Raw genomic sequence first — 121,896 nt, forward strand, 5'->3', positions numbered from 1 at the left:
TATATACCTCCTCACAATCAACAGCAACAATCTTTCGGCATTAGCATTTAAATTGAATCCACCACTGTGATTTTAATTTCCTGTTGTCTATCAAATTCTTTATTTAACAACACACGTCTATTGCTCCCTTTTTTCTCTCCTTCTTCAGTTACCCAACCCCAAGAAGGACCATTTCTTGCCAATGGCGGAAATTTTCCCACTTTTTCCCACCTTTTCACCATCACCAAAAGGAAAAAAGAGTCACGCAAGATCCCGCACTCAATAAATTATATTCATCGTGCGAGAAGGTAAAGAACTTTTCTCTATTATCACCTTTAATTCACCATCAAAGTATGAAATATTCCTGTTAGACAAATTAAAGATACAAGATTTTTGACAAATAGTTCTGTACTAATGTCATTTGAAAATGATCTTATCGCCGATCTTGCACAGGGCATAAATTTGAATAGAAATTGTTATAACAAGGGAATAATGACGGTCATGGGAGGAGAAAATTGGCCCTATGATCGTGAAAAATAGAAATGATTCTAATGAGATCTTTTTTCTAAAATTCCCCCGTTCCTGAAGCGTGAAGAATGAGGAAACATTTTCAAAATTTAGGCTAGATTTCAATTTAAGCTCAATTTTGTTTATTTAACAAGGGAAGTAACAGTAAGTCTTAGAAAGTGGTAAATGCATAATGTTCTTAGCATTTCATATTGAATCAGTTAGCAAAGTATTTTCTGAATTATATTTAAGTGTTCCAAATTATTTTGCAATTGCTTTATCCATTTACTGCTAAAGCTCTTAATAAGTAGCGCGATATAATCTCTCAATTTTGAGATAGTTTCAAAAGTAATTCTTGTTAAAAAGTGTTATGTTTTATTGTAGGAGAAGGTGGAGCAGTTTCAAGCTGATGAAGTAGTTTTTTAAGGCTAATATTCAAAACACGTATGAACAGTATTAAAACTAACTAAGTTCAACTAGTTTTTCTTGGATATTGATCATTTGAATTTCATGTATGTCTAAAATAGCCCTATCCTTCGCTAAACTAAGTGAAGCAAAGTGAACATTTTTATTCAATAAATAACTCAAAATTAAGTAAATATCATTTCTTAAGTTGACCAAATGATTTTTAACTCTCCATTTTTTGTGTACTAAAAATTTTTCGCTATTAAGAATTTAGATTTTAGTTTTAAATATTAACATAATTTGATGTTTACTGACCATGTTTATAAAAATATTACCGAATCAATGCAGCCTAAACTAAATCTTATGTCTCAAAAGTCAACTAATCATCATTTCCACTCAACTTTGATAAAAACCATAATCAAAAAAATTGTGAAGGTTAGAGATATCGGATTTAAATGCTCTATAAACGAGCTTGCATGAATAAATAAAATTTTATGTGATAGAGATTTACCCAAAATTACACAAAAACGAAACAGGAAAATAAAATTATAAATCAATTAAGAAGTTGTGCTAAATAAACTACATAAACAATTTTAATTAATTGACTAATTTGCTGAAAAAATCTTTTAGAAAAAGCTCTATGGTTCGAACAATGAGAACAGTAGAATTCAATTTCAATTAATTCTCAGGAGATATAATTGAACATTTCCTGTTGTATTTAGGATTATCTGACACTATTGTTAAACCGTTTATTAATATTGAAAATTGAACTAATCTAAAAGAAAACCTGCAATTGTGCGATATGAAGTAATGGATTGGATGGGTGTGCAGATATAAGGATTATCAAAGACTCTATGTCGATGTCTTCAACTGTTTAACCTAAGCCTTAAAATAAACATATAAGGTAAAAGGAACACCTATTGACACTTTAAGAAATAGTGTCATGAGCTATTGACATCCTACTCTGTACCATTTGTAATACGAAATTTGAACACTTATCCTTATCGAAAAAAGTAAATTAATGAAAAAATGCCATATTACTTACATTTTATTATATACTTTAAATAAATTTCAACATTTTAACAAAAGTGTCAATAGGGGTTCCCTGTCGAAGAGGTGTTCATTCGACCCTAGGAAAACAAACAAACACCAGGTGCATAATAATTTCTTGAGAAATCAAAATTACAAAATCTTAAAAGAATACTACGGAAAGAACTCTTAAAAAAATCTGAAGATACTTCATGCATCAAATAACTTTTCATATAAAAATGGTTCGAACTGGAAACTCTCGTACCGACAACTTACGAGATCACTTACGAGTCTGACAATGATCACCAAGTAATTTATTTATTGATAAGCCGTAGTAGGATAAAAATTTATGAATTAACATGAGAAGTCCAAATTTTAAACTCTTCAATCATGATAGAAAATTATTTCTACACTCATTAACACTGCTCTTCATCACATAACAATGCCCATTCTCTTGGTCTAAAAATACTTTCTGGTCTCAAAAACATTTTCTTAATGCATATAAGAACAATGAACGAACTCAAAAATAAAGGAAAACCGATTTAATATCGATTTTCATAACCGATTTATACTGACTCGTCTGAAAAAATGTTTCACTTAGCCTTTCCGTAGTCCTTCTTCTAATAAGTTCAAAATCATTAATGAAGACTGAGGAGTACTGCATGCCTATAAAAACAATATACATACAGTGCCCGCTTCGTAATCCGGATGAATTTTTTGAATTTGTTCAACGTGTCGAAAATATAATTCAAGGTTTGTTATGTAGAATTAGAATAAAAGTTTTAAAGAAGCTTAAAAAGACATAATTAGAGAATTCTATGCTATTATACTTCATTTATTAAACAGAAACATCACAGGATAATTCATTTTCATTTCTGAACACACATGCATACATACCCTCAAAATTATTTTAAATGTAACCGTCGATAACTCGTCCGGATTACGCCGAAAAATAATTTCAAATTTGTATTAGAATTATTCATTGATGGATTAATTATTAAAAAAGATAAAGCATAAAATTTTAAGCAATTTGTAAAGTAATTGATGGGAAAGTGAAGATCGTGAAAATTTTCTAATACTTAGATGACACCCTCAAATGGGTACAGTTGAATTTACAATATTATTCAATTCTTTTAAAGGATTTGGAAAAATTCACGGTTATGGGATATATTAAATTACAAATACAGCATCAAGAGTTAGTCTTATCATTTTGAGATCCTCGAAGGCATACGAAGTTCTTTTATTAGTTTATTAATTAATTAATTAATATTAAAGTATTAAGATAAACTTATTTTAATTAGTTGTATTCTAAGAAGTCTACATTTACACAATTTATTATATTTTCCAATAAAATTGAATTAAAAAATCAATGAACACATTTTAAATACTTTTAAAAACTTACTAAATATTTCGAAGATATTAAAAATTTTAAAATATAAGTGAAAACTATTCTGAGTGAATATTTTTCCTTTTAAAAAATAGATCAGTTCAGTGCCATATTAATAAACCTTAACGGTTTGAAGAATATAATATGAGACTCAAATTTATTAAATTATTAATTTATTATTCTTTCTTTCTTTTTCTTATTATTATTAAATTATTAAATTTATTTTCCGATTATATTTCTAATTATTTGTTCTATTTAAAAAAAATAGGGAAATAGTTTTAAATGATTTCTCATTAATTCTCAGTTATTTACTATCCTAATTTTTACCCATTTCAAATTTTTGAATAGGTATATGATATTTATCTTATAAAATTCAAAAAGAACAAGGGCCTCTCAAAGTGAATTTGTCGTAGGGCTTGCATCTTTGCAGTGTCCTAGAAGCGACGTATTCAGTAACTACCAGAAATATTTTATTGTTTACTAAGCTTCATTAAGTTAATCATTCAATCACAATATATATTGCAAAATTATGTCACATACTAGAACATAATTAGGTTATATGGAATCGGGTCTGATAAGTAATTAATTTATTAATTACTTATTTAATTTCTAGTGATTTTTTGGTTCACGTAATTATTATTGACCCGTTAATTAATACAAATATTTTTCAACCTGTAATCTTACAAAGAAAACGAATAAACTTCCAAGCTTTGCGTAATTTATAATTTTACTAATATTTTTGTTTATAATATTTATCATTCAGAAGCCTCAAAAAACAGGTTTTGCAAAATTTTACTATAGTACTACTATACTGTACTATTTTACTATACTAATTTTAAAATAGAGTAATTTTACAAAAATGTCAAAATATTTCATATAAGAAAACCTTCAAAAGTAAATTAAAAAATACAGGTTAACCCCTTGAACTTCATCCCCTAATTTTACCATCTCTTTTAGAGCACCAATCGACCTCTGGAGGACCATAGTTGTAGTGAACGACTCAAATTCATCGACTTCTTGTGGAACTAAATATAGCAAAGAGTCCAAAGAGCTATCGATGGGTAAGGTATATGGTTGTGTCTGAACTACAAGAGTGCTTTGGATAAAACTCGTCTAAACCTCATCCCAACGAAAAAGTGGAAAAGCCTCCCAAAAGCAGTGTGAAAATGATAAAAAATAATCCATTAGGGGGAGGTGGGGCTACTTTGAGCTGTGGGGCTACATTGTTATACGATTTTTTCGCATATTTCTAATGGAAAATGAGTTTTAACATGATGTAATTTGGATAGACAAAATAATTATGCATCTAAATAAAATAATTGTAAGGACCAGTTTCATTTAGAAATATGCGAAAAAGTCGTATAACAATCTAGCCCCACAGCTCAATGTAGCCCCACCTCCCCCTAAATAATTAACAAATATTCATTTATTTCACCCCATTCGAGTACATTTGCTATAATTTATTGCTTGCCAATTTTGCCAATTTCAGTGATAATTCCATGAGATTTATAGTGATAAAATTTTGGATTTGGCATAAATTGATGATGATGCTTATGGAGTCTGGAAGAGGGATGCCTGAAGGTTTGTTCCACCCTGTGAGATACCTGTAGAGACGAGCTTCTGATATCATTCTCATGAGATCATCTACAAAAGCCCGGAACTACAGGGTAGGTCACGGGAGCGTCTCAAGAGCATTTCCTCCGGCCAGGACAATCTCGGAAAAACACTGATAAATTATTCCTCAATCCACCTTTAGCATCTTAGGATAGGTCGGCAATTGATGAACGTTTCTAATTTCCTAAGAAGAGAGAAAGAAGACCAATTGATTAATCCTATTTTTTTCTTTTTAGTTTCGTCATTCCAAAAGCAATGCAAATGAACGAATTTTCTCAGGAAAACACCAATTTACTGCGACACTGATGCACAATGAAAACAATCACGATGTTTGGTGATGAGAATGTCTAACCCTCCACCTCCTGGCCCTTCCAACCGCCCATCAATTTTGCCCAAAGACACAGTTGAGGATTCACAGAGAAAATTAACAACACTCGGTGCCAGGCGTGAAAAATGCCATCCGAAGAAGGAGATCCTTGGCGGAAAATCCAAACGAAATGGTCCAGCCGTCGCGCGCCATGATTATGGGGTGCGGTTCTAACATCCTGCCACTTTGTTGAGTGCCTCTTCAGTGTGTGCGAAAAACCCACCCTCCTCAAATGCGCCGAACTCTTGCGCCCCGAAATCACTCCTGGATCCTGCCACGAAATCCTGGCCCAAATGGTCACATTTCATGCACAAATTTTACAGTCATCTCTCACTGCGTCCTTCCTTTAAGATTAAAAATCAGACTACTCTCAGATTCAAGAATTCCGCTTTCCCACACGGAAGTTCATTTGGCGGGGAATCCTAATTTTTCGGCAATGGAAAAACCAAATTGCGCCGTGGTATCAGACGCTTTCCCACACGGTGGCTCCTTCTATGCAAATTCTCCTCCTCCAGACAATCTTTCATCGACTTTAAATGTTTGCACACCAAGGATATTTGCATACAAGACACTATTTCACAATTTATTCTAGATTAATCTTCGAATTTAATAATCAATTAATCTTCGCAAGGATAGAATATCTCACATTAAATTTGAATTTAAATTGATTTTATAATTCAGCATCAGCTTAATTTTAAACACTTTAAATCATTTTATATGTGGGACTTATAAGATTGAGAATATATTGAAAATGTCTGAAAACCTTCCTTTCGTGAAGACCTAGCTCTATGTCCTCTATGGAATAGAATGATAGCCTTAATATTATTATTTCGCAATATACCCCTCTGTCCTATTCACTGACGAGTTTTCGAATATCCCCCGTAGTGGTTCGTTTCTCAAATAAAATCCACCTGCCCTCTGTTATAATTCACCTAAATGTGTCTTGGCTAAAATAGGAAATCTGATAAATTTTAAATTTTATTTAGAAAACTTTGTATATAGTTATGAGAGTAAGTAATTTATTATTAAAATTTTTAATATAAAAGTTATAAAAATTGAATATTTATTTACCCTTTCTCTATCATTGTAAAAACAGTAATTAGAGCTCAAATACATTTGTAATCTATTTCCATTCAAGAGTAAATTATAAATTTCACTCGCTGTGGCCGGCTTGCAAATTATTATAGATCTGTTGTGTATTTGCAATAATTATTAACCATAAATAACCTGTGAAAAATAATAATCACCGATACTTTTAGCAGGTTGACTATCGAAGTTCAGACGGCGGTGAACATTTAACAAAAAAAAAACATTTTTCATTGTATTTCGTTCTATGCACTATAAGAAATGCCACAAAAAACATACGTCTATTCTCAAGACATAATCAACAATAATAATAAAAATTCAATATTTAAAAAATAAATAAGATGCCCAGCGCACAATAACTTTTGTTTGTAAATATGTTTTCGAAGCTTCGTGTGATAGAAAGTGAGATCTAGATATAGTCATCTCGCTCACTCTCATAGGCAATTTCGGAAACATGTTTACGAAACAAAAGTCATTGTGTATTGGGCAAATTATGACAAAAACATTTATGGTAAGATAAATTTGTGATTAAATTGAAAATATAAAGCACTAAATGCGTAGCTTTTAGTGTAAAAATAAATGTCTCGCTTACTTTAGTCATAGGATTTAAGAATTTTGCACAGTATGAGAGTTGTCATGGAAGTTGTTGAAAAAACGATTTAGGTACACGTGACAAATCTTGTAATCGATCATAAGTGTCATAAAATTTCCTCAAGTAACTTTAGGCAGTTGTCGCATTTCCTGATATAGATAACTAAAAAGACTTCTTTGACTGTTTTCCGATCATCAGATCACATTGAGGAATATGTAAGTTAAAAGGAAAGTCAGTTGATGCCAAAATGACTCTAACATTTCCCGCTGACGACCCGAAAATTACCAATTAAATAATTACTTTTTTTATGGCTTACAAAGTAGCTCGTAAATATCAAATAGAATACAGAAGAATTTATTTTTTATTTATTTATTCATTTGATTTATTTATTTATTTTATTTAGAGGAGACAGGGGCAGAATTAGCCACGTATAGTATTAGATAATAGTATCTTATAGATTGTCTTCGTAGAAATATTGGGAAAACCACTCTTTATTTTAAATGTACTTCCCTTACAATTCATTGAAATATTTATCGGCCTCATACAAACATTTTTTGTGCAAAATATACGCAATGAAAAATTTCATTTGGTAGCTAATTCTACCCTGATCTCCCCTACTTATTTATTTATTTTATTTATTTATTTATTTATTTACGTTATCGATAAATAAACAATCGTGCGTTGAAATATGGGTTATGTATTATATCTGTGATTTCACGTCCACCACCGTCTTACCTTTAGTACCCAGCCTCTAAATCAGAACAAAAGCGATTTTACTTTAAAAAATACCATGAGATAAGAAAGTGAGAAGTTTATAACTGACAATTCTCACATGTTTTGTGCTGTATCCTTGATTTTAAACGACGAATGAGAAAGATTTTTACAATTGGCCATTACTTTTATAATACGTAAAGATCATGCTGGAAAAACCAGAATAATTACCCAGTAATGAAAATTAGGTAATAATACATATAGATAGATTTTCGTGAGAAATTTTTAAAAATTGAAAATCTCAAGAGAAACTTGCTGATGTGATTTCCACTTTGTTTATCCTAGAGCCATAGGCCAAACGGTTATAGATATTGACTTATAGTTTTTAGTGACCCGTCTGAATAAGTCCATGTTTAATAGAAAGGTTTTTGTATATATTTTCGTACATGTATTTCAGACTTCGAGGCAAGAATATAAAAGATATATAAAAGATATTAAAAGAAGAGACTTCCGGTTTTAGAAACTCTCTGCCCCCCCCCCACAAGACGATATTGGTAATCCTAATAAATACTTTTTCGGCCTTTTTCTGCTCTTAATATCAATGTTGTTTACAGAATCTGACGCAAATCCTAAATTCAGTTTAGATTTTTTAAAAATTTTGAGTATAATAATGTCTTGTTTTAATTATAGCGACCAATAACCATGAAACCGTCAATATATTTACACCCTAAATACAGTATCGTTTATACGAAAGAGAATTAGATTTAAAAACATATCCTGAAAGCTCTGAAATCGTTCAGTTTATCAAAATCTTAAATAAAAAACATCACTGATCACCGTACATTATAAAAAATTACTAAATTGGATTCCAATCCAACTAGTATACGGAATATTTCTAGTAAGCTCACTGATTTTAAACGGTACTGAACTAATGCAATTTCAAATTTCTCACTTTTTTAAACACAGTGAACAATAAAATAAGGATCAAACACTTTAGTATTTCGTCTAAAACAATATTTTAAGTGTAAAATTTGAGTAAAACATCAACAAAATGATTAACACACGCGTTTAAAAGAAGCGTCCTTTGGCAAAGTATCGCAGACAGGAGGGATTTTGCCGACGGCTGAGCAGTGATGACTGTGGCTGGGACACCCTCTAAGAGTCCATTTGGTGGTGAGGAATATAGTATCACAATCGGATGATGATGGCACAGGGTCTGGGGGAGAATTACAATGAAATCTCGGGAATGAATTGGTGCGCACGCTCCATGTGCATCTGTGTTACAGCTTCCTGGGCGACCCCTTCGGGGAACACAAGGGCCTGGCATCTCGGGAGAGTGCACTGGAAATGATGGCCAGGAGTGAGGGTGGCCAAAAATGGGAAAAACGTGGCAGTTGCGCGCGCTTTTTGCGAGGAAGGGACGCCATGTTTTTGGAGGGTTTGGGAAGGATGTTCCAATACATCCTCACATCCATCTGCCACATTGGCCAGACAGGGATGGAAGGTCACGAGGGGAAGTTCATCGGAAGAGATGTGTGTCTGTATTCACGATTCACGGATCAATACTTAGCACTAAATCTCGTAAAAGTTTAGGGCAAAAACAACCCCTTTCCACAGTTGGAAAATGCAGATTTGCGAGGGATGCTTTTGTAAGGAGGTGGAAAAAATCCTATCACATGAACTATGTACAGAAACTCTACCCCAGAATGTTTTGATTGAATTCTAAGGGTGTCAGAAGTGGGATACCCTATTCACGGGAGTAAGGGGAAAAAAGGCTAAAAGGACTTTTAGAAGCCTACTCGAGATTACCCATTTTACAAGTATTGGTAACATTCTGTCAAACGTAAGGGAAATGTCAAAAGATCGAAACTAAATATTTAAAAAAAAATTGATAGCAAAAAATATTCCATATCTCGAAAATGCTTTGTACGATTTTTTAAAATCGTTTTTGGATAGTTTTAGAGGTAACTTCTGAAATTTCATCCATATAAGAAAATGCCCTTGAATTGTCCTTAATAATGCTTTTTGAAGGTCAAAGGTTATAAAATTCTAAACAGCTTATTTTTCATTTGATTTGTACAAGTCTGACCTCGTATGGAAGGTTTTGGAATGCCGGACGTATCTTAATTGGTTCTGACCGGTATTATTATTATTAATCGTAGCGAGATATATTCATTACAAAGGTAATCATTTTTACAATGTCCATATCCCGTGTTGGAAGAACCTGCTAGTCCGTTTGTAGACTCGCCCAGAAGCGCCTTCCCCGTATTGTGGATGCTTCTTCCATACTCCTGGAGTTGTTGGGCGTAGGCGGTGCATTATATTACGTTATTAACATATGAAAATTGTCTAAATTAGACATTCAGATCTTTGTACCGGGCGTGACTCGAAGTCACAACAGTAAGTCGAGCCGGGGAATCGATCCTACCAAGAGCCAACGTCTTGCCTATTGCGCCACTGATTCCCCACCGGTTCTGACCAGTTAAGAACCGGAAATTTCCCGGTGAATAATTTTTGTTACAGTAATTCAATATGTACCTAAATAATAATTCAATGAAAGTAATAAAAAGAATTATTGTCAAGTGTACTAAAAATTTTCCAAATTTAAATAAAAATTAGAAATTTAATTAAGCAAATATTTTAAAAAAAAAACTGTAAAGTTGATAAAATATATTTTAAAAAAAAGGTTAAATTGGTCAAAGTTGTCAGGAATTCCAAGACCCTTCCAACGAACCCAAATTTGTCTCAATCGGTTGAGAAATATGTACTCTAGAATCTTTTAATTATTTATCTTTGAAAAATTATTTTTCTACATTTTTCTTTTAAGAAGCAGATATAAAAACTATTTAATTTTTTAGAATTATTAATTTTTCGGATATCAAAGTGTACAGTAGTGTATGTATTCCACTGAATGAGAATTCTTATGTTGATTCCATTGACTCTCAAGTACTCGCTATCATTCCCAAGGCGACGACAATACAGATAAATAATTCACAGCGGCCTAAATTAAAGTCCCAACCTCTGAGAAAAGGGTGGATGGGGTGGAAAAAATGCCATGCATCTGCAACCCCCTGGTTTAATTGTTTTGCAGAAAGGACATGGGGGGTGCTAAAGTTGCATTCGCCTCGGAAAGTGCAATAAAACAACCAGACCATTTCCCTTCTTTGGCTTTCCAGCGAAGATTTAGTAGATTGTTGTCTGCGCAGGAGTAGGGGTTAACTAACCCCCCTAGCCCCAGACTGCACCTTTTGTCTATTGTCTATTTTTTGGCGCGATAGTGACCTAGGTTGGAAATCATCAAAGAGGGAGAAAATGTTGGTCAAACTTCTGCACGCGATACAAAGACACAAACACCAATGAAAATGATTGATTGTCCTGTCCTGACACATCTCTCTTCAGCTTCTTCGGAAAATCCGGGTGAACCCATGAAATTCCTTCCACTCCTAGAAAATAAGTACATCCCTGGGCATCCGACCCTGGATGAACTGCACATTTCATCCCTTCGGCTGGAGGGGCTCTCAGAATATCGAGAACAACGAGACACTGTGGTAATGTGTCAAAATCCTAATTTATTGCCTCCATCCTGTCGACTTCAGAGCCCACAAATACAGGCACATCTCTGGGAAGAATAGGCAAAACCTATTGAAATTTGTGCAAATTCATTTTTTATCGCCAAATGCACCAAATGTCATAAATAACTCGGCAATTTCCCATTGAGTGCCCGATTTCATTATGGCCAGGAGTTTATTCAATCAATAATTCCATTTTCATTGAGATATCATCCATATTCGGAACATTTTATTTCCGACTGTACTTCATCTCTTTGCCATTTGCCCCATTCATGACAATTTGATTAAAAGCTCATATTGCTGAATAAAAGCTCAATTGAGGGTTATTGAAAGCACAAACCTACTTCAGGAGTGTAAGCCAAAAAGCAATCCTAGGGCGACACTTAATAATATCTTGGATAATAAGATACAACCCCTAAAATTTTTAGCTTAGCATTTAGGAACTTTAGGAACTTAAAGTTTTTTGACTAGTTCAGTTTATAAGAAAACATTTTAAACTTATGTGGTTGAGCATCTCGAAAATTTCCTAAGATATTAGATATATCTCAAGATTTCATTACAAGAATTCATATAAGCCAAATTGACGTATCTTCTAGGCACACCCTTTTTAAATCTTGTTCTGGTTACTTTTTTTTTAGTTTTATTAAAAAAACCTAAGATCCAAAATATGAATTTTTATCATAATATCTTAATATAAAAATCCTAATAAGTTCATTCTAATTTTTTTTAGGTAAGTTCCTTAATTTTTCATCAGGATTATGAATAATATTGGTAACCTCTCTATATTTAACATAAGTTAATTCTAGTTTAATTGAGCATCTCAAAAACTTTCTAAGGTGAAAGATATATCTGAAGATTTGAATGCCAAACTTCCTATAAATTCACTTTAAATTTATTTTAGATAAATCCTTCAACTTCATATAAGGTTTTTAATAATTTTAGATAATTTCACTATATTTCATATAATTTTAATCTAATTTGATTGAGCATCTCAAAAATTTTTTAAGGTGAAAGATATATCTCAAGTTCTTAATGCAAAACTTCCTATAAATTCACTTTAAGTTTATTTCAGGTAATCCATTTAACTTGCTATTAGGTTTTTTATTATTTTCGATAATTTCATTATATTTTACATCACTTTAATATAATTTGATTGAGCATCTCAAAAATTTTCTAAGATGAAAGATATATCTCAAGTTATTAATGCAAATCTTCCTATTAATTCACTTTAAGTTTATTTTAGGTAATCCATTCAACTTTTTATTAGGTTTTTGATTATTTTCGATAATTTCGTTATATTTTACATTATTTTAATCTTATTTTTTTGAACATCTCAAAAAGTTCCTAAGGTGAAAGATATATCTCAAGATTGAATATCAATCGAAATTTTGATAAACTAAAAGTGATGACTTTGTTTTTATTGAGAATTAATAGTACATTTATTTTAATATTCGCCTCTTCGGCTCACAATCTACCAACGATCAATACATTTCTTGCTTTCAGTTGTAGCTTTTGACGAAGGTTTAGCTTAAAGCACGGTGCGTTTCTGTGATATTCTCCTCAGCATCGCAAACATTTCAACGAAAAACCAGAGAGCTCAACAAGAGAGGGCGATTTTTTCCTCAAATTCAAATAATTTAGCAGGAGTCAAGAGGTCAGGAAGCTCTTGTTTTGCCAATTCTTCACTGGAATGCTTGCGAAGATTCGAGTTAGGGATTTTTTCAGGCGAGATATTTAGCAAAGGCGAAAAAAAGGTTGATTCGGTGTGAATGGGGAATTGCATGATGATTAATGATTGCAAAAGGCCTCTGGTTAATTGACATTGAGACTTTTAAACCATTTGCACTTGTCACTCTTCTGGTGCGCCCTCAAGAAAGGGTTGTCCGTCCTCCTTTTTTTTCCCGGTTACATCGGAATTCATCCTCATTTTATGTTTTATGAGCACTTCTCAAATGTGCTGTGCACATGGCACATTTTTTTTTATCTCAGGAACACTGATGATATTTGAACTCGGGTGTCTCTTGGCCAAAATGCACTTTTCATCGCCTGGATTGTCCTCTCCCAAGATAAAGTCACCCTTTGAACATTCTGGTTTGACCGAAATCATAAACGGATACTCTTTGCCAATCGTGAACCCCATCGTAAAATCATCCGCCAAAATGAGTTGGTGGTTGGGTATCTCGGGAAAAGACTGTCTCTGACAGGTAGAAGCAGGAAAAGTGTCAATTTCCGCTCCCTCACAATCCTCACAAACCTCAACAAAACAGGCACTTTTGTCAGGAGCACCCTCGTGAAGGCTCCCAAATGACCGAATTTGCCACTTGTCGCAGAATTTATGCCAAGTCAATGTCTGACTTAATGACATAATTATTGGTATCTCTTCACCCAAGTTATATGACGGAAAAAAGAGCGTTACAACCCCACAACAATTCAATTAGTGGGATGGTTTGTGACAAAAAAGGGGTTATACTAGCGCTATGACTTGCGCCTCCCGTGAAATTCCACCGGCTCCACTCTGACTCCACGATAAGCCGCCCAAATCATTCGTCATTCATTTCCTGACACCGCGGTGTCGTCTCGGAGATCGCGAACAAGTGCCATTACATTGCACCATCAGTGACAGAGGGCATCAGCACAAAAACGCGCGCGGAACCTTGCGAAAGATACAATTTCGGAGACAAATCACATAACTGATGAGCGTATGTGGGAACCGCAGCTTTTTCTCCCATCCACCATGACTTTCCGCCCATCACGTAACTCTTTGAATAAAGTTGATGAAAAACCATTGGATTTTTGTTCAAGTTCTTAAACTTAATTGACAGGTTTGACACCCTATCTTGCGATATATCTTTGGCCTTAGAAAATTTCAGAGATACTCAATCAAATAGGATTAGAATAATACTAAATATTGTGAAATTATAAGAAAAGTTGGAATTCCAGATTGGAAACTAAAGATGCCCAAGTAATACAAAGATAATGTAAATAAACTGGAATTTTGTAATAAAACTTTTAGTAAAATCTTTGGTCTTAGAAAATTTCGAAAATGCTCAATTAAATTGGATTGGACTGATGCTAAGTATTGTTAAATTACAGGAAATAATATAATTCCTGATTAGAAACTAAAGGCAATTGAGTAATAAAAAATATTAAAATAAATTTAAATTTTCTAATTACATGTTTACTAATATCGTAGGTCTTAGAAAATTTATAAGATGCTCGATGAAATAAAATTAAAGTAATTCTAAGTATCGTGAATTTCTTCAATAAATTAAATTCCTCCTTATTTTTTTTATTTATTTTATGATATTAGGAAAAGCTCTGATGTTATAAAGTTTCAGTAATTAATAATAACTATGCAAAATAATTTTCTTTTAGATTATACTTCTATATTAGTTGCTCGAAACAAAAAAAGATTGAAAAGTTAATTAAAATTTCCATAATAAACGTGAATTAATTTCAAAGGGTGACTTATGATATGATATTTAATAAATTTATTATGACTGCAAGAAAATGTTAAGTTAAATCTTTAGCCTTATCCGATTTCTATGGAGGTCAAAAATCTCAAATTTAAATATTTAATATAATAAAATTATAAAAAAATATGTCTGTTTCCGAAAAAAATATCTTCTTAAAAATCTTTTTTACAAAAAAATCATAATTATTACATAATTTTATCATCTATTTATAAGGAAAGAGCACCCCGGATCGGAATGTGTAAAATTCATTGTATAGACATTCTTTTTTTTCAATAAATCCAAATCTAAATCTAAATCTAGTTGAAATATATCTATCTTTTTCTATATTTATCTATATCTTTATCTAGCCGTAAAATCCTATTTGATATTTTTGTGTTTTCTAATCGGTATATTAGTGATCCATTTAACTATACAGTGGCGGCCAAAAAAATAGAATCACTCTTGAAAACTTGAGTTTTTAAGTTATTTCTAGTATGTTAAAAAAATAATTTAGAAATGTTAAAAGTAATTGCCTTACGTCGAAAAAGTAGAGTACTGGCAGCAAATGTATGTATTTTTGCTCAGAATGCGTCAATAGTGATGTTCTGCTGGGACAAAAAAATAGAATCACTTTCATTTATAATCATAAACTGAAATATATTTCGAGTATTTCAAAAATAAAAAAATTTAGTGTAATGCCAGTAATTATTTAGTATCTTGACAATTAATTTTTCAAGTTTTGAAAAAGGAAACTATGAGAAATTGAAGAAAATGTAGAACTTTCTCGTTAAAGGCTCTATTAGATTTTTGAGGCTAAGAAAGCATAGAATGATCGTAAAAGTCATAGCTGACCACAGTAAATTACGAAAATCACTAATCTGTAGCACAATATAGTGTTTACGTAAACATAAGACACGGAATTTTGACAGCAATCGGTTCCACGGGCCAATGGTATTAAGGAAACAACAATTCTGGATTTTTGAATCTTTCAATGTGGTAAAATCAACCTAGCATTCCTTCGCAAGGTATTCATTAGGAAAAATAAAGTTAGAAAGGTCCTCAAGTAAGACTAGTGCAATGCCTCAGATTTTCCGAAAAGAGCCATGAGTTTAGTCCATAAGAAAAAAATAAGTTGTCCGAAGCTTAAGTCGCCTGAAGGAGCGCATTTTCTCTGTAATAGACGTATGTACTAACAGTAAGTGGTTATTAAAAGAGGTAAAATTATTTACATTAATAGACATTGACTGGTATAAATAATAGGATCATCAAGGATCATTTGAAAAGTATCATTTATTTTAACTAAATAATAAATTAATAAAAACAATGAAATGTCGTCTTAGGTGTTAACTATGATAAGAGAAATATCTTCTGAGTAATAAGTTTATGATAAAACATGTTACATTATGATAAATGCGCATTAAAAGTATGAAATTTGATCTATCCTTTCTAAAAGGATCAATTTTGGATCAATATTATCCTTTTATTTTCTTGCAGTGATGTTAAATAAATTAATAATTTTAATAGTTCGGATTCTATATTTCCAAGTTCTTACTTTTAATAGCTTTTCAAAGGTAGGGTGGTGACATTACTTGTGGCCTATCTTTACTTATGGCCATGTCGCGATTTTTGTAAGAAAAATTATGCCGAAAACCAAACAAAATATGATGTGTTATAATATCACATCAGATATTTTTAATTTTGAGCTTTTTCAAAATCATTTTCTGACATTGAAAAGTTTTTGTAGGGAGGCCATAAGTAAAGACAGAGGCCACAAATAATATCACCACACTACATCCATCAGTATTTTGAAGGTACAGTTGAAGATATGAGACATAGTTATTTAACAATTATAAAAGAAAAGTAAATATTGAAAGAAAAAAAGTCAAGCGATTAATTTAACAAAATTCATCAAAAATTAGAGTGAAAAATCAAGTCCGACCTGTGAACTATTGCTCCATACAAGTAAATCAAAATCAAATTATTCTTCGATTATAATGCAAAACTTTATTGCAAAATTCTTTTTGATCCGCGATGTAACGAGCCTCTACCACACGATTTTTTAACACCTACGACTATTGTGGTATAAAGCGGCACTTCTGATAAAAATTCTCGTGAGATTTTAAATATAAATTCAAATTGATTGATTGTTGGTCAAATAGAGTGTGACCCCTTTGGTGGTTGTGTAATCAAACAAGTCAACTCCATCTCCCTTGGGACACTGGAGGGTCATCGAGAATCCTTCAGGAAAATCATCGCATTTCATTTGAATATACATTCTAACAACCCCTTTTGCCTATATAAAACACATAATCCAGGCCCACCCTCGATAGCACTATCGAGTGACGGCATTTACAATGTGTGATCAAATATCACGAGATGAAAAATGTTTTGGGCAGGAAGAGGGGAGAGTTTGATGGGTGGAAAAATCCCAGTGAGAGACAATAAATGCCACCCCCTTTTTTTGGGGAAACATGTGCGCGTAATACGCAAACATGTAGCGAAAAATTTATATTAAAAATGTTTTCAATATGTCGAAATGACTATATAATACGATCTCGCCGATTTATCTAATTTGACACACGCATCCCCAAGCGCGAAAAATTTGAAATTTAAATTTTCCACCAACCCTCCACTCTGCGGAAAATCCATCCAGATTTTTCCTCCATGCACACGCGTGTCTCTGTGAATTGAATATTATATTAATAAAATATCTCCGTCACAGAAATTTTGATTATTCAATCATAGGTATCAATTTGCCCAGTTTAATCTGCTAAACATTTTTTATAATGCTCGAAAAATGGAACAAGATGTAAGATCTGTGGATTTATTGATATATTTCTTTTCTGCCTTTCCAGTTTGGAGAACGAACTATAGACGAAAATATCCCATTGAACATTTGTAAAAAGTTTTTTTTTAATATTGAGATATATGTTTTGTGTTAGAAAATTTGCGAGATAGGGGAAAGGAATCTCCCTTCGAATGTTCATGCCTTCGAATAATGTGAATTTTCTTTTATTTTTCCTAACACATTTCTATTAAATATTAGTTAGCTCATTATCAAATATAATTATGTGTAAGTCTCTTAGCAAAATCAAAGAAAATTCACATTATTCGAAGGTATGAACATTCGAAGGAAGAGTACATTCCTCTACTCAATCAAATTAGATGGAATTGTCTCATATTAAACTGAAATTAATTTTAATATGAAAAGCTTAAAATAGGTAGTAACATGAATTTTCTTTATAAAACTAAAATAGGAATGATCCGTTTTTACCTAGATTTGTATCATCTTATTTTAAAAATAGTTATTTGTGAATAATCAAAAAATAATTTCTAAATATAATTTTTACTAGCATAAAAATGTTGTAAATATATCCAGAAAGATATGTATAATAAAATCTTGAGCACAAATATATTAAAGTATTAAAAATTCTTAAACTTGTCTAACCCTCTCTTTCACAAATCAATATTAAACAATGTTAAGCTAAAATAATTTTAAAGAATACGAGGAACATTTGTAGATTGCTCAAACTCGTAACTTCCAGCACTCTGCGAATTTTCCTTCACAATTTTTTTTTGAAGAAATTTCCGTGCTTAAAGAAAAAGTTCTTCTTAGCTTTCACTTGGACGATTCGTCGCCGAATTGACTGGCATATAAATATTTAAATATTTAAAACCAACAGCCCCCTCAAACTTTTCACCCATGCCACTGCAAAAGAAAAACTGTCGCAGTGGAGAAAAATTCCACCATGTTTGTGGATAAAAACCACCCCCAAGGAAAATGTTCCGCATGCAAAAAATACACAAAAAAAACCCATGGAAAGTTTATTGAGTTTCATGCAAAAGTTGCCAAGTCTGCGCGTGAATTTAAAAGTGTTATTTTGCATAAACAATTGTCTCAACTTCCATTTACCTGCATCTTTTCCCAGGCATTTTCCACCCCCTCCCAGAGGAAAATCCCACCTAAATTTCAGGGGAGAAAGTTGTGCAGAACTGCAAAACAATATTAAGTATATTTTTCTCACTATTGGTTGAGAAAGTTTTTCCTTCAAAATTTTTCCCAACAAAGACTTTCGAAGGAAAATACCTCCCCTCCCCTCTTCAGGATGTTTTCCACCTTTAGGTTCTCTTCTTCTTCAATCTAAAGCCTCAAAATCCTGCATCTGGCGAGATGGACGTTTTTTTTGTGCATCCACAGAAGGCGCCAATTGATGTGTGATGCTCCTGGATCTGGCCTTTTTTCCTGCCTTGATTCATTTGAGGATTCTGAGCTTTTTTGTGCGCCTTCTGCCAGAATTTTCGGCCCCTTTTTTCCTACCATCCCCATCCCCAAACCCCCAAACACTGTGGTATCTGACTGGCAGGCTGCTTGTCTGTCTTTCTCTCTGTCAAATCACACATAGATTTTTCGGGATATAATCACAAATCGGGGGTGGATAAGTCCATTTTTCTATGTCTCTCTGCAGATAATTTTAAAAATGTTTGCAAATATGAAAAAAGTTATATTTTAAATTGTCCATTTAATAATAAAAAATATATTATTAATATATTCTGACATAAAATAAAAACTGCTCTGAAATGTTTTCCCTTGAAAAATTTTGGTAAAAAGAAAATACAGTGAGACCTCGATAGAGTAAACTAATTATTTCCAGACATATTGACTCCATTGGATTCGTTGACTCTATCGGGAGTTGACTCTATTGAGGTCCCACTGTATTTCCTTTCAGAACATTAAACTTTCTAAAAAAAATAACTTCCGGAAATGAAATCTTTTATTTATTAAAAATATTTAGAGTCATGCGGAAAACTAAACCTTTTTTTATATTTGTTTTTTTTACTGCTCTTCAAGTGAAAAATACCAAAAATAAAAAGAAAAATTATTTAAATATTATTGTTTTTCTTGTAGAAAAAAAAAATTACGAGAAAGATACCATTTTCTTGTAGATCATATTTTTAAGTCACATTATCATAAAGCAATATTTTTTTTGTAAAAAAAACTTTAATTTTTTTCACTTTAGAAGATAAAGCAATCTCCTAAAAAATATGTCCATAAGAAAAAGTAAACGTTCAGGTAATTTCCTTCCAAAAAAAGTTGGAGGCAAAAATAAAAAAACACGTCTAGAGATATCGTTTTCTTATTTGGGGGTCACCAAAAACTGGAACTTGATATCTCTTACCGTTTAAGCTCTAGAACGGTGACAAGTTAAAAAAGTCGATAATATAAGTGCTCTCTCTTTGAGTTCGAGCAGTAAAAAATAAAATTATCGCGAAAAATATATTTTCTTGCTGAAGAAAATCACACGTTCTCGTAAAATAAACAAATTTTTAATTTTGGTGCAATTTATTAACGAATATCTCGATATACATATTTTGATATCACTAATTTTTGGAAAAAACATAAAATTTAAAATTCCATAAAGAAAATTTAATATTCTTCATTTTATATCTGAAATCTTGACTATTCTATTATATAATCAGTTATTTCTGATTTCAACTAGATAATTTTTAGGTGATGTGATATTTCAAAAGTTCTAAATGTTTGTAATATTGGGAATGGTGCAAAATCGTATTAAATCACTTACCGCCCCTTATGTTTATTTGGATGATAAATACTATATTTAAAAACTTCACAACTTACTTGCGCTTAGCATCCCAATAATTTTCAAAGAATAAATAGAATTTCTCGAGATACAATACACTTTGATCTTAGTCGTTAGGCCGAGAAGCGATGTTTTTTTTTTTCGAGATACAATTGTAAAAATTCATTCCAAATAATTCTTTATTATTTTTAAATTAAAAAAAAAACATGTTTTTATACAAGAACTAAACCCTTGACTAAACCATTTTCGAAGCTATCTAAGATTGAAGAATATTTAATATTTGTTTAAGGTTTTAAATGCAAAAACTATGATAATTATAAAATCTTACATTTCGCTGAATACTTTAGTATTTAATTAGGAATTTAAGTAATTTCGATAAATTGGCTATATTTAAGAGAATTCTAATCTTGTTTAGTTGAGCATCTGAAAAATTTTCTAAGACCTAAGATATATCTCAAGATTGGTTTACAAAGTTCAGGATAGACCGAAATAGAATGGTGTTTTATGCATTAAACCAAAGTATCTAAAAGCCTTTTGAGGCACCCCACAGTTGTAAGATAGTGGGAGGATTTTTTGGGTGGTGAGCGGCATTTCACTTGAGTCCTCGACATTCGTCTCTATAGCACAGAAGCTGAACACTGCTCTGTATTTCGTTGCGTTTATTCCCAACACAGTGTGATACTATGAAAAGATGCCAGAGATACACCAGACAAGGGGGTTCTATTCGATTTCGAAGGCACATCAGGACCGAACTAGTGCATCTTCCAGTACAATTCCCTTCTGTTGGCATTCGAGTTAGTGGCCGGAACTGAGTACTGGCCTGGAGGCAGCTGTCAGTCGACGGTAGAGGAAGATTGATGAGCGCCATGAAAATCGTATAGAAGATTGGAATGAGGGTTGATGTTGTATTCGCTACCCTCCGTATCACTGTCCATAGAATCCGTGGAGTATTTCTGTTTACCGTGTGCACTAAACACAGAGTCCCTTCTTTGTGTATCCTCCAGCTACTGAAAATTCCCTTTTCATATCACCCAAAATTCGATGCAAAACACCAAGAAGCACATTGAACTCTCAATCAAACGGAAACTGGAAGAGTGTATCCCAAAATCTCCACTAATACATCCCATGGGATAGATACTCTCCATAACTCAAAAAGTGTTTAATAGACTTTACAGAATGGGGTCACGGAGAGCTTTTTTCCTGACCACTCAACCAAAAGTTACGACTTTGAGAGCAACTTCTCTCAAGTATCCCATTAAAAGTCCTTAAAACTCTATTGATGTCTTTCGGTGAATATTTGTGGAAGAGCAAGTGTTTTATCCTGCAATTTAGCAATGCCTTTTGGAGTACCACAGGAAAGGGCATATCGCGATTACTTTGGAACAAAATTGAACCACTTGATTGTCTTTTTGGTGATTTTCTGATGGGAAGTAAGATTGAGGGAAGAATTCGTCCATTAAGGGATCATTCGAATCGCTTTAGTACAATAAATGGCGTGAATTATGAACTTCTGTATTGCGTCTTTGTTTCGGTACTTAAAAATATCAGTGAGAGTGGGAATTTTTTAAAATCGGTCTAAGAAGCTTTTTTATTTGCTGAAAATAGGGGAAAGTGACCATGCTTTACTGTGTTATCACACTTGTACATTAAAATTTTAATATGACTCACATTAATTGTCGCTGGTGAAAGTCCAAATATGTAATTTGTGTGTTTGAATTATTTTTCAAAATTTGATCTATTTGTTGATAAAAAGGTAGACTTGGCCGCAAAATTTGATATAAATTGATTTATAGCATTAATGCGACAAATTAATGGGATTTCTCTTTAATTTTTTAATGTGAAAAATATTTATGCTTTAGGTAAATTTAAACTTATTTTTGCAGGCCAAGTCCACTTCTTTATCAATAAATAGAAAAACCTCAAATATTAAGTGACTCAAAGACACAAATAACATATTTGTACGCTCACAAGCGACAATTAATGTGAATCACATTAAAATTTTAATGTGCAAGTGTGATAACGCCGTTACAGGGGCCCAAGCTTTACAATGACTAAATTTTTCGTATGTTTTTTAATAAATGTGACTCATCTCATCCTTATTTTAAAAACTATAAGAAAGTTTCTTGTGTTTGTAATATATCGCGGAGCCGCATTTATAAGGAAACATATGAAAAAATTAGTCATTGTAAAACTTGGGCACTTTCTCCTACTATGAATTTATCAAACTAAGCAAATGCAATCATGATTCAGTAATTACTCTTGTATTTTAACTTATTAATAACCTCACTTTTCTGTGAATAAAGTAGGTTATTTTAAGTCTAACAGAAAAGAAAGGTTATTGATTTAATTTGAATTTAAAGTTTTCTAACTATTTCAGTATTTGGAAAAAAAGCTAATAATTTTCTTGTACTCACGCATAAAGTGTAAAAGATAACCTTACTTTTGCTTAAATTTATCTCAAACAACTTTCTTTTTGATTCGAGGGAATTGCAATAAGTCAGTTGAAGAATCTGAAAATCTATATATTAAGCAATAAAATTCTATTGTATTTTAATCCAATTAAAAACGAAACCGATCCTTTCATAACCTCACTTTTCCTTCTAACCTGCTGCTCGCAATCAAATACTGTTGTTCTCAATCTCGATTGCAGTAACTAGTCTATTGATATTTATTAAATTTCTTCAATTTCTCTAAAATTATTCAAATTACTTTATAATTAATTCGGAAATTAAATTTTTATTTAAGCTAATTTTGCCTAACCTTACTTTTTATCTTCCCAGCTAGAGCATAATCTTCTCTAGAGAAATCAAATACCTATTTTCTATCTCAATATTCATTCCAAGCGAGTTTCTCATGATAACGACCTCTCATAGCTTCTCTTGGGCAATTCTTTGAATTGCAACAGAGTTGCATGTGATCATTTCTCCTCGCGATATTTAACACTTCCACCCCGGAGGCCTATGACGATAATTAATTCTTTGTTTGTCGAAGGATCACAAGAGCAATTGAGTGCAAGTGGAGGTAAAATGTCATTTATTATTTAAATTGTCTCCTTTTGCATTTTCCCATTTGATTGCCCGTCATTGCAGGTTTGTAGCTTGGCCATCAAGGGCGGATCGAATTAATGCTCAACCGGAGATTATCTCAAAACATGGGGCAGCAAAGTGATGTGAGAAAAAGTGTGTGTGCGTAATAGCTGTATTTTCTTCCTGGCTATGTTTTTGGTGTAACGAAGAGTAAAACTTCAATATAAATTCCACATTTTGCAGGGAGGTAGTATTTTCTGAAGAATCTTCATTTAAAAATTATTTTAACTCTGCAAATTTACATTGTCCATGCAAACTTATAAAGGAATAATTATCTATCTCTAAATTAAACTGAAAAGTTCTACATACTAAAATTTAGACCACGCCCTTAAAAGGACTTTTTCTTTTTTTCACTGTTACCCGTTTGCCCAGACGCTGCGACAGCTTAATTCTTCCATGGCAATTTTGGCTACATTTTCTAGATTTTGATTTAGAAATCAACGATCAATTAAATTGAGTTTTATTTTTAAATAGCTTATATAGATGGCGTGGTAACATTCTTTAGGATATTGCACGTATATCCCAAGCCAGAATTAAATATTTGGCTTTGACTTATCCTGGATAGGCAACAACATTCTCTTACTAACGGTTCTGACACACCTTTTAGATCAGGAAAATTTCATGCAGTCTACATACACATCCCCTTCTCTAACATTTTACATACTATATCTGTCCCTCTCTTTCGGACTCTTCTTCTTCTTTTTAACATCACTCCAAATGAAATTTAGCTCAGTCCAATTTAAGACCGAAAAAGTGTGACAGACTTATGAAAGCCTTTGATAAAGAAAGAGATCATAATTTTTATTTCGTAAAATTTCCTCGATCTAAAAGGTGTGCCGGAGGCTTAAGCATAAAAGAAAAATTAATTTCATTTCATCATTACTCCCGAAAGGGGCGTGGTCTAAAATTCCTTTTTGTGCACCTTACTCATAAAATTCAATACTACCTCCCTGTAAAATATGGGATTTTAAATAAAAAAAATATATGCCCGTCTAAAGGGGTCCCATTTTCATTTTTTTTTTAATCGCAAATGGGGGGCTTTCCAGGAATGAAAAATCGCCAATGTTGCATTGCATGCGGCCTGTCATTAGCCGTCATTTCGGTTTATTGACCATAATTGGCGTTGGTGTTCAATTGCAATTGGAAACAAGTGCAATTTTCCTCGGAGTCACCCTATTGAGCACTCAGCAGAGTTCATTTGCGAAGGGCGAGGGAACGAGATTTTATTCAGCGGTATTGAGTATCATTTGCTCTCGTCTCATCATCTAATCACAGAGATTCTATCCATCCTTCCGGAATTACGCGAAGACATCTCTCCACCCATTTGGATTTCTAATCACGCGAAGGTCGATTAACTTATCATGTGTCATTTTCATCCCGAAGTATTCACCTTCTCACATTTAACGCAATTTTTTTTTTTGCTTTCTTGCTTAGTTATTTTTGCAAGGGATTGAGATGATGGTGGAAGTTGTAAGCATTTATTAGTGCTGACTTTATCACAGAAAACTGAAATATAACCGCGTGAAATCATCATCAGAATGAGGACATTTTGCAGGCGTTGTTAGAGACATTTTTCCCATGAAAATTGAGCGGGCAAAGAAAAATCATCAGTATGTCATAACATTGGCGTTATCAGTTGCAATGTGACGAAGAAGTGGAAGGTTGTTTCGTCATTTTTATATTTACTCATTTCTTGCCTCGTTATGAGAAAATGAGCTGTAGAAGTTCTTCACAAGGAGGGTTGTCCTCATTCTTCCTCAACACGCGTGATGGGGAATGTTTTATCGCGATTTACACCGCTAGAAGTAGTTTGAACAAATCAATGATATATTACTTATATTACTTTATTAATAAAAATACGTGCTATTGATAATACATCTCTTGAGTATTGAGTATAAGAGGGGTCATTAGGGATTAGAGGAAGAGTCAGCGTCCACCGCCGTCTTAGCATCGGTGACTAACCTTCATAGGCAAACGGTAGAAATGCTTCTTATTTATAGGGGAAAGAATATTCAAAGACGTACATTTAGCTGCCGGTAAGTTTTTTTCAATCTGTCTGATACAGCCAAGTTCAGAAAGTATATTATAAAAATTGACAGAATTATTTAAAAAATTAATAAATAATGAAATGAAAAGAAGATAGTTAAGACGACAAAAAATTTCCAAAAATAAAGATTGGTATTTTGAGAAAATTTCCAGTATTATTTGATTTTATTTCTGATACACTGAGAAAAAACAGGGGTTCGATTAACTTTTTTTCCTCATAACTTTAACACTTTTTAGGTGTAAAAATATATCAACATTTTATAATGTTAATTTTACACTTTTTGAAGGGTAAAATTAACATGAAAAGGGGTAACTTTAACCTCTAATACACCTAAAAAGCATAATATTTACACCGATTTCGGATCAATACTGCAGAGTAAAATTAACATTTCCGGAATGTTATTTTAACTTTTTCGGACTTCTCTCAGTGTCTCTATATATAGGGTAAGTATGCCAAATTTCGTCATAGTTGCATGAAAACGCCAAAGTCTTAAGTTTAAAATGTAATATTTTAAATACAAACTGAGTTTTTTATTCCTTCTTCTTAAGGAGTGTTGCTTGGATCATTGTAGACAGTTTATCGTCTCTATTTACTCTAAAATCATTTTTAATACATTTTAAAATGAATATAAATTAGACATAGTTTTGGTGCCTTATTTCGGCCACCCTTTTTTCTCATTGTTCCTTGCTCATCATCGTCATCTCGTTTGACGATTTTTTTATTCTTTTACATTGCATAATTCTCTGGAGTATGTGAAAATTAAAAATTCATGGAAATTCGAGGAATAAAAAAGGTGGCCGGAATTTGGAACACTTACCCTATTCATATATAAAATTTATTCATTTCATTTGAGGTCTTTAAGTACAATTCAATGGAATAATTTAGTACATTTTTGCGAAAAGAAGTTCAATTTTTATTATATAATTAGGGATATTACAAAATTATGTTTAAGGAAGGATATAAGTGAATTTAGCAAACTTTCAATGAACCTTTGCATACAACCAATAAGATGTCTTGTTCTTTGAGTTCAAATCGATAAATTCAAAGAATCTAAATCACAAACCATTTAGAGCCAACATATTTAATTCTCTGGATAAAAATCGATGATTGGATCAGCAATTCTTATAACTGTATAGTATAAGGAAATATACAAAGGTTATACGCAAAAATAGCTGGACTTAGGTGACGAGTAAGTTACGACGATTGCTGATCCAAGCAACGAAATACTAAATTTGTTTAATAAAAATAAAATTTAAAAGATAAGAGTATTGATTATTAATTATACAATAATATACTCAGCTATATTTTTAATAAAACAAGATACTAATCAAACTAGTTTAACAATATTTTCGCAACCCATTTCTCACAGTGCTTTTTTTTTAAAAGAAAAACGTTCATAGACTATTTTGTGGTCTCTTGAAGCTTTATTGTGGTATTTTTTGGTATGGTCTTATCAGGAATTTGTTGATTTGTCACACAATTGTTGATGGGGTGACTTTTGATGTTCAATTTCTCTCATCCTGAGCACTTCAAATTTATTTCCTTTCCCCCACATTTCCAGTCTTATCGTCCAAAAAGACGACGATCCAAAGGGCAGGAAAATGTAAAGAGGCTTCAGGAATAAAATGAGAGAAAAATCACTTAAGAGGGTTGGGGTTTGTGTGCAAAAAAAAACTCGAAACACTTGAGCATTTTGTCCCTGCTTGATATTATTGTCACGTTTAAGTGGCAGAGGGCAAAAGGATCTCTCATGTCCCTGGAACACCTGTTTCTCAAGAGGCCAGATTTTCCATGGAAAACTTTGCCACAAAAACGCATTGAAGCAATAAAAGGAAAATTCATACATCTCTGGCACATCAGTTTCCTTCAAGCTTGATGTTGTCACGTAAGATACTTAAAAAAAATTCACCTACAATCATAACAAAATTTTATGTCCTGGGAATAGGCTTAAAGTTTGCCAAAGTATTTCTTGCAACTCCTTAATTGATAAATAAGAGAGACTATAAACTTTACTGACCCATACTTTTTAGCATTGAATAAATGAGCAGTAAAAAGTTAAAATTGATCAGTAAGAAAAAAAAAATTAGAAACTGTGATATTATCGCTCAAATTTTGGCAAAGAGAAAATAAAGGGCTTTTCACTCAATATGGAACTATTTTAAATGTTAAATATATAAATTAGGCCCATTTTTGTAAAAATTTAAGTTTGTTACTGACCATAATTAGATATTTTACTGCGCATTTTTAATTTTTTACTGCCCATTTAGAATTTTTTACTGCTCGTTTATTTTTTGCCATACTTTTTTAGGAAATTTTAAACTTTGAAAGATTAATCACCGGTGGCAATGAAACATCGTGAAAATTTGAACTAATTTTTCTCCGAATTTCCATTATGGAATTGTATCAATTTTTTGCAGGGTTATAGTCTAAGCTAAGGTACTAAAATACTGACGTAAGGTCCTTATGAATTTAATTGGGGCAAAGGGAAATTTTCTATAATTGAAGATTTTCCGGTGATCGCCAGTGGGAATGAAGTCATCTCAAGATTAAAAACACTTTTAATCTTCCCCAGAGCTTTCGGTCCGGATATGAACCTCTTTCAGTGGTCGACTAAACTGTGTTTCTTGATTTCTTGAGGATCGTTTATCTTATTCACAATAATATATATCATCACTAACAGGAACTATAAACTGGGACGGTTTTTTAATGTTTTCTCTGAACTATGTGAACTAATTTTTAACTTTTGATACAGAGACTCTTTTTCGTGCAATTTGGCCCTTCTACTAACTTTTTCTATGGGAAATTTTCTGTGCTTTTGGTAAGTTATCAGTATCACTTGTTCAATTTTTGTAGAAAATGTATAAAAGACGAAATATAAAATACGAAATGGTAAAATACGAAGTATCCCAAAATACGGAAGTTTCCGCAATACGAATTCAAAGTTTACGGAATTCAAAGTGCTATATCTGTGGTTTTTATAATACCTTTAACTTCAGTTCAAAATCGAATTTACAAGTCAGTACACATTAAGAATCTTGCCCACGATAAGCTGATCTAGGTTCTGCTCTAGCTTTCCTATTCTTAGAAATAAGAAATCCGTTCAGAGAGACGTGTCTTGAAGAAAATCCAGGTGAAGAATTTTTCTTCATCATCTGAATTATTAATTCACCGTTAATGGTATGAAGCTTGAAAAGCGTGAGTGAATTTTGAAATGTAGGATAATTATACATCAATTAATATTATTTATTAAAAGTAACTTTGTTAGAGCGACGCCAAGATGCTAAAAGGAGGCATTTTTCTCACTCAACCTGGCGCCTCCACTGGATGTTCCCAGCTGTTGATGTTCCCAGTGATATCAATTGTGTAATCGCTCTGGTGAATTTATCATAAATGTCCTTTTAATTTCATACCATGAGGCAATATTAAATATTATCCATGTTGTCGACATTCTCATTCTTAATTAATTATTCAGAGCGATATCATTAGACAATTGTTCCGATTCTCATCCTTCATCTTTTCCTTTGGTTTTGGAGCCTAATATCTCCTTCTACCCAAAAATAAGCTTATGGCACTTCCTGATAAGGCGATGAAAAATCAACAAACTGAAGGATTTCTTGTCAGAAAAATCCATTCCACATGATGTAATAAACCTGGGCACGCGGAGAAAATGCCGGATTCTGTCCATTGAGGCTCGGTCAAGGGGCAAATGTTGACTTGTAACGATGATTTGGCTGCTTTCTCGCTTCTCATTCATCCGAAAATCATTCAAAGTGATGAATACATTGAGCTTCCTCACATGCCAATGGCCCAGACCTGAGATATGGGGGTGATTTTGCCTTGTATCGGCCTTTCTTTCGACATCAACGCACAAAACACTATAAATGATCAATTGAGCTAACAAATACAGCACTGAGAGAGAATTTAAACATGTTGGAAGAGATGGGAATAGCATAGATTTAAGATTGACCACAAACCTTGTTGCAAAGTATTCTTGATGGTTTCTTATTGCACGATATCCAGAAAGTTATTATTATTATCCATTTCAATATGAACTCGATTATGTTATGCAGTGATGAGTCTTGGAAAATCTACCTCAATGGTTTATTTCTGAGATAAACTCTCACTCAGTTCTATTTGCTAATCCCCCAAGTGTGTCTTGGCTTATATCGAAGAATAGGGTAAAGACTCACAATTTTGGACAGGATGCTTATGCTTATAACCATCAATGCTCTAAGTTTGAAGTGCGATATTTTCAATACTAGGGTGAATTGTGGAAAGGGAGACACTTAAGAAAAAGTTCAATTTCAAATGCATTTTGAAGCCGAATATATATTTATTACTTTCATTTAATTCGTATCATGAGATTCCTTGTGAAATATTCTAACAGAATCTCAACATTTTTTATTAAAATTTTCAACCAATTCATTAATTAATATTTAATCAAATTATAAAACAACACATTTTGAAAATATGGACAAAATTGTGGAAAGCAGGACAAAAACTTTTGGAAAGATGGACATAGTGATATTAATGGCAAAATATTATACGAAATATGTAGAAAATCAAATATTGAGGGTTTTCTGCGTATACTTGCACATTTGATGGTTATGCTAATCCCTGCTTTATGTCTGGGTAACAATTGAGGAATCCTAATTACCAAGAACCTCCTGGACGTCCAACCAAAAAGAGGTTCTGTAAATTTCACATAGACGCCCCGCGCTGTCCAGCAATTATAGCTTTAAAACGGATGCAACTTTTTAGAACACTTCAATATCCAATCCGACCAGGTCCTTTGTCACTTGCTTTGGGAGTTCTGTAGAGGCTCGTCTTTGTTTTTCTCCAGATATTTTTGCGATATTTACTATCAATTCTGTCAGAAAAAGTGGTTTTCGGAATCCAAAAATCTTGGCAGCCTTTCTCCAGGAAATTTCCTCCTTATCAGCTACTAACTGCTGTTGCAACTATTTCTTCGGGTACTTAGGGATCTTTGTCTTCTTTGTTGATATGATTTCACTGCACAAAACCACCAAATTCATTCACAAAATCAACTTGTCCAAGATTTCATAAAACTTGTTTTGAATGCAACACGAAATTAATTCACTTTTCTCTCCTTTTTGACTTTAACATTTCACAAATATTTTTTATTCACCTTTTAAATGGATGTAAGGGAAAAGTACCCCGGATCGGAATGTTAAGAGACATGCTCGATCTTTAGTTGTAAATATAAGCCTCAAAATACTATTTGGTATTTTTGTGTTTGCTAATCGGTATGCTAGTGATTCATTTAACTATATCTGCGCATTTGAATTTCCAATTTTAAGAATAAATTAATAAAAAATAGATGTAATTGCAATGATGTACTCTGTACCTCGGATCGTCACAAATTTAATCAGGTGTATTACGGAAAAATGGTTATAAAAATTAAATCTAAACTAATGCACTGCATTCTTATAAGACTTAAATGGTAAAAAGTAGCTAAAAATTTTTAAAAATTCATTTGAATTGGTGCGACAATCTGATAGTAACCTGACGATCCGAGGAACACTGCCGATCGCTGGAGCTCTTACCTTATGTCCTTCGATTTTCACTACGGACTTAATAATATTTCACAAATTATGCCGAAAAATCAAGCAAAACACTTTGATACTTTCTTAGCAACTTCCATAAGAAACAAAGAAAATGACAACTACTGTGTCAAAGAGGTTATGAATATCACGCATGCAATACATTTTTTAAATTCTTCTTGTAAGTCACTCTTTGATTGTTTAATAACGACTTTTGCATTTTTAACTTCTCAAACAATCAAAAAATTAGGTTTAATAATCTTTTTATCGAAAATTGAAATATTTAATAGATTTATTATCAAGTTTTTAGGGAGGTGTCTCACATTCCACACCGCTTTGTCCCACTTTCCAAACTGTCTCGCTTTAGACTTTTTAACCTAATTGATTTTTTTTGTTAAACAACTCTCTTTTCGGAGAGAGTTGTTTAAAAACTTGGAAAGCAGTTTTTGTCACTGTTTTTAATAAAAATAACAATTGAACCCTCAAAGTGTCCAAATTTAGAAACTGTCCAAAGAAACTTTAACTAGGAAACTTACATCAATAGAAAGTGCTGAATTTATAAGTGAATTTATAAATAAAATATAATTTAGCACAGGATCCTAAAAATGTGCTCAGGAATTCCACAATAAACTTTCTAAAACTCCTAATTCTTAATCTAGGTGAGCTTGGCTTTCGGAAGGGTTAATTTCACCCTAAACGAGGAGTAAAATAGGGTAAAAATTTTAGTGAATTGATTAGAGGGAGAATTTGCATTAAATTCCTCTTGGGACTCAACTCCCCAGAGGACAGGAATGTCTACCCTTCGTCTCCTCCAAGTTCTGTGGTAGACATAAAACTTACACCCGAGATAGGGCAGGGTATGGGTGCTCTTGCGGAAGTTGGAGGCTAGAGTAAATTTTGTGGTTGTGCCGAACAAACTTTCCCACACTTGGGATAACCCCTTAAAATTCTGTGCAAGAAGATGTTTAAGAAAATTTACTTCTAATACTTCCTGAAACATTTTTACCCCACAGAACACCATGAAAACACTTCCGCTAGACATATTTGTCCACTCACCCCAAACCACCCTGAAGTCTCTGGAGGGTGGATGGGGAAATCTTTCAAGGAGATCGCCTTACACAAAGGACATTGTCCACCCTCATTTGTGTCCCTTGAGGTCACAATTTGCCACAAGGGTTGCAACAAGAGTGTTGCCAACACTGGCAAAAGTTCATAAATCAAATGGTCCACGGGGGTTGGGGGGGGGGGGTTAAACCCTCGTGTGAGTGATTTTTTTTTCACCCTAGTCTCCTTGCATACAAAATACCTTCACGTGTGGCTAAAAATGCTCCAAACAACACTGCAGAAATTCTCTAAATGTGGCTTTTGTTGCTCTTTTTATTCTTCTTAATGTGCAAAATTTTGTAATTAGATGGAAAGCAAGTCATTAGAAGGGTCTACCCGCAGGGTGATTGTGGTCTCTAAACAAAAGTTCTGTATTTATTTTCCTCTGCAACTCAAGATTTGTAGGCAGGTTTTCCCCAGGAAAATTTAATAAAGAGAAAAATTGGGAATGACTTTGGAATTTCTCTGACATAGTGAATATTTTTAAATTTTCAACTAACTTTTTAAGCAAAAAAAATCTTAAAGAAAACAAATGTAATGCAGATTGTTCAAATTTTGACAAAAGGATGTTCCTCCATATGAAAAACGAAAAGAGTTCATTGAGTCTTTCCAAAGAATATCCTTTTGATAAACTTGTAACAAAATAGGGGATCCTGGGGCAAAATGTAGCAACCCGACTAACACAAGGTAAGCTGTTACTAGCGCAATGATTTAACTAAAGACATTGCCCAAGCTCTTAAAAAAGGGCTTTGTTCAAGTGAATAAAATAAGTCCTTAATAAGTACTTATTAAGTCCTTAATTAAGGTATTTTTGCGCGACAGTAGCGACATTTAATAAATAATCTCATTTGGAGTAGGTTCAGAATTAGGCTACTCTACCCTTCTTTACTATAATTCAAAAAAAACTTTCTAATCAAATTTGAAAGTGCAATTATTGAAATAATGGTTAGATAGTCGTTTAAACAATTGTTCTTTTATTTAGTTGTATACGTCTGTTAATAAAGTTTTGTCAAAATAATAATATTCTAACATTTTTAAAATATTCCAAAAAAAAATCATCCACTGACTTGTAAAAATTTTGTAAATTTTGTAAAAAAGGATCACTATTTTAACTCCGGAAATAATGAATAAAAATAATGAAAAACTGACATTTGGTGTTCGCTGAGATGAGAGAAATATGATATAAATAATAAGTTTCCATTAAAACATAATCTATCGTGATAAATGTGCATACAAAATTTCAAGAGAAACAAGTGGACCTTTCAAAGGATCAAATATGATCTATTTTTGTTGAAAAGGGACAATTTGAGCCTTTTATTTTTACCAATATCATAGTGAAGGAATTTGACGCGATTTAGTAAACTTTCATTGAACAGTCTTATTTGGGGAAGTGTGCCAAATTCCGGCCAGCTTTGAATTTCGGCCACTATGAGTGTAATTTCGGCCACGCAACTAAATTAATTAAAATGATGTATTTAATCTTCGAATAGTCAACGAAATTTATTTTTCTTTTAAGTATTTGTTCATTTTAGAATCTCTTAACACAAAAATCGTTAAGTTTTGGGTATAATTTGAGTTAAAATTATGTTATACAAACTTCAGTGTGGAGAGAGTCTTACAAAAATATGGCAGACAACCTGTCTTGTTAACAGTCTTGTGGTTTGTCGTGAAGTACCAAGAGTTTCCCTTCGAAATTCTTCATTAAAATCGATTAGTTAAATTAAAGATCGTTTCTATTTAAGTTAATAGTGAATCTTTCTTTAGATCCCGAGTGAAATTTCCCCCTGAATCATGAATTTTGTATAAAAAAATAGACATTTTGGGAGGATCTCTCCAGTATACTATTTCGACACCATCTTTTGTTCCCCTAAAATTCTTATTTATTTTAATTTTTTTTCAATATTTAGGATGTGAAATGTATATGGAAAGGCAAAGAAAGGCGTTGGAAGTATTCCGGAAGGTCCTAGTTGTTACAAAAATGTTCGCGTAAATTTTAAATGCCACGGTCAACTCTTCAAGTCTTCAGGATAAATTACCTGGGAGATTTCAGGAATTACGAATCATATAAAAATATTAAATAGAATTTTAAACTCGTTCCGTATGACGTTTTGAAATTTTCTATTTGTTGTTTCACACAAGGTGGTCATAAACAAGGCGGCCGATATTCCACTCAAAGTGTCCGGAATTCCACACAAAGCAATGTCTATAATATTATTGATTTTTCAATATTTTAGAAACTAATTGAAAGGAAACAAAGATGATAAACTACTTTTCAAGGTTACAAATAACCCTCCCGAAAAATAAATAACAAGAAATTTCAATATGTATTAAAGATAATGCATTTCAAACTTAGGTCTTCGGTTCTTATTAGCAACTATGTCGAAATTTGGCACACTTACCCTATTTATTTAGTTTATCATGAACATAGAACAAATATTAGGCTATACAAACTTATTCTTTCGGAGTAGCTACTTTCCTCTCCTTCAAAATTGAGTGATTTACCTTGTAAAAACAGTGTGTTTAAAAAAAAAACCATCACATTACAGCACAAAAGGTGTATCACCCACCTTGGTAATAAAAAAAAATCTAATTCACTCCTTCATTGTTTTCCCTCATTATTAAATTTATCTATTCACAGGTTCTCACGTTGAACAAATTGCCGAGGTGAATTTTTGCATATTAATATCCATTAATGAATTGAAAGTGACTGAAAGGTGGGCGAAGAGTGAAAGATGGTTGGAAAAAAAAGAACGCGTATATATTCTCAATTTCCGTGATGGAAAACAAACTAACGCCAATGTACAAACATACTCTTGAGGTCGGATGGATTATTTCAATATCTATCTCACCCATTCTATCTAAATGGTGTGGCCGTGTAATTTGGAAATTAAAAAATTTTCCCATATATTTGACGAGTAGCGATGAAATTTCATCAGGAACATCAGCAGAGAGGTCGCGACTTTCTCATCCCTCGCGAGATGGCTTTTTTTCCTAACCCAGGATTGTTTTAATTTCCCCGAAAGGGTTTCCACCAAACCCCCCTTAGGAGATTTGCAGTATCATAACTCATCGGATTAGTTGAGAGTCAGCAGATTAATGCTGTTTGTGAAATTCTTGGTTCACAAACAACAATCGTGGGGAGTTTTCTCTTCCCTCTAGGGTTCTCCAGGCCACCAAGAAAACTGGGTCAGTTGATGTTATCGCAATGCGATCGCCTTGCTTTCAAAAACATGACTCTTAAGTTTAAGAGGTGTGGTCGCGACTTCTTTCACACTCAAGAGGAAACACTCACTTTTTCTCCATCAATTGAAAAATGAATTGAATTTACCGCGAAAGAATTGCACAATTTTGCTCATTTATCAACCAAGCATCTTCCAAGGAAATTTCTCAAGAATAAACATGGTGAAGAAGCAGCTTGTTTAAGGAATTTATCAGATTCAAATTGAATTATCCTATTAAAAATTCCTATTTATTTCCTTTTAGGATTTTTCTATACCTTTTTCGTTTCAGATATTGGCTAGCAAGGCTAAGACGGCGGTGGCTGCTACTACTTCTGTTTATTCTGTGTCTGTTTTCCTATTTCCTTTCCGTCCTTTCCCACGCCAAAATGTGATCTCATGCTTATAAATTCGTATAAATTTAATTAGCAATAATTTAAGGTATAATATGGACTATAGTCTAGGATTTCTGCCGATTACCTGATAAGCCCGGTAATGATAAGACGGCAGCAGACACAACCAAGTTGCAGATTGGAAATAAGATATCTATAGTGCGAGGCAAAATCGTATCAATGTTTCACAGTTCTCTATAAAAAAAATAATATCTCAGGATCTAATTTATATTTCGCCTCAAGCTTTTTTTTCTTGGAGAGTCATATTATAAAGCAAAAAATATTCAATTTCAATTTCAATTTATTGATAGCACACAAAAAAATAGGATAGTTCCCTCTTACAAATCCCTTGTTCTGAAACGCAATTTTTGGTCTAAAATTTTATTTTACGGATTATTTACGGTAATAGGAGTGCAATATTATGACATTCGATTGTTATAAACGTATTTTTCATTACCACTTCCGGCATTATTCCCTTACATCCAAAATTATGCGTAATTTAATCAAAATACACTCTTAAATGCAAAATATGTATATGGATTTTGGTCCAACAAAATGGTTAAAAAAACATTGCGTAGACCGTATAACGATAATCAGACTACATATCCAATCCATGCTTAGTCCAGTTATATAATTAATAAATCCGGACGCCAATCAAACATTATTACAGTAAGTGGTTCAAAATTTCAGTTTAAGGGAATCCTAAACTGTTAAATAAGATACAAAACTTATCAAAATACTAAAGAATTATTAAACAAATTTTGGACAGCGTCAAAATCATCTGCGAGACCTTCAAAATTCCAAACTATTTTACGGATGAAAGGCCTGGAGATGCCGTTGTCCAGAAAATGAGATAGAAGGATTTCTGTCATTTTTTTCTATGCGTGTAAAATGTTAAAATTCTTGCAAAAGTGGATGAATAAAAAAAGTAAGATGTCCAAAAAAAAAGTTTCTACCACAAATTGTACCATTTGAGTTCCTCTAACAAATAGTCCTTGTGCGAGAAAAGTGGGTCACTCCTGGTCCCAGAAGTAGATGGCCAAAAAAGACGTTGCAAAATGTGTCTTCCTCGACATAAATGGTTCTGGATGACCATGGTTTATCCATAGCAGATTAAGTATACCAAATTCTAAAAGCTTATGAACCAAGCTTTTCAACAATAGTTCACTCATCCAATTATGTTCATCAGGAGCTGAGATATACCACTCCAAACTTTCAACCTCTTCTAGTGACAGAATATATGATCTCATCTAATATTTGTAAATTGAGTGATCCAATTAAAAGACCATTTGACCCAATTAGCGAAAAGTCGATCCACTTAGTGAATGCTAACTTATATCAGTATTAGCATTATTTTATAAATTTTCTTTAATATTTTTGATGTTTTTTTAAATTGTGTTTCTGAATGAAACAGTGAATAATTCTATGGATTTAGACGAAGTAAAAAAGAATTTCATTAGTCCAGAAACAAGCGTTTAAGTAGAATTCTGTGGAAAACGATCCGGTTATCACAACTCACTATACCCAAAAATCATTGAAAAAATATTTTTAGAGATGTTTTTTTTTCAATAGGAGATAAATTCTGAAAAAATCATCATTAGGGTTTTTGCATATTAGGGGCCTCTCGACATTTCATTTTTCCATACTTTTTTGTATAGAGGCACTGAAGAGTATTGGCAAGTTTTTTCTTAAAGAAAATTTACTAATCAGTCTGATATATTTCAAAATCCTGCATTAAAAGCTGTGTAAAAATACATATTTCATAATGTTCGCCGAAATGATACAAGAACTAGGAGCAAATTTGTTTAAGTCGCGGTGCAATGTCTGCAAAATTTTTACAAGGAAAAGTGAAAAATAGCTTCACTTTTTATTAGGCTTAATGGGCCCCTGATTGCAATAAACTTTTGTTAGATAATATGTCTTGGACCTTAATAAAACTTGTATTATTAAAATTTTCTATTTCGCATATAGCTATAGGAAATCTAAACATCCTCAAAGAGTAACAAGACCCTCCATCCTGCCCCCATTCTCAGATTTTTCTCTGAAAAATGTCCTTCAAGCCTTATGGAATATTTTTAGTGGGAGGAATTGCGATCAAAGGCTCATCTTATTTCACTCAAAGCATGTGACATCTGCGTGCGTGGATATTAAAGATACCGCATATCCCACAATATTGCTTATGGAATAATGGACAAAATATTGAACAGCCTTTAAAATGATCACCAATTGTTTTATTAAAGCATCCCATGCTCACCATCCCCCTAAAAGGGGGAATGCCTCTTGTGAAATATAACCCCATATTAAGTTTTGATTTCCCATCACATTTTCCGGGCACATCAATCACTCCCTTGGAGTGTTGAAGACTCCACTGGAATGGGCAGGAGACATTCTTGTGATATCAATTGAGTGGTTTCAATTGCCTCTTTCAGCCACAATTATTTTCTCTTCTAAATGAATGGCAAGAGAAACACAGCCATTCAATTAAGGAAGGTTCTGAAGGAAAATGCAAATTTTCACAGTCCTCAGATGTCTACGGCAGGGTTGGTGGAAAAAAATTCTTCAGCATATCTCAAGGTGCTTTTCCTCCCCCTCAATTGATTCAAATTCTCAATGTGGGACAATTTTAAATTCATCTCCTTCCTCCCTGGGAGAATTGGAGGAATCTCACAGCAATTTAATTAAATTTTATCCCGATTTAATGTTGAAGAAAAATTCGAAAGAAAACCCTTCTACCAGAGGCCTATTTCAAAGTAAAGGAAATTTTGGTATCATTTAGCAACCAAAAATTCATTTAGCATAGGAATATTTAAATTTAATTCCTTATATTTCTTCAGTAAAATTCACAGTATTAAGGAGTTCATTAGTGGAAATAGTGAATTCTTATAAAAACAAAACAGAATAAGAATATATAATATAATCATAAAGATAATACTTAGATTTCAATAGCCTTATCTTGCCACAAATAGTAGATTGTGGTCTTCTTCCTCACCTCCTGGAGTACCTTGATATGTCTTAGTATCTGAATTCGGCTGTGAGTTCGTTTATCAATCATCTGGCCAACACAGCGTACGACATCTTCTTGCGTGATGAACTGCCTGTTCGGAAACTCCTTCTCTTGCTTCCGGAACAGATCATATAGAATGCGTTCACTCAGTGAAATAGAATCCCTTTTACAGAAGAGAATTCTGTACTTGTCCACAAAACACTTTATGATCACAGTGTCCAGAAAGTTCTGTACATCATCAATATTATTCCGTCCAAACATGTGCTTCGGAATACGCCCAAAAATGTCTGGAGTGATGTCGAAGTTAAATTCCGGGAAGTGTAGCTTTCTGAAAGACTTGCAGTTTGAGGAACTTGATCTCTTGACTGAAGATCGTATCTTCCTGGTGCTCAAGTCCAGACGACTAATCCGGAAGGTTGATGGATCTGCATTGATCTCTCTCAGGATACGATTTGGAGGAGTAACCTCTTTGAGATTCTGAGATTGTTGCTGTAGCTTCTTAAGCAGCTCCTCTTCTTTCAATTCAGCCAATTTCAGCATCACCATTTTCTGTCGATGTGTTTTCTCCATTTGATTCTGAAACTTAACCTGTAAAGCTGGGAAATCTTCGAGTAATTTCCTGCACTTTACTAGAAGTTCCTGTACTTCAATAGTAACTGAGCTCAGTTTTTTACACTCTTCTTTTTGATCCTCCTTCTTGAGGCAGATTCTATAGTGCAATTTTAGCATCTCAATTTTTTCAAAGTATTTTTCCAGGATTTTTCCGTAATCCATTGTGGCAGAAACTACGGGAACTGTTGTTTTTTAATAAGTTACTACGTTGTGTTCCAGATTTCTTCCTTGAATAAACGACCTGCATGAAAAAATATTTAGGATTCTGAGTTTTCTTTTGAAATTGGATCTCCCATAGCTCGGATTGGATATGTCAAAGGTGGTTCATTTTTTAAGATTTTTTTTAAAAATTATAACATAACTAAAAATTTTTGTTCTGATCCAGAGTACAAGAGGTTAAACTATCTAACATAAAAATGGAAATTTTCTTTCATACACTAAGAAAAAATCTGTAGAGTTGAAACAACTCTATGGCCGAGTTGAATTAACTCGCAGAATATCGAAGTAAATGTTACTTTTTTCGTTGTAAATTTTAGTAAACAAAGTTAAAACTACTCTACGTGCAAGTTGAATTATCTCGTCGTATATTGGTGTAATTATTACTCCTTTTCGATGTAAAATTTTATCTCGACTGAAGTATATGCTTAAATGTTTTCGTTTTAGGAATATACTTCAGTCGAGAAGATTTTCATGTAACAAAGTTCATATGGAACATCAATTAGAAATATTCCTAACAGTGTTTCATGAAGACATATGCAGTGCATCATATGTGATATCTCGGAATATAGGAAACTGAAGATCAAAAAAAAATAATAAGGGAAATGATAACATAAAAAACATAAAATTGCAAAATCGTTCCATTTTCAGATTTGTAAAAAAAAATAATTTTATTCTAAAAAAGTATTATTCAACTCTTAATATGAGTTATTTTAACTCTTAAAACGAGTTATTTTCACTCTCAAAAAGAGATATTTACACTCTTTTGTCATGTAAATTTTAGAAGAAAAAAGTTGAAACAACTCTTCTGAATATTACACCTAAATAGAAGTAAAATCAACTCTAAAATATAGTTAATCGAAAATCACAACGAAAAAGAGTTAATTTACCATAGATTCGAGTTACTCGTTTATTTTTCAGAGTGTATAACAGATTATTTTATTGTATTATAAATATATATCAAATATATTTTTTATATTATTTATATTAGAATGAAGAATAAAAATGTCTCGATTCTTTTATTCTTCATTGACAGAACAGTTGCTTATTGTATTTATAAATTATACAGATTGCAATAAAGAAGTGCGTCAAAAAAAAAAAAATTATATTAGAATATTTGTATTTTACTGCAGATTTCTTCTTATAATAAATATTTGCACAAAACCTCAAAAAAGATACATTTAAAAATTATGTTTTGTGAGTGTCAATAAATGCTAAGCCTGATAGGTTATGTGCTGGACAGATCTACGGCTTAATCCGAGAGACGGCTTAACTTAGTTATAATCAAAATTGCAATTAAACTACATTTCCAACCATTTCCCACTAGGCCGTCTCTCGGCTTAACCCGTAAGTCTGTCTGGGGGATTAGGAACTGATTTGTTGATGAACAAGATTAGTGGTCTCTAGACTAGACTTTAAGCATAAGTATGTATATACATCGCTTTCGACTGTAAAGTGGAGCTTTACAGTTGAAAGTTTTCAGTTTTTCAGTCTTAAGAATTTATTTGGTCCCTTACAGCTCAATTCAGGGAGATCCGGACGGGCCAATTTTTTTAACGAAAGCTTTAAATCTCAGCTACAACTTTGCTAAACTTTCAGTCCGAAATAGTATCTAAAAGAATCCTATGAAAATTCTTTAGAAGAGAAATAGTAACAGGCTTAAATAAATTTTGAACTACATCCTAACTTTGAGTCCCTTTTTTGTGCAAAAAATGTTACTCATCGAACGCTTTTGGAAATTTAAATTTTCAATAAATGATTAGCACTGTGATATATTTTCTGGAGAAAAGAATAAAAAAAATAATATTGCATTTAGTCTTTAGATCTTCACAATACAATACCACTGAACTTTTCAAATCCTTCTTTTGCAGCTTTTTAAACTATTATTCAACTCTTTTTCCTTGGACTCCTTGGACTTTGTTGAAAAAGAAAATGTTGAAACATCACCCAATTATTAATGAAAAGTATCAAGTTTTCAATGGTAGTAGGTAGTATGGGCCCTAAGAAAATCTTTTTGTACTAAGAGAATTACCATCGAGAAAATGTGTTGTTCCATTGCAAAATTTACCCAGAATTTGTGTGATTTTGGGGTTTTTCACCGGCTGAAAGGATCGCCAGAACAAATGGAAATTGCGCACCTTATGGAAGTGAATTATGAAGTGATTTAGAGGGTGATTCGGAATTTTCCACCTTACCCAAAAACCACCATCCCTCCCCTTGGAAAATTTGCACGTGACCACAATTTGTGTCCAGGAGATGAGATGCGAAAACAGCCTAACCACCAAAGTAATTAAGAATTTGCACTGAAGCCTTTCTTTTAGCGCACACAATTTTGAGAGAATATCATTTTGTGGTGGATTTTCCCACACCTTTCTGAGAGATATTCCTGTCCCTTCTTTCAGGCAGGGAATTACAGATGCAAATAATTGCTTATGGGATTTTGTATTTGAGTTTAAGCACTTGACTTGCTCTTGGATAAGGTTTCTGATCAACCCTAGGAGTGTAGTAGGGGATTTTGACAAATTTATACAACTAAGATTTGTTTTTAAACGATTGAATTTACATTAAAAACAATAATAGTTTTATAAAAAAGAAGATTTAAATAAGGTCCTTGTAATATTATAAATTTGTAAGTGGTTATGTTGGTCAAAAAGACTAAAAGAAACAGGAGATATGCTAAGTGTGCCAAATTTCGGCATATTTGCATACAAACGCCAAAGTCTCAAGTTTGAAATCTTATATTTTTAATACAAATTGATTTTTTTTGTTACTTTTTTATAGGGAGTATTGTTTGGAACCTTGTAGACAGTTCATCTTCTTTTTTTTAAATAAAAATTGAAATTTGAGGAACAACAAATGTGGCCGGAATTGCAAGCTGGCCAGAATTTGGCACACTTATCCTATTGTCTACATTATTTTTCAAAATAGGGGATGGGCGATCACATCGACCTGGTGTTACATTGAAAACGCTATTTTTCGCATATTTCCGAATTGAGCTTAAGCTCTCCATGTTTTAATTTACATCCACATTTGTTTTGTCTATCTAAAACATTACGTTAAAGCCTAGGTCCCTTTAGAAATATTCGAAAAAACAGCGGTTTCAATGTATCCCCACCTCTCCCTAATAAAGAAATTATTTAATTCATACTCTTAAACATAAAAGTACAATATTTAAACTATATAGTTTCTAAAATTTTCACTTAAAAATTTTGAAAATTCAGCCACTTAATTAAATAATGATTTTATTCAATTAAAGAATTATATTAGGTTTTATTATGTTGGAAAAGCCGCGACTCCAATAGGGATAACCGGTTGAAAATTATGATGATGATGATATGTCGGAAAAGATAACATTCCTCTTCTTCAGTAATAACAGAAAAAGCAATTTTTGCAGCAAACGTTTTTGCACATTGTTTTTGACATTGTTGACGATTGAAGTTTCAAGAATACCGAAATTCTAAATGGCAGAACAATCAGCGCTAAAGTGGCGAGTATGTGAACTTATACTTTAGGCTTCTGGTAGATTTTCTAATAGGTTTGGTTTGGCTTTGGAGAGGCTTTGTCTCTTCGAAAGGTTATTACACTAAGTCTTGGCATTATGCACTTCAGGATTATGCACCTGACGGAATTATGCACATACAATTATGCAAGTTTGCCTACCATTGGGAGTCAATTTATGAAATTATTTTTAAAATAGGCCTGAATGTATACTATGTTTATGACGCGGGAAATGTGAAAACACTGTGCTTATTTTTCAGAATAAAACTTTAATTTTTTTTTGAAAAGCTTAATGTTTCTGCTCTGACTACTTTTACTCCGCGCGAAATTCGTTCTACGATAGATTTATTCAAAAGACAGTCCCTGCGGATATGCAAATTTTCTCGATGCGTAATGCCATTTCGCGCGTTTTTTTTCGGTCTCGAAAATGTGCATAATGCCGGGACTGAGTGTACTGAACGGAGCCAATATCGAAATTCGAAATGCATGAACTTGCACTTTAGGCTTCCCGTAGATTTTTGAATAGGTTTGGCTTGGCATTGGAGTGGCTTTGTCTCTTCGAAAGGTTATTACTGAACGAAGGCATTAAGGAAAATATGCAGCTTTTTGTCTTTTTGATCCACGTAATTCCTTAAAAAATCCATAGCGTTGCAATCAGAGGCCCATCAAGCCTAATAAAAAGTGAAGATATTTTTCACTTTTCCTTGTAAAAATTTTGCATCTATTTTACCGCGTTTTAAACAAATTTGCTCGTAGTTCTTGTATTATTTCGGCAAACATTATGCAATATGTATTTTTAGATAGCTTTTAGTGCACGATTTCGACATATATCAGACTTATAAGTCAATTCTCTTTAGGAAAAAACTTGTAAATAGTCTTCAGTGCTTCTATGCAAAAAACGTATGGAAAAATGAAATGTCGAGAGGCCCCTGGTTGCAATAATATATTTTTCGGACGTAAATATTAGTAAATACGTCCAAGACGTATTCGTTGTAAGAGATTAATAAAAACTTGTTTAGTTGACGAGTAATTTACGACAATTGCTGATTCAAATGAGGAATTTTGTGAACGTTTTTTACGAACTGAGTTCGATTTGTCGTATTTGTTGTATAAAGAAAGTCATTCAGACTGAGTGATACCCAATTCGCAACTCTCATCCCATAATTTCTGCCTTCATTTAGAATTTAACTGCGGGGGACCTCTCGCTATACAGGCTAGTGCTCTACTTTGAAAACTACAACGCATCCATTCTGAATGACAGTGATGAACTTTTCTCTTCTTGTTTTTCAGTGAAACTCTTTTAAATCCGTCCTATTAGAAGTAAGATGAATAGTTTAATATCTTATAAATTTAATTTAGTTCTTCAATCACTTGAAATTTGCAGACACTGTTCCACCCTCATCGCGCGTACTCTGACCCAAAGGTAGCCTCCGCAGATGGATGGGTAACCCCACGACAATGGCAATTGTCACAATTAACCACGTAATCAAATGCTATGCATCAGTGGCATCATTTTACAACATTTCAAGCCCCGTCCCTCCAGAGACCTTCGACATAGTTCTCCCCGCTGAAAGCCGCGAATACCCAAACATAAACCCACCAATTCCAACATCATTAATCATTGATAAAAACAGCGCGTATTGTCTTGTTGGTCTTTTTAGCATATTTCTCGATGCAGTTTTGTGTTCTGGAAAAAAAAGGAGTCTTGACTGTTTTGTGAAGACACATGAGTGAGTTGGGAATTGTGTGATCGAACTGGGAACAAGATATGTGCTTTCAATTACAATCATTAGATATCTTGTGCAACTTCTTCGCGCTCGGCAAAGATGATTGCTGACAATCCATGTCGATGATCGCAGAGAAGGCATCAAAAGGAGGATTCAATTGGACGCAAGAGGCTTGGTATATTTATGTAAATAATCACGAAGCAATTTCTGTTTAGGGTAGAATGACCACCTTCTGACCAGCTGGGTAATATTTATCTGAAGTCAAGATCTTTTAAAAGAATCTCCCCAGAAAATCCCCTTATCGTTTGTTATAATCTTCGATGAGCGTCTTGGCTAAACTAAAGAGTTTAGCAAAACGTCTTTAAAAAGATTCTGAAGTAAAGTAATATAAATAACAGGAAACACAGAACTGAATTAGGATATATAACAGGGGTGAGCAAAGACCGTTTGAAACCGAATAAACGTCAAAATAAGTTTGTTTAGGTAGCATTTTGACGGTTTTGACCATTGACGTACAATTTTCATTTGACGTTTGTTTGATTTAAAACGGTTCTTGCTCACCTCTGATATATAAAATTGATAAAATTAGTACGTGACTTTTGAAATATAATTCGTGCATAATACAAATTAGACTTCTTCTGTCAAGTATGTTTTCAAAATATTTCGAATAACAATCTAGTCAGAGGAAATTCAATGCGCCGAAAGTTAGGCAACATCGAACAGGGGTAAAGCTTCTTCGGGGATTTCTATTTCGAAATGGGTATTTCGAATTCGAATGCCCTCATTTATATGGGTCTAAAGTAGACACTCGACTCTATAATAAAAAGGCCTCTCGACTCGAGAAAACGCTCTCGGGAATCGTGTCTTTAATGCTTAACAAAGTTTCCATGGAGGATGGAATAATAAGAATAAAAAAAAAAGAATCGACAAGCTCGCGTGACAGCCACCCATTACAGTTCGCCGAAAGAAATTTCTGGTTTAAGTTTTCTTTCTTTTTTGTTTCTCCTCCCAATGGTCTTGTACTTTTTATGCTTCTCTTCCTTCTTCAGCCATTCTCCGAAAGTCTCTGGGATGGCAAGAGCCAGAGGCTTGGGCATAAGAGGACGCGGGAAGGTTTGATGGAAGAACTGGATGGAATAAAAAAAAAGCAACAACATGAAACATGTGTTGGCGAAAAAAGGGGAAAAAATGTGCATATAAGACTTTAGTAATGGGCCTCACATTCAATCTTGATATCAAATGGTTGGCATTTGATGGTTGCCACATGAAGTTTTGCCGTTGCCGAACCTTTCGCGCAATATTTCTCCATTTATTTTCGTCTGATGGCCATCGCTATAATTTCACATAATTTCTCATTCGTACCCCCCCTTAAGCCCCAACCAATTTTTCCTTCAGCTGAAATCACAAATATGTCGCGGTGCTATTTTTTATCCAACCAGCCATTGAGCCATGCTTTATCTAATGCCCCGATCAAATGGTTCCAAGAAATTTCAACAATTTCGAGTCATTTTCTCTCTTAGAAAACACGCCTCCAGAAAAGTCTTAAGAACAACAGTAGCGGCAAAAAGAATACCAACCATTGGAATGTCGTGAATAATTTAAAGTGATGGCTTTTTGAGCTTTTTGCGTGTCTCTGGTTAAGTCATACCGCAATGGACTGGAGATGCTTAATTATTCTTGACATTTCATGGACATTTCATATACCCACACCGCATCCCAATAATCGCAACGATCCGGTTCAATCGCAATCGGATTCACACCGCATAATCTTGAGATCAAGGGGTTAATCACTCGGATGAACTACTAAAAAATAGTTTTTTTTCTAAGATTTCAGGAAATTCGTATGTAGTATAAAATGAGTTAAGTGAAAAATTTAATTTCAGGTTTAACAGAAAGCTTTTGCAAAAGCATAGTTAGAAATAAGCTTATATAAGATTATTTGAAAACTGCATCGAATAATTCCCCAAATCTATCTCGGCTAAAATCTAATGAAATTCGATATACTTTATACATCCCTCAAAAGGCTTTAAAGTAGTATGAAAAATTATTTTGAAGAGCTCTTATGAGCCGAGTGTTTGATAGGGAATATAGTCTAAAATAATTCAAGATAGAGTTCAAGAGGAAATCCTTATATTCCAACGGAAACTTCAAATTCAAACTACCCTGATATAGGGTGGAATCACCACTTCTCGCCAATGTTCCACTTTTTGCGACTTATATTGAAATCGCAATTTTTCCATTATTTATGAAATAAATTAGCTGTAAAATTATTTGCATCTCTACGGCTGCTACTTATAAAGTCAAACGAAAAACACTATTTTTTTTTGTTTTGAATTTAGTTGTTTGGGCATTTTTTAGAACAATTTTTTAATCAAGTGCATGAAATTCAATATTTCTTACCAAATATGCCAAGTGTCATGAAATTTATATCGAACAAAATTTACGATTTTCGATAAAAAATTTGTCTATTGAACCTTTAATTGTATTCGAACAATACATAAAATTTGTATTTAGTTAGTAAATATTTCTTTTTGTATTATTTTTTATATAAAAATGAGCCATGGCGGAAAGTGGCTATATTCTGAAATCGATTTACCACCTGTCACCATTGCTTTTTAATAGGCGACGCTAACTTCACTTCATAGATACTCAGTTGTCAAATCTGCTTTATTTACTTTTTGCAATAGTCTAATAAATTGATTTCTCAAATAGAAGTGAAGGAAAATCATTTATAGTGAGTAATAAGTGAGATGATCATGAGGAAAAGCAAATGCTGAATGTAATATATGTATTATATGTAATAAAAGTAGCGATAAGTGGTTACTCCACCCTAAATGAACTTTAATAATTATAACAAAAAGATAAAAAAGTATTTAAATAAATTACTTTTTAAATAATTTCTATGATCGATATTAAATTTATGAATTTTGTAATAAATATATGTAAAATTTTACAATTAATTTGTCTTTAAAATGCTAAAAGTAGAATAAGACAATGAAACATTAGCGAATGAAAATTTTTGTAAGTATGCCACTCACTTCTAAGTTTAAGAAGACTTTTAAGTTTTAAGTAAAATGTTTAAAATCAAAATTGAAGACTTTCTCTTTTAAGTTGAAGCATATTGATCCTTTATGCATTACGAGCTCACGCAATAATTTTCGGTAATTAAAAGTTTATTATCGTGATCAGTTTTACAATTAATGAAAAATTTAGGGTCGAAGGAACACCTGTTCGGCAAGGAACACCTATTGGCAGTTTCGTCAAAATTCTTGATATTCATTTAATGTATCTAATAAAATGCAAGTAATATTACGTTTTTTTTTAAATTAATCTACCTTTTCCTGTAAGGATAAGTGTTCAAATTTTGTATTCTAAATGGTACAGAATAGACTGCCAATAGGTACTCGCACGAGGTCTTAAAGTGCCAATAGGTGTTCCACCGACTCTAAATGAGTTTGGCAATTACATTTCAGCATTGTACTTAAAGGTACGATAGCATCGTACTTAAAGGCAGATTTAAAAAATTAAGGCATAGATAATTTTTATTAGAACTGAAGGTTTGGGTTACGAAAACAAAGTTAGTTTAAAGTCTAAGAAAACACGATTAACTATGCTTTCGATCTCAAGACATTGATTTTGGTATTTTTTGATTTAGGATAATACTTTGAATTTAAAAAGATAAAAATCGAAGAATCAGATACGAAAAATAATGGATCTAAATATTCCTTATCTATTAAAATGCTTACTTATAACTTTATAAGGCAATAAATGATCAGTAAAAACTCAAATTTGGTCAGTAAAAAATAAAATTTGATCAGTACTCAATTTAGAACTTTTAAAGCTATGAAATTCACTTTCAAGTTTAGGTTTTTCATTTTACCTGATTAAAAACTTATTTACTCTATTTTTTATCATAATTTATTTTAAAAATTACGAAAAAGGTATTAACAAAAAATGTGATAATAATAAATTTTATGTGGATATCGATTTACTTCATTCAGTGAATATTATAAATGTGAGAACCCACAAAACCATGATTTATTGGTTCTTTATTGAATTTTACTAATTTGTTTTAGTGCATTTTTTTTTGCATAGTAACCCGACCGATACCATAAATCAGTTTTTATTGCAAAAACAAAAATTCTTCATGTGGAATGAAATAAATAAAAGATGAGTAATTGGCCCCTCGATCCCGAAGATCCCGCCAGAAGTCTCAAAGCAGAGATGGAGCAAGATAGCGTGTCAATTAAAATGTGCTGGAGAATTAAAGTGCGAGATACCGGGGAGATCAATACGCCTTGAGACGGAGGCAGTGACTTTAAGATTCTTGGTCCAATCCTACCCATCGGTCGCCTTTTCCTGTGGTCGGTGTTTTTGTTGGTTGTCTGGAGAGATGTCTCCACAGAGTTGTGGAGACTTTTCTTTTTCACCTACGCACCAGATTCTTTGCTTTTGCCCATGTCTCTGGCCTGCTTCGTGCCCATCGTCAGCAAAAGTCTCCAAAGCTCCGCCCAGTGCGCGCGCAAAGAAGAAACCGTACCCGAAGACCGCCCCTCATGCCTCACAGCAACACCACGTTCACATGGATGTTATCTTTTTGTAACTCACTTCAGTAGTCACCGTGCCATTGGTCAGTGTAGTCTGGTCACGTGGGTTTCGCGCACTGCTGGAACACTGAAGAAATTGCCAGGGCAGAGCCGTCGCAAGGCTGATGGTCTGAGGTTGGGGGCGATAGCAAAAAAAAAAACAAGAAACCCGACCAGCAAAAGTATCCAGGGGTGGTTAGGGGGTTGCCTCTGAACACTAGAACCAGAGTCTCCAAACGTAGAAAAAAAAGGGGTGACTTGTGCAGAAAGTGATCCGCGTGAGTAGCCCCCCGAATGCAGACAAGTGGGAATCCCCTACTTCCAACTTAGCGACTTTCTCAGTCGCGTCTTTCAGTTGAACGTGAACGGTCGTGAGGTAGCCGGTGATCGTGTATCTTAAGAGGAGTGACTAAGTGAAAGTTGAACCCCACCTTCAAGGTGCTTGTGATAGTGGCTGATATTCAAAAAAAAAATATATATATACATATTGTGATTGATCAAGAAACAGCCGTCGGAAAGTAAACTGAGAACCTAAAGATGGGACCTAGGGGAGGTGTTAGTTAAGTCGAGGTTCCAATTAAAAAAATAAATAGTGCTAGTACTAGTGACAATATGCAAGAAAAGTGTAACAGTCTGGACCCACAGATGGGAACACAGATAAAGTCAGAATCGCCAATGAATACCCTCCAAGGGGGTCTTCAGACCCAGCAGGCCAACCAGCAGGGTCAGCTGGGTATTAAGCTGGGACAGAACTGTGATAAAAGAGCAGATACGGCCTATTGGATGACCACAGAAAGTGGTTTCATTAACTCTCAGCCCTCAATGGCGGAGTTCCTGACCCACATTGGACCTGAGAGCCCCAAGATGGGACCCCAGGGTTATCCTGTGGTCAGCCCAGATGGCATGGATGGGGTACCCGAGTATCCGTGGATGAAGGAGAAGAAGACAGCTCGAAAGAGCAATGCTCAAGGTTAGTCAAGTGATTCCCTTCAATTCTCATGCCCAAAAACCCTACCACAGCTTACAATGGGATCTTCTGATCAAGAATAACTGGCGCCTCGGGAGCCCTCAATCTGAAGCAAAACTATTATTTGCCATCATTTGTTTCACATCATCATTTGGTGCCCTGGGTGTTCAAGTGTTAGCCCCTGAGACAAAGACATAGAGCAGCAAAGCAAAAAAAAAACAAAAAAAAAGAAAGAAAGGCCCCCTGACTTATCGAACTTCATTTGTTATTCACGATATCTAACAAACAACTGATGAGCAAATGACGAAATCCGTCCGGCTACCCTATTATTTCGATTCATTTGTCAAAATGTTGAAAAAACAGTGTTTCTTTTATTTTGGTTATTGGTATTATAGGCAATTCTCCTTTGTGCCGACCTTTTGTTAAGCATCAGGTTGTTTGTGGCTGCCTCCGAAGCGATTTATCTTCCTCCTTTTGGATAAGGCCGCCCATCCAAAGGTCTCTCAATGCAATTATCTGGACAAATTTCAATCTCACAGTGAAGAAAAAAAGATCCTATCTGAATTAGATTCTTGCAATTTCAGCTAAGATTCTTAATAATCTTTCCTGTAGTTAATTAGAATGGAAAATATCACTATTTTTAAAATTCCATTTAGTGAACCATGAAAAATCCGTTAACTGTTAAATATAAAATAATTTTAAAATGAATTTTCAACAGAAATTACTTTTTTTTGCTCATAGTGATATAACAAGTTTACTAAAAATTGTTTTTTTATTATATTTTTGTAGTAAAAATCACATTTTCATCCCCTGCTCTCAAAATTAGTTCCATTTAATAATTCCTTCTTACAAAAACCGTCCTCTCCAGGAGACTTTCATCCCCTCTGGAGAAGAACAATGGACAAAGAATTAAATGGTTACACACACGATAATCGCTGTGAAAATAAGATTAATACTCTTGTTGACACGATTAGGAGATTAGTTGGTTTTACAAGTTTTTCCATCCCAAAAAGAGCGACATCGCAGCACAAAAACAAATTGTTCCCATGTTAATCAATTATTTGGCGGCCGGAAGAAGAATCCTGGATGGTAAAATTCGAGAGTTTGTCGAGGAGAAAGACTCAATTTGGCGAAAAAGACTATATTCTAGATCATTTGTCTTAGTCCCAGCATGGGGTCTGGGTATAAGTATAATATATGGACTCTTGTCGACTTACTCCTCAACACAGCATCTTATGGGAAAAGTTGGGGAGATTTACCGGCGCTAAATGCTCAATTACGATGTTGAGTAAACCCAAAAAAAAAGTTCTATATAATAGGAGATAAGTAGGAATGAAAGTGAGTTGGCTGAGAGATGATATAATTGGGAAGATATCGATAGAGAATTGCATTTTGTTGTCAAATGCCATGAAGAACCCTTTTATCTGCTTTTGTTGTAACTTTTCCGTATATCCATCAATTAAGCTCAAGAACTGTCTCTTCAGTAATCATAATGATAACTGGAGGGGTTGTCTTGCTTAAGGAACTAATTACATAACTCTTAATTTTGACGATGCGCTCAAGGGGTGTCCATCAAAACCCCATGGAAAGTCTTTAACTTCCCTCCAACGCGTCGCTTGAATTTTCCAACAACATAGAGTGTGAAAATTGGCCAAAAACAATGCTGTACGTGGTGAATGAGTACTTAAAATTTTTTACGAGCCATCAGAGTTTTATCACCCTCGTGAAAATTCGTCAGAGGTAGAAGTTACCAGGATAAAATCGAGGTAATTCGAGGTTGTTTGTAAAGAATCTGAGATACCATGGACTGATCTCAGTATACCACTGGTCTGTCTAATTTGAAATAGTTCGAGAATAGATAATCCTTATTCTTAAATATTTTACAAGATGATTAAAGTCGTTTAATTCCATTTAGAGAAATAGCAATAGGAGAATCTGGGGCACCACCAAACACGGGGTAGCACCAAACACTGTTATTTTTTAATCAGATATTTCACTTCAGAGGACAAGACCTATAGAAATTTATAGCCATAATAGGGATGCTTGTCCACTGAAGAAATGGTCGAGATAGTCCAAGTAGTTTAGGGATAAAAAATAGTGTTTGATGCTACCCCGTGTTTGGTGGTTCCTTTAGTTTCCCCATTAATTCTTAGTGTTAATGGCTCTGGCACACCTTTTAGATCAGGAAAATTTAACAAAATCTAAATTCACATCCCTTTCTTAAACGATTTAAATATATCTGTGCCATTTTCTCTCACTCTTCTTATTTTTAATATTACACTAAATTCAATTTAGTTTAGTCCAATTTAAAGCACGAAAGAATGAGAAAAGGTTTTTTTATTTATGTTATGTGCATAGCCGTAAAAAGTGAAACAAAATATAATGTCTCTGGTACTTCTTTTAGATCAGGAAAATTTCATGTAATTGAAATTCACATCCTTTCTTTCTTTTTTAAAAGCTTTGATTATGTCTATCCCACTCTTTCGCTCTTCTTCTTCTTTCGAACGTCATATCAAATTAAATTTAATTTAATCTAATTTTGAGACCGAAAGAGTGTGATTGACTTATGAAAATTTTTCGAGAAAGAAAGGAACGCGAATTTTGATTTCATAAAATTATACCGACCAAAAGGTGTGCCAGAAGCATAGAAATTGAATTTATTGAAACTTCGAACTGAAATATTCGAAAATCGATTGTCAATCTGTCATCTGTAGTACGCAATTATGACGTTTAGAAGAGATTCATAAAGCCATTTATTCGTCAAACAACGATCTTAGAATTCTAATAATTTTCTTTAATATGTGAAAAAAGTTGTAAGAAAATGTTTTCTAGGATAATTATGATCCAATAGTCGAAAAAATCATCCATTTTCCATTATTTTTTTTAGTTTAGGCGCTAGGTAGGAAAAAATAAAAAATTTTTGAAACTTTTTTTGCTTCTAAAATTCACATTTTCACATTTTTCAAATTTTATAAATAAAATACACAAAGTAGAACGACACACCGTTCAGTGAAAAATAAATTTATTTTAGTCAGATAACTTTAAATCGGTTTTTTTCTTGAAATTGAAAATGAGTTTTTTTGCACAAATATTTTTTGTTGCTTTTTCTCTGACCTGTCACACAAAACTGGGGATAGCAACTAAACGAAGAGTCAAAATGAGTTCAAACTTTTAAAAGATGTTAGTAAGACTATAACCGAGGACACTATAGCACTTTTAAATAAATAAAAACTATGTAATGGCAGTAAATGTGATTTTTGTGAAGACCGTCTTGAGACGGTCTTACCTGATAGAGGTTTAATGGTTAAACTATAAGTAATTTTTTAATATCGTGTGTAAATAAGATCAATGTGTAATTTAGTTTTTTTTTTTGAAAGCATTTAGGGCAAGATGAGGTAATTCGGAATCATGTCTAATTTGGAACTTAGAGAATTCCTAACAGTTTTAGATGGCAAAACGAAAAGCAATGAAGAAGTACTCTCGTATGTAAAGCCTTGTACTTCTTCGTGGTTTTCTTTTTCCCTTTGACTATCAGAAACAGTGAGAAAATTTCAAAATTTCAAAATAGACCAGATAGATAGACTCCAAATCATCCTATGTTCCCCTATTGAATAAAATTTCAAATTAGAATAGAATAAGCCTATTTCAAAACATGCTCTAAATGGATCTTTTTTACTAAAACTTATCGATATGAATGGATTTTCGATTTATCTGGATGGCAAAGAATCATATAGAAAGATTGTGCATAGGTAATTTATAAATAAAAATGTAGTAGGGGAAAGCGCTCTACTTTCGAATGACCCAAGCTTTGAACAATTCATTGTTTTCAATACGTTTTTAATTAATTTGACCCATTTTAATATTATATTTTAAGAACTAATCCGATGCTTCAAATATCCTGAAAAGAATCATGGGTCAAATCCATTAGGAACATAGAGAAAAGATTGAGTTGTTCGAAGCTTGAGTCATTCGAAGGTAGCGCGCTTTCCCCTACACTGGTAAAAATAAAAGGATCAAATTGATCATTTTGCAAAGGATGGATTAAATTTACATGTTCTATTATGAAAAATATGAATTTAGATTTCGAAATTTGATCCATCTTTTGCAAGAGGATCAAATTTGGATCAATTTGATCCTTTTATTTTTATCAGTGTACCGATTTGGAGCAGGTTAGATAGGCTATTCTATCCTAAAAATAGAACGTTTTTTGACCGATTTGTGAACTGAAGAATAGGCTTTATAACTTATCTACATGTTTTGAATATTAACGTTATAAAATCAGTGGATTTGAATTCAGTTTTTAAGGTACATGATTCAGTCAAATCGATTATTCGAAAGCTTTAGCAATTCTCAAGAATATGCGTACAGTCTTGTGAGAAGTATCACTAATGAGGTTCGAAGTAAGTAATCATTTAATCGATTTATTTCAGTATTTCGAAAATAATTTTTCATTAAATTAAAAAAGTGATATTCGTTTTAAAAAGTACACATTTTAAAATTAGTGACTTCCGTCACTGATAGTGAGACTTGTCGGACAGTTCTCACGCGCTGCTGAATCACATTTTTGAAAGCTTTTGTGACAAGTTTCTCTTATAGCACTTGTCATAAATCTTTTAAATCCCTCCCCAAGACTATATCAAATACTATATCAAACGTCTGACCTCTTTATAACCTGTTTATAAAATATTATAGGCAATTTATCTATCATCCCTATTTGTTCTTAAATTTGTCTATAGAAACAAATAGAGGCTTTCCCAATATTTACTTCTCTTAAGTCAAAGACCGTAAACTTTCAGTATTGTCTTCCGGAAAATCTGGTCCACTTAATCTCAAGTAGTTGGAAATCTGAATCCGAACTGCAAACACGGACAAAATTTTCCCCCAAAAACAAAGAATCAACAGGCTTTTTCCAGGATTTATGGTATTAACCCCTTAAGTGTGAACCATCGTGTGTGCTCCCAAAATATCCCCTCCATATGTGAAAGAGGCGAATCGTGGAATTTTATGTTTATGTTTATTACCCCGACTATTGTACACCCATTCTCATGTGCGATTTAACGATAGGGGATGATATGATAAACGATTATATGCCCTCAAATCCCACACAAGAGTCTATCTCTCAAGCTGAATTTATGACCATCACAACGCCTGAGAAGAAAATTCTCTTTTCGAGGATTTTTCAAGAGTTTGACAATTTTTTCTAAAGAATTATTCGACATTATTGGCATTATAATTCTACGGATAAAGCAATATATTTTTTCCCAGAGTCCTAGACAATCTTATTTTGACATTGATTTTGAAAAATGGACATGTTGCTGAAACTAACCTCACAATGATTGTTCATCAAAAACTTATCTAAGTTAAATACCGAACGGTAAGGGATACTGACATGAGGTTTTCGAATAACGATGACCATGATTTATATTTACCCTATTTTTTGCTTTTCCATTTAAAATATTTTTTTTATGATTTTATATATGCTATCCGGAACATTTTTGTTTTCGCCTTAGATCTATAATTCTTGTGAACAACACATTTGCAATCCTAACCTCTCTGAATGCCTTAATTAGAAAATTATTGCAATATCAATTTTCAGAACATAGTATTGAAGTCACGAGTTCGAGAATTCCGTAAAGCTGGGATCTTTTGCCTTCCCTTTTTGGATTTTCAAATAAGAAAACACGGATCAACAAAGACAGTGACTTTGATTGATCAACTGGCAAATAATTGAAATTTTATGTGAAGATGTTTCTTCAGCGTGAAATCGATTCTTGGACCAAAGGGTTCTCTTCCAGCAAGGAAAAAAAACACATGAAAATTTTCCTTCTGAAAAATGCAACTGCCGGGGAATCCCTCAGCTCAGGAGGGATGAGCAAAAGTACATAATTCATCACCAGTGTTTGAGTAATTAGCTTCCGCCCCATCGTGTCATTCGTGACATAAAATCGATTTGATGGTGTATCGATTTTCCCAAAGGCTTCCATTTTACTTTTCATCCCCATTCCCAAAAGTCTCTCTTATATATAAAACTTTTTTTTTTGTCAATACCTCTGTCCAGAAGTCCCTGGATTTTAATAGCCATCCAACCCACAATCCCCAATTTGCCGTCCATCGTCGCTTTCCAATGACGAACAGGAAAATTGTTACATTATTTCCCATTTATTTTTCCCGTACGCAACTCTGTGGTCGTCTCATTGTTTTTTTTTATACTCACTAACAGCTCCCGCTGAAAAGATAGCACAAACAATTTAACATTGTTCAAAAAGAGCCCCAGAGAGAGTGTCTAAAAATCTCGGCAGGGTTTCACTTCTGTATATCCCTTAATTTAATTATAATGCGCATTTTTGAAGCGTCATCCTTACGATGTAGATCTCATGTTTTGCCCACAAAATTCCATCCCCTCTGCGTGCGGTTTTCATTAAAAATTCACTCCGTAGTCCACCCCTTGGTAGTCTATATAGCACCAGAAATCGCCAGGAAAAGAAACTAAAACTCATTGTTTAACCCAGATGTTTGAAACACCATAAATTCTTCGGTGTTTGCTCTTGTAGTCACTAAATCATCTGAGCCATCCTCTTAATTGAGCTATAAATTTATTGGAAATGCCTTCGATGAAATGGACTAATTGTGGTCAATTTTGGGAGCTCCTCCAGAGATCCCATTGATCAATGATCAAAGAAATTCAGTTCGTGTTTAAATGTGCTAAAGAGTTTTGCCAATACGGCTTCCTCTGTTGGATACTAAACAGAGTTGATGATCTTACGAGATTCAAGATTAAAATAAAGAGATTTTTATTGCTGAAAATAAGGTAATGTGCCCTCAAGTCGACCGGTTCCTCAATTCGACCGGTAGAGTTATTTATTCAATTTATTTATAGTTGCACTAATATTTGGCGTATGATCTAACACAGAGGTGTGCAAGAACCGTTGAAACCGAATAAACGTCAAAATAAGTTTGTTCAAGTAGCGTTTTGACCACTGACGTACAAGTTTATTTTGACGTTTTTTCGGTTTCAAACGGTTCTTGCACACCTCTGATCTAACATTAATAGGTCAATTATTCCATATACAAATACGAATCAGTGACAATTTTATAGAAATTCACCATTAAAACATTCAAATATTGACCACCGGTCGGCTCGAGGGCACTTTATCTTATCAATAAAAAACTGAATTTTTCAGGAAAAAATCAAATTTGAGCTATACTCAATTTAGACCTCCAAAAGAAGTGAAATTAATGAAAAATTTTGCAGAAAAAATAACAGAGAATCTTTTATAATGACCCTCACACCCATCTTTGTTGTTAATAACATAAATTAAATCCTTTTTGTGGAGATTTAGGTTGTATAATGACCAAATTTATTTTATTGGCCAAATTCAAGTTTTCGTTGCAAAATATAATAAAAAATAATTTTATTTGAATTTTATTTTAAACATTCTGCTTATCCCTTTAAGGACGAGTGGGACACCAATGTCCCAAAAACAAAGCTTTTTTTAACTGTAGAAAGTTATTTAGACCTTTAAAAATAGGCAGAAAAATGGTTTTTAGTTTTGCGATACTGGCATCCAACTCGTCTTTAAAGGGTTAAAAAAAAATACTACTCTAAAAATGTTTCTCGTACATAATTTTAACCCAAAGAGTTAACTTATATTTAGAGGCTTAATTAATTATAATGTCCAATTTAAAAAAAAAGAACTATTTATATTTTTTAAATAGAAAAAATAGTGTGGTATTAGACAAAAAATTTAAACAAATAAAATATTCAACAACACAGCTTTCATTTTAGCTCAGATTTTTTACAATCTCAATTTCTTTTAATACTCAAACATAGTGTAAAAAATCGATGTTAAAATATTTAAAAATAAGACAACAAGGATAGACGAAAATATTCTGTCCTTTTCGGTAAATGTCTTTACAGATTAAGAACGTGAGGAGACTTTAAAAGAATATTAGGCCCCATAAATCTTTAATACAGCATTCTTCTGTCCACATTATCTAAATTTAAATTTTGATTGTAATGGCGCTGACACACCTTTTCAATTGAGTGAAATTCAATTGATTGAAATTTTACCTCTTACTCTTTTTCAAACTAAAATAACATATGATTGTCTCTTTCTGCCAAATGAAAATTGAAATTTCAATTTCAATTTTCGTTTGACAGAAAGAAACAAGTAATATCTAATTTCAGTGTGAAAGAGTAAGACGCAAAATTTTAATCGTTTGAATTTCACTCGATTGAAAAGGTGTGCCAGCGCCATAAGTTTCCAAATTCAAAATTTTCCCTTATTATTATATAAGATTTAAGTTAGTTATTAGAAATTCTTAAATGATGAAGCGAATCAGATAAATTTGATTAGGGTAAAGTGCTCTCATTCGATCGGTTCCTCGTCTCGACCGGTAGATCTCACATTAATAGGTCAATTATTCCATTATTATATCCGAATCAGTGACATTTTCCTAGATATTGATTGACCATCAAACATTCAAAAATTGACCAACCGATCGAGTGAGGATAATTTACCTAATTATGAAAAAAAATTAAAATTACCTACAATTTTGCAAACATATGCAAATACGTAGCTTCACCGTAACAGGCGCAATCACATCAATGCGTGAAAGTTACCATTTAATTACAAAATATGTCTGGTAATGGGTTTTGATAATTTAAAGCACTACTGGAGATTTGTCAAAATAATTCTATGTACTTTAAAACAAAGTAAATTCATAAAACTCACCTTAGGGGTGATTTGTATAATATTTTAACGACAATATTAAGGATATCACCCTATCAATGTAACCTAAAGTAACAAATTCTTATTATTGAACCAAAATCAGAGACGTAAATCTGATGAAATGTAGGTATCAGTGAAAGACCATATACTTATATACCGGCTTCAGACCTAAGACTTAGCCATATGGCTTAAATTCTGTAATTTCTTATTCATCAAGATTTTTAGGAAGTTTTTATTGGAACTAATGGCCTCTACACACAAGAGAAATTTATGTCCATATTGAAGTGTTTTTCCTACACAAGCGTAGGGAATTTGCTTCAATATGGACATAATTTTGTCTAGTGTGTAGATGCCATAAAAGGGCGAATAATCCATAATATTCTAAAAAAAAAATCTTGCTATTTAGGATTTTAAAACATTAAATGAAAAATAAAATGCTAGTAAAATTACGATTTATCAATTGTAAGCCCAGATGGGGCTCACCTAAATAGAAAAATACAAACTTAGAGGGAAATTGGAGAACTGAAGGTGCCACCCATTTTTCACTTCATGAGAGTGAACCGTCCACGGCGACTGATGCTCACTCACTGAAGACTGAGGACATTTACCTAACAGTAAGAGCCCCAAAGCAACCTTTCAGCACCCATGAGGATGGTAGGGGTTGGGCGTGTCAAAGGAATAAAGGATTAGGATTGGTGGGTTGTAGCCGTCGACTGGGTTGACATGTTTCGAATAGGCCACACGCTCTACACAATATTCAACCTTTTCGTACAAGGGTAAGGGCCTCGACAGACCTGAGGATTAGCCGAGAGACGGCTTAGCGTAATTATTCGAAATAATTGTTAAACCACATTTCTATCATTTTCCACTAAGCCGTCTCGCGGCTTAAGTCGTAAGTGTGTCTAGGGCATAAATCTTGAAATTTCATATCCCAAATAGTGCAGAAAAAGTGTCAATAGATCACGGTATGGGTTCTTAAAGTGCCAATAGGTATACCTTCGACCATTTGGCAAAAGGTATTGCGGTTAAAATTGTGTACCTCCTATACTTCTTAGTGCTTTTAAATCTTAATCTTTAATCCACTAACTTTTTAACTCTACCCGTGCGTTCTCAGCCCTCTGCTGTGCATCGTCATCTATCACTCTCCGGCGTGACCTTTTCCCAGCGTCTCTGACCCCAAATTGAGAATTGTGTATCGCCAAGTAATGCCACATTGATGAAAGTCGCTGTGCTAGAGATGGATGGACAGATTTTCCGTGGATCAAGGACTGGAAATTGTCATGTGATTTGTCGTCAACTCCAAGACCCTTCGATCTTCCACGGAACGACCCTATCGCGAAGACAAGAAACACGCCGGTTCGATGGAAAAATGATGGATTGTGTGAAAGTGGCTTTTTTATTGTGCCCCATCCTAACTCTCTGTGCCTAATCATTTACGGATTTATCACATGGCATTGCATTTAAAATTGACAGAAATGTCGAGCAGAAGAAACAATTGCAATTGGACTATCTTTCAACCACACAAAAAATATTTCTTTGCGTTTTTTTTTGTATGTTGAATTTGTTATAGTTTTGATCTAAAAAGGTCTATCCAAATAAATACGTACAATCAGACCATGAAGCCCCCAAGTCTGTGGTGTAAAATTATCTATATTAAGTCAACTTAAGTGTACAAACAAGACCGTTACCTTGACTTGCTCTGTGATATTTTCCAGTCAAAGTTACGCTACGATGTCTCAAATAAATATACCCATCGCGGCATTGAAAGAGGTGCTTCAACCTCTTGAAGACATCATCCACTGTGAGATAAAATTCAATTGGTGCAAGAAATTCCATGAAAATCAGCTTATATCGCACAGTTGCAATAGAAGCGGCATTATTAAATTTATACTGATTCCTTGATTTTTAGTAGATTTAAGTAGTGAGCTTAATCATTTTTAAGTATCCCTAATTATCAAAGAGATATATAACAGAGGTCATCTGTCAGTATTTCTTTTTTTTTAAATATCGGTATATAACTAAAAAATATATATATTAAATAAAATCTTTAATAATAGCAAAGTTGAAATGAACATTGCGTCTTCAGAAAATTTGTTCAAGCCAAGTAATGCCCCTTCCATTGCAACTGCGCGATATATTGAATTTCTATATGGAAAGCGAAGCATAATCGCGATTTGAATTGAAATCCCTCACCATTTTGAAGATGGCTGCAGAAAAAAAGGGAAGCTGAAGAAAAGTTTTGATGAAAATTCAGCCACCCAAAATCGATTTTACGTTCCCAGGAGCTTTAGGGGAATCTAATCAAAAATGTGTCACTCAAAGTTCGATTTAATATGTGCGTCTTTGAGAAGATGGAAAAAATCGGGTTTTAATTTAAAATACTTGGAGTTCTTTTTAATTTCCTCTCTATAATTCCACACCCGCTTTTCCGCATTCCATCCCCCATCCTCATCAGCGGAAAATCCCTGCCCCACCACTCTTTGTCTCTCCTGCCAAATTCCACGGAAAAATGCAAAAGTGGGTGGATGAAGGACGGAGAAAAGAATGACATCACAAATCCTCCACAAATTAGAGATAACTCTCTACTAATCCACAATTTCTACCCCCAATTCACCGCAGAAAAAGAAAAACAGGGAGGAAAATCTCAATTGGGGAGACTTTTCTTTTTCTTCTCGTTAATAAAATGCTTTTGCTGAAATGTTTGTGGTTAAGAAAAAAAGCGCAATTTGACGAGACAATTGGATCTTCAGACTCTCAAGTGAATTGAATTTGTGTCTATTGTAAAAAATTAATTTTATATCCTTTCATTGAAATTTTTAGGTCGGTTCAGAAGTACTTGCGCTTTTTCGAGTTTTTCTCAAGTAGTAAAGATGCTGCTGTATGGCCTCTACACACTAGAGAAATTTATGTCCATATTGAAGAGTTTTTCTTATAGAAGCGTAGGGAATTTGTTTCAATATGGACATAAATTTCTCTAGTGTGTAGAGGCCATAAAGCAGCATCTTTACTACTTGAGTAAAACTCGAAAAAGCGCAAGTACTTCTGAACCGACCTAAAAATTTATAGAATTTTTTATTAATTTTTATTATTTTTAATTCTATAGCCATTATAGAATCAAGACTTTGACAAGTCTTTAGTTCACCTTTAAAAGGTTTTACATTGAGAATTTTCTGTAGAAACTCTTAAACCCCTTAAGAGTGCGCCACTTTTAATAGTCACATAGAATCAGAAGGGGAATTCTGTAACAGTATGACAAAGTCATATGAAATATTTTCGTGGTAAAATCCGGGAACAGGATAACATTAAAGTCCTGAGCATCGAGTGACCATTGCAAAGATCTCTGAAGCTCTGTGTATCTTATATGAGTCGGATTCATGATTTGTCCTTCCAAATTTACCACATAAAAAATTTAAATTTGTCATACGACATTGTCATACAGTTACAGAATTTCCATACAGAAGCACTATAAGCAGATTATAAAAATTTTGGTTCTATAATGCTTTACATAGAGGATTGTGCAAAACAATTTATCGAAGAGGATGTATTCTTGGGTACAATCCCATAATATTTTACAACCTACTCTGAAAGGAAAAGTTTATTAAGTGGACAAATCGATCTTGTTAAAATCTCGTCCAAAGAATTTTGTTTGCAAATTGACAAAAATTTTCTCGCATTTTAGAGAGAAGAATATCTTTTTAATATTTTTTTGACAAAATCCAGTAACAAATTAACCGCTAATTTGTCAAAATTTTCCATACTCTGACTGGAAGAACATCCTTCTGACAAACTTTTCTTGTTGAATTGACAGTACTTTTTACTGTTCGAACTCAAAGAGAGAGCTACTAAAACTGATTTATGTTAACTATGCAAAAATAACCATTTTCGCCACTTTTTACCACTTTTCGCCAGTTCTGTAACCACTTCTCGCCATATCACTTGAAAAAGTTCAAACTCGATTATTTTGGGCAATATCATGCATAGAATATATTCAGTATTTCTTTTTCCTCATGATCACCTTATTATTACTCACTTTAAATGATTTTTCTTTGCTTTTATTTGAGAAATCAAATTATAGGTCTATTGCAGAAAGTAAACAATGCATATTTGACAACTGAGAAACTACGAAGTGACGTTAGCGTCACCTATTGAAAAGAGATGGCGACAGGTGGTAAAATCATTCGAAAATATTACCACTTTTTGCCATGCCTCATTTTTATATAAAAATAATGTAGAATGAAATATTAAATAACTAAATACGAATACGACTCCTACGATTCTTTTCATTTTCGGATATGTTTTAGAGGTGGTCAAGGAGAATATTTCATACTTGAACACCTATGCTCGAAAATCATTTCGATATCGAATTTTCAAATATCAAAGTTTAATTTTGCTTAAATTTGGATTTTTTGAAAAATCTTGAAATTTCGAATGTGTACGTATCGGACTTGATCGCAGTAGTGAGTCGCGCAATATATCCGTGAATGATTTACTTTTCACGGATTTACTTTTTTTATTTTTTCGTACGCTTGTTACTTATGATGTAATATTTTGAAACCTACTGTTTTTAAGCAGTTTCTTATTTCGGAATGCTTTTTTTTAATGTGTCAATCAATTTAATCGGTAGTAAAGCGGTATGTACCCAAAAAGCATGCAAAAACATAATATACGGATAGGTCTTCTCGTGAGTTCGAGCACACCGCAAAGCTGAGCCGCTTTGTCATCTTTTTTCAAAGTAACTGAAATTCTACTTAAAAAAGTAAAAATGTGTATTATTCGTTTTTTTTAAGTTCTTTTGGAATATTAAAATGGATGGAAAGTGTACGAATCTGTGAGCAATCTTATTTTTGACAAAGCAGTTTGTCATAGTTTCCCAGCGAGCACAGTTAGCAGAATAAAATAGGATTTTCAGCATTTTTTTGCTGAATCGGTCTGCTGGCCAATCAGCAGCTCTCGAACAAAAAGTGCTAAGCAAATACATAAAAATGGCACTGTTTAGCGCTCGCAGTGGATGATGGCAGAACTAAATACTGCCGGTAGATGGCGCCAGGAAGCGTTTAGCAACAAATTTTCTCTTTCATTTTTTTTCTTTTTCTCTCAAAATGTCAAAATGGACTTGGAATTTCCCCTGAAATTATTTATCAACTTGGGGGATATTATAATCATGATTTTTATTACTTATATTATTATAGGAATTATGCTACGGTATGCTGCCTATAGAGAATGGTCAAATAAGAGTATTAAACATACTCCCGACCAAAAATGTTGCATTTTTTAGTGAATTGCGTCATTATTTTCCAGAGAAAAAAAATTTTTTTTCTGAGCAAATATTCAGTCGGGGGTTATAAAATTATTCATTATTTATGAAAAATATGTTTTTTCTTTTGCAAAAAGCATATTTTCCTCAATTTTCGCAATTAAATATTGGCATCTTTCCTGGAACAGCCATTGATGTATTATGCTCACAGTCGGTCACAACTATTGTAATTGATCTTGAAACAGGATTTTTCTACTTTTTTAACTTTTTTATGGTAAATAAAGTTGCAGATGCATTTAAAAAAATCCATTTAAAAGTTGTGACTCCCCCACTTAACTCTTTCGCCTCTTTTGGGACTCTGAGTGCACAAAGCAGCATATGAATACTTTGTGGAAAACAATGTTTTTTTTAATTATTCAGAACTGATAAAAATCCTATTCTTATAAAATGATTACAAACTATAAGGATGTCTAAATGTAAAATATTTTATTGTAGGACCTCAATTGATTTCTGAGCAAAGATATTTTTGATTTAAAAAAAAAGTGAAATTGGCTTACAGTATATGCTGCGGTCCGGAAAGAGTTAATGAGTTCAATAATGCCTTTTAAAAATACTACAAAAAAATTTCTATGGATACCACAAAATAAAATATAATTGTTTTATCACAATTTAAGTTGAAAAATTTACATAAAAGCGTTTTTGTTTGTTGCGGCAAATGCGGAAAATATATATTTTTTTATGTTATAAAATGTTTTATATTTTACAAGTGAAATAAATGTATGATCCGTGCACGATGCATATGCATAATGTATATGCTGCACTTTTCTATTTATAAATTTTCGATTATAAATTTTCTAAAGCGCATTTTTACGCAAAAAACTACTTTTATTATCGTGGAAAAATAACAAACCAACAATTATCGTTTTTTTAATACTGTGCGTATTCTTTTTTAAATGAAAAATTTATTCAATTTGATGATTCATTTTTTAAATTAAAATGATATGCATTTATATTTTTTAGAAGAGAGTTTTTAAATACCTTTAAAGTAAGGAAAATATGCTAATTTGTTGGAAATCATTTCAAATAATTTTGAGTAGACTGTGTATACCATTAAATAAAAATGATAAAGGCTCTAAATTCTATATGTTCTTGATCTTCTTGGTATTTCCATGAGGTTCCGAAGGTTTTTCAATATTTCTCGAATTTAGAATTCATTAAATATCAAAATATCTTGAGAATTCCAAGAATCTCTTGGGTTATTAATTTTCTAAAATCACAGCGGACAAGAATTCTTGGCAATGCAATTTTAATTTAGGTGTAGTATATTTTTTTATAAATGAATTCACAATATTTTTTGATAAAATTAGACAAAAAAAATTAAATTTATTGGTCGGAAAAGGTTTAAGAATACATATTATTCAAAATATATTATAAATATGATTTTTTAAAATTTTTGTGAATTTTAAATTTTTTGCTTTATTTTTTAATGTCAAATGTGGTTATTGTAAGAATCATAAAATTGTAATAATGGAAAAGGTTAACCTTAGCTTCTACTCAACTCAGCAAAGACAAAAACGAAGTGCATTAAAGTCTCTCACTCGATTGGGGAAAAAGAATAACTTTGACTAATTGCCACTGCGATCGCTAGTGTAACTTCGAGGTTAGCAGAGCTCAGCTGAAAAAATATATGTTTTCAGCTGATTTGAAAAAGCTTAGCATTTGGTGCTCGCTGGGTTGTCAAAAGATTGACAATTTAAATTCAAACATGTTTTGACAATATTTCATTATTATTATATTCATTGAACTAAGAAATTTCAGAAGTATAAAATATTTAAGAAAATTTTCTAGTTTTAAACTTCAAAGTAGCTCAAAAAACGTGTTAATAAAAAAAGCTCCAGGAATAATGCACCAACCCAATCTCTTCTTCAGTGGAATTAACACAGATTTGCGGTGCATTTCGTGAATTTTAATGAACATCTCAAGAGGAAATTGATTGGAATGCTATATAGAGATTTTTAGTACATTTTCAATTCAATCAACTGGAGAGCTTTCCACTAAAAAGCTTTTCTCTGGGGAGGAAATTTTGCGTGAAATGCTAACAAGAGGTGGAAAATCTCCCTAAGTAGTTGAATGACATGCCAGAGTTGGGCAAGAATTAAGCAGAAATCCTAAACTATTTACACGCGATATGTGTTGATTTATTTTCCATCCCTTGGCGGAAGTGAGATGCTGAGATGCTGCGAGGGATGATTCGCATTTGACACGTGATTCCGCGACAATAAATTATTTTCAGGCACGGGGTGGCAAAAAAGGGGTTGACGCACGTTTGTCGTCAACCCCTCAGCCAACTTTTGGTATCGTCGACGTTGGGGCCCCCCAAAAGAAAATCACCCCCGAGATTTTGACTATGAAGACATAAGGAGTGTTTACCCCTCGTATTTTGTCATCTCTCTATTTATAACACTTTCCGCCAAATGGAATGTTTATCTACTTGTTTTATGTGCGGTGTGTGTCTCTTTCTCAAGATTTGCCCACCATAAAGTAATGTATTCAACAGATTTTTTACAATTCTCGCGTCATTTTATAAATGACAACACATTACAGGCGTCCTCAATGGAATATGAAATATTTGCTGCATATAAATTTCAATTTTTATGAATATTTTCACGTAAGATCCAAGGTTTTCCACGCTTGGAAAAATCTCTTTCACCGGGGAAGGGACACGAGAAAAATGAACGGCTTAGAACACGCGAATGTGATGATGGAAAAACTCTAAATAGATCCATTTGAAATCATTCTCTCTCAAATTGATTGACAAAGTGTTTTGCAATTTGGCGGAGCTTTTTGGAGGATCATCATTCATCAAAAGTTTTTTTCTTCTCCCCACCAATGAAATTTAATATTCAATAATTTGATGGCATTCAAGTGAAATTGATGCGTGTAATTGAATAATTTACTCAATCGTTGACCATAAAATTTTCCCGCCATTGATAGATGCTGCTTTTTCTCTCACGTGAGGTGTGTGTTTTTTTTCGGGGTCCCTGTTGGAGGCCCACAAAAAGCTCCATGTGAGCTTTTTTTGTCCATATCAAATTGTGGGAGATCGTTTAAATTTCAGAGACTCTTTTTACTGCCACAACCTCGCCAATTATCTGATTCCCGGGAAAAAGACATTCGAGTCATTTAGGTATTTGAGATTAAATTAAACGCAAAATATCGGGCGGAACAATAATTTCCTCCTCCAAAAACCCACCCTTTCCCTCTCTCCCCTGTCCACAAAAATTTTCCATCCACAAAGGGGGATGATCGAAGCCACTTGGAGCGGAAATACTCTCCTTTCACCAACCACCAGGAATTTTACTAGCACCGGAGGATTTTCTCTGCGAGGGAGTCATTTAAATCGAACGAAAATTTATACCCCATAAAAATTTTCACCACCCGGCTCTCGACTATTTTAAACGTTTTAAATTCGAGATAAGAAGACTGTTGTCGAAATAATTTATGTGCGACGAACATTGCCCTCTCTCTCTCTTACGACTTTTCCATGCCATTCCCCCTTTTTCCACAAAATTCACCCCGATTCTGGTCCCCGCACCCCCTATCTATTTTCCTGTTTGCGAATTCTATCACTAAAACAACTCACATGGTAAACTAATCTGAAATTTGTTGTAGATTTAGTCCATTATTTTATGTTAGTGCAAACTAGAGCCAAAAAGCAATTTTTTCTTACATATTAGTCTTGTACAATTTTCAAAGCGAGACATTACAGAATTTTTTATTCTTAAAGATTGTTTGTACATATTACTATACTTACTAGAGCGCATAGTGATCATTGTAAGTAAACATGTAAATAGAATAAGTGAATTTCTACGAGGTTACGGTATACGTCTTAAAAAAAATGCATTTAAACAAATCGAGAAGAATTGCTTCATATTTCTCACTAAATTTTAATAAGTATAGAGACTGGATAGACCTAGATGCTTTTTCGAAAACGACTTCTACGATTTTTTTCATTTTCGGATATGTTTTAGAGGTAGTCAAGGAAAATATTTCGTACTTGAACACCTATGTTCGAAAATCATTTCGACATCGAATTTTCAAATAGCAAAGTTTAATTTAATTAAAGCCTATTTTTAACCGATTTGCTTAAATTTGGATTTTTTGAAAGATCTTGAAATTGCGAATGTGTACGTATCGGACGGACTTGATCGCAGTAGTGAATCATTAATATATCCGTAAATGACTTACTTTTCACGGATTTACTTTTTTTTTTCGTACGCTTGTTACTTACTAGATTACTGGATACACTGGATCGACTTCAACATCCATAGGGTAAGAGCTCATAATTTTGAATCAACACAATAATCAATGAATATTCAATGATATCATTAAAAAATATGGAGGAAAATTTGTTAGTACTTCAACACAACAAATAAAACTGAAGTAAACACGAAGTTATGTCAAATTTCTCGTAAGTAATTGCTCACACTGAATTTTAAACAAGGCAATTTTAACTCAAATCATATTCAAAATTTAACGAATTTAGTGTTAAAATCTTCCAAAAAGAACAAATATTTTGATAGAATTCATTATTATTAATCAAATATTGGAATAAAAATCCATAATTTTAATCAATTTATCTTTAGTGTCCAACTTTACCCTCAAAGTGTCCAAATTTAGAAACTGTCCAAAATTATGAGATCTTCCCTTTATCAACTCCATGTATTTTGTGGCTTTTGTGAATCTAAATAAATTTTACTGCTCGAACTCAGAGAGCAATTGTATAATCGACCTTTTTCAACTCGTCACAGTCATAGAGCATAAACGGTAAAGATATCGTCTTCCGGACTTCGGTGACCCTCAATAAAAAACGATATCTCTATAAGTTTCTCCCTCATCCCTTCCAAACCACATTTTTTGGTTTTTCTCGGAAACGGCTTCTACGATTTCTTTTATTTTTGGATATGTTTTGGGAGTGATCCACGCGAATATTTCATCCAAATATAGTTTGGCCTAAAAGAATCGTCATCTTGAATTTTTGAAGAAAAAAAGTTTTCACTACTTTGGTGGTCTATTTTTAAACCAATTTGGATAAATTTGGATTTTTTGGAAAGGTCTTGAAATTTTCAATCGGTCGCAATAAGTAATCAATCAATTAAATACCCCTAAATGACCAATCTTTTTAAATATTCTTTATTTCTGTCCGTGAGCGTGAAACCCATATCTAAAGGCGAAACGGTGAGAGATACGAATTTCGGATCTTCGGAGGACCCCCCATAAGTCGACCCAAGGAACTTTTTATGATTTTTATTTTTCCCCCACCCCCTCCAATCCCTCCAAAATCATGTTTTTTGGTTTTTCTTGAATTTTAGGATATGTTTTTGAGGTGATCCAGGCGGACATTTAATCCAAACATGCCTCTTAAAAATTCGCCATCCTGAATTTTCGACAGTCAAAGTTTAACTGGTCTTGAAATCAGTATACTGCATCGGTTGAATATCCGTGAGTAACTTATTTTTCGCGTGTTTACATTTTTTGTTTCTCTGTATGAATGTAATGCCCAGCGCACAATAACTTTTGTTTGTAAACATGTTTTCAAAATTTCCCATGAGAATGAGCGAGATGACTAGATCTAGATCTCACTCTCATTGAAATGTCAAAAACATGTTTACTAAACAAAAGTTATTGTGCGTTGTGCATAACTCATGACATAACATTCTAAATTTATCATTTATTTACAAATTTTTGATTATGAAATGTTTTTGTGAGTTATAAAGCAATTTGATTTCTAGTAGATCAGTAAGCAGTAAGCACCAAAAGATCATGCGAAAAACTAATTCACGCGGAGAGCTATATCTCGTTAGTTCGAGCTTTCCGTAAAGCTGGGACGCTTTGCCATGTCATCTCTTTTTTTCTGCATAAACTTATTTTGAGTTTTTCTCAAAATAAATTCTATTCCAATGCAGCATGATCTGGTCAATATGACGTAAATATGAGGTAAGCATTATGTAAGGACTTGGGCAAATATTAATCGTATTCTAGTCAAATTACAAAAACGTTCTGACGAGACGCTTCCAAGTTTTAATTACGTAATCGCAGGTAAAAAAAGGACGTAAGGGCCTTGACAGACTTAAGGATTAGCCGAGAGACGGCTTAGCGTAATTAAATTCGATATAATGGTTAAACCAAACCCCATTTCTATCATTTTCCGCTAAGCCGTCTTTTGGCTTAAGTCCTAAGTGTTTCAAGGGCCCAAGTCACTCTGATCATAATTAGGTAAGAAAGACGTACCTTCTGATCTATGTCGTCTATGTCAAAAAATAAAGTTTTATGTTTTTATATTAAAAACGTAAAGAGTAGTTTATCGCTAGTTTTTATTTAAAATTCGAGTAGTTACAATTCTAATTGTAGAAAAATTCGAACGGCTCAGCTTAGACAGGTTTCAAATTGAAGCCTTAGTCACAAGGCTTATTTTCTCTAATTTCCAGACTAATTTTGTAAAAAGAAAGATTTTGGGAAAGTTTTGATTAAATATTGGTGATCTATTAGATTTTGAAAAAAAAACTACTAAAATTGCTTCAATGCGATTAAGAACTCGGGCTTAATAGTCAGTCTGAAACCCGTATTAGTTCCACTTATTTTTGCTATTCCCATTTTACTAAACCTATTTCTTTATTCTGTACGAATCGTGCAGACACCTTACCAAGTGACGTAAAATCTTGGAAATCCCACATTTAAATACAATTCCACGTAATTTTTTTATGTTTCTCCCGAGATCCCTTCTTTAGATTGTTAACTGTATAAGGCGAGTGAATTAAAAGTTCCTCAACACTGGATAAGAAGAACGTAGTACCTCAAACATATTTCATTTGTCCTTGTTAGAAAAATTTGAGCTTATCTTATTGAAAACATTTTCTAGAGAGATGCCCTCCGGGCAAGAAAAATCCATTTTCATGCCTATTAATTGAGGAATTTTTAGCATAAAATTGCCACAATAATTGCATGAGGGGAATGGTCAAATGGATGGGAATGAGGTCCAAAATGTCGCTTAAACAGTTGGCGCCATGGAAAAGTCCAGGAGGGAAAAACAGGTCAATGTTTGGGTCAATGGGAAATAATCAGTCTCGCCACATATGGTCCAATGAGCTGAAAAATCCACCCTCTAATCCCAAAATAGTTCTAAACACGACCAAGTGGCAGGGAAAATCCCGTGGAAATGGAGAAAAATATCGCTATGGTGAAATATGAAAATCATGATTGAGTCATATATTTTGATGATACGAAAATGACTTTGGACTTTTCCCCAAATCAATACATATTTCTTGCCTTTCATCCCCGACTGATTCCCAAACCCAAAAATTTTCTTTCCTCTCCGCTTTTCCGGGAATTTTAGGACTTTAGTATGGGAGGAAGGGAGTTAAAATGCCCAAAAATTCATATCACTGTGAATGAAATATCTCAATCAATGAAGCCAATATGTATAAAAATGATTATTCCTATATTTGGCTATTGGTAACATCTAAATCTGTCACTGTCAAATGGAAAAAAACGTAAGGAAAGTGTCAGAAAAGCAAAAGAAAGCTTTAAGTAACTGGCAATAAATAGAACATTACCTCAATAAATTTTTAATTAAAATAAACAGGAAAATTCGATTTAAAATCAGTCCATAAAAAAATATTAAAAAAATATAGGGTAAGTGTGCCAAATTTCGGCATAGTTGCATGCAAGCCTCAAAGTCTCAAGTTTGAAATGTAATATTTTAAATTCAAATTGATTTTTTTTTATTCTTTCTTCTGAAAGAGTGCTGCTGTGAACCTTGTAAAGAGTTTACCGTCTTTATTTACTCTAAAATCATTCTTAATACATTTTAAAATGAATAAAAATGTAGACATAGCTTTGGTGCCCTATTTCGGCCAACTTCATTCTCATAGTTCCTTGCCCTTCGGAAATTCGTCCAATATTTTTTTCACGTCCGTCGTCTCGTTTGTCAAAGCTACATTTTTTGTTATTCTTTTGCATTGTATAATCTCTAGAGTACGTAAAATCTAAAAGTTCATGGAAATTCGAGGAACAAAAAAGGTGGCCGAAATTGCAAGCTGGCCGGAGTTTGGCACACTTACCCTACCAAAATTTAAAGACAAAGTAATGAAAAAGAGCGCAGAACGTGTTAAGAACTTCGTAATAATCAAATTCTTCTAAATTCTAGTCCCTGCCGAGGTTTACAAATTCAGAAGTGGAATGTGATCAGATACTGAAAAGCAAACAAATGGTGCAAGTAAATGGTCAGTTACTTAAAGAGTAATTTTATAAAAATTATGCAAAAAGGCTTTTTACAAAAATAAAAGATAAAGAAATTTTTTACAGTTGCTGAATGCCGTCCATATATAATATAGTATTTGTGTTCCAGTGAATAAGCATTTATGTTGGCTTCATTGTCTCAATCAATGAGCTCAATTTCGGTGGCTCTCTTACCGGAGACGACTGTTTGGCCGGAAAGTTAATAATTCAACCTTTAAAAAGTGCTCGTTTTTCATTGTGTTCCTCTGGCTGGATTTTTTTGTCTTTGCCAAGAGATAAGGGTGAAAATATGGTGGTTGAGATCATGAAAAGTTTCCGAGGGTAAGATTTGGCGCGAGAAGAATTATTATATGAAATTTAGTCGGTGGACTATACCATTGATATTCCTTTAAACCGGATAAGGGGTAATTAGCCTGAAAAATATAATGGCTCTGCCCTTAAAGTCAAAAATGAGTAAGGAACCCCTCATGATTAGGACAAATGCTTCTTTCGCATTTTTCCCCCACAAAGTCAAATAAATTGATTCACTGATGGTGATGTCTTGTCTGGAAATACTGAGATGACTTCCTAAAAGGCTGAGCAGTTGATACAGATATTTAATAAAATTTAAAATGTTATAAATTAAAGCATTGATTAATTATGTTATAGTACTGCAATTAGTAAATGCACATTAAGCCGCCAGTTGTCGCTAGTGAAGTTTTTTTTATTGCAGTTCTCTAATGATTCTAATCCGCTTGCAAGTTATTCTCGACTCTCATCTCCCTTCTGCTAAACTTTAAAGACAACAAGAAGGAGGAAAAAGAGGAGAATTTCCTCAGCAAGATATCGAGTCCCTCTCCATTATTTCACTATAAAATATTTCATAAACCCCTCGATAGTGTCTCTAGCCTCGCATTTTAGACACTGTCTATATTTTGTTATACTTGCACTTAATGTTACATGATCTCTTATGATGAAACTCTTGGGAAAGTTTTCCAACCAACAAATGCCATCTTCTCAAGAAATCTCGTCCATCGGAAGTGTTTTGCACTCTCGATGAATTTCATATTACATATATGTATAATATATACAAAATGTCAGAGTGAAAGAGACTCAAGTTCGAAATGAGGGCCTCATGATGCCATTCCTATGGAACTTCTCAACCAAATTAATCTTGAAATCTCCTTCATCAAGAGAGAACCAATTTATTTGAGGCAGCAAGATCCTCCTCCAATTCGAACACACCATCCGCTTTAATCTCCCCATGCCCATAGATAATGTGTCAGAGAGCTCAGGGATGATGCTTGATTGACAGTAGGTGTGGACATTTCGAGGGGAAACCATCATCCCTCATTTCGCCTTTCCCAAAAAGCCTCACCAAGAACCATGAGAGCGTCATGTGTTTCATTGGTTCAGCGACTTTCCAAGTTTTCTCTTCCACATGAGAACTTTTTTTTTTGTACTTCCCTCATCTACCCACTATTCCACTTCTTATACTGTCTTTTTCCTTACCATCCATATTCTGGAATTCCATGTACAACTTCCCAGAGATTGGTCAGGAAAAAAAATCTAGCAAACGTGCATGACGTGAAATGGTAAACAAGATGATCAGAATTCCAAGAGACATTAAATTGAAATTAAACAAACGTGAAAACATCATGAAATAATTAAGAAATTTACCCAAGCTAGAGACACCTTTTTTTGTTGATGGACATTTTAGAAATGCCATTTAGGCCATTAGAGGGAAAATCACTAAATGTTTCATTCATATTTCACACATTTTTGTGCTGAACGGTTTCCGTGATTTAAGGAAGCCATTTCTATGAAAGTATGTACATTGAGATAAGTATTTGAGGTTACGTAAAATTTGTGAGAGGAAATCATAAGACATAGACAGCTTATTTAACAATTATCTACAGTTATACGGCTATAAAAAGAATCAATATGAGGTTTTCCATATGAATTAGGTACATCTTGGAGGTAATGTATGATCGCTTAACATTTTGTTACAATTTTCAAAGTAGCGTCGTTGCGGATGACTGCACTTTTTTCGCTGTTTTTCAACTTTACCCTTAAAAAGTAGGTAGTTAAAATGAAGAAAAGCCGGGTGAATGGGTAAAATCAACCCCTGGCAAGTTATTTTTTTTATATGGACCTATTTGAAGCCAATTCCTAAATTGATCTCGGACTCAGCTCGCAGTGCTGCGAGGAAAAAATTTATTTAAACAAAAATTTAGTATATTTATCCCTCCATACGGAAAGGTATCTTATAATACGGAAAAGCTTCTCACTTGCAAAAAAATTCCCATATAAATTTAAATCGAAGTATGAGAAATTGGCTTCAAATTTCAGGCAACTTCCCAGGGAGTGGGTAAAATTATTTGTATTCAGTTGTTAATGAATGGCTTTTGTGCTACTAGTATTAATTTTATAAAATTTTACTACAGTAGAGTCTCGATATAGTCCATGTAATTTTTTAAAATTATCAACGATTTTTAGTAATGAAATTGCTCGACGGCTTCCACTTTCTTTGCGATTGTGGTACTTGTCCTTGCTCTCTTCGGATCACAATTATCACAACTACTTAATAAAGTTTGCCAAAAATATTAAAATAATTATGCATGTCGCATACTAAAAAACATAACCTAACTTTAAATCAGTGTTTTGAAATCAACGGTCGATAAATTGTGGACTATAGAGCGATGGCCTATAGCGAGACTCTACTGTATGTTAAAAAAAAATCAAGAAAAAAGGCTTACACTTGGGATATGATGCGGGTGACTTTGGACTTTCTAATAAATACTAAAAAATCAACAATTTCTGATAATAAACGCAATGAAGATGTTCACATTTAAGATGCACAAGATCTACAAGATGACGTGGTCGGCATCTTGATTTGACATTTCTGTCCGCCATTTTGAATAACTGTCAAAACTTAAAAGTTATTCTATTGCGTTGAAATTTTAGTATGTTGTAGCTCATGTAAATACCTTTTCAAAATGTTTCTTTGTTCCGACTTGGGTCGAGGAATTACCTAAATACAGAGGCTCAAAATTTAAAATTTTGAAATATTCATATTTGTACGATCTTTATTTTCTAATACTGAATTTTAAAACCTAAACGAAATACCTCATTAACCATCAAAAATGGTTGAGGCTTTTATTTTTGTATTTATTTATTCTTATACTGTCAAGTGCGCTAATCCGGGCGCTTCCCTATGTGGATCGTTATGAGTACGCTAACTTCGACATGGTAGACTGGATCGGCAAAGACTATCAATAAGTGCTAGAATTAATGAAAGTCTCACGAACAGCAGAGTGCAAAGTCACCCGCAACGACGGTATAATAAGTTCCTTTAATCACCACTAGTGGCTCTTAAATAGAATTTAGAATGGCAAAAAACAAACGAGCAGTAAAAAAATCAAAATGGGCAGAAAAAAATAAAAATGAGCAGAAAAATATCTAATTATGGTCAGTAAAAAACTTAAATATTTATAAAAATGGGTCTAATTTATATATTTAATATTTAAGATTGTTGTAAATAGAATGAAAGGCTCTTTATGTTCCCTTTACCAAAATTTGGACGATAATAGGGCAATAGGGCTTATTTTGTAATTGTAATTTATTTATTTGATAAAATATAAAAGATCGTTATACACGACAAAAGACTATACAGCCTGAGAAGAAGCATTTCCGTCGTTTGGCTTTGGAGGCTGGTCACCAACGCTAAGACGGCGGCGGACGCCTTGATTTATGCCTTATTGCTGCATACTTTTTGTTAATTGTATATGCTTAAGAGTAATAAATATATAATAATAATAATAAAATAATTTAAAAAAATCACTGTTTCAATTTTTTGTTACTGCTCAATTTTAACTTTTTATTGCTCATTTATACAATGCTATTTAGAATTAGACATGCTTGATAGGGTATGTGGTTAAAGTTTCGTAATTTTGCGAAGAATCAAAACTTTTTGTGATTAATTGAGTTTATTTTTACACAAGCCGAAAAAGAGTCTATTAACGTTTACGCTTAGGAGGTTGGTCACCAACGGTAAGACGGCGGTGGCTGATATTACTCAAGCATGAAATTCATTTGTCAAATATGCTTTCAAGAGCACTACCTCAAAAGCAGTTTGATAAATTGAAATTGAAATTTAGTTATCTATCGCCTTTATTTTTTGCCGAAAAAGAGATCAGTTAGAAGACTTTTCTTTCCTTTTCTTCAGTGTCTCTAATATTATTCTTAGCACTGTATGCTCGTTGTGGAAGATCAAGAAGAAACCATCCCACGAAATGCTGTGAGAAAGAAACAATTTAATTGGATGATCGTATTGACGGTAAAATTGGAATTCATCATGAGACAGTGGCGGGAGATTTCAATGAAAAAAAAAGTCCAAGAAAATGGTAGAAGGAAACAATCGTAATAAAGTTTAATGGCAAAATCGTGGTCAGATATAAAATTATTGGTGATCAAGAGAATTGTTGGGAGTCTCGAAAAATCTTTCGATGCCAAGGGGTCTTGTGAAATTGGCTCAAATTGGACAGCAGGAAATTGAGAGGAAAAAAGATATGCCTCATACACGAAGATGAAAAAAATATATAAAGCTACCTTTAGCACAAAATGTTCCCCCCTAAGCTTCCGTCTTCATCGCATTTTTATTTATTTATCTGCTCTTCTAGACACTGCCACGCCTTCGTTTTCGCTCCTTTTGCTCCCCATTTTTCCTCCTAAAAATATTCCACCCACCTTTCGAGGTACATCCTGCCACACTTTTTTTTCCTCTCCCAAAAACCACCCTGAGAGAGAGAAAATTTCCCATTTGGAATATATCACCTTAAGGTGGAACATGAGTTAAAGACGAAGTATGCAGCAAATTGGGTCTCGAGACAAAACCATCCCCCTGTCTCGCAATTTTCCCACCCTCCCCTTTGGCATGTGAAGAGATTTGAGGTGGTGACCTGAGTGGGTGGTAAGTCAAGGGTGATAAATGACATTGTTTTGGGGTGTGTAAAGTGCTCCACAATATACACTTGTCGCGGTTTAGCGAAGCTCCTTAACATATGTTCTATGCTTCTTGCCCGCAAATTGTCTCCTGGCGACTCTAACACCATCCTCCGTATCCCCAAAATGTTGTGATATTCTGTGAGAAAAGGGGAACGCAATTCCAAGTACAATTTGGGCGATTAGGTGAAAGGGTTAATAGTTCTTGAGACAGAATGTTGGGGTTGGAAATTGCAGGAAAATTTCCCAAGCTTCTGATTTATGACTCTTAATTTTCATCACCTGCATCACACGTTTCGGATGTTCTTTGATTGCCTCAAAATGCAATTTTATGTTTCTCGCTGATTTGTCGGAATGTCTGCCAAATGTTAGACAAATGTTCATGACTTAATTTCATCAGAAGATAAAACACTTTTCTTGAATTGTAAGAAAATTGTTGTAAAACATTTTACTAATTCATTTTGAAGCCATTGCTATTCAGCTTTATGTTAATATATTTAAATAATAATATAAATATTTTTTGAAATATTGCACAAAAAATTAATAAACTTGGAATGTTCAGAAAAGTCTACCGGTAATTTAGTAAATCTATTTCTAAGGATGAATTAAATTTATTAAAAGATCTAAGTTATTTTTATATAAAAAAATATTCCTAATAATATTTATTATTTTATATAACACGAATAATTATTATTTTATAAGATGAATAATTTAAGTTTTAAAAGTTTACTTGAGTTAGACCGTCTTCAGACTAGAGGTTTAGTCTAGTTTCCAAAGGTCTCAAAATCCTAAATAGCAACCATTTTCATTTCTTCTTCTGATTCAAATAGATTAATTCCCCTTAATAACCCATTTCCTAGTCAAAATTTTTCAAAAAATTTCGACTGATAATGGCTAAGCCTTAGATCTGAAGCCCGTATTACCTTTATTATTATTTTACTAATTGAACAAAAAATCGTTAAATTTTCATTTTTTTTATATTAATAATAACAAATGATAATGACTTATTCACTTCAACTTTACATAATAAATAAATATAAAAGAGTTAGGAATACTAATTCATGGGTAACCGTGCATAAAATGTTTGTATTTGAAGCTCAAGCTGCGGCTGCCGCCGACTTTACAATGCAAATTATTTGCAAATGATAAAGGTATTGTTATTTTTACATAGGTCTGATCAACCGGTTACTAATAGTCACCATATAAAAAACACAAAATATCAGAAATAAGAGGATTAATGTCTAACAAAAAATGATTTTCATTTTGTAAACATATTTTCGATATTTCAGTGATTTTGAAAGAAATCTAAATCTAGTCATTTCGTTCACAATCATAGATAGTTGAGAAAACTTATTTACAAAACAATAGTCATTGTCCATAGGCCACAAGCTTTCCATTTAATTATTATGACCAACATGAACCTAACCTCTCACAAAATCGCTTCAAAAGCACATGAAAACAGTTCATCGGTAAGTGATACTAAGATCGTAGAGTTAGGGGAAAGTGCCCAGTGCCCATGCTTGATACCATTTGAAACTTCGTAATGATTAAATTTTTCCTATGTTTTTCAATAAACATGACTCCGCAATATATTTTAAAAACTGGCCACTTTCCCATAATTTTTAAAATATGGTTGCGATGAGTCACATATATATTGTGAAACATAGAAAATTAGTCTTTACGAAGCTTCCACTGGTATCAAGCATGGACGGACACTTTCCCCTACTAATAGTAAAATCGGAAAAATATAATCCTGTGATTCGATCCAACAAACTAAAGACCGACTGATCTAATCGATTTTGGTGAAAATTTTAAACAATTTATTGATCCGAACCTCTCATAAAATCGAGCTTGAAGATCGAACGAGTCTTTAAAACAAAATCATCTTTTACAATATAATTTTGAATTCAGAAAAAAATAGTGGACTATTATTATGAGCCACGTAAAAAAATTGTAGATAGTGCATTGAAAGCTTATTTAGATATTAACAATTGCCTATTTACGATTGTCACTGACAGTTATCGATGAGTGAATAAAATTCTCGAGAACATTTAAGAAGATTGGCAAGTGGTAATTGTATTAGAAAGCAGCCTGATACACTAAAAAGTTGGATACTTAGCCTTACCATTATTTCCACAAAATTTAATCTACCACATTTCTGCATACGAATCATTGCTAAAACGAAACAAATTAGCTCCATTTTTAAAACATAGGGGAAGGCGCACTACCTTCGGACCATTTATGCTTCGCACAAATCATTTTTTTTTCAATGTGTTATAAATGAATTTGGCCCATTATAATATCTCACTCAAATGAGAGTCCAATGACTCAACATTTCAGAAAAGAGCTATGGGTTAAATCCATAAGGAACATAAAGAAAAAAATGAATCATCCGAAGCTTGAGTCGTCCGAAGGTAGCGCGCTTTCCCCTATGGCTACTAGCGATTAAGAAATGGACTATGCCAGTAGCCAAGCCAGAATTGACGTCCAGGAAAATTTTGTTATGTTGAGCTAAATTCTGAGTGGAACATTAAGCAACGATATAGTTATAATAAAATTATCAACCAGAACTGGTCAGAATCTATTAGAACAATGCCATAAAACCAGATACAGAAACTTGATTGAGATATCTTATGTGCCAGTCTTAAGCCCAAATCAGACTCAGAATATTGGTTTGGACTGATCCTTTATCATCAAATTTTACGGCCTAAAAATGTTCTCGAGGATCAGCCATAGACTATTTGGGGCTTTTTTATAATAGTGATACTGATAATACCCTTTAGGATGATAACCTCATTTAGAACCTATAAAAAATTGGGAAATGTATTTAATACAAGTATTTAATACAAGACAGGACTGTAAAATCTACTTGTCAAACTGTTTTGACTTGGCACACAAAATTAAGTATGACTAACAGAACCAAAGCTAACAGAACCAAAGCTTTAAGGTTTCTTATTAAAAAATCATATAAGATACCGGTAATTCATCTTAGTTTATAACAATTTTCCGAACAGATTATTGTATTTTATTTGTGAGCAGCCCCTTTGAGATAAAGAATTTACTAGTTCTTTTTTAAAATTCAAGTAAGTAACAATTACGTCATTATCATCCTTTCTTCTGCATATATTTGGTAAGAAGTACAACAGTACCTCAACAGTTACGTCCTTTCTCATCCGCTTATACTTTTCTTCTAAATGAAAAAAAAGAAATAACGGATAGTGGACAAAAGTTGTTATAGGTTCTTGTATATTTTCCTCATCCAGTGACTTCATTGAAACATGGTGGAAAGCAAAAAGGCCACTTCCCTCTGGCACCGTTTGGTCCCACAACAAACCATCTAATCCAACCACTCTCCAAGCCACTATAAATGCCACGGAGCTGACTTGGAAGGCTATAATTTTGCTTTTTCAAACATTATAGGTACACATCATTGAGTTAAATTCAACATGGACACGAAACACGTTCATTGTAATTACATATGATTGAGGTTGTGGCTCATATGTCGGTATATTTTGCTCTTTTTTTTTCTCCCCATTCCTCCGTCAATTTTTCGATTTTTCCTGGGTATTTTCACCTGCCACGATACCCTCAGGATGTCTCTCCCCTCTGGAAAAACTCGCCCCATAATTTCGTGCACGCCAGTTCAATTTTCTTTGCTTTTTTTTTGAACTTCTCTCCAAACTCTTTCGTCTGGCGAGCTTTCACCAGGCGCCTCCATTTTCAAAACCCCCCTTCATGAGTTTCCCCATCTCCGCAGAAAATCCCTGAACCATTGGTGTCAGAGAGAGAGGAATTTTCTTTCTCTCTGGAGAACACCTCTGCAGGTCAACTTTCCACCTATCAATTTGCCAAGTGTACCTTTTCTGCATAAATATGCAAAACATGTTCTCTCCATCGCGCACAAAATGAGAATAAATGACCAATAATTACATAGTAGAGTGTAACAAATATTTTTCATTGCATTCAGCAAGATGCATAGATTGTTTATATGAAAAGTACCTCTTTTTCCTCGCCTCAGGGTGAAGCCTGGTGAATGAGTAAGAAATGATGATTTTCCATAAATCGCATCTTTTTTCCCCATCCGCCTCCGTGAAACTCCGCGGGGAAAATTTTGCGACGAGATAGCATCAAAGTTTTGCTCACACGGTGCGAGATTTTTGAAAATAAGGGGTTAACTTACGAGGATAATATTCTGATTCTTGCACTATTAGAGATTTTATCGAAAGTAAAAAAAAAACAATAAGGATTTTAATGCAAAATTTCAACATTTTTGAAAAACATGTCTTTTACTTATTTAATTTTGTCAAAGTCTAAAATTCCTGTAAAAATTTACAGAAGTTTAGAACAAAAAGAAGAGTTGAACTCCGAGAAGTATTAAAAAAAAACGAATATTTCGTTAACCGATATAAGGAAAAAACTTAATTTTAACAAAAGTATTTAAACATTTTTTAAGAGCAATATGGAATAAGTGTACCAAATTTCGGCCAACTTGCAATTCCGGCCACCTCTTTTGTTCCTCAAATTTCCATGAATTTTTAGTTTTTGCATGCTCTAAAGATTATATAAATGCAAAAAATAACAAAAATGTCGCTTCGACAAACAAGACAATATGAAAAAGACATAAGAGCAATTCCGGAAGGACAAGGAAGTATGAGATTGAAGGTGGCCGAAATAGGCCACCAAAGCTATGTCAACATTTTTATTCATTTAAAAATGTATTAAGACTGATTTTAGAGAAATAAAGACGATAAACTGTCTACAAGGTCCTGAGCAACACTCCTGAAGAAGAAGTAATAAAAAAATCAATTTGTATTAAAAATATTACATTTCAAACTTGAGATTTTGGTGCTTGCATGGAACTATGCCGAAATTTGATACACTTACTCTAATAAAAAAAATATTGAGTCTTTGAAGACAATACCGTAAGATTGTTAAACATCCCTTTAAATTTATTTTCAAATTAGACTAAGTACTAAATTTTTTTTGCTTTTGTTTGACAAACATGATAAAAAATTATACAAAATATTTAATTCTGATTATTTATTTGATATAATGTTTTAAAATTTTTAATTTAGATCCTGCTTTATATGGTAATGGATTTAGTACATTCATGTACTAAATATTTTGCTGCATTTCTAACCATTGAATACTAAATTAGTCTAATAAATTCAAGCATCAGTATGAACTTACCAAAAAGATTTGTTTCGTCATACAACGTATCTTGAATTAATTTTATCCTGAAAGCTTTTGGCTAAAGTTGTATCCTAACTGTTTTATCATTTAAATATCGAGTTCTACCGGTCTTTCATTGAAAAATTTTCCCACATATTCGCCCCTCAACTAATAACTTCCGTGTGAAGAGTCTGATCCTCAGAATGGGCTCCTATTGGCGGCATCGCACAAGAGATGCTGAACAATTGCAAAGCAAACGCCGGTGGCCCTAATTGAGAAGAAGGTTCGTAACAAGATCACCTGGGCATTGGGTTCCAAATTGACTTTTGTGCCTTGTGAAATGGAAAAATGTCTCTCATTAAGTGCTTCACTGTTTTGTTTTTTTTTTTCTTTTGGGCCACTCCAAAAATATGAAATGTATGGAAGTGACCAGCAGCTGATTGAACCTCCGGTATCTCCGGCAGAATGAAGAATTGAAGAGTGAATATAACTTCTGTGAGATATTACACGGGGGCTTTTTTGCTGCAGCTTTTGATACCTTCGTTTTTTGATAAATGGCCATCACATAAATATTACTCGACTTTTAATTCAGCCTCAATGTGAAGCCTCGGCAAAGACGCTCTCTGGCATTATCAAGTTGGGAACAAAAAGCCTGGCTCCTCGTGATCCTCTCGGGAGACAGTGAAAGAGTAGAACATACGCCTCCATGACCAATTTTAATAAATTGTCCGATGCAGCAAGAGCAAAAAAAAAGCATAAGCGATATGAAGCTCGACGGACGGGAACGAGTAATTAAATTTCAACGGACAACGCGCAGCCATCGGTTACATCAAAGGTGGGAGCTTTTTCTCCCATCTCGCGGTGTAATTTGTCTTTTGTCTTTTTTTTTACCTGCCCCCTGGCCCCACGTGAGAATTATTCAAATTTTCACACTGAGCCACAATTGCTCGTGACACGGAAGCTGCGTCTCCATTCAGGAGAAGCATCATCTTAAGATCAACTCTGAGATCTCAATTGAGACTTTTAGTAATGTCATTATGAGACCGATTTTTGCAGATGTATCAACTGTATCAACTCAATTTGACTTATACAAAAATTAAAACTTAGACTCTTACTTTGAATTTAATATCACTCTTTTATCACTCGATTTTTTCTATATTCCTTTAACAAATCAGTATTTCAACAATTAACCTACCGACTTTTTTTTAAATTTGGAAAAAGTGTTTAAATTAAAATTGTTTAATTTAAAGTTGTTGAATTTCAAGATGTTGAATTTAAAAATTGTTGAAATTTTATAATGTATAATCTAATGTATAATCTCAAAAATAGTTGAATTCTGTTTATGTTGAATTTTCATTTCATTTCGAACATTTTCATTTTTTTGTCTTTTTAGACATTTTTATTGGTTTTACGAAAATGCGAAATGATTACATCTGATGCTCGGATCTTCACGATATTCATATTATGCATATAAATATTTGATGTTCTATATGACTTTTGCCCAATGAAAAGCAACTCGACTGAAGTATAAGTCTTAATTGGAAATTCAACAATTTTTAAACAAATTTCGTTTAAAAATTCAACAACTTTGGTTGAAATACACAAGGCTTCACACTATAAAAGTGTGAATAATTATGATCAAACTATAATCGTATTAATTTTTGATCATGTGACAAAAATAACTATAAAATTGTGTATTTTTTCACACTATAGTAATGTGAAAAACTATAATCACACTATAATAGTGGTAATTTTTAGATTTTTTCAACAGTTTTAAATCACGAAACATTGTTAAAAATTTTTTATGACTATAATTGTGAGAAATTTTACACAGATCGCAATTAAATAATTAATTCATCCGATTTCACACTATTATAGTGTTAAAATTTTACACATTTTCAAATTAAACAACATTATTGAAAATTTTTGAACTAAAATAGTGGTAATTTTCAATCACGTGACAATAAATTACCAAAATGTTGTGTATGTTTTAAACATTTTTTTTTAAATTGAACAATAAAAATTGTCTATTTTGCACTATTATAGTTGTGAAATTTTACACATTTTTTACTGTGAGGCGCGTTCGGTCAAACGACAGACAGCGGTAGGTACACTGAGAAAAAAGAGGTGCAATTAACTTTTTTTCCGCGTAACTTTAACACTTTTTAGGTGTAAAAATATATCAACATTTTTTAATGTTAATTTTACACAATTTTAAGTGTAAAATTTTAAGTGTTAATTTTACACAATTTAAAGTGTAAAATTAACATGAAAAAGTGTAACTTTAACCCATAATAACCTAAAAAGCATAATATTAACATCGATTTCGGATCAATAATGCAGGATAAACTTAACATTTCCGGAATGTTATTTTAACTTTTTCGGATTTCTCTCATTCAGGAAGCATAACAATTTTTTCTTAGATAAGAGGAAAATATAAAATGTAAACACTGAATATATTACATGAATATCTTAAGAAATTATTAAAGTTCTATAGCAACATTGCACCCTTTAAATATGTGTTAATTTTAAAAGGTTAATATGTGTTAATTTTAAAAAGTCATTTTCCAAAAAAAAAAATCCCGAAAAAGCCAAATTTTTTACGGAACATAGGGAAAAATTGTATTACAATTTGGAGCACCTTTGAAATAGGGCTTTATCTCATATTTTTAAATGGAACTGAACCTTACCTTACATTATGATAAGGTTCAGTTCTATTTAAATGTAGGAGAAAAAGCTCTATTTCAAAGGTACCCCAATTCAAAGGTGCTCTTCTTCCCCCTATCCGAATGTTCAAAACCGTTCTCTAATAAAGAGAACCTAAAACAGTCTTCAGACGTAAATGTTTTATTGATCTTAACGTATCAATTCTTAAGGTTCATTTAGCAATTTGTCTAGAATATTACTCAAATATTAATGGCAATTGATCTAATAGATTTAGAGCAGATGTGAGTAAGAATCATTCGATTTCAAACGGTTCTTGCTCACCTCTGAATTAGAGAACTTACTGGAAATGGTTTCGGTTTAGAAATTCGAGACCTTAAGGAACAGGGTTAAGGTTTAAGTATAAGAATCGCATAAGACGATAATTACCCTAATCATAAAATAAATTTCAGTAATGAAGAATCATAGAATAATAAGGTGACCAAACAGGAGTTTCCTAACCCTAATGTATTTCAGTATCATTGATAATCCCAATAGACTGTTTAGTAATTTTGCGTTAAAGAGACTCAAAAGACCAAAACAACCCCTAAATCCCAGAAAATTAAACAAACTCTCTGTTGTGCATTTAAGAATCATTTAAATGTGGTGAAAAAGAGCGTGTAAAATTCGTGAATCGCAGTTTAAGATCTCAAAGCCCAAAAGAGTCTTCCCCTTGGCAGAAGTGGGTGGGATTTTTGAATTATCTCAGAATGTTGTGCTCTTCTGCCTCACCCACCGAAGATATTTACGAGTTTAGGAGATGGGGTGCAGATGTTCACGTCGAGACGCAAAATATCACAGGAGGAAAAAAATCCAGAACACTGCAACCCTCGTGAATATGACTTTTCTACTGGCACATTGAGCACAGGGGCTCCGGGGTACGAAAAAAAGGCAAAAGAAGCACCCTGAGAAAGGGGGTTTGGCTGTGCAACCCGCAATGGTATTATTATTATAATATTCCAGACTAGAGGGTGGAATTGGGGTGACTTTTAACTGCTTGAAAGAATTAATTTCCTGAAATATCCTCGCACAAACATTTTATAGAGTTAACTTACAAAACCGCACAGCAATCGCATTAATTCAAGTGAAAATATGTATTACAAAGTATCTTCAACTCTAACCACTTTCTTGCATTACTTTTTCCTGCAAATCCACCCTCCACCTTCTTGCTTTTCATCCACGAAATTCTGGAGGGACGCATTGAAGTATTTAGTTCCAAATAAATTGCAGTGTTTTTTCTTCTTCTCCTCTAAGGAAAAAACAATATTTTCCATAACTTTTAAGTTATTTTCTTTGTCTTATCAATTTCGTAAAAAACATCAAACGCATGTAATACGCCCCTTGAACAGCCAAACACAAATTTGTTAGGTTGAAAGTTGTCCTTTTGAACGCACATGCAGCAAATTTATTTAATGGTCACCTCAAAAACTCAACCCCTCTGGAGATCCTGGACAGGGATAATAGAAGTTGCAACGGGTGCAAAAACCAAAGAGTTTTCCCGCCTCGGTGGGGCGTCTGACCCAGAAGGGTGTCAAAAGGGCATACTGACGACCACAATGTGAAAGATGACCACCATTTATCTTTTCTTGACCAGAGAAACTTCCAATTCACACATCCTCTCTCACAAAATTCTTCCACTTCAATTTTTATAATTATTTCATTTGTATGTTTCTAATTTGATGAAAGTTCCTGTGGCCAGGAAAATTTACCCTCATGAGTACCATGAAAAATGATACAAAATCCCTCAAAAGGTGGTTGATGTTTTACATTAAGTGACCACATGATAAAGACACCCCAATTTTACCCTCAAAACACTTTTTGCTACAGAATTCCTCCTGCAACCCTGCTTCTGACAACATCAGAGTTGAAAATACTGTCTTGAAATTACTTGAAGAAAAGGATTACTCCTCCAAAGATCCTAAATAGTTGTTGGAAATTGTCAAGGGGTACATAATGGATCATAACACGAGAATTTGTTGACTATTATCTTGAAAAAACTATTTCGATTGTTTCAAAAAAAGAAAACAGAAACCTAGCCAAAAGTGCAAAGGAAAATAAAAAGAAAAGGAAAAAATATATACCACAGAAAAAGAAAAACGCGAAAAACAACCAAAATGGAGTATAAAAAATTGAGTAAGTAAAGGATCATCAATAAGAAAGATAAAATGAAGAATAAGTACTAAAATCGTCATCAAAAAGAGGAAAAAAATAAACAAAAAGGATAAGAAATCATCTTAAAAAAGGAAAAAATAGTCAATTAAAGCGAAAAATTAGAAAAAAAACAAGCCTGAAAAGTTTGAAAATCAAGGGTAATTTGGCATGACACAAATTCTTTTTATGGGTTCCACAAAACTTCTAAAAACAATCCGGAAATTTTAAAACAAATTGGTCTGTTTCTAAATTCAATCTGAAAAGTATTTAGGATTGATCCTATAAAAAATCGAAAATATATCCAAGAATTTCAAATTTGATTAATTTTGCTTTCTTTTTTTTAATTAAACCAGAATGTTTCATGAATTGATTCACAAACTTTTTAAAATCAAACAAAAGATTTCTAATATTATGTGTTATGTTTCTAAAATTAACACAGAATATTTCTGGAATGGATTCTATAATACTTCTAAAATGAATCCAATAATTTTTAAAAGTTTTAAGACATGCGTTTGATACACATTTGATAAGCATAAAATAAAATATTATGTGATTTACTTACCGGTAATAGAGTTGCGTTTCCCAACTCTGTAAAAAATAGACAAAAAACATTTGTTCAATAAGATAATAAATTTAATAAATAAATAATAATGAAAAATATTAAATAATTAATAAAAGAACAATGAATTTTGTTATTGATACAAGATTGATACTATCCAGGTAATACGAGATAAGATATTATTCGGGATTATCTCTTTCTCCTAGGGTAATTATTTTCCAACTACTTAATATTAAGTACTTATTAAAGGCTTAAAAATTACTTAATGTATGTATATTACTAGGGTATTTTATAAAATCTTGCATTTTTTCTCAAAATATGAACTATTAATATTATTAATCGTATTGGATTGGAATATATTTTTTACAATGTAATCACGATACAGTGGTGGAAATAAGTATAATTCCACCCCATTATCATTATAAAAAACTCAACAAAAAAGAAGTCTCAAAGAAAAGTCATACGTAGATCATAACGTCCTTTTATGTCAATATAAAAAAATCGACATTTTTTTATTCTAAGTATTTTTAGAATTATAATAGAATTTTGTTTTGTAGGCTGGAAATAAGTAAAATTCAACTCAATAAATTTAACACTAGAGTTAAAGGTTAATATCTTTTAATAATTTTACTTTTAACAGTAATTAATAAATTAAATTCTATTTTATAAACTTTTACATTAATTTTTATTCAAATATCGTGGGGAAAAATGCTTAGCGAACAAAAATAAAGGAGAAATTAAAGTTTTGATGGCGAAGAAGCTTAGAAACTAAGAAAAATGATTAGGTCCTATCAGATAATTGTCAAATTTGTCAACATATCCATTATACGTGCCTCTTAAGGTATCCCAAGGTTAAAAGGTCTTGTGTTGTTAGAGGCCAAACGAGCTTTTTGCCTATAATAGTGTTGCTTTTCAGTGGAATAAAGGACTTTTCGTCCGAAATTTGATTGTAAAATTATGCATTCTGTTTAGTCTGGTTATGTGCTGATGGTTTTGTATCAAAATCGTATTCCTAAGTGACCTTGAGTTATCGTCGAATTAAAACTAAAAATTAATACAAAAAAGGATTTTAAAAATTTGATCAACATGACATTTTTACGCTATTTGAGAGTTTGAAAGTTAGTTTTTCACACGAAAAAAAGCAAGCGAAAGCAAGATCTATCATTCATTTTTATGCAAAAAAAATACTGCAAAATTGGTACACACAGAAAAATTTTGACTCTAAATTTAAGAATATATAAGACCCTGGGAACTTAAATTGGACGTGAATCCCCGAGGCGTTTAAGTTTAGAAGCTCTGAGCTAAAGAAATGGGCTAAAATCCCTAGCTCTTTCAAGTTAAGAGATCGGGAACTTAAGTTCAGCATTAGCTGGAAAATGAAAAATGTCTACAGATTTGCAAATTGCAACTAAAACTAAATGATCAAGGATTTAGAATTAGGGCATTGGCATTCATTGGATGGGATTTGAAATTAAATTCCTGGGTGTTTCTGTTTAAGAATTTTCCATTTTTCTGTGTGTAGATCACTCGTCTAGTTAACGAGAAGTTTCCAGTTCAATTCTGGGTATGGGCAGGAATTTTTCCTATCCCCACTGAGGAAAAACTGGGTAGAGTCAATAATAATTAGGTTTAGTCATTTTATTAGTTATGTGTAATAAGTTCAGTAATGCATCAGGTGGTAAAGAACTTCTATGATGCAAGTGTCCCGGGTTCGAATCCCCTTTAGGTCACCTGGAATTTTTCTGGCGTTAAAAAATAATAGGGGGAAGCGCGCTACCTTCGGACGATTTATTTTAATAGCTAGTCCAATGCCTCAAATTTTCTTGAGTCGTCCTTCTTGAAACTTTCTGAAACTTGAAATTTTCTTGAAACTTGAGTCGTCCGAAGGTAGCGCGCTTCCCCCTAATGGATGTCCCGAACTCCTCTTGCTGGAAGGCCTAAGTTCCTGCAAGAGTTTTAATTAACTCTTTCCGGTCCGCAGCATATGCTGCAGGCCAATTTCACAATTTTTTAATCAAAAATATCTAAGCTCAGGAATTAATTGAGGTCCTACAAAAAATATCTTACATTTGGACATCCTTATAGTTTGTAATCATCCACAAGAATCGGATTTTTATCAGTTCTGAATAAATTAAAAAAACATTGTTTTTCATAGAATATTCATATGCTTCTTTGGGTACTACAGTCCCAAAAGAGACAAAAGAGTTAATTTATTTATTTATTGTTTATTTATTGTCTCGTTTAATCCTTCATCTATAATTTGCTCAACTCCGTTGGGCAACACCATCTTCCTGGTTGCCACCAAGTAGATGTAATAAATAGTCTTGGTAAATGTTTGATAGACTCCTCTCCTCTTGAGAAGGGAGGAATTTGCTCTTGGACGAATTTGTGGGTTTTGTGGAGGAGAAAGTTAGTGTCCTTTTATTAATTCATTTTTGCTGAGGCACAACACCAATGTTAAATGGTGTAATTGACCATTGTCTCAGCAATTGAGGGAGCAATAAATTTACAAATTGCAGATAAACCATGATCTCTTGGCACTCTCGAGACCGACTCATATTCAATTTCCGTGTCTGAGGGTTTAAGTGAGGAAAGGGGTTTAATTTATGAACTGTTTCTGTGGCTCTTATCCCCCTTTCTCTGAATTTAGGAGAAGAGGGGGTGGGGCGGTTATGTTGCTGTATATCTCTGAGGCTTTTTGGGATGTTCAGAGATAGGTTAAGTGTGAGCAAAATTGTGTGAACATTCACTCAATTGATCATATTCCCATTTTCACCGTTGATACACTTTTCCCGGTGAATTTTCGTGTTTGATTTATTGATTGCCATTACGCACCAAAAACACGTATTCCATGCAGATCGTCATGGATGAAACATATGCCACAAGAATCAAGAGGGGGGTGGTAAACTTTTCAACCCCCTTTACAGATCCTTTGAATATTTTCTCATCTACCCTCCTATTCGCTATTATTCATATATTCGTGCGGAGGTCGCTATTTTGAGCATCACGTGAGGAATATGAAAAGAGTCTGGATGTTATGACGGGAAAAAAAGTATTAAAATCCATCGAAAAAATGTGTGCCAGTGAAAAATAGTCGTAGACAAATCCAAAAGTGCAATTGAGGGAATCTGCTGTTTGAATTGTTATGACGATCTCGACACGTCTTTTTAGCCCTATTCAATTCATAGTAGATTTCACTTGTGCGTTTTATGGTGCAGACATGTCCCAAAGAGAGCATTTTCAACTGCAAGAAAACAACTGAAATGCAATTGAATTTAATTGGGACAATAAACAATAAAAGTTTTGTAACTTTCATTGAAAAAAAAATGGAATAGAAAAGTTCAATAGCTTTCTAAGACCGAAAAAAAAGAAGGCCATCAATTATACCTTTCTGTAACTTTCGACCATTGGAGTGTGGAGAATTTCATTTGTGACATTGTCATCATTTATGGAAATTTCACCATTTGATAAGACAAGGAAAACTTACATCGATATTTTCTCGGCAACACATGGTGTGACTTCTGGTGAAATTCCTAAGAGAAATGATCTGTCCCGGTTAGACATTGTTGTTTTCACTTTGCTTGGAAAGTTTCTTAACATTTCACAAGTAGTTATTGCATTTCTGCAAGAGGTTGCTGATTTTTTTCTGTTAAAAACACTTAAATGGAAAATGTTACAGAAAGATCTAAGAAAAAATTACTCTAGGAATCAGAGTAGTAATTTTTTATAGTACACAAATTCGGTCGTAAAACCGTTAACCCATTCAGTCAATGTACCAGAAATACTTGAGATAGAATGTTCATATTTTGGGATTAGTTTCCTACAGATTAGTAGATGAATTTTTTGAAAAGAAAAAAAAAATTATCATATATGGGGGCGCGGAGAGCTTCTGTCAAACACTCGTCTTAACGGTCACTGAATTTAAATTCTGTGCATTAATTCATTACAAACTCTATTGCTTTAGATAGAGTAACTACCAAGAACACAAATTGGCAACTAGAATTCAAATCAGGAAAGACAAAAGAGGCAAATTTTAATAAATTCGTCGGGAAGTCGTATTTTCCGTCCGTCATTTTGAGCAAAAACTTTGCATGACTTTCCGCGAAGTAAGAAAACAATAACAAAATATATTTCCATCTCTGTCGGACTATTTTTCCCAAGTAATTGTAGAACTAAAGTTACTAAAAATCTATTCCCGACAGTAATTCGGATAACAATTGCCCAGGAATAAATAATCTAAAATCACTCAATTTGCGTATGATGTATAATACCATGGTAAGGAATGGGTTAAACGTAATCATTCAAATAACTTAGGGTTGATCTGGTCTCTTCTTCTTCTTTTATTTTACGTTCAGGCCGTCGAACTCACTTGGGTCCATATTTTCGTCATTTTTACGTCTTTACGTCTACGTAATTTTCTCGAGACGTAATTTTCTCGAGATAAATTTTACGTCAGTAAAACGAGAGTTTTTTCGATTACGATTTACCAAAAATTCCATGCTGAATCCTTTATCTATATCTTTATGTTTTTTAAGTAGATGTTTTGCTAATCAATTTAAAGCTAAATCATAAAGTATAAAATTCGATTGTAATGGTTCCGGCACACCTTTTAGATCAGGAAAATTTCATGAAGTCGAAATTCGGATCCCTTTCTTTCTCATATGTTTTTGTATATGTCTATCTCATTCTCTCGCACTCTTCTTCTTCTCTTAAACATCAGTCCAAATTCAATTTAGCTTTATTGAATTTGGTATGCGAAAGAATGAGATAGTCATATGCAAAACATGTGAGAAAAAAAGGGATCCGAATTTCGACTTCATGAAATTTTCCAAATCTAAAAGGTGTGCCGGAGCCATAAGAATAGTTGCTTCAAAAATGTGATTACCCAGCGAGCACAGTTAGCTGAAAAAAAAGCAGTGTTTTCACCGTTTTCACCATATTTTCGCTGAATCGGTCACCAAAAATATGCAGACCGGAAAATGGAAAATGGCGCTGCCCCGCGAGTGTCTCTTTAGAATTAGCAGATTGAATTGAAATCGGTTAGCATTTAGTGCTCGCTGGGTAGTTAAAAGTAAGGTTATGTGAAGCCATAATCGAATTTTTCAAAACCTTTTTTCATTTTATGCGTTAGGAATCACTTTAGCAATGTTTTATTCAAGATGTCTCGTCACATTTCTCCCCCAATCGATCTCCCTAGCACATTTGAAGGCTTTTTCCCACCATGGCGCCCCCCTTAAACATCGACACGTGAAACTAATATATTTACAGAGAAGAAAAGTTTCATAGGGATGAAAAACTTCACGCGAGGGTTGATGTTATTTTATTGTGTGACACGTTGATGGAGGTTTCCATAAAATCAATGATTGAAAGCTCTCCTCCAGGGAAAATTTTACACTCCCCTGAGGGAAAGCTTTTTGGGTTTGTAACCCTTTACGTTGAACTCAAAGCACGGATATGTGTATGAAGTTCAATCTCCGGGAGTACTTCTTCGTTTCAAGCACACCATTTTCCATGCATGAAGAGTGTTTTCCTTATAGTGTTTCCCGAGCAGTGGAAGGGTTTGAGTACTATATACTTCCAATAATTAAACACAATATCCGTCGAAAGTTTAACAGGCAAAATCACTCCCCCATGGAGAACATGAAATCCTCTTGAGTATTTTCCATTGAGACCAGGATTGAAAAGAGAAGAGTAGAAATTTGTGGGTGGGTATCGTGGTTTTCATGTTTAATACATGAGAAAATCCGCACCCATCACTGCGAGCATGCAAAAAGGAGACAGCACAGAAGAAAAGGACCCTAAATTCTGATCCGTTTTTGAGGCATTTTCCTGGGCGGATGCTAGAGAATGGCTGAGGGATTTGATTGACAGATTCACCCCTTTTTCCCCTGAACACACAACAAAACACGCTATTGCAAAATACCATCACTCAGATGAAAATTAGTCATTTCAACAAAGTTTTTCTTTATCAAAAATCAGCTGTTTTCTCGCTGTATCTCCAATTTACATGTCTATTGTTCTTTTACATCACTTAATTTAAAATTCTTTCATATCATGCTTCAATTAATGCAAATAAAGTATGATTCAGTGAGATACCCCGTGATTTAATCTAAGTAATTATTCCAAGAAACAAGCATAATTTTTTTATTCAATTACTTCAAAATGTCTGTTTCTTTTATGTCTCCTTTCATTTATTTTCTTTCACTTAGGCGACCTTTTTTGTATAAAAAAATGAATATGTTTGTGGCATTTCGAAAGATTGATTTTTTTCATTAATTTTACCAATTTTATTAATTAATACAATCGTTTTCTATTATTGAAATATATAAAATATAGTTTATTTTTATTAAGACATTTATTAGGGGAAAGCGCGCTACCTTCGGACGACTCAAGCTTCGAACAATTCAATTTTTTCTCTAAATTCCTTATGGATTTCTGAAAATTTGAGGCATTGGACCAGCTATGAAATATAATATTATGATGGGCCAAATTTATTTATAACACATTGAAAAAAAATGATTAGTGCGAAGCATATATCTTCCGAAGGTAGCGCGCTTTCCCCTATACGTTTACAGGAGCAGATTATTTTATACTTAATAAACTTATCCGGACATTTAAGCTCTTTTATTTATTTATTTATTTTTTTATAAATGGTTTGCTTCAACTCTCCGAAGTCATTTTAAACGAAAAGTGTATTTAATAATTTTCCTTAATTCGCTATATTTTTCCTAGTTTTTTAGCTTTTAATTCTGGTTATTATAATAAATTGAATATGGTTCCTTAAATTTATTATCAATCGAAAATTGATGTACAAAAAGTGTTTTTTTTCTCGTAAAGTAGTACAGATGCCCCCCTCAATACCATATTTAACGATTAAGAAAAACACATAAAACCAAAAATTATTTATGACCGCTAAAATTGAGCTTAAAATGCATTTTTAAAGAAGAATAGTGCTTTTACTGGTGTAAGAGTTCTTTTATTGAATCTTTTAATCATAAAGTCCAAAATCATTTAATATGGAATGAAAAGGATTTTTAGTAATATTTTTTTAAAACTAATTACACAAAATTTTATGTTAAAACTTTGATGGACTTATGGGAGGACCTCGGAGAAGTGTTTGGCCATCTCTTCTTTAAAAAGCTTACAATATTTTCGCAGGAAAGCTTTTAGGGAACCTCATAAGCTTTCCACGTCTGCCCCAAAATAATCAAAATCCGTTTGGTATTGAATTGAGACGCTCAGAGCAGAAGTAAACTCTTTTAATAGAGAAATGCATACAAAGGAGATAACTTCTGCTCTTAAGCGTCTCAATTTTAGGTTAATTTTTTGAAAAAAAAAAAAATTAGCTTAAAGGCTTTTAAGATTAGATTAGATTAGATTAGATTACAGTGGGAGCGGTTCCTCGCGGAACCGCTGCATCCAGGCCATCTTTTGGGCCCATTATGCATCCCCAAGCTTTTAAGATTCGAAAGAAGCTTTTTGCATCCAATTTTTGATAAATTTTCTGGCGTTATCTTCAAGAAAAAGTAACATTTCTTTTCGGACATTATTTTAAGGTCAAAATACAATTTCCTTTAGGAAAAGCTACTCAGATCTATAACAACGTTTTTGCACATTTACTTGAATCCGATAAAATTGATAAAATCGAAAACAAACGGATCAAAAACAATATCAAAATGTTTTTTTTCCAAAGTAACTGATTATTTTATGTCCTCTAAATAATTTTATTTTTTAATAAGCTCTAATTCAAAAAGATTGTATTAAAATCGGATTTCTTTTTGGAAATTTTTGTTCCTTGCGTAAGAAACCGTTTCATTTTGGGGATTATCTTATACAAATTAATGGATTGGTTGATATGATTTCAATTTTTTCCCATTTCTTATTAAAATCCTGGCTTATTATACTTAGCTTGAATTGAAAAATTATATCCTCTTTAAAGCTCTCTAGCAAATAAAAAGAAATCCCAAAACATAAAATATTAACCAAAATCTTTAATAATATGACTAATTTATAAAAAGAATCCAATATCAGATCTCTAAAAGTAGGGGAGATTGGGGCAAAACTTATCAAAATTTCAATGACTTTCATGAGCTCTGAGAAAACTTAAACGTTTTATAATGAGCATATTCGTATAGGAAATTTACTGCTCTACAACATTGCATAAGACTATTTTCCTCTATCTCGAAAGAAATGTGATTTTCCAATCATTTTCTAAAAGTCGATTTTGTGGAGATTCTCAAAATTGCTGGGTCAAATTTTGTCAGTCTTCGGATAATTTGTGACGTTTTACTTTCGCAAACGTTAAAAATATCAAATAGACATATTTTTATAGGAAATTTATTCCTCTACAACTTTGTGGAAGATAATTTTTCTCTATCTTAACGAGAAATGTGCTTAAATTGAGCTACTCAGTATTAATATTTTCTGTAAGCCAAATATTTCAAAAATAGGGCTCAAAATTTAATTATTTTTTTTTATTTTACATAATTCTTCCTCGAATTCCTTGAAACTTTGTAAGTTTAAGAAGGTTCATGAAGGCTATCTATAATAAAAATTTCAAGCCTCAGTCTCTTTCATTTTAGAAAACAGTGAATATTGAAATTTTCGTTTTGACAAATTTTGCCCCAGTCTCCCCTAACAATAAAAAAGCTAAAAATTTTCCTCAGTGTTTAACTTTAAGAAGTTCAATCCTGAAGGACTTTCAGCATTTTAAGGATCACTTATGATGCAAAAAAGGTCGCATTTAAATAATTTTGCATTTTTCTTTATTCTACTGAGCCTTTTTGGCGCAACTGGAGATTCCTTCGAGGATGATTGATAGGAAAAAATCTCAGTAAGAGCATTTTTATTGTCTTGCCACCTCCGGACAAGGAAAAAAAAAGAACGTCTCATGCTCTGGCCAGCAAATAATCATAAGTCCACCCCCGCACACGAAGGGTGAGAAACTGTGACGCAATTCATTATTCTCTTGAAATATTTTTCCTTCGTTAAAGGACCTGTCGTCGACACATTTTAACATTTGTCATATTAGAGAAAAATAAAACATTTCATATTTGAATAATATAAAATGGTCGGTGTTATAAAAATGCTGCTTGGGAAAAACATCATTAATCATTTAAATGGTTTTTTTCGGGAGATTTTTTTTTTTAAACATTTCCTCACAGATATTTTTCCTCCATTCTCTGACTGCTTATTTCTATGAAAACTTGCCCCTCAATGGCTTTTAGGATGTCTGACGGAGGAAAATACAAGTTGATTTCATCGGTCTTTCTCCTACCCAAAAAGGAAAACCCTCTGGAATTTTTCAAAGTTACAGAAATGCAGATTTATTCATACGCTAGAATGAGTGTAATTCTGATAAATTAATTGTGTATGTTTCTTGGGTTCTCTCACCCTCAAAAAGTGTTGTCAAACAATTTTTCTTCAAAACTCAACCCCTAGCTGTTATTCCTTAAAGAAAAATTCTTCTGAAGAAAATATCGTCACAAAGCTTAATAATTCTCAAAATGGGTTCTTTCGTTGAAATTGAATTGGTAAGATGAAGAGATGGCTTATTAACCATATCCCTATAAAAAATTGCGTCGTTTGGTAGTAATTTCCATGGAGTTACAGTGGAATAGTCTACCTTTCTGCGTGAACGTTTTCACGTCTAAGTGGTTCAATAAAGGAATATTGACATTAAAATTCCATAGACAATTCATTAGAATTCTACAGGAATTACCACTGACATTTCGTTGGAATTATTTAAGACATTTCCTTATTTCTCTTGATATTCCTTCGGAATTACTACGTGAAATTCCTCAGAGGAGAATTCATTAGAATTCTACAAGAATTACCAGTGACATTCCATTAGAATTATTTAAGAAATTTCCTTATTTCTCTTGATATTCCTTCGGGATTATCATGTGAAATTCCTCAGAGGATAATTCGTTAAAATTCTACAGGAATTACCACTGACATTCCATTGGATTTATTCAAGAAAGTTCTTTATTTCTCTTGATATTCCTTCGGCATTACCATGAGAAATTCCTCAGAGGAGAATTCGTTAAAATTCTACAGGAATTACCACTGATATTCCATTGGAATTATTTAGAAAATTTCCTGATTTCTCTTGATATTCCTTCGGCATTACCATGAGAAATTCCTCAGAGAATTCGTTAAAATTCTACAGGAATTACCACTGATATTCCATTAGAATTATTTAAGAAATTTCCTGATTTCTCTTGATATTCCTTCGGGATTACCATGTGAAATTTCTCAAAGGAGAATTCGTTAAAATTCTACAGAAATTACCACTGCCATTCCGCTGGAATTATTTAAGAAATTTCCTTATTTCTCTTGATATTCCTTCGGGATTACTACGTAAAATTTCTCAGAGGAGAATTCTACAAGAATTAACTGTGACATTCCATTAGAATTATTTAGGAAATTTCCTTATTTCTCTTGATATTCCTTCAGGATAACCATGTGAAATTCCTCAGAGGGGAATTTGTTAAAATTCTACAGGAATTACCACTGATATTCCATTAGAATTATTTAGGAAATTTCCTGATCTCTCTTGATATTCCTTCGGGATTACCATGTGAAATTCCTCAGAGGAGAAACTTCCGTTTCCAAGGCAACTTCCAGATTTAATAGTGGAAGCCCCCCATCCGTTGAAGTCTAAGGAGACTACTTTGTTTATCCGCCGACTCTTGTTATAGGGTATTATCGTTTTTGGGAAGTTATATAGAAAACCACCTGTAACTAGAGTCAATGGAAGGCCTCCGAAAAAATCATTAATTATCTCTGGTAATCCCATTTGAATGGGTTCATGCGATCGGCCTTCGGCTTTCTGATTTTTCTATTATTCTCGCCCATTGAGGAGTCTTTTCGATGGCACATGAGAAAATAAACAAATTAATACGGAGTGCTGTTGATGGAAGAAAAGGCTGCCGAGGATATAAATAGTATATACCAACTAAAGATTCTTCCAAACTAAAACTCAATAGACACCAAGAGATGAACTTTTTAAAAAAAAAATCCTCCCGATCATTTTTCAATTTCTCTCCAACTTCTTTTCCACCGCCAAACAATAATTCTACCAAAAGAAAAAAAATCCCTCTAAGCCGCTAAAGGTGATAAGTTCCGTTTTCACTAGACTTCAGATCCAAGAAGAAGACTGATGAACGCCAAACCGCAATGTTAAGCCACTTGAAGAGGTCACAATGATGGTTAATCATTATTATTTAGTCATCTTTCTTGTTTCACCAAACAATAGAATCAATCTCAATAGATCAATATGGTGAAAAATGCAGAAAATTCCCACGAGAGCCGGGAAATCAGTCATTGAAACATTTTCAGTAGCAGAATACTCGCCAATTAGCATTTTGGTTTAAGAAGAAGAAAAAAATAAGAACCAATACTATTGATGTTCGTTTTTGCTAAAGATGCGGCTAAAATTATCATTTGTTGTTCACTGCCATTCACTTTTGCTTTGAGTTTAGTCACAAAAGAACTTGTCGAATTTTTTCCTTAACTATTGCATCCTCAATTAAACCAATGTAATATATTAATTTATTTCAAAACGATTTAACATTGAAAGCAATTACTTAGTGTTTTGATTTTTTTTACAAGAGGAAACAATAACAAATCACTCAAGAATTCAAACTAAGTTGTTTAATATTTAGTGACTAGAAGTCATTTAACGTCAGGTAAATTGTTTCTATTTGCAATTTCAATCGCTTCTACTGATTGAGTATCGACAGTCAGTTAAGCAATATTCCTTTTAATTGCTTCCTCAATGCAAATCAATTTATGTTTTCTTGTAAAATGTTTAGTTGTGCGTGTTAATTTCCCAGAACATTGCCTTTCTGTTGAATGTACCACGAAAGAGAAACATTGTATTATCAGAGCACATTACATCTTCATAAATATGGATTTGTGTACATGTAATTTATTTGAATGGATTTTATATTTATTACGGTAACAAAGAGTTAAATCCCAAATGTGTCTTAGCTAAAATAGAAAATTATTCACTTTGTGTTAGTTCTTGTCACAACCGTTTTGTGGATTTTTTCTTTTAAAGTGAAACTTTGCTGCCGACCGGCTATAGGGACAAGTGGAGTTTGATTCTCAAATAGTGTCTTGGATAAAAGATAAATAGAATTCTATTTGCACATAATAAGCCTAATCACAAGTAGATTTTGATTCTCCAATAGTGTCTTGGATGAAAGGTAAATGGAACTTTATTTGCACAAAAAGTCGTTGAAGTTCGAAGAATTCAAATTCAATTTCGAATTTTCATACTAAATTTTTGAACAAGGTGGGGAAAATTTATCAAATGTCACACTAAAAAGCTGGCAAAAGAGTTACTCAGTGATTATGGAGTGATTAAATACTAGGGCAAGAACAGTAAGCGTCTTTGTTCTGTTTTTTCCTCACAAAAATATGAAGACCGTCACATTTTGACACTTTAACACTTCGAAATTCGAACAGGATGTATCTCAGCCACCTTGCGGAATTATCTAAAAGTAAGAAAGTCTCTTTTTTGGATCTTCAAATAGATTTTCGAATTTTTCAAGATCTACTTCTGTACGGAAAGACTCAGTGATTACGGAATGATTAAATAATGGTACAAGAACAGTAAGCATCGCTGTTCTGTTTTTTTTTTCTTTACAACAATGTGAAGACCGACACATTTTGACACTTGAGCACTTCGAAATTCGAACAGGATGTACATCAGCCACCTTGCGGAATTATCAAGAAGTAAGAAAGTCTCTTTTTTGGATCTTCAAATAGATTTTCGAATTTCTCAAGAGCTACTTGTGGATGGAAAGAATGTCGTTGATGTTAGAAGAATTCAAACTCAATTTCTATTTTTTATACTTAACTTTCGCACAAGATGGGAAAAAATTATGAAAAAATTACACTAAAATCCTAGCAAAAGAGTTACTCAGAGATTATTGAGTGATTTAGTAATGAAACAGAAGCAGTAAACTTCATTGCTTTGTGTTTGTCCTTAAAACAAAGAAAAAACCAACACATTTTGACACTTGAGCACTTCGAAATTCGAACAGGATGTACATCAGCCCTCTTGCGGATTTATCAAGAAGTAAGAATGTCTCTTTTTTCGCTTTTCAAATGGATCTTTGAATTTTTTCAAACTCTACTTGTGAATGGTAAGAATAAATCAAGGAACAGCTCGGTAGAGATTTTTACTTCAAAAGAAGTTTTTTAATAGAAAAACCCTCGTATCAATGGGCCTTTAGGGCCTTCTATTAGGCAGTATTTCGAAATGCAATCCGCTGTACTATGCATTATTGAGTTTCAGAAAATCTCCTTTAATGGTTCGTTCCTGAGATAAATATTCTCTACTGTCTGTTATAATCTCCCTAACTGTGTCTTAGCTAAAATATAGAGATTGCCAGATTTTATATTTTATTTCAAAATGTTTCGAAGTCCAATCGCAGTGCGTTTTACAAAAAAAAAGAAAGTGATTAAAAGACGTTATGCTTCATAAAAAAAGAACAGGATAATGACAAAAATTTGTGTGATACTACTTATTCGATTATAGAGAAACAATTCTACGCTTAAATTATGAATTTAATTTAAAATTATTCGTTAAATTGTAAATTTGGAGACTTTCTTAAAGGTGTTTATTGTACTTCCAGCGCCTCTAGTAGTCTAGTAGTACGTTATCAAAGCTCAAATGTTTTATAAGCTTCGTACATTTAATACTGTCTTTCGTTTTAGTCAAAAACTAACAAATTTTAGTTAATATAATCAGTTTTTAAATAAAATTTAACCCAACTGAAAAGAATTCCCTTCTGCTTAGTGTCATTTACAATAATAAGGGAGTTCTTTAATTAATTAAATTCCCCGAGCTCACGGAAGCGATTTACGCGGGGAAAAGTAGTCCCAAGCAATATTTAGTGTATTTAATTGTTATGTTGCTGTGAACCTAATCTTATTCGCTATAGAGATTTACTCGCGGTGCGTTTGTGGTGACTTCTTGCTGGAGGGATGCGCGCACTCCAGTAAATTGATATGCATTAAAAAGCGCACATCCGAGATTTATACTTTGGCAAAACACTGAACCACCGCACTTTCATCAAATGCGATTTTGATTGCTCCATTTGCATATTTTCCCTTTAATACATTTGTGCCATTGTGGTCCGAGGGGGGCCCTATCTGCAGGCTCTTTAATGCCTGGCACCCTCTGCCTGGATTTTCCCGAGAGAAAGAGAGCGAGTGGTTGAGGGCAGAAATTAGTACGAGGGATTTCCATTGCTCTTCTGTTTTGGGGTGTGTGAAAAACCATTTTTTTGTTGACCCAGAAATGGCACAACAACCAAGAAAAAAAATAGTCCAGAGGAAAGAGGCAGCTTCGAAAAAAAACTGCGTGTGAAGCAGGAAAAGAAGAAATCAATCATTTGTCCTCACATGCCTCAAACTTTTCCCCCATCCCAAATTTCCTCTTGCAGTACAGAAAAAAACTCCTCGGAAAAGAACAACTTGGACAGAGTTGAGAAAAAAAGGGTAGAAAAGTGTTGCGACTTTGCAAAATGCTCGATTGTGCGACTATAAAAATTGATTGGATAAATGGATGAATAAAGAAGCTTTCTAGTCCAACATCTTATGTTCTAGTTTTTCGGAAAGTTTCTTCTGTTGCGTACTTTTACATATTTTCCGATTTAGAAACGTTTTGAACCGATTTATAAATCACCTCAAACTCCACCTAAAATGGAGCATAAATCAAAGAAATAAATTCATCGATCCATTTCAATTGGAATTTATTTAAATGTGTTCTGTGTTCAAAGACCTTCCAAATAAATTCATATTTGTCTCAATCGATTGAAAAACGCAATTGTCAGATCATTTTCCTTTTCAGTTCGAAAAAAAAACCAAAAAAACTGGCGCCATTTTCGAGATAAACAAAATGGGTTTTGCAGGTTTCCCAAATCCTCGGGTTGCTATTCATAGCTTGACCTCTAAACGCCCTTTAAATGGACGGATATATAATATTAACGTCCGTTCGTCCGATTCCTGAAATTACACCAACATAAAACTCCTTAGACAATCTGTAATAAAAATCTCGTATTTTTGACAAATTGAACGATTACTATATTGCTATCACCTTGAAGTTCGAGCAATAAAACTTGTGTTCTTGTCCCAGAGTTGTCTTTCAATAATTTCTTTAACTCTGCGATGTCACATTTCACTCTCCGGCGTGACACGCATTCTCGAGGAGTATCGCGTCTCTCGCCACCATATGCCCCACACTCCCCTAAACGCCCGGATGCGGTCTGGCTTTTTCATTGTGGCGGTTTTTCTTGGCGCACGAACGATGGGGATTTTCATATCTATTTTGGAGGCAGTCAATGATGAGAGATAATTGAGCTCATCATTGGCACAAGTGCCAAAGGGCCCCTCATCCCCCTCACCATTCTCTTTTTTTTTTCAATTGTGAAACATCCTCTTAAATCTTCGATATATTTTTAGACATAAATATTTTCTTGGACACACGCACATAATATGAAACATTTTAACCTAGGATCACACTCTGTAAACACTTCATGAACTACACAACAATAACATGAAAATTATTTATGAAAGCAACTGGCAATGGCCATACACGACTTTCATTGAAATAATTGAAATATTTGAATTTCGTAATGTTATAGATATAGAGCTTCATAAAATATTTAAAGTTTGTAGAGCGTTTAGAGTTTGCAGAAGTACCAAAGGAGGTGCTAGAGTCGCTAAAATAAAATATTTAACTAAAACTTTATTACATAAAATATTTTAGGACTATCCGATTTACTGATAAAAATATGTACTAAGGGAAAGTGCTCTTCCTTCGAACGTTCATACCTTCGAATAATGTGTATTTCTTTTGTTTTTCGTAAGATATTTACACGAAATTATCACAGAATTATCAACAATTGATGACAAGCCAACTAATATTTAATAGAAATGTATAATTCTCTTAGAAAAAGTAAAAGAAAATTCACATTATTCGAAGGTATGAACGTTCGAAGTGAGATTACTTTCCCCTAAATATTAAAATATATATTAAATTTTGTGTATTAAAAATGTTTTGCCATGTCAATAAGAAAAGTTTGTCAAAAGGATGTTCTATACAGAATGTGATAATTCTTTTTTTTAATTTGAAAAACAACATCCTTTGACAAACTCCCAATAAGATCCAGCTGAACATTTTACAAAACTCCTTTTCTCATACACAGAAGAAAACATTTCGTAGAATTGTTAATAAATGTTTATGAATTCTTATCGATGACTTACGAAATGTAACGTTCAATCCTCAAAAAAGGTTCGTAAAAAAGTTTGTGCTTTTCACAAACATTGTTTGCAACCATATCACTTGATGAACATTTCTTGTTCTTTTACAAACATTTGTAAATGTTCGTAAACACATTTACAAATGTTCATAAAATTTTCTCATTTGTCCATAAAGTTTGGCTAGACGAACAAAAATGTATCAAAATTTTTTTTATGAAAGAACAAAAAATGTTCGTTAAGTGATCATGTTACAAAGAATGTTTGTGAACAAGTACAAAATTTTACGAACTTTTTTCTGGATTAAACGATTTACGAGCATTTCGAAAGGCACCAATAGAAATTCACAGAAATTTGCGAACAATTTTGCAAAATATTTTTTTTTCTGTGTGTAATAAATACTATTTTTATCTAAAATATTGCAGTATAATGACCAGGGCACAACAATTTTTGTTTGTAAACATGTTTTCAAAACTTTGTATGAAAGTGAGCAAGATGACTAGATTTATGCCCAACGCATAATAACTTTAGTTTTATAAACATGTTTTTGACATTTCAGTGTGAGTGAGTGAGATCAAAATCTAGTCATCTCACTCACTCTCATAGGAAATTCTGAAAACATGTTTACAAACAAAAGTTAGTGTGTGCTGGACATAAGATATAGAATTATTATGTTTAGGGTTAGTTTGTGTACTTAATTTTCATTTTTTCACACCAATAATAACATAAATTTATTAAGATATTAGTTAAGTAATTTAATTTACATCTTGTGAAATACTTTTTAAATTTAAACGTCTAAATTTAGAACATTCATGTAAATACAGAAAATTTGGATTTTTGACAGAATTTTCTTTAAAAAAAATACTACACCACGTTTACTCTTGTAGAATAAATTGTGATTCAGGTAAAAAAAAATTCTACCATTCAAGTACGAGTTTAAAAGACTCTGTCAAAAATTGCAATTTCCTTCAAAAAAACAATTTTTTGACGAAAATTGCTCGTAATGTGTAGATGGCTTAACTGATCGGCTAAGAGGAAATATTTAGTTTTTTGATATCAGACGAATATTACTCTGAGAAATCTTATCCACAGAAAAGTATCTCTCCTTCAAAAAACCGTCTCCAAAAGTCAGGTACCAATGGCTGAAGTTTTAAAATTTTGAAATGAAAATTTCAGAAAATATAGCTAAAATGGTGTTATTTTATATGCCTGTAAGCTCTAATTAAGTAATTTTTTATTTTGTCGATAACTGTAAAAAATAGTCTTTTTTAAAGTCTGCGAAATCCATGTTACCCCTTAATAGGGGCCACTCTTATTATTTAAAATAATCTATGTTCTTTTCTGTATCAATAATTTCTCTAATAGTCTAATTTTATTCATTTAAATCCAGTTAATAAAATACAAAGTAAATAAATTTGTAGATTAAATACATTTTAACATAACTACTTCCAATAGAACTATCGGTATTGTATTTCAATTTGGGAAACAGCAAATAATTTCCGAAATAACACAAATTCCGGAGACAATTAGCATTTTGTCTATATTCGCGGATACTATCAGGAGCAAAATGTGCTGGAAAATTGATGAAATAGAGAGAGAGAGAAATGAGGTGAAATTGGGGGTGGTTGGGAAATCCCATCCAGACTCCATTGAGGAAGCAAACGCAGCGGGACTGTTGCGTGTAATTAGTGGAGGTTGACACGCTAACAAATTGACGTGTTTTTACTTTCTTACAAAATTAATTATCATCAACTTTAACCCATGAGAGTCGTGTGAAAGAAGACTCTGCAAAAAAAAATCACTAAAAGACCTTCTTCTCTGGCAAAAAAGGTTTGTTAAAAGTTTGTCAAAATGTTCTCCATCGAAAATGTTTTTCTAAAATCTATCTCGATATTGATACTTTTCACCTTCAGAGTGATACAATTTTCTCGCTCCAGGGAAATTCCTCCACGGAAGATTGACGACGATGAGAGATGAGAAAATTGTCATAATTCATGCTAGCAACACAATTCCCCCAAAAAGATGAATCTCAGCCGAGTGGATGATTCCGCAACATTGCGATTGTATTCCATTCCGGGGTTTGGTGTTTTTCCTGCCATGGAATTTATCTTTTGGGATGCCAAAGAGCATCTGTCCCGGATGCTTTTCCGTCAAGGTGGGAAATCATCCCCAAGCGTGTCTTGCGATCGCTTCAGCATTCAAATGAGGTGATTCCCTCCTGGAAATTTCCGATTTTCGTGGGAAGAGCAAGCACAAAAGGGGTGTCATCACCGGGTCTTGTGGCCCGATAGTTTGTCGGAGTGTTGGCTCTTGTGCTCCAACTTCCTCGATAAGGCCACCCCAGTAACTTATGGCACTTCCATCCCTTCTGTACTTTCCTCTGTCACAATCGCTGTTGCTAAATTTTCCAAAATTTTAGGGAAAAGTAGAATTCGGGAAAGTTTTTGGCAATTTTGGAAATAATTGTATATGAAATTGTTGAGACTTCATAAACTTATTATTATTATTCATTTATTTCATATCGAATACTACTTTTGAGCTAGAGCTCTTGAAAGCAACATTTTCAATGTTTGTGTGATAGCGGCCACCGCCGTCTTAGCGCTGATAACCAACCTTCAGAGCAAATCGGTGGAAAACTCTTTTTCAGGTTGTGAAACCTTTGTGTATTTTTTTATCTGAGTTCTAAAGGTTCCAAAATATTTTTCATATTACAGCCTGTCATTAACAAAACATTTGTAATACTTATTAATAATTCGTAAGCATAACACTATGCAACACGGTTTTGCTAACGGAGATCTCACATGGTACGTTTGATAGAGTCAAGTCCCCTGATTAAGAATCTGGTCTTGGTTTTGCTCCAACACGTAACATTTCTTTTTATTAATACTTTTATATTTTTTCTGCTTTGCCTTACATTATCCGTTATATCTCAGGTTCTAGTGAACAGAACTTAAAAAGTGTGGGTCCGTTAGAAAGCTCATTAGCTGTGCTTTAATTTTGATAATTACAAAAAACTTTGTAAAACCACTCCTTCAGAGTGTAAAATTGAAGTTTCTCTAAAAATTACCAAAAAAAATGGTCTTAAAGTGAGGTTTTAAAAATTTGTATAAAATAAACTAAACAAAGTATTAAAAATTCATTGACACCAGGCGATAGGCAACACTTAGGACTACAATTGAAAAAATGAAAAGTTTTCGCTACTCTAAATGGAAACGTCATTGTTTTCATAATAAATACAGTACTAAATTACTATAATTATATATTTTCTATAACACAGTTTCATTATTTAGTTAATTTTGATCCAAATATACCGAAATCCATTCATATTTACACATTTTAATTTGTTAATTCCTCAGAAACTTAAAAGTGTACCATTTCACCGTCGAAAATGAAAAACACAATAAAGTGACTGTTGTTTATTTGTTTTGTTTAACATTTATGTCATATTTCTGGCTAATTTTAGTTAAATTAAGTGCTAATCTTTATTGAAAACGCGGTACGTGAAGCTTTCAAATGAAATAATTACCTATTTCGTGAACAAAAAGGGTTTTTCTGAAGTGTGTGAAAATGCTTCAATTGGAAACCCCGGAAATATGATTTTTTGGAGAGATTTTCTTATTGTTTTAAATGCGAAAGGATAAAAGACCGGGAATAAGAACAAATCATACACTCAAGAGCAACTCACTAAGGTTTTTCAAGCCTTTCGTCGCGGTTTCACTTACACTATTTGTGTCTAATTAGAAACTTTCCCTTGTCTCCATTTGGATTAATTTGTTTCCAATAGAAGCATTTTACACTCGTGTATTTTTCTTGCATTTATGAAGTTTTCAAATTATATTTAAATAATTTTCACTAAACAGTAACATTCTAAAAGAGTTAAGGAGCAAATTTATGTAATTCTCTTCAGAAAAATATGAACTTAATGTGTTGAATTTTCTGTAAAAATTAAAGCGTCTGGAAAAAGTTTTGAATTAGGACATTTATCCTAATAAAAAAAAATAGAATTCATTCAAGTCTATTAAAAAGAACTTTTTATATTCAAATGAATTCAAGTAAACTTTCGTTAAAAAGTACGCAAAATAAATCGTCAGAAGTTTTCTTCTTCTTTGTCTATATGACGAAGATTTGTAGTATTAATTATTTTCTACTGAGGTTGTATTATAGATGATTCCTAATATTCTTAGGAATTATGTATAATTATATTATACAGAATAAATACTTAAATTTATTCAATAATAGATTCTAACCTACGTTATGTTTAGATTTTAAACTAAACTAATATAAATTGCCAGATCTAGTAATCTTTAGTAATTAAATAGTCTTAAACACTGTGAAAAAAAGAGGCTACGATTAACTTTTTTTCGTCATAACTTCAACACTTTTCGCGTGTAAAAATATATCAATATTTTTTAATGTTAATTTTGCATCTTTTGAAGGTAAAATCAACATGAAAAAGGGTAACTTTAACCCATAATACACCTAAAAAGGGTAATATTTACACCGTTTTCGGATCAATACTGCAGGGTAAAATTAACATTTCCGGAATGTTATTTTAACTTTTTCGGATTTCTCTCAGTGAAGCATTGTTGGTGGAATAAAGAGATAGACCTATCTACCTGTATTCCAAATTATGTAAATATCGCTTTTTGAAATCCTTCATTGAAAATTTCGTGTGAAGAGAGAAACTTTCAAGTGTTCATTCCTCTTCTCTGTGAAGAGCATCCCTTGAAAATGATAACACATTCAGCCATGTGGTGTTCTAAATAGTTTCTATCTCTCACATGGAGAGGTTTACCCATCAATTTTGCCGAGAGGGTGAAAATGTGTGGCATTCGATCGATTAGTGCAATAAATGGCATTGCAGAAGATCCCATTCGCACCAAACACTCATCCATTAATCATTCTGCTCTGCTCTGGAAGCTGAAGAATCAATTTAAGAGTTATGCAAAATTTCCCACATTACAGCTGAATTTGTCGCAGAAAATGGACTACCGCGTCGTCTCCGGACCGCCTACACCAACACGCAGCTGCTGGAGCTGGAGAAGGAGTTCCATTTCAACAAATACCTCTGCCGTCCTCGACGAATCGAAATAGCCGCCAGTCTGGATCTCACGGAGAGACAGGTGAGTGTGACAAGTCATCCCCCAGATCAGGAGGTCAAATTCACAGCCATAAACAGATAATATTTTGCCTGGTTTAATTCTAAACTCGGTCAGCAATATTGAAAAAATATTTTCAAACACCACAAAGTTAAAACCATTTAGAAGCAAGATAACTAAAACCAAATGAACCAGAATAGGGCGTACCAAAGAAAATAACTAATCCGGATCTAGATCATAAATTTATGAAAATTGAGAATAATAAAATTTTCTCTGACTTGTGGTTAGTTGAACCTAAAAGTAAATTAGTAGATTCTACTATTTCAATGTTTTACTGCGATATTTGTACTACTTGCCTACTTGGTCAGTAGAATAATTCATGGTAATTAGTAGTATTCAATATTTTGTTTCTTATGTGTACTATAAATTGTTAAGATAGTTTGAAAAGCTAAATATTGAGTCTCACAAAGAAATCCACAACAAAGAAATCAGGAAAAAAATTTTAAGCCATGTGAAACCCTAGACCAATTGACAAAGAAAATTCTAGATTTGACCACTGAAGAAGGCTTGGAGTCCGAGCCGAAAGCTTTGGATAAAATCGTCTTTTTCTAAGCTACCCTATCCCTCGACGCTCACCGGTTCTCTATTATTGAAAAGCCAAATAAATTCATTGAGCTTAATACACCTTTAAAGATTCCCCAGAAAAGCTGTGCAAACCATTGTGAGGATGCGTTGACCTCGAGGCAGACCTAGGACAAGGTGGTTGAAACAAATTCAGAATCTTACCTTGGAACGCCTTGGTATCGAACCCGAACATCTTCCTGAAGTAGCGGAGGATCGACAAGCGTGGGCTGCTAATTTGGATGTCATGGGCCCGCGACCCCGATAGGGATAAGCGGTTAAAAATGATAATGATGATGATTAATACACCTTTTAAAAACCCAATAAATTTTATCAGAGATTTTTTAATGCAACAGAAACTAAATAACGAAATGTTTGAAAAGTATTTCATTTAGATTTACGTATATCCACTTTATAGTTTTTTGAAAATTTTGTGCAATATAAGTCACATTTTCACATAGCATTTTGACCATTGACATAAACAATTTTCATTTGATGTTTATTCGGTTTCAAATGGTTCTTGCACGTCTCTGTTCTAGAATATCTTCGCGATTTGAAAAACTCCAAAAATTATTATCAACTTTCAACAAATATAAGAAACCCTTATTTCTGGACATTTTCAGGTTAAAGTTTGGTTCCAAAATCGTCGGATGAAGCACAAGAGACAGACACTGTCCAAGACCGACGACGAAGACTCCAACAAAGACGGTTTAAAAGGTGATGATGACAGTCAACCTTGTAGTAAGTTGTGATCCACAGTGAATATCAATGGACATAAGCAGAATTTTCTTTCTTCTTCCAGACTCCAACTCAAAGAAATCCTGCCAAGGGTGCGAACTTCCATCCGACGATATTCCTGACTCCACGTCCAATTCTCGTGGCCACAACAATAACACTCCAAGTGCCACAAACAACAACAATAATCAAAATTCAAACAGTGGTAAGGCATTTTGTTAATCAATAGCACCAGGCTATTTTTTCCAGAAGGTCAAGGAGAATCCTCTCAAATATTCATTTAGCCTCACTTACTGCTAAAAGATGTATCAATTAAAGATGGAGTCTTTCTGCGACCCCTTCGAATCTTATGAAATTCTTACAGAAATAACTGAAAATTCTTTTTCGACATTTAGTCTATTATTATGTTTTTTTTCTGTTTCAAATTTTGCCAAATTGACGACAGATGATTTCCTGCAATTGAGTTAGAGGAAAAAAAACTGTAAAGTCGCGAGAGTTGCCTTTTGGAGAGAAAGAAACGCGTGTGACTAATGTTTAATGAGGGACTTTTCTCATCCGCAGCAACACCAAATTCCAGCAGCTTGGATCTCGGAACGCCGACCAACAACGGGGTCGTTTCTAACGGAATCAACGCAACGAGCATCATCAGCGCGGATTCCAGCGTGGCGTCAAGTGTTAGTCTCGATGATGACGACGAGGCTCCGTCCAAGGTGAAGAAGAAAGATGAAAATCACGTGAGTGTTCCAGTATTTGGGGGTAGAAAAGGTGGGATCGACTTTGACAACAGAGTTGTCCACAAAGTAGATTAGAGATAGAATAGCGTCAAAAAAGAGATTCAATTTGTTCGCTCAGTGAATAGTATGGTAAGGGTTGATTTTGCCACCCAGCTGTTCGTACGCTTTTCTCTAATTCTAGGACTTAAGAATACTCTTCACTGATCCTTTCTACTATGTTCGATCGATAAAGTAAATACGTTAGACTCTCGCTTATCCGTGGACTCTTTTTCCGGGTGATATAAAAAAGTCCATGAGACAGTTGAATTTTTAAATTGTCCCCATTTTAGGGTTTTTTGTTAAAGCAACTGTACTCTATCTACTGTAATAAGTTCTTACTGTAACTTTTTTGGACAGTACGCATGTTTAGACAGAACATCGATTCAGTCAGGTCAGGATTCACTTCACAAATTTTCAATTTAAACAAAAAATCGTTGGATTTAAAACAATTTGGATTTGGATTCAAAATTCGTGCCACATTTCGGTCCCGCTCTCATAGATAAGCAAAAGGTGTGGCAAAACTACCCCTAGAGGTCAAAATCACCCGCAAAGTACAATAAATATTCGAAAAAAATTAGGAATACTTTACGAAATGTAGAGGAAATATTTCTCTGTGCCAATATTTAATATACATAATCCAGGGGCCTCTCGACATTTCATTTTTCCATACGTTTTTGCATAGAGGCATTGAAGACTATTGGCAAGTCTTTTCCTAAAGAGAATTGACTTATCAGTCTGATATCTTCTGAAATCGTGCATTAAAAGCTATATCTAAAAATACATATTTCATTATTCTCGCCGAAATAATACAAGAACTGCGAGCAACTTTGTTTAAGATGCGGTGCAATATCTGCAAAATTTTTACAAGGAGAAGTGAAAAATAGCTTCACTTTTTACTACGCTTCATGAGCCCCTGATATAGTCACTCTTTGGCCTTCATTTTGTTGACTATAGTAAACGGTAACTGTGACGTCCCCACGACAGTAAACTTACATCAATTTTGATTGACGTCAAACTATATTATTTTGAGGCATCTACTGCCTCTACGCATTGGAAGCTATTTGTGTCAAAAATTGTATTTTTGACAGAATTTTGACGCTTCCACCTACAGAAGCGCAGTCAATCTCGTTCAGAGAAGCAAAGTTTTACAAATATTGCTCCCAGTGTGGAAGCCTGGAATAAACTTTAATTAAAACAACATTTTTCTTAAACGTGCATTTCTCTGGGTGTCTTTTTAAAAAAAAATTGGATGGGATAATCATTTTCAGTCAATAAATTAGTACACTGATTGGTAAAAAAAAGTCAAATAAGTCAGTAATGTCTTCTGCACACCTTTTAGCTCAGTATAATTTCATGAAATCAAAATTCACGTCGCTTTATTATTCAAAAGATTTGAATAAGTCTATTTCGGTCTCAAAAATGAGGTGAATTAAATTTAATTTGGTATGACGTTCGAAAAAAGATGAAGAAGAATGCAAAAGAGTAGAATAGTCATATGGAAAGCTTTTAAGAAACAATGGGATGTGAATTTTGACTTTATGAAATTTTCTTGATCTTAAATATGTGCTGGAGCCGTAAATAACTGAATTTTGACCACTAAAAAATTCATTTCATTCAGTAGAAAACTAATGAAGTGGTCATAAATCTTCATGCGAATTTTGCGAACTTTTCGTTCAATATTAATTGTATTTTCATTATTTTTTTTATCGAATTTGAAATTCAATTTCTGAAGTGAAATTAAATCAAATTTTGTAAAATTTGTGAATACACTTACGAATAGCTCTTCGTTATCCGGTACTTGGATATCCGGGTGACAGCTGCCAAACACTGGCAGTTGATGTATTCAAAACGTTTTTTTTTTTACGAAACGCGTAGTTTGTGCAGAGTGAATTAATGTGTTAATTTCAATTTATCAAAGTTTTTGACACACAATCGTGCTATAAAATGAAGCATAAACAAAGAAAATTCTGTTGTTTTTCTACAGATAACAAATTCACATGGCACAAAATATAAAAACCGTTGACCGGATTCAAAAAACTTAATGTCATTGTATCCCCACGTCAGCCGAATAACGAAGAGCCTTGTGTATGAATATTTAATTTGTCAGATTATGTAAATGCCTTAAAATGCACATTTCGAATGTTGTAATATCGATAACGACATAATTTATTTAAATTATTATTAAATAGTAGTTCGTGGTTCTACTACCCTATAGTTCGTGTTCTTTAAATAACAAATTGAACAAAACTCTTCCCCCTCTTCGTTTGATCTTTTAGTCAAAAACTATAAAATCTATTCCACTTTAGTTTCAACTCTGATTTTTCTTCTTTTGCAGATTGTAAAGAAGGAGGCCGTGTCCACGTCGAAGCAGTCCACCTACTTCGGCAACTACGAACTATATCGGCGCGAGAACGAAGTGTCTCCACTAGCGGGCGTGGCGGCGCCAATAGCGCCAACAAATGCGCCCTACCCCCGAGCCCAGATGGCCCAAATCAAAGGACCCCAACAGAGGTATCAAAGTGCCTCAATGGACCCAGCTTCTGGCTACTTCCCCGGCTACTACAAACAGCAGCAGCCTGAGTACTATGGGAAATATGAAATAGAATTTACGAGCCATCAAAAGCCCATGATGGGCCAACATCAAGAATATCACCAGATGAAGGGGGATTTCGGGCACAAAGTGGGCAACTTTCATCAGGGGCAAGCGTACTATCAAGAGGGCGGTGTCTCTGGCGTTCAGTATCCCCCCAATCAGTACCAAGGCTACCCCACGGACTACGATGCGTCCTCAATGGACCCATCTGTGTACTACGAACCTAAGACACAAACCAACTACTACGATGGTATGAACTACCAACAGCCCAGCGAATACCCCGCCGAGGCCTACATGACGCCACCAGCTGGCGCCACCATCCAATCCACCGACAACTGTGATAATTTCGCCACTTTCCAGCAGTACTATGAGTCTCCGAATGGGAATCAAGTCTCAGCTCCTGCCAGCCATCTCACACACCATCATGGCATTCATGCAGCGAATTTTGTAGGGACGCAAAACATGCCACAACAACAGATGGCAGCACAGACACAACATCAATACACCGGCGGTGTGAATCCCAATACGGCGAATCTGGTAGCGTTGGAAAACAGCAACAGCTCGTCGGATTTCAACTTCCTCAGCAATTTAGCCAACGATTTCGCCCCCGAGTACTACCAACTGAGTTAGTCACTTTCTGGGGCAGAGGGCCTACTTGGAATCGCTGAGGAGCCCATGGAATATTATTGTAAATTCAATGGTAATGTCCGATAAAGGGGTGGATATAACAAAGAAAAAACATTCTAATATCGTCCATGAAATCTCTCTTAAGAGAATGGATTAAAAGAATTTCACTCAAGAAGAAGGGGCATGGTCGGAAGTGGTGCACAGATACTGAAGATTTTTCATATGATAAGTATCATAAGGCAATGGTGGACACATTATCATAACATCTTCCTCTAGCACAAGAAGTTATCAATGGTACTTTCCAAAACATTACAGATAAACAGAAGAATTTTATGGAATACAAAAAATATTGAGGAAGAGATTTTAATAAAGATCTAAATATTCTGTTTATACAGACTGTAAAATAATTCTATTTTGATTTTTTTGACAGAGAAAATATTTAAATAGGTAAAAAAAAAAGTTTTCAATTAAAAAAATGCAATATTAAAAACTATTAAGGAATTGATTTTAAAAAAAATTATTTTCAATTGCAATAATGAAATAAATAAAAATGTCATGATGCTTCCACATTTTTCGATTTAACGAAATTTACAGTAGAGCCCCGCTATAGGCCATCGCTCTATAGTCCACATTTATCGACCGTTGATTTCAAGACACTGATTAAAAGATAGGTTATGTTTTTTAGTACGCGTCATGGAAAGTTGTCATAATTATTTTAATATTTTTGACAAACTTTATTGAGTATATTTGTGATAATTGTGATCCATAATGAAGAGAGCGAGGACGAGTACCACATTAGTAAAGAAAGTGGAACCCTTCGAGCAATATTAATACTAAAAGTCAATGATAATTTTAAAAAATGACATGGACTATAATGCGACCAAAGTGTCAAATCTGGAACCAAATATGGACTATAGCGGGACTCTACTGTAATCGATTCAAATTGTATCGCTTTGTCTTTTGCACAAATGATAAATTTTTTAACCTCTTTTTTTTTTAATCGCAATGTGTAAAATTGTGCAAATTTTCTATAGCAACACTACTCAATGTACCGTGCTTTGACAGCTATAGAACAAATAAACAAACTTAATCGTTTCGGCAAACCTTCTAGATCAGGAAAATTTTATTAAATAAAAATGTATATTCCTTTCTTTCTCAAACATCTTGGATATATCTGCCTTACTCATTCGCACTCTTCTTCTTCTTTTTAAAGTCATAACAAATTTAATTTAGTTTAATCCAATTTTAAGTACGCGAAAGTAAGACTGACATATGCAAAACGTTTGAGAAAATTTTGTGAATTTTGATTTCATCAAATTTTCCTGATCTGAAAGGTATAGCTACTATAGGCATAAAATTTAGTAATACAGCTAAGACAAAAAGAAATATTTTTGTTCAAAATCATACTCATTAATGGTTAGCTTATTCTTTCCATGTAAAGAAAGTAAAATTTGAATTTAATCCTAATTTAATTTGATTTGGATTAGATGAATTTCAATTTCAACCTGTCAGACTTCGTCAATTTTGCGATTTAAAATTTGGTTCAATATTTAATTTTGTTATAAACTTTGTTTATATACAATAATTTTATCACAAATCACTCTCAAATTTTCATAACAGATAATTTCCAAAATTGAAGCTAATTGAAGTACTACGGTCAAGTGTGCTAATCCGGGCGCTTCGCTATCTGGATCGTTTATGACTAATCTACTTAAAATAATATTTTTATTTTTATTTCCGTAATATAGTCACTACAGTAACACAATATAAATATTCAAGTTTGAGAAAAAGCAAAAATAATATTTTTATCCATAAAATAAGTAAGTGTAATCGACTCATTTCAATCTTGTGCCAGCTGGGTTCTTCATTAAAAATTTTCTAGCAGTGATATTTTCACTAATTGCAGCTCGTTGATTGAAAACATTTATTATTTTTTCCTTGCGAAAAAAGTATTTTAAATCGAAAGGTTTAATTAAAAGTGCATTAGCGAAAAGGCGACCCAGTTAGTGCATGCTACCTTATTTCAGTATTATCATTATTTTATAAATTCTCTTTAATATTTTTGATAATTTTTTTATATTATGTTTCTAAATGAAACAGTAAATAATTCTATGGATTTAGAAGAAGTAAAAAAAGAATTTTATCAGTCTAAAAACAAGCGTTTAAGTAGCACTCTTCGGAAAACGATCCAGTTACCCCACTTTACTATATTTAATATATTTATTTATTAAATTTATTAAATATATTTATTTATTAAATAATTGTGTCCACACATTTATCACCTACAATCTCTAAAAAATTGAGTTAGAATAACCTTATTCACATATAATTAAATAATTTGTTGCATATAAGATATTTTAATCCTGTTAATATCTCTGATTTGCTAAAATCTCGTAAGCTTTCAAACTTTAGCCAATCAGAGAGCGCAACAAGATCAAATATTTTATAGAATTAAATATTTAATTACATGTGAATAATGCTTCTTTCTTAAAACTGCTGAAAAATTCGTTATTGAAAACCTCAATGGGTTCATTTACAATAAATTACTTAGTAAAATCAATTGCCAGAATAAGACTATGCCCTCATTGATTCCGCCCCTTAAAATCGGACAAAAATTATCCTGTAAGAAAACATCAATTCTAATCTAAAAAAAAACAAACTGGAAATAGGAAAAGCAAATTTTCGATTAATTTATTGAATGTGTGAGAGAGGCGTAAGAAAAGGTTCACAAGATATTTGTATAAAGAGCAAAAAAGAAACTTAAATTATGAAGAAAACCTTACAATTTAGTATTTAAATGGATGATATGATAAGGATTTAACATAATTAACAATTGATGTGTAAAACCACGATAAACTTTATGATCAAAATATCTTTTTCGCAAGAAAAATTTGTTCATCACGGAATTCTTTCACAGGGATTTAATTTTTGCGGCAAAAAAATTGTTATGTTGAGTTTGTTGAGTTGTCCAAGTCAAAATTTTTCAATTTAGCCTTAGAAAATGTTTCTTTAATTTTTTTTCCGTGCAAGAAAAAAGCTTCAAGGATGTTTTGTTTTTTGGGGAAGTACAAGAAAATTCTCTAAGATGTAAAAATTATATGATTTTTTTTCGTTTTGAATCTCTTCTCTAGCAATGTACATAAAACCAGAAAAATAAAATAAAAGTTAGAATAAAATTGACGATGATATTGTTCGGCTTATTCTCCCCCTGATTTTTTTTCCACCCTCAATGGTACATAGAAGAACAAAATACATGCCTTTCAACATAATATCCCGAACATTTACACGAGAGGAATATTTTTATGGACAGCATACATACGCATTGTAGGTGACAGAAAGATAGATCGGTCTTTAGCTGTCCAGCATCCATATGGGTTTTCCTCTGGCAGCAGCGTCTCAATGGAGAGAGCTCTGGGACAGGTACAGGGTGCTTCAGGCCACCCCTCACTGAGTCCTTCAAGATTAAAATATCAACGAGAAACTGCTGGAAATTCCCTCTTTTATTTCCCATTCTACTAAACATCACCTCTTTCTCGTCCATCAGAGGAAAAAAAAGCACGAGCATCTTTCAAATGTCGCACAGGAAGCATTTGAAGAAAATATACAGAAGTAGAAAAAAAAATAGAAGTGTTATTTAACATCCAAAGCCCAGAATCACAAATGCGAGAGAGCAAACTACTGAATAAGAGTTTGAACATTGATTTTGACATTGTCGGTGAAATTTTTAGATTGATCACTTTTCTTCCATCACTAGTCGGATTATATTACCATTTCTATACCAATGCAACTCACACTCCAAACATTATTTAGCGCTCCTTTTCATCCCCGCACTTTCCTCCCAAGAAATGAGTTGCTGATATTAAAGATTGGGATACTACAAGGGAACTTATCCCAATCATAACAAGAAAAGAACATCCCAAGAGGCAATTGATAGCCAAATAATGGTTTTCCATAAAATAAAAGAATTGAAAACGCAGATTCATTCCGCCAGTATCTCTATGGGCGATTTTCCTTTTAATTTTTTGTAATTTCCCATTTTGAAAATACGTTTAAATTACCAATTGCAAACTTCAGAAATATACAAATCCATGATTTGTCTATCAAATTACATCAAAATAAAACTGGGTTAAAAAGATTATTAGAACGTATTTGACCATTTTGAGTTACTTTTCCAAACGTGTCAAGAAACTTTTGACCGATGAAAAATGGTTAATTTTAAGAAAACAAGTATTTTTGAAATAAAGCAAAATTAGCTATTTCTTTTTTTTTAAATACATAAATTACTCTATGGATTACAGGCAACTCATTTTCAAAAAAAAATTAAGAAAGTTACCTTTTTTATTATTTTTCACACCTGGTTTCTCCAACATAGATTTTTCAATAAACTTTTGGCCGACATTTTATGAATTGCATGGCACGAAAAAGAATATTCAAAAAAAAAATATACATAAAATGTAAAATATTTTCTATTATTACAAATGAAACGATTTTTAAAAAAGCAAATTTTAGATAATTGATAGATAAATAGATAAATTTATTCATCAATAATGCTTTTGAAGTACTATGTCGTTTTAATGAGATCCCGTGAAGTTTTCAGCCTCTACTGCCGTCTTAGCGTAATATATAAATATTTTCATCCAGAATTAGATACATAGATAGATAATAATGTTAATTTCATGTCATAAGAAATAGAATTCTCTTTTTGACTATATAATAACAATTTTTTTATACTTAATTCTAATTAAATTTCGAGTTGCGACCAATCTCTACGAGACAAATCCCGAACGTTCCTGCCCATTCAGTAAATAGTTTTTTTTTATGTTTGTACTATACAATTAGGACCCGAAACATCAAAAGTTACAAAATAAACAAACATAGGGTAAGTGTGCCAAATTCTGGCCAGGTTGCAATTTCGCCCACCTTTTTTCTTCCTCTAATTTCTAAGGCAAAAGAATAACAAAAAATGTAGCTTCGACAAACGAGATGACGTGAAAAAGGCATTGGAAGAATTCCTGAAGGGCAAGGAACTATGAGAATGAAGGTGGCCGAAATAGGGCACCAAAGTTATGTCTATATTTTTATTCATTTTAAAATGTTTTAACAATGATTTTAGAGTAAATAAAGATGGTTAACTCTTTACAAGGTTCCAAGCAACACTCTTTCAGAAGAAAGAAAATAAAAATCAATTTGTATTTAAAATATTACATTTCAAACTTAAGACTTTGACGCTTGCATGCAACTATGCCGAAATTTGGCACACTTACCCTATTTAGATAAAAATTCAGATAATATCGACAATATATTTATCTTACATATTCTTGATATTATATTGACATATTCTGGTGAAATAGTCATACATATTATATTGTGGTATATTTTAAATTAATTTTCGCAAAATAACTAATTTGTGGCAGAAATTATGGCTTATATCATAATATTAAAAAAAAGTAATCTCAGTTTCATTGAAAATTTGCAAATTATGTCTCTTATGACATATTTAGGAAAATATTTGTTTGAACATTGGAAAAAAGAAAAGCTTATTGTTAGTGCTAAACAAGCTATCTTATAAGCATTTCCCTATTGAGATAGCTCACTCTTGCTCTGAGCGACACGATTGCTAACTTTGTTGAAAATGAATTCTTGAACATATTATTCTAAAGTGAGCTCTTTGTAGAAGCTTCTTGTAATTAATTAAAAAAAAAGAAATTTATGTGAATATGTATGTGAATATACCAATAAGGAAAAGGATTTTTAAACAGTTTTAAACATATTTGACTTTTATCTTTTTTTTTCTACAACATTACTGATGCATTTTATCCTATTGCAAGATTAAGTAAAAGTTTATACATTGTAGGAGAAAGTGTCCAGTGTCCATGCTTCGTACGATCCCTAACTTCGTAATGATTAATTTTTTCCTATGTTTCTCAATAAGTATGATACATCGCACCCATATTTTAAAAACTACAATTGCCCAGTTTTTAAAATGTATTACGGAGTCATAATTATTAAGAAAGGATAAATTTAGTCATTACGGTCATTACGAAGCTTGCCATCGTACGAAGCATGGATACTTTCCTATACATGTTTTTTGCTTTTCGTGGAATTCAGAAAATGTTTTAAATTGCTTCTTTTTGATATTGAGCGAATATATAGATAGCGCTAAATGTGATTTTTTTAAAAGACGGGACACCTGCATTAATAAGTGATATGGTATGTAATATATCAATCTAAAAAATATTTATTTTCAAATTAACTGATATATTTTTGTGTCTTTATCATAAATAAAAAAGATCTGAGATTATTAACAATCTCATCTCATTTCCTACTTTGTTGAATTGCGAAACCTTAAACTTCACATCACACCTTTAAATTTTCTCTAGATTAAAATCCTAAAGGTCGCCGTGAGCTGGTTTAAGTTAAATGCCAGATAAGGAAGCTTGGCATTTTGAATTCCGAATTATTTTGATATGGAATATGATATATTTATTTATTTAATTAATTCAGAATGAATGATCATCTTTCTAATTTTTTTTTGCAGAAAATCATAGTCCCAAATGCCTATCAAGAGTATTTCAGCTAGAGCCCTGTTACATTGAACGGCAATGCCTATTTGTTTCTAAAAATTTATAACTACTATTTTTACAAATTTCTAATTATTTTGATTAGAGGAGAGTGGGGCAGCTGGAGGCAGCTTTAGGAATTCACGATTGCCGAAAATATACAATTGTAGAATAATAAATAAATATGGTAAATATTCTGTATATTTTTAAACAGACAAAACGCAAAAAATACTAGCAGGACTTATTTATCTTGATTTATAGTTTAAAAGCATTTAATCAATAAGTCTTGGAAAAGCTTCAGCTACCTGAAAGTTGCCCCAAATTAAATTATGCTGTAAGATGAGCATAATAAATCAACAAATGTTCATCATTTCGATGAACACTTGTTGTTTATAAAATATTGTAAAAATTATGCAATTTATGAAGGAATTTT

At 33.1% G+C, this 121,896-nt stretch overlaps 2 protein-coding genes across 3 annotated transcripts; one reads left to right on the forward strand and one right to left on the reverse strand.

Moving 5' to 3' along the window:
- Positions 1-38,639: 38,639 nt before the first annotated feature.
- Positions 38,640-39,490, reverse strand: LOC129798457 (spindle and kinetochore-associated protein 1-like). The gene has a single exon (XM_055841605.1). It carries the CDS (start codon positions 39,488-39,490, stop codon positions 38,645-38,647), a length of 846 nt encoding a protein of 281 aa, XP_055697580.1. The 3' UTR covers positions 38,640-38,644.
- Positions 39,491-49,380: 9,890 nt separating this feature from the next.
- LOC129799834 (homeotic protein proboscipedia) lies at positions 49,381-117,562 on the forward strand. Of its 2 annotated transcripts, none has more exons than XM_055844075.1 (6): positions 49,381-50,325; positions 109,436-109,578; positions 110,799-110,916; positions 110,978-111,115; positions 111,472-111,644; positions 114,019-117,562. In XM_055844075.1, the coding sequence occupies exons 1-6, from the start codon at positions 49,968-49,970 to the stop codon at positions 114,904-114,906; spliced, it is 1,818 nt and encodes a 605-aa protein (XP_055700050.1). In that variant the 5' UTR covers positions 49,381-49,967; the 3' UTR covers positions 114,907-117,562. The 2 variants fall into 2 exon arrangements, with proteins under 2 accessions (XP_055700050.1, XP_055700049.1); XM_055844074.1 differs by having other exon boundaries at positions 49,408-50,325; positions 109,421-109,578; positions 114,019-115,218.
- Positions 117,563-121,896: the final 4,334 nt, after the last annotated feature.

The sequence above is a fragment of the Phlebotomus papatasi genome, chromosome 1, assembly GCF_024763615.1.
Source record: "Phlebotomus papatasi isolate M1 chromosome 1, Ppap_2.1, whole genome shotgun sequence".
Taxonomy (NCBI): Eukaryota; Metazoa; Arthropoda; class Insecta; order Diptera; family Psychodidae; genus Phlebotomus; species Phlebotomus papatasi.

What these genes read in the sequence shown, in the direction of transcription:
- LOC129798457 (XM_055841605.1), bottom strand. Translation starts at nt 39,490, where the DNA reads ATGGATTACGGAAAAATCCTGGAAAAATACTTTGAAAAAATTGAGATG.
- LOC129799834 (XM_055844074.1), top strand. Translation starts at nt 49,968, where the DNA reads ATGCAAGAAAAGTGTAACAGTCTGGACCCACAGATGGGAACACAGATA. An exon ending in TCGAAAGAGCAATGCTCAAG is followed by an intron (nt 50,326 to 109,420) that starts GTTAGTCAAGTG and finishes CCCACATTACAG; the next exon opens with CTGAATTTGTCGCAGAAAAT. An exon ending in TAATCAAAATTCAAACAGTG is followed by an intron (nt 111,116 to 111,471) that starts GTAAGGCATTTT and finishes TCTCATCCGCAG; the next exon opens with CAACACCAAATTCCAGCAGC.